This window comes from Schistocerca cancellata, chromosome 1, assembly GCF_023864275.1.
Source record: "Schistocerca cancellata isolate TAMUIC-IGC-003103 chromosome 1, iqSchCanc2.1, whole genome shotgun sequence".
Classification (NCBI taxonomy): Eukaryota; Metazoa; Arthropoda; class Insecta; order Orthoptera; family Acrididae; genus Schistocerca; species Schistocerca cancellata.
The window spans coordinates 77,961,260-78,105,438 of record NC_064626.1 but is presented as its reverse complement, the minus strand read 5'-3'; the positions used below and the strand labels follow the sequence as shown (position 1 = coordinate 78,105,438).

At 43.5% G+C, this 144,179-nt stretch overlaps 1 protein-coding gene across 1 annotated transcript; it reads right to left on the bottom strand.

Annotated features, from left to right (window-relative positions):
• Window positions 1–34,729: 34,729 nt before the first annotated feature.
• On the bottom strand, window positions 34,730–104,009 carry LOC126173465 (uncharacterized). Its single transcript, XM_049920998.1, has 3 exons — window positions 103,518–104,009; window positions 84,600–84,785; window positions 34,730–36,306 (listed from the first exon to the last, which is right to left on the bottom strand). Exons 1-3 carry the CDS (start codon window positions 104,007–104,009, stop codon window positions 35,989–35,991), a joined length of 996 nt encoding a protein of 331 aa, XP_049776955.1. The 3' UTR covers window positions 34,730–35,988.
• Between the last annotated feature and the right edge of the window lie 40,170 nt (window positions 104,010–144,179).

Below are 144,179 nucleotides of genomic sequence, written 5' to 3'. Positions count from 1 at the left end.
TAACTTAAGTCATAGGGTCAGTATTGCCTTGCATGTTCCTACATTTCTCTGGAATCCAAATTGATCTTTCTCGAGGTCAGCTTCTACTAGTTTTTCAATTCTTCTGTATGGAATTCATGTTATCATTTTGGAGCAGTGACTTATTAAACTGATAGTTCAGTAACTTTCATACCTGCTGGTAACTGCTTTCTTTGGAGTTGAAATTACTGTATTCTTCTTGATGTCTGTCTCATAAATGTTGCACACCAGATGAAAGAGTTTTACCATGGCTGACTCTCCCAAGGCTATCAGTAATTCTGACGGAATATCATCTACCCCCCCCCCCCCCCCCCCCCCCCCACTGGGGCCTCGTTTCAACTTAGATCTCTCAGAGCTCTGTCAAATTCTTCTCGCAGAACCATATCTCCCCATCTAATCTTCACCTACATCCACTTCCCTTTCTATATTATTGTGTTTTAAGATCATCTCTCTTGTATAGAAAGACATGTAAAACATGTTTTAGGGTTTTTTCCTCGCTCGCATTTTACGTCTCTTTTCTGTTTCCTAAGTGTCAAGTACAAACTGAACCATGTTAATCTAGTGATTCTCATGGTGTATGCTTGGAGTTGTTCCAACTGTCAATAGCAGTCCTTAAGTCTTAAAACTGCCAGTGAGAATTTGTTTTTTGTCTGTCATTTGCAGGGCATTTTGTAGAAAATCATAGTCATTCATGCTGTGTCTCCACCATACACAGTAAACAAAGTTAGACTTCTGAGGCCGCCGCACTCCAAGCAGTATATCTGCACAATATAGTATGCTCTGTCACCTCATAGATAGTGCACATACCAGGAATTACTTTATGCTTCTTCCACAAGACATTAAAATAGTTGGTTCATCCAGCAGCAGGTTATGTCTGCACCAGAGAGAGCTCTGAAACCAAGATCCATTTGATGCATCTGCCAAATAGACTGCAGTTGCACATTCATATGCTCAGCACCAGATTTAAGGGGCCATATTCCCACGCTTAAGCAGTTCCAATTCAGTTCCAGTTACTACTACTTCACTGCAGTTCCCTACAGTTATCTGGAAGCTTTAGGCAATTATCATCCAACAGTTTCCCACATGTTATCTACTATTACTGACCAGTTTCAGTTGGTAGACTGGTTATGCTTCACATCAAAAATAATGCAAAGTGTTAGTCATACAAGTGTCTACACAATGAGGTGACAAAAGTCATGGGACAGTGATATCTGCATATATGGATGGTGGTAGCAATACGTACACAAGGTATAAATGGGCAGTGTATTGATGGAGCTGTCATTTGTACTCAGGTGACTCATGTGAAAAAGTTTCCAACATTATTACATCTGCACAATAGGAATTAACAGACTTTAGACGTGAAATTGTACTTGGAGCTAGATGCACAGGACATTCCATTTTAGAAATCGTTAGAGAATTTAATATTTTGAGGTACGCAGTGTCGAGAGCGTGCCAAGAGTACCATATTTCAGGCATGACTTCTCACCATGTGCAACACAGTGGTTGAGGGCCTTCACTTAGCGACCGAGAGCAGTGGCATTCGCATAGAGTTGTCAGTACTTACAGACAAGCAACATGCATGTAATAACTGCAGAAATAAATGTGGAATGTATGACAAGTGCATACATTGGGACAAGGTGGTAAAATTTGGCATTAATGGGCTACGGCAACAGACAATCGACACGAATGCCTTTGCTGATAGCATCACACTGCCTGCAGTGTCTCTCATAGGTTTGTGGCCATATTGGTTGAACCCTAGATGACTGGAAAACCGTGGCCTTGTTGGATGAATCCCAATTGCAGTTGGCAAGATCTGACGGTAGGGTTCGATAGTGGTGCAGACCTCCACAAAGCCATGGACTAAGGATGTCAACAAGGCACTGCGCAGGAAAATTTTATGGATGACAATGCATCATGTAACTGGACCACAGCTGTTTGCGATTGGTTTGAAAAACATTCTGGACCATTCGAGCTAATGGTTTGGCCACCCAGATCACCCGGCATGAATCTCATCGAAAATTAGTGGGACATAATCAAGAGGTCAGTTGCTGCACAAAGTCCTGCACCAGCAACACTTTTGCAATTATGGATGGCTAAAGAGGCAGCATAGCACGGTATTTCTGCAGGGAATTTCTACAACTTGTTGAGTCCATGCCATGTCAAGCTGCTGCACTATGCCAGGCAAAAGGTGGTCCGACATGATATTAGAAGGTTATCACATGACTTTTGTCACCTTAGTGTAGGTTGAGAGTTTAGGTTAAGTTCAGAAACTTTTCATCAGTGTCACACCTATTCAATAAATTAAAACCTGAGTACATTTTCGATGTAAATTATTTTAATAAATGAGTATCCTTATTGCTCGTGTTTTGCCCTTGTTATTCTGTTTTACACAGATTGCTCTGGGACGTGACCACTTTCCTATAGCCACAGAACTCTGTAGCTGGGGGTTCGCTTCCTGTCATGGTTCTGTTGGGCACCTAAGTTATTGGTGAACACAGCGCGAATGGGCAATGAGTCTGTACAGTTTCAGTGGATAATTCTCACCACACTAAACTGGCGACAAGGAAAAGTACTGCAAGTCGCCTAAGCTCTTGGTGAGGTAAAGGCCTGCAACTGCCAATAACATAAATTGGTGATGAGGAAAAATCAGAAGGAACAGAGCCAATTTTATGTAAATTGTTGACAGAAAAGCTAATACCAATAATGTAAATTGGTGACAGAGACATTCCACCACAACTGCCAATGAAATTTCAAGAGGATTTAAAATAGGACTTTCACCAGTCCCACATCACCTACAAGCAGCTGTAGGTAAAACCATAATGCTACTAAATAGACAGTACAAGGAGACTAAGTTCTGATAAACACAGAAAACAATACTTAATTCATACTGTAATGTAGTTGCTTACAACAATAGTCTGCCAATAAACTTCAGCAGAATTAAACCTTCACTGGAAACAAAATTTCTAGGTAATTGACCTCAAAATGACTTCAAATGGCGCACACATAGGCCAAGCAATATGAATGCAACACTGAATAAACTTTGGTAAAATAAATTTTTACACTGTTGTTTACTTTGCTTAATATTGGAGAATGCTTCAAATGATATAAGAATGTAAATCAGCGAACAGACTGCAATAGAAGATGTGATTGTGGCTGTACTGAAAATGGATTTGAGTGGACATCTATCCAGGGAAATGCATGGGATTGCAAGAGCTAAGAAAAGACTGAAATAGCAACTAAGTCAAAGGTGAGTATCTGACTTCAGAAATCCTAAGAGTGGCATTGATGCATATCACTAAAAACTATAACATGCACAAAATTCTAGATGAGGCATTTACTCAGCAGCAGATATGAAATGGCTGATGATGTTGAATGACATTATAGCAAAATGGTTTAACATAAATAGAAATTTATCTGTCCTTTCTTCCAGTTATGGCTGATATAAACAGTATACTAGTATTCTCTTGCAATCGTGGAAGTAATATGGGAAGAGTAACTGCTTACATACATCTGTGTGAGCTGTTACTTGTCCAACTGTATCTGAGCAGTCTTTACAGGAGTTGTGTGTTGTGGACAGAAGAATATTTATTGATTCTGCTCTGAAAACTGCTTCATGGATATCTCTATGCAGATATTTGTGAGATATTAGGTGTCTGAAAGATGATTTTTGTAGCATTATTTCTACAGTCTCTTGAGAGTCAAACAAACCTGTCCACATTTGCACTGCAATTCTTGTATACCTTCAATGTCTCATGCTATTACACTTGTGTGCGAAAATTAGAAATACTCAGTAAAAGAGGAAAATATTTAGAGATAATCCAAGGAATCATTATAAATGACCATGAGGATTTCCTCATAAACTAGAATTCTGTTATCTCCATAGGAAAGCCACATCATTCACGGGTAATAAAAAGCAGTTCATTAAATCCATAATGCCTCAATCAAGTTTCCATATTATTTGTCAAAACACAGTAATCTCTGGGAGCTGTTTATAATTAAATATGGTACCCCAGAGACAATGTTTACTTTTACTAATCTATCCTGGCAAGATTAGGAGCATAAGGCCATCACTCTCACATGTAATAAGGCAGTTTTCGTGTTTTATCATTACCTTCATTATGATGCATATTACAATAGCTCGTATGTTTGGTGTGGAATCCAACACTTGGAAATAATAATGGTAGAAACAGAATAAGACTTTAACAGCCACAACAGAAAAAATAGTTCTTATTTTGTAGTGGAAAGTTAAGCAACAGACAATTTAGAAGCAGGTAAATTTAGACTGTGATTCATAGCAGCAGTAGACGCAAGGGAAGAGAGAGAGAAAGAGAGAGACACAGAGAGAGAGAGGGGGGGGGGGAGGAGGGAGGAGGGAGAGAGAAACATGGGAAATTGGTGTAATACAAGTAATGGAGAAAACAACAGTAAGAAAGATGATGAACTGAGGGACTGAAAGAAAAATAATAAATAAATGTAAAATAAATAAAAAGTGAACTTCTTTCAGAGGCACTCAGTAGCAAAGAAGGAGAAATTTGAGAACTTTTTATGGATGGGTATAATTAGGGTACTAGATATGTGAAATCTTATGTAGTGATTATAATAAGATGAAAGTTTGCAGATTAAAAGACAGAAGTGTCAAGTTCGTGTTCCAACCTGGCACGCAGTTTTAATCTGCCAGGAAGTATTGAATCAGCACACCTTATGCTGCATTGTGAAAACAATACCCTAGACGATGGCTAAGCCATTGTTCTGCAATATCTCTTGTTCCTGAAGCACTAGTTCGTGAGGTATGCTGAAGATCTTCCATGGAGTATGGAAAATAGGAAAGAGCTCCTGGTGGAAGTGAAGCTGTGAGGGTGAATTGCGGGTTGGACTAGGGTAGCTCAAACAGTAGATCACTCACCTGCCACAGACAAAGGTCCCAGGTTCAAATCTCAGTCCTAAATACAGTTTTCATGTGCCAGTAAGTTTCAAGATAATAGTTACTTGAGATGTGGTGTAGAGAACATGACATGTGCATACAAAGAAACCACTAAAGCAGATATATAAATTGTCAAGTCTTAAACATCCTAACAGTGTACATGAGATGCTGAATTGGTCAGTTAGACATCTTTTGCACACATAATGCACACAAACATTAATAGTAAATTGTAACCATCAGCCAGATTTCAGTATTTGTCCCATGTTGGATTACATGATTGCATCACAATAGTGGGTTTCAGCAAAATCATTACTGGCAGGAACTTCTATTTCTCATACTATATAGGGCCTGTTGAAACCTTCCCACAAATGGTAAAAGTGTTTTATGCCAATTTGATGGTCTGGTACAACGTTGCACATAGATTCTTCAGGTTTTCTGATTCCATATTCTGGTGTCATTAAGAACAGGTTTTGTAGAATTCATGACAAATTAATTTTTGATACATACATACATAGAAAATGGTAATCATGGATGCTGAAGACCATGTGCCAACCTTACAACTATCAATCATAGATGATGATCTCATGCATTTTGGATCCAGTTCTCAAGCACACTAACCTGCTAAAGGTGCATTTCATCTTCCCATCTCTTCCTTGTTCTTTCAACTGGATGAGTCCCATCAGGTTTTCACATAAACACAGCTTTGACTAGCATATTTCTGGCCTCCTGGCAATGTGCCCCTCAGGCTTATTCTCTACAGTTTAATTTTAAGCACAATGATTGGTTGTTTTATCAGGTTGTATAGCTCCTGTAGCTTGTTAATATTCCAGGTGTTCTCTTCACAGATTGGCCCAATCTTCTGTTCAAAGATCAACAAATTCTCTTTATTTGTTATTTTATTTTCTTAAGGTTACTGTCTCACATAAGAACAACAGTACTATCATTGCATTGCAGACTTTAAGTTTGTCCTGACAGATTTTTTGATGTCATTATCTGCTTAAGACTGTAATAAGTTCTAGATTTATTGACAATAAAATGATTATTTTCTCAATTTTTGATAATATTTTAAAATTATTGGTTGTTCTGGATGTTTAGTTTTAAGCTAAGATTTTGAATCCATATAAATACTGAAGATAGGTTGTTATTCTTGCAATCAGTAACAACATTGGTGCCTTCAGGTTTAGGACTTTAATGAAGCTAGAGTTCATCACAAGATAACTGTTAATTAAAAGTCGACACCACTGACAACATATCATTGACATGCAAGAGAACAGTAGGTGCCAGACTGCCACAGAAATGGCCCCTGTGAAACTACAGAGAGAATTTGCTTCCATGACAATTTTTATTACTACAAGTAATGTAGTTCATTCATTTTTGTCTTACATGTTCCACCAAGAGTCAGTAACATGAGAAATGTTTTACATTTTTCAGAGTCAATGCCAAAAGTGTCTAAAAAGCCAAAAATTGATCAATGGAATTACAGCAGTGCATGTGCACTTTAAGGACTCAGATTACAGCTATAGCTGGCGATCAAAAAGTTCCCATTTGATTCCAAACTGATATACCAGTCAGGCAAAATTTCTGTGAGCATTGAGACAATCATCCCACTAAGGCACCACGTTGAAGACATCCATTTTGTAAAACAATGTGTCCTGCTGTGTTAAGAAGTCTGTAACTGCCTGCTGCACATCCTCAGCCAACTGTGAACATCGACCCTTCAAGGTGTTTTTTAAGGGACCAGAGGGATGATAATTATATAGGAGAGAACAGGACTATAGGCCAGGTGCTTGAGTGTCACCCACAAGAACTGGCATAGCTTCTGCATTATGACATTTTTGATATGGAGACATGTGTCATCATGAAGCAGCAGCATCTCTTGTTGCAGTTTTTCCAGATGTTTCACCTTAACTGCACACTGTAATTTCTCCAGCATTATGCAGTATCATTCCCCAGTGATGGAGGCAGCAGATTCCTTGAAATGAGGCTGGCCTCTGAGATTGCTGGGCGCCTTGTATCATGACCAGCTCAGAACTTGGCAGACAATTCCATTATGCAGTACCATTCCCCAGTGATGACAGCAGCAGATTCCTTGAAATGAGGCTGGCCTCTGAGATTGTTGGGCGCCTTGTATCATGACCAGCTCAGAACTTGGCAGACAAATCCACAATGATGGTTTTAGACACACATGCTGCCCCATACACATTCTTCATTCTGTGATCGATATCTACTGGTGTTCGTCCTTCAATGGCCAAGAAAAGAATAAAAGCTCATTGATTCTGTTTGAATGCATTTGGTAATAAAGTTGTCATAGTTCATATTTCTACATGAACTGCACATCCATCAAAAAGACATGAATATCACACTAGTCCCTTTTCTACAAATTCAGTCATGATACATTGCGTATGCACTGCAGTAGTGTCATCAAACAGAAGCTTTTTGACTGCACCTTATATGAGCATGATTCTCCTGAAATATAATTTTTAAAATTTTCCAAAATAGGAAAGTGCAAAATATGACAGGAAGCAGCTCTCATGTAGCCTCAGCTGCTTAAGCCCAGACCTTGAACATGTCTGTTGTGGTCTTCAGTCCTAAGATCAGTTTGATGCAACTCTCCATGCTATTCTATCCTGTGCAAGCCTCTTCATCTCTGAATAACAACTGTAGTCTATATCTATTTGAAACTGCTAACTTTATTCATCTATTTGTCTCCCTCTACAATTTTTACCCTCCACAAATCTGACCAGTACTAAATTGGTGATCCATTGGTGTCTCAGAATGTGTCCTGTCAATCACTCCCATCTTTTAAATAAGTTTTTCCTCAAAAATTTCTTTTCTCCTCAGTTCTACTGAGCACCATACTTCCTCATTGGTTAGCCGCACGGTCTGAGGTGCCTTGTCACTGTCTGCATGGCTTCTCCTGTCAGAGGTTCGAGTCCTCCCTTGGGATTGGGTGTGTGTTGTCCTTAGCGTAAGTTAGTTTAAGTCAGATTAAGTAGTGTGTAAGCTTAGGGACCGATGACCTCAGCAGTTTGGTCCTATAAGACCTTACCACAAATTTCCAATTTCCTCATTGGTTACATGATGTAACCATCTAGTCTTGAGCATTCTTCTGCAGCACCCCACTTCAAATGCACCTATTCTTTTCTTGTCTGAACTATTTACCATCCATGTTTCACTTCCATAGAAAGCTACACTCCAGACAAATACCTTCAGAAAATCCTTATTAACACTTAAATCCATGTTCAATGATGACAAATTTCGCTTGTTCAGAAACACATTTCTTACCATTGCCACTCTACATTTTACATTCTTTCTCCTTCAGCTATCATCTATTATTCTGCTGCCCAAATAGAAAATCTCATCTACTACTTTTAGTGTCTTTTGTTTCCCAATCTAATACTCTCAGCATCACCTGATTTAATTAAACTACATTCTATTACCCTTTTTCTTTCGTTTTTGTTAATGTTCATCTTATATCCTCCTTTCAAAACACTATCATCTCATCAAATACTCTTTCAACTCCTTTGCTGTCTCTGATAGAATAACATTGTCATCCGTAAACCCCAAAATTTTTCTTTCTTCTCCATGAACTTTAATTCCTTCTTCATATTTTTTTCTGATTTCTTTTATCACTTGCACAATGTGTAGATAGAACAACATAAGCTAAATCCTTGTCACAATCCCTTCTCAACCACTTTCATGCCCCTCGACTCTTATAACTGATGTCATATTTCTGTACAGGTTGTACTTTCACTCCCTGTATTTTACCACTGATACCTTCAGAATTTCAAATAGTATATTGCAGCTGATTTCTCCAAATCTACAAACGGTACAAACATAGGTATGCCTTCCCTTAACCTATAATCTAAGCTAAGTCTTAGGGCCAATACTGCTCATTTGTTTCTAACATTCTCTAGAACCCAAACTGATCTCTCCCCATGGTCGACTTCTACCAGTTTTCCATTCAACTGTAATTAATTTGTGTTAGTATTTTACAATTGTGGCTAAATAAACTAATAATTTGATAATATTCACACCTTTCAACACCTTCTTTCTTTGGAATTGGAATTATTACATTCTTATGGAAGACTGAGGGTATTTCACTTGTCCCCTACATCTTGCTCACCAGATGGAAGGGTTTCACAAACACTGGCTCTTCCAAGGATGTCGGTAGTTCCGAGAGAATGTGGTCTACACTAGGAGCCTTGTTTCGACCTAGGCCTTCCAGTGCTCTGTCAAATTCTTCTGGCAGTGTCATGTCTCCTATCTCATCTTCATCTATGTCCTCTTCCATTTCTATAGTATTGCCTTCAAGCTAATTTCTCTTGCACAGTCCCTCTATACATTCTTTTCGCCTTTCAGCTTTCCCTTACTTGCTTAGTACTGGTTTTCCATATGTGCTCTTAATACTCATAAACCTGATTTTCTTCTCTCCAAATGTGTCTTTAATGGTTCTTTAGCCATTTTTCTTTTCATATCACACTCACTTTTTACATGTTTTTATTCCCTTACACCCACTTCATTTGCTGCAATTTTATACTTCCTCCATTCATCACTTAAATTCAATATTTTCTGTGACATTCAAGGATTATTACCAGTGTGGTGCTCCAGATTTTAGTGAATAACCTTGTTTTTTTGTTACTGTTTGATGAAAATCAGGCAGGCAATAAACACATTTTACTTAAATATGTATATTGAGTATTATGTGTGAACAATTTTTTTCTGTTCATTTCATGTCACACATGGGGATGCTGGCAAAGCGATCCAATGGTGTTCCACTAATGTAGGAATTAGCAGTTCATGCCTCTAAACAAAAGGGAGCTGATGGTTCATGACAGTGAGAACATTGCACCATCATTGTCAAATCTTCTCTGTGCGTTCTTATTAAATGGATGTTTGAAAGTGATTTACGTATAGTAAATTAGTTCACAAGAGGTTCTCAACATGTAATGACCACTGTATGTTATAACAACATGCTACCAATAAAAAGTGTGTTAATTTGAATGTGTTGACTATGTATGTTGAGTATCACAGTGATCCTACCCACAATCAGAGAGGAGATTTTTTTTAATAGCAGTTAGAAGTCTATGAATGATTTATTGTTAAAGGAAAGGAGTTATTTTGACGTTTTGTTGACCTGTTAATGATCCTTTGAAAGTTATTAGTTAGCACTATATTTTAACATATACTAGGCATATCAAAATATATACTGAAAGTTTCATCTATTTGAGAACAAGTGTTTGAATTATAACTGAGGAAAATTGGAAAGAGGGGAAACATTAATTTAAAACCAGTCTGACTAATGCAGCTGGAGATAGCAGTCATGTGGGCATGAGTTGTGGCAGCTTGTGTGAATGTGTGTGTTTCCCTTTCTTTTCTGAAGGAGGCTTCAGCCAAAAGCTTAGTGTGTAGCAAACTTTTCATTGCGCCTGTCTGCAACTCAGCATGTCATTCTCCCAGTGACATGCAATCTATCCTTTTCATCACTGTTGAAACCTTAATTTGTTTAAAGTAACCAGTTTTGAATAATGGCTTAAAATAGTTTTAATTAATTCCTTCAGCTGAAATTTGGCTTTGGTAGTAATTCAAGGGTTAATATCAGAACCTTACAGTTATATGAACTTTGCCTCAACTCATAAAACTGGTGGTAATTTCCCAATAACAGATTCAGATATAGATTTGTTATGGATTGAATGTTTAATTGAACAAAAAGAACTTTTAAGAATAACAGAGCCCAATTTCCCACTGAAAGTACTTAGAGGGTATCACACTGCAGTGACAAACACAGAGGCAGTGTACATAAATATTCCATGAGACTCATAAAGAGGTTGGGGTGAAAAAGAAGTGTAGCCTGTGATGCTTGAATTCCCAGACTCTGTTCATCCAGTATTTGAGAACGTGAACACTTAGCGTCTTACAACAAATTTGACACAAAATTTCAAACTTTTACAAATTATTTTTTAGCTGACAGTCCCGACAAAATGATGAAAGGAAGAATGTTTATCGCTTACCACATGGTGCAAGACGTTATAATTTATTACTTATTTATTACTAACTGCATTCGCGACAAATTTTACAGTTAGTACGCACATATTCCACTAAAAGTAAATGCAAACTTGTATCATTGTACGAAACATAGTTCAAGAGTTATAAGGTCGTAAACAACTAGATGCGCCAAAACCTGCCGCATCATGCATGACGTTTAAATTTATTACTTATTTGCTACTGTCTTTATCCGCGATCAACTTCGCAGACAGTATGCACATATGGTGCTGAATCTACGTACAATATTGTATCACTGTAGAACACATAGCTCAGGAAATATGACGTCATAAACAGTGAGATACTTGAAACGATACCACATCGTGAATGACGTTTAAATTTATCGCTTTGTTGCTGCTAACTCCATTTGCAACACATTTTGCAGGCAGTAAACAGATATGCCGCTGATTGTACCCACAAAATTATATCATTATATGACACACAGTTCAGGAGATATGACTTCAGAAACATTAGGTACACGGCTCGACGCTGCGGGGTGGACGCACAGCTATTAGAACAGATTACATTAGATTTGCTTTCATCATAACTGATCCGTAGAGAGGAGGCCCTCCAGGATGTACGACATGTCAAAAAAACAATAATACATGACAAATATTTACAACTAAAACAAATAAGCTAAAGTACCTTCCCCAGGTTCCAAGTGGAATGATAGTCCTTTTTTTATGACCACTATATGAAAGAATCATTTTACAACACTCTGTTACTAAGATAGCATTAATGCACTCAATTTAAAATTAATAAAATGTTTTTTTATTTATGAGTTAATAAACAAATAACAGATCTAGTACAGCACTTATTTACAATGAACACATTAATGCAGTGAAATGTTGCAGAAAATAGATTGTACTTTATATGTGTATACACACACACACACACATACACACACACACACACACACACAATCATTTGGTTCTACTGAGAAATTCATCAATGGAGTAGAAGGAATTTCCCACCAATAAATCCTTTAGGCTTCTCTTAAACTGAATTTCATTGGATGTTAAGCTTTTTATGGCTGCTGCTAACTTATTTAAAAATTGTGTTTCTGAATAATGCACACCTTTTTGTACAAGAGTAAGCGACTTTAAATCCTTGTGAAGATTATTCTTATTTCTAGTATTGAGGCCATGAACTTAGCTGTTGGTTTGAAAGAGTGATATATTTTTGATGACAAATTTCATTAAGGACTTAATATATTGGGAAGCAGTAGTTAGTATCCCTAGTTCCCTAAACAGGCCTCTGCAGGATGTTCTTGAGTTCACACTACATATAGCTCTTATTTCACGTTTTTGCGCCCGGAAAAATTTAGGTTGGCTTGATGAATTACCCCAAAAAATGATCCCATATATCATTATAGAGTGAAAGTAAGGATAGTATGCCAGCTTTTTCATTCTTATATCCCCTGTATCTAACAGAATTCGCATTCCAAATAGAGATTTGTTTAGACGCTTCAGCAGTTCTGTGGTATGCTCCTCCGAGTTGAATTTATTATCAAGCTGTAATCCCAAGAATTTAACACTGTCCATTTCTTCTATCTGCCTGTCATCATATGTTAGACATAAACTCGTGGGACACCCCTTACAAGTTCTGAACTCCATGTACTGTGTTTTTTTTTCCATGTACTGTGTTTTTACAAAGTTTAATGACAAAGACTACCAGTGTGGTTTCAGAACTAATAGATCCATTACAGACCAGATTTTCACTATCACACAGATACTTGAAAAATGTTATGAGTACGACATACATGTCCACCAGCTGTTCATTGACTTCAAACAAGCTTATGATGGTATCAAAAGGGATCAACATTGGAAGGCAATGCACGAGGCAGGAGTCCCTAACAAACTGGTAAGATTGGTTCAAATGACTTTGATAAGAACAGTATGCAAAGTAAAGATCGACGGCACTTTATCAAAGGCATTTGAAGTTAACCAAGGACTGTGGCAGGGTGATGTGCTTTCCACTATTCTGTTTGATGTCGCCTTGGAGAGTGTAATGCGAAAGACACGAAGCAACAATCCTGGGGGAACACTGTTTAATAGAGTGACTCAGGAGCTTGCATATGCGGATGATATTGATTTGTTATCCAGGAGGAAACAGGACCTGGAAGAAAAGCTTGAAAAAGTAGAAAGATATGGTGTGGTGATGGGGCTGACCATTAAACAATCAAAGACCAAGTATATGTTAACATCTAGGAAGAGATATAGTGTAGGAGAAAGAAGCATGACTTTGAATGGAAAAGAATGTGAACGCTGTGATAGCTTTAAATATCTTGGGTCACTGGTAACTGAGAATAATCATATGAGAGAGGAAATACATGCAAGGATTGCAGCTGGTAACTGGAGCTACTCTGCACTAGTTAAAGTGTTTAAAGAAAGGAGCCTTAGTAGGAATCTGAAGCTGGTGGTGTATCGTACAGTACTTAGACTGTGGTGATGTACGGTTCAGAGACCTGGACTATGACACAAAACGATGAGGAGTTGTTGCAGAGATGGGAAAGTAAGATACTTGGGAAAGGAAGATACTTAGGAAAATTTATGGGCGAGTGAATGATAGGAGATCAGAGAGTTATACAAAAAAACCAGACATTTATGACTGAAATAAAGAGTAATAGACTACCTTGGTTGGGACATGTAGAAAGAATGGTGGAGAGCAGCACAGTCGAGAAAGTTTTCAAAGAAAAACCCAGTAGATGTCGTGTAAGGGGCAGACCAGCACCAGATGGTTAGACAACGTGGATGAGGATTTGAGAAGGATGGGAGTGATAAGATGGAGGGCCAAGGCAGACAGCAGTGAAGAGTGGGCAGAGGTTGTCTGGGAGGCCAAGGTCCTATAAGAACTGTAGCGCGAAGGAGTAGTAGTAGTAGTAGTAGTAGTGACAAAGAATTGGTGAGGAACCAGTGATTAATGTCCATAAATATTTTATTAGCTGATCTTTCTAAGACTACACTTGATTTGCTATTTATTACAATGTTTGTATCATCGGCAAACAAAACAAACTTGGCATCTGGTAATGTTACTAATGAAAGGGCACTGATATACAGGGTGTTACAAAAAGGTACGGCCAAACTTTCAGGAAACATTCCTCACACACAAATAAAGAAAAGATGTTATGTGGACATGTGTCCGGAAACGCTTAATTTCCATGTTAGAGCTCATTTTAGTTTCGTCAGTATGTACTGTACTTCCTCTATTCATCGCCAGTTGGCCCAATTGAAGGAAGGTAATGTTGACTTCGGTGCTTGTGTTGACATGCGACTCATTGCTCTACAGTACTAGCATCAAGCACATCAGTATGTAGCATCAACAGGTTAGTGTTCATCACGAACGTGTTTTTGCAGTCAGTGCAATGTTTACAAATGCGGAGTTGGCAGATGCCCATTTGATGTCAGGATTAACACAGGGCAATAGCCGTGGCGCGGTACGTTTGTATCGAGACAGATTTCCAGAACGAAGGTGTCCCGACAGGAAGACGTTCGAAGCAATTGATCGGCGTCTTAGGGAGCACGGAACATTCCAGCCTATGACTCGCGTCTGGGGAAGACCTAGAACGACGAGGACAACTGCAGTGGACGAGGCAATTTTTCGTGCAGTTGACGATAACCCTAATGTCAGCGTCAGAGAAGTTGCTGCTGTACACGGTAACGTTGACCACGTCACTGTATGGAGAGTGCTACGGGAGAACCAGTTGTTTCCGTACTATGTGCAGCGTGTGCAGGCACTATCAGCAGCTGATTGGCCTCCACGGGTACATTTCTGCGAATGGTTCATCCAACAATGTGCCAATCCTCATTTCAGTGCAAATGTTCTCTTTACGGATGAGGCTTCATTCCAACGTGATCAAATTGTAAATTTTCACAATCAACATGTGTGGGCTGACGATAATCCGCACGCAGTTGTGCAATCACGTCATCAACACAGATTTTCTGTGAACGTTTGGGCAGGCATTGTTGGTGATGTCTTGATTGGGCCCCATGTTCTTCCACCTACGCTCAATGGATCACGTTATCATGATTTCATACGGGATACTCTACCTGTGCTGCTAGAACACGTGCCTTTACAAGTACGACACAACATCAGGTTCATGCACGATGGAGCTCCTGCACATTTCAGTCGAAGTGTTCGTACACTTTTCAACAACAAATTCGGTGACCGATGGATTGGTAGAGGCGGACCAATTCCATGGCCTCCACGCTCTCCTGACCTCAACCCTCTTGACTTTCATTTATGGGGGCATTTGAAAGCTCTTGTCTACGCAACCCTGGTACCAAATGTAGAGACTCTTCGTGCTCGTATTGTGGACGGCTGTGATACAATACGCCATTCTCCAGGGCTGCATCAGCGCATCAGGGATTCCATGCGACGGAGGGTGGATGCATGTATCCTCGCTAACGGAGGACATTTTGAACATTTCCTGTAACAAAGTGTTTGAAGTCACGCTGGTACGTTCTGTTGCTGTGTGTTTCCACTACATGATTAATGTGATTTGAAGAGAAGTAATAAAATGAGCTCTAACATGGAAAGTAAGCGTTTTCGGACGCATGTCCACATAACATATTTTCTTTCTTTGTGTGTGAGGAATGTTTCCTGAAAGCTTGGCCGTACCTTTTTGTAACACCCTGTATACAAGAAAAAGTAAGGGCCCTAAGATGGAACCTTGTGGGACGGCACATGTAATTAGTTCCCAGTTGGATGATGCCTGATAGCTTAATACATGTATCTTTCCCATTAACACCCTTTGTTTCCTGCCAGAGATATAAGATTTGAACCATTCTGCAGCATTTCCTGTTACACCATAATAGTCTAATTTACTTAAAAGGATATTGTGATTTACACAGTTAGATGACTTTGAAAGATCACAAAATATCTCCCTCCTTAAACAGTAGTTTAACTTCAGCATATTTCAACCATTCAGAAAATATTCCGCTGATAAACGACTGGTTACACTGATAGCTTAATATATTACTTAACTCAGAATCACATTCTTTAATTAACTTTGTTGATATTTCATCATACACACTAGAAGTTTTTGATTTTAAAGATTTTATGATGGACATCACTTCTGCTGGGGCAGTGAGGGTCAAATTCATATTATGTAAGTTACTTGAGATGTCTGGTCTATGGTATCCCATGGCAGCATCTACAGAACCTGACAACCCCGTGTTTTCAGTAACACTTACAAAATAATTGTTAAAAAGTTCTGTAACACTACACACATCTGTCACCAATGTATCATTTACTCTTAATGCTATTTGCCCCTCTTCATGTCTTTTTCTACCAGTCTTTCCTTCACTATATCCCACATTGTCTTCATTTTGTTATCTGATATGACTATCTTTCCCTTGTAATATATTTGCTTTGACGTCAATATTACAGTTTTTAATGTTTTGCAGTATTTATTGTAATGTGCTATAGTATCAACATCAGAACTGTTTCGGATTGACAGATACATTTTTTTTTGTTTTTTTGTTTTTTTTGTTTTACAAGATACCTCTATTCCATGAGCAATCAATGGCTTCTTTGTAGACTTTGCTCTAAGCTTGATTTGTTTTGGAGGAAAACAGTGTTCAAATAAGGTAAGCGCTTTATTAGCAAAAGTGTTATATTTTTCATTCATGCTATGAGCACTGTAAAAATCCCTCCTTGGATATCTCTGAGAAGAGTCCTAAAATAAACAATTTTTGGCTTATTAATTACCCTCTTGAGTTCAGATTTAACAGATTTTATATCCTGGCCAATATTAACATTTAACAGAAGAAACTGCATGCCATGGTCTGAGAGGCCATCGACTATTGGTTCTGTAATATAATTTTGTTCATTGGACTTTACTATAAATATATTAACAATGGCTGTTTGTGAGCATTTGGCTACCCTATTTGGGAACTTTTCAGTGGGAATTAAGTTGAATGATAGTGTGACTAACTCAAATAAGTTCTTATTGGGAGAGTCTTTAAGGAAATCTACCTTGAAGTCATGAGCAACCACCTTTTCTTTGTTTTTGGTTGTTAAATGGGCCAGTAGAGCTTCAAGGTGGTTTATGAACAGATGAAAGTTACCTGCAGGTGCTCGATACACACTTAATATCGTGAAGCATTTTTTATGAAATTCTACTTCTGTTGCAGATGAATGTCTATGTTCTTAAATGTATGGCAGTTTCTGATGAATGTGGCAACTCCTCCTATCTCCATTTCTGCTCTACAAAAGTGAGATGCTAACCTAAATCCTGTAACGCTTAAAAGTTCTATACCAGTGGTCACATGATGTTCAGAGAAGCAGATTATGTCAGCTGGATTTGAGGACTCTAATTCATCTACGCAGATAATTAATTCATTAATTTTATTTATCAGTCCTCGAATATTTTGATGCAATAAAGATAGCTGACATTTCACACTGACTGAGTTAATGTTAGGTATAGTTGAAATTTCTGCCTATTGTTGAAAATTCTTAACCAACAGCTGTTTATTCTGATGTAATAACTTAGAATTATGTTTTTTGGTTTCTTTCTTAAAATGAAGGCTTGTCTCAGTCCTAACCTGTCTTAAAACTTGGTTTCTTTCTGTCCTCCGTACCCTAAAAATGAGTCTTTTCTGAACCCTATAACCACTGGTATTTTATCACTCATGACAGTGCCTCCACCCTTTAACTTTCCTGCTATTTTCCTAGCCAGATTACCCTTCCCTTTCCCGTTGAGGTGAAGGCTATGCCTAGTACAATCCCACCTATTGAGAGAATCAGCAGGAACCACATCAATGTGTGACCCTGCACCCGACATAAGCAGTTGATCCAACTCCAAATTAACTCTCCTGATAGAAGAGTTCAAATGAGGTCGGTCATGGCACCCAAGAACAGAAACAAACTCAACACTAATACGCTTCGATGCTGATACAATCTTTCCCAGGTCACACTCTATACAGTACCCAGGATCTCTGTCAGTACTATTACCTGCTCCACCCATTATAACCACTGTGTCTTCCTTAGTGAAATCTTTGCAAAGTGATCCTAAATCCTCTGTCATCTGCTCCAGACCAGCACTAGGTTTAAAAAAATTGGTGACCTGGTATTCTGATCCTAGTTCATCCTGCCAAAGTTGACCAACACCTCTTCTATGGGAACTACCTAACTACAACACTTTCTTTCTCTTTACTGATTTCCCTACATTCTTACTTTTCAATATGCTGCTGAAAGTTCGTTGTGCCCTGTCTACACCTGAAACTGCTTGAGGCTCACCAGCTTCTGATGTAATAGGTCAAATCTATTTTCCACATTCACCACGAAGCTGTCAGACAAAAAGTTTCATGTTGGTTGATCTGGTTGGCCATGCTATTATCTCGAACTGCCCAGAATGTTCTTCAAACGAATCGCGAGCAGTTGTGGCCCAGGGACATAGCGCATTGTCATCCACGTAAATTTCACCGTTGTTTGGAAACATGATGTTCATGAATGACTGAAAATGGTCTCCAAGTAACCGAACATCCAAACGACGCAGTCCATTCCATGTAAACACAGCCCATACCGTTATGGAAACGCCATCAGCTTGTGCTGTGCCTTCTTGACAATATGGGGCCACGGCTTCGTGTGGTCTGCGCCACACTTGGACACTACCATCAGCTCTTACCAAGTGAAACTGGGACTATCACGCCACGATTTTCCATCGTCCAGCCTCCAACCGATATGGTCACGAACGCAAGAGAGGCACTGCAGGCGTTACCGTGCTGTTAGGAAAGGCACTAGCGTCGGTCGTCTGATGCCATACGAGGTGTGGCTAGAAAATAACCGGACTAGTACTGGTGAAACAATAAACCGAATGCAATAAGGCTGAAAGTCGCGTGGCCTGTCACGTGACTCTCGCTCCGCCTACTGCTCGAGTTTGATCTGCCTCCTGCACTCAGTCTGCCCGTGGCGTCTGTTTTAAGTAGTTGTCGTTTTGTCTGTGCGTCGGAAAATGTTGAGTGTACAGAAAGAACAGCGTGTTAACATCAAATTTTGTTTCAAACTAGGAAAATCTGCAAGTGAAACGTTTGTAATGTTACAACAAGTGTACGGCGATGATTGTTTATCGCGAACACAAGTGTTTGAGTGGTTTAAACGATTTAAAGATGGCCGCGAAGACACCAGTGATGACACTCGCACTGGCAGACCATTGTCAGCAAAAACTGATGCAAACATTGAAAAAATCGGTAAACTTGTTCGACAAGATCGCCGTTTAACAATCAGAGCAGTGTCTGAGTTAACAGGAGTTGACAAGGAAAGTGTTAGGCAGATTCTTCATGAAAGTTTCAACATGAACAAAGTGTGTTCAAAAATGGTTCCAAAGTGTCTCACAATTGAACAGAAGGAACGCCGAAGAATGATTTGTTCTGACATCCTGGAAAACATTGAAAGTGATCCCACCTTCTTACAAAATGTTATTACTTGCGATGAATCGTGGTTTTTTACTTACGATCCCGAAACTAAACGCCAATCGATGCATTGGAAAACTCCTGGTTCTCCACGACAAAAAAAAAGCACGAATGTCAAAATCGAAATTCAAGGCAATGATGATTGTTTTTTTTTTGACATCAAAGGGATTGTGCACATTGATTGGGTACCAGAGGGACAAACAGTGAATCAGCATTACTACATTAGCGTCCTGGCTACCCTACGTGAGCGAGTACGGAGAAAACGGAACGATTTGTGGAGAAAAAAGTCATGGATCCTTCACCAAGACAATGCCCCAGCTCACAGTGCGTTGTCAGTGAAGACGTTTTTGGCAAAACACAACATTCCCATCTTAGATCATCCACCCTACTCACCTGATTTGGCCCCCTGTGACTTTTTTCTTTTCCCTAAAGTCAAGTCAGCTTTGAAAGGAACTATATTTGAGACTGTTGAAGCAGTAAAAGAAAAAGCGACGGAAGTAATGTATGGACTTACCGAAAATGATCTGCAGCATTGCTATGAACACTGGAAAATTCGTATGGAGCGGTGTAGAGACCGAGGAGGAGAGTACATTGAAGGAGATAACATGAAATTGTAAATAATTGTAAATAAATGTTTTTTCCAGCATCAGTCCGGTTTTTTTTCTAGCCGCACCTCATACATCATTACTGGCAGCGGTGGTCATGAGAATGTGCGGTCGTAAGAAGACAGGGCAATATTTCGACTAATACTCTCCTTGTTGCTACGAGTGTTCACCGAAAACAACGCTGTTTACCGTATTTTTTTTAAGGCAATTTAAAAGGGATGTGACAAAAGAGGTGACGCCGTCGACTAAGAAAAAACTTGGCTGACGGTATTTCAGTTTGTTTCAGACATGACGGATGTATAGCCGCTCTACGAAATTTTATCTCGTTGCATACCTCTTTGCCACAGATCCACGCTGCTGGCGGCTACGTGTAAGTGACCGCATGCACAGAGGTGTGGTCCATGGGTGTGTCACTTTTTTGGTTCATTCTGAAGATGGCCAGAAGGCATACGGCGGAAATATTAGAAGAAGGAATAGAATTTATGTAGTTGCGCGCACAAAATGTGATGGATCAGTCACTGCAGCGCGAAAACCCGAAGATGCATAGCAGTTACATATGTTTAAATGTCTGTCGCTCAACGAAGGCACTGAAATAGCTATTCAGTACTCAATTAGATCTATGGTGTAGGAGTTTATGCTACTATTTGCGAATACAACTCTACCTTTATTCGTTTTCTGCGTAATTTAATACTAATGTGTATCCTTCTGTGTTAAGATCTAGACCATTATGCGAATGGTGCGACTGAGCAAGGGACAACATTAACATCAGTCCCACTCATGTGTAATAGGGCCGTTCTGTTGAGTGACGCCTGAAGCTCTGCAGTCAGATCTGATGCCATCGTCAACTGACTTATTGAGGTTATGCTCCTAAGGACCTCCCCTGACTTTACTCGCGGAATTTCCTTTTTTTCATTATTTTCTATCTGCTTTTCTAATCCATCTCCTGAATCAAAGAGTTATTTAAGAAATTTTGAAATATGTGTACAGTTTTATCAATTTTGTTACTACCCTACTGGCCATTAAAATTGCTACACCAAGAAGAAATGCAGATGATGAACGGGTAGTCATTGCACAACATATTATACTAGAATTGACATGTGATTACATTATCACCCAATTTGGGTGCATAGATCCTGAGAAATCAGTACCCAGAACAACCACCTCTGGCCGTAATAATGGCCTTGATCCGCCTGAGCATTGAGTCAAACAGAGCTTGGATGGCGTGTACAGGTACAGCTGCCCATGCAGCTTCAACACGATACCACAGTTCATCAAGAGTAGTGACTGGCGTATTGTGACGAGCCAGTTGCTCGGCCACCATTGACCAGACGTTTTCAATTGGTGAGAGATCTGGAGAATGTGCTGGTCAGGGCAGCAGTCGAACATTTTCTGTATCCAGAAAGTCCCGTACAGGACCTGCAACATGCGGTCGCGCATTATCCTGCTCAAATGTAGGGTTTCGCAGGGATCGAATGAAGCGTAGAGCCACGGGTCATAACACATCTGAAATGTAACGTCCACTGTTCAAAGTGCCGTCAATGCGAACAAGAGGTGACCGAGACGTGTATCCAGTGGCACCCCATACCATCACTCCGGGTGATATGTCAGTATGGTGATGACGAATACACGCTTCCAATGTGCGTTCACCGCAATGTCGCCAAACACGGATGCGACCGTCATGATGCTGTAAACAGAACCTGGATTCATCCGAAAAAATCACGTTTTACCATTCGTGCACCCAGGTTCGTCGTCGAGTACACCATCGCAGGCTCTCCTGTCTGTGATGCAGCGTCAAGGGTAACCGCAACCATGGTCTCCGAGCTGATAGTCCATGCTGTTGCAAACGTTATCGAACTGTTCGTGCAGATGGTTGTTGTCTTGCAAACGTCCCCATCTGTTGACTCAGGGATCGAGACGTGGCTGCACGATCCGTTACAGCCATGCGGATAAGATGCGTGTCATCTCGACTGCTAGTGACACGAGGCCGTTGGAATCCAGCACGGCGTTTTTATTACCCTCCTGAACTCACTGATCCCATATTCTGCTAACAGTCATTGGATCTCGACCAACGCGAGCAGCAATGTCGCGATACGATAAACCGCAATCGCGATAAGCTACAATGCGACCTTTATCAAAGTCGGCAACGTGATGGTACGCATTTCTCCTCCTTACACGAGGCAACACAACAACGTTTCAGCAGGCAACGCCGGTCCACTGCTGTTTGTGTATGAGAAATCGGTTGGAAACTTTCCTCATGTCAGCACGTTGTAGGTGTCGCCAACCTTGTGTGAATGCTCTGAAAAACTAATCATGTGCATATCACAGCATCTTCTTCCTGTCGGTTAAATGTCGCGTATGTAGCACGTCATATTCGTGGCGTAGGAAGTTTAATGGCCAGTAGTGTAATTCCAGGTAGTATTCAGTGATTTTGGAGTGACAGTACATGATGAAATTAATCTTGTATTGAAAAAGCTTTTTTCCTTCAGTCATTATACACTAAGGTGACACAAGCCATGGGATACTCCTAATATCGTGTCGGACCTCCTTTTGCCCGGCCTAGTTCAGCAGTGGTTGGGAAGGGAGTAAGACAGGGTTGTAGCCTCTCCCCGATGTTATTCAATCTGTATATTGAGCAAGCAGTAAAGGAAACAAAAGAAAAATTCGGAGTTGGTATTAAAATCCATGGAGAAGAAATAAAAACTTTGAGGTTCGCCGATGACATTGTAATTCTGTCAGAGACAGCAAAGGACTTGGAAGAGCAGTTGAACGGAATGGACAGTGTCTTGAAAGGAGGATATAAGATGAACATCAACAAAAGCAAAACGAGGATAATGGAATGTAGTCGAATTAAGTCGGGTGATGTTGAGGGTATTAGATTAGGAAATGAGACACTTAAAGTAGTAAAGGAGTTTTGTTATTTGGGGAGCAAAATAACTGATGATGGTCGAAGTAGAGAGGATATAAAATGTAGACTGGCAATGGCAAGGAAAGCGTTTCTGAGGAAGAGAAATTTGTTAACATCGAGTATAGATTTAAGTGTCAGGAAGTCATTTCTGAAAGTATTTGTATGGAGTGTAGCCACGTATGGAAGCGAAACATGGACGATAAATAGTTTGGATAAGAAGAGAATAGAAGCTTTCGAAATGTGGTGCTACAGAAGAATGCTGAAGATTAGATGGGTAGATCACGTAACTAATGAGGAAGTATTGAATAGGATTGGGGAGAAGAGGAGTTTGTGGCACAAATTGACTAGAAGAAGGGATTGGTTGGTAGGACATGTTCTGAGGCATCAAGGGATCACCAATTTAGTATTGGAGGGCAGCGTGGAGGGTAAAAATCGTAGGGGGAGACCAAGAGATGAATACACTAAGCAGATTCAGAAGGATGTAGGATGCAGTAGGTACTGGGAGATGAAGAAGCTTGCACAGTATAGAGAAGCTTGGAGAGCTGCATCAAACCAGTCTCAGGACTGAAGACCACAAGAACAACAACAGTTCAGCAACTCGACGTGGAATGAACTCAACAAGTCGTTTGAAGTCTCCTGCAGAAATATCTAGCCATGCCGCCTGTTCAGCGGTCCATAATTGTGAAAGCGTTGTCGGTGCAGGATTTTGTGCACGAACTGGCCCTTCGACTGAGTCCCATAAATTTTCGATGGGTCTCATGCCGAGCGATCTCGGTGGCCAGATCGTTCACTCGAATTGTCCCGAATGTTTTCCAAGCCAATCGCGAAGAACTGTGGCCCGGTAACATGGCGCATTGTCGTTCATCATAATTCCATCGTTGTTTGCGATCACGATCTCCGTGAATGGCTGCAAATGGTGTCCAGGTAGCCGAACATAAGCCATTTCCAGTCAGCGATCAGTTCAGTCGGACCAGAGGACGCAGTCCGTTCCATGTAAACACAGGCGGCACCGTTATGGAGCCACCGCCAGTTTGCACAGTGCCTTGTTGACAACTTCTTGAGCTTCGTGGGGACTGCGGCACACTCGAACCGTACCAAATCTTACTAAATGAAGTCGTGACTTATCTGACAAGAACACTGTTTTCCAGTTTTCTAGGCCGGCCGGGGTGGCCGAGCGGTTCTAGGGGCTTCAGTTTGGAACCGTGCGACCGCTACGGTCGCAGGTTCGAATCCTGCCCCGGGCATGGATGTGTGTGATGTCCTTAGGTTAGGTAGGTTCAAGTAGTTCTAAGTTCTAGGGGACTGATGACCTCAGAAGTTGAGTGCCATAGTGCTCAGAGCCAGCCAGTTGTCTAGGGTCAAACGGATATGGTCAAGAGCCCAGGAGAGGCGCTGCATGCTATGTCGTGTTGTTAGCAAAGGCACTCGCGTCAGTCGTCTGCTGCAATAGCCCATTAACGTCAGATTTCGCGGCACTGTCCTAAAGGATACCTTCGTCGTACAGCCCACATTGATTTCAGCGGTTATTTCATGCTGTGTTGCTTGTCTGTTAGCACTGAAACTCTATGGAAACGCCACTGTTCTCAGTCGTTAAATGAAGGCTGTCGGCCATTGCGTTGTCCGTGGTGAGAGGTATCGCCTGGTATTTGGTATTCTCCGCACACTCTTGACACTGTAGGTCTCTGAATACTGAATTCCCTAACGATTTCCGAAATGGGGTGGCCCATGTGTCTGGCTTCAACTACCATTCCGCACTCAGAGTCTGTTAATTCCAGTCGTGCGGTCATAATCACTTCGGAAACCTTTTCACACGAATCACCTGAGTAGGACTTTGCCAATGCTCTGTCCTTTTACAATTTGTGTATGCAATACTACTGCCATCTGTGTATGTAGATATCGCTATCCTATGTCTTTTGTTACCTCAGCATGAGAGAAGTGCGTGGTCAGTGAGCTGCTGTTGCGGGGATGGCCTAGTACGTGGGGTCACATCTACACTCATGCTCATAAATTAAGTGGTGGCGTGGTGGTGGTTAGTGTTTAACGCCCCGTCGACAACGAGGTCATTAGAGACGGAGCGCAAGCTCGGGTTAGGGAAGGATCGGGAAGGAAATCGGCCGTGCCCTTTTAAAGGAACCATCCCGGCATTGGCCTGAAACGATTTAGGGAAATCACGGAAAACCTAAATCAGGATGGTTGGAGACGGGATTGAACCGTCGTCCTCCCGAATGCGAGTGCAGTGTGCTAACCACTGCGCCACCTCGCTCGGTCATAAATTAAGGATAATTGCAGAATGTGGTGCCACACAACGTGGCACTACACAAAACTGGCGCTAATAGCATAGGAACATAGGGAACACACACGACACACTTGTGTAAGTCTACGGTATTGGTGATAAGTTGTAATAAGTTGAGAAAACTGTCCCGAAACACATGTAGTACAAAACGCCACTGTTTCCTGCGCATGTATCCGACATCAATATGGGATATGATCACCATGCACACGTACACAGGCCGCACAACGGGTTGGCATACTCTGGATCAGGTGGCCGAGCAGCTGCTGGGGTATAGCCTCCCATTCTTGCGCCAGTGCCTGTCGGAGCTCCTGAAGTGTCGCAGGGATTTGAAAACGTGCAGCGATACCTCGACCGAGAGCACCTCAGATGTGCTCGATGGGGTTTAGGTTCAGTCAGGCCACTCCATTCGCCTGATATCTTCTGTTTCACGGTACTCCTCCACGATCGCAGCTCGGTGGGGCCGTGCGTTATCATCCATCAGGAGGAAAGTGGGACCCACTGCACCCCTGAAAAGGCGGACATACTAGTGCAAAATGACGTCGCGATACACCTGACCTGTTGCAGTTCGTCTGTCAAAGACATGCAGGGGTGTACGTGCACCAATCATAATCCCACCCCACACCATCAAACAAGGACCTCCATACAGGTCCCTTTCAACGACGTTAAGGGGTCGGTGTCTGGTTCCTGGTTCACGCCAGATGAAAACCCGGCGAGAATCGTTGCTCAGACTATACCTGGTCTCGTCCGCGAACATAACCTGGGGCCACTGTTCCAATGACCATGTAATGTGTTCTTGACACCAGGCTTTACGGTCTCTCCTGCGACCAGGGGTCAGTGGAATGCACCTTGAAGGTCTCCGGGCGAATAAACCATGTCTGTTCAGTCGTCTGTAGACTATGTGTCTGGAGACAACTGTTCCAGTGGCTGCGCTGCGGTAAGGTCCTGAGCAAGGCTACCTGCAATACTCCGTGGCCGTCTGCGGGCACTGATGGTGAGATATCGGTCTTTTTGTGGTGTTGCACACTGTGGGAATCGTTGACATAATCTTGAGATCACACTTTGTGGCACAAGGAGGGCCCGTGCTACGACCTGCTGTGTTTGACCAGCCTCCAGTCACCCTAGTATTCTACCACTCATAATGTCATCAATATGTTTTCTTTGAGCCATTTTCAACTCAAAGTCACCATTAGCACGCCTGAAAACGTCTGCACACGTGTGTTGGTGCATGTCAGAGTATGATGCAGCGAGTAAGTGTGTGGACTGCTGCCAGCGCCACCTTGCGACGACCGCAGGTCAAATGCACCGCATGGTCATACCCCGAGGTGATTTAAACCCGCAAACCGCCCACCAGAGCGTTGCTTCACCACTTATCAACATTATCCTTAATTTACGAGCATGAGTGTATATTAGCTGGCCATTAAATCGGCCCTGCAAGTGCAGGCAAAACAAACATTCAGTGACTCCATAACGAATGGCAAGACTGCCAAATGCACCTGCCAATGTCGGACCTTCATCATCCGCTGCATTGACACCAGGCTATGTATGCCACCTGGTTCTGTTTCTGCTATGAAATTGCTGCCACTGATACCGCCACTGCTGCTTCCAACTCCGCCATTGCCACGTTCCACTTCGAATAGAGGTAATGAGTACCTGGCGTTTGCCTATAAAGCGCCTCAACTCCATCAGATTTTGCCAACAAATATATCAATAATCCTCAACTGAAGTTATCCTGCTTTCATGCTCCGACTGCTGGCACCCATCATCCCCGCAGACAGCAATAGTTCCAATAAGTTCCTCATGCCTGACGCATATCAGAGGATTTCCTTTTATTTACCATACAGTCGTATTCTGTGTCACACTCATAACCGGTGTCGGCCTAAAGTGGCCATCTTCAGACGCTGTTGGCCACATGTGGCATTTGGTGAGCGAAACATTTCTTACATGCATTTTCTGTGCCACCCATACCCAATAGCCTTTGAAGATGGGCAATGAAGACCGAAACCAGTTATGATTCTCTCGTAGTATGTGATTGTGTCTAAAATAAAGTTCAAAATACGCCAATTACTGATCTCCTTCGATGGAATGTTGTTTTTTACAGAGCAGAGGATGCTGAAGTGTTCTTGACAATAATCTCCTGTAAGGTGAAGTCTGAATTTCTGAAAATGTTTAACAAAGCAAAGACAACTGCCATGGCCCTGGCAGAAATCGAGATGATAACACAGCGTAAAGAAAAAGGGAAATGAGGGGTTGTATTCAACGCAGAAATTACATCTTATGTGCATGAGTGGTCACTGCACGCGTAACATCGATATAGAGTGTACCAGGGTAGCTTATGTTGACAGATAGGACACTGGGAATTAGAATGATACTAGCAATATTTATATGAATAAATATTTATATGAATAAATATATGAATGAATGTTCTTGTTGTGCTCTTCAGCCCAAAGACTCCGTGCTAATCTATCCTGTGCAAGTCTCCATCTCTGTGTAACTACGGCTACCTACATCCATATGAAGTGTGCTTCGCTATAACTTTCCATTGTCAGACAAAAATGGGAGAGTGTTGGCCATTACACGGCATTCCCGATAAATGTAAATAAAACTGAACCTACATGCAGAATCGATGGTAGAGTATTGCAATGCCAACGTAATAGAGGGGAAAATGGTAAATCGTTGCTTGAGACAGGGTTGCAGGTGTCGGTAGTACGTCAAATATGTTTGTAGGGAACATGGATCTCCGAAATCACAGATTAAGTGTAGTTGGAGAGTGTCAAGTAAATTCACGCGGTTCAGCCTGGGTTAGCCTCCATGTGGAAGTGGCGAGTTCCAGTCTTGGATGGAATTTCTTTCTCGGGTTGGCAGTAGCTATGACATCATGCTTGAGCTTTACATCTGGCTACATACCATGCTAAAGTTGATCTAGAGTGGCGCATAGTGGAGCTAGATGTGGCTTTATTCTGTTTTTACTCCAGACATAACGGAACTGCCAGATGGCAGATTCTTAGCGCAGGAAAAGACAGTTTGAATGTATGGATCGTCCCTTAAAGTGTTGTGCTGCAAAGTACAGGGGAAGGTATTATGGATGAATACAGGATCAAAGTTACAAGTTAATACACTGTGTATGATGCAGCCCTTACCAGGCAATGAGGAGCTGGATAAAATGGACAGGTAAGGTATGTGAACTTTGTGGTGCTCATTACATATATCTCCATAGTTCAACAGTGGTGGCACTTTCATGTAGTATAGTGACAGCAAACCTAGAGATTGTGGAGAAAAATGACTAGATAGAAGAATGAGTTCATGGAGCCCTCAGTCAGGACAGTCTGCCTATTCAACCACACTCTAAGGAAATGTGTCCTATCTCCCGGACAGTGACAAGGCAGAAGTGGTGAAGGTGTCGCTGAATTCGGATTAAACATTGAGCACCTACTAGATAGGGTTCTAAAAGCACTGAATGGTGTACTTGAATGACATCATAGTATGCTTCAAGGACATCAAGGAGAATACGATTATGAAACTTCCTTAGTCGACTGGAACTGGTGTGTTTAATGCTGAGATTGGAAAAATGTGATTTTGTGCTAAACAAAGTCCACATTATTGGCAAGGATACGGTATGAATGGATGTTTGGTTCATGGAAGCTATACGGAAATTTCATACCCCTACTGGAGAAAAGGAGTTGCAGTCCTTCTTAGGACTCACCATCTACTATTGGAATGACCAAATTTGCAGGAACAGGCATCATCAAGATAAGTTGTGAAGATCCACTAGACTGGAGAGTGCAAGAAGGATTCAAAGGTGTTGTTGAACATTGCTCCTGTGCTCACATATCCAGACAATCAAAAGTCTTTCATTTTATCTGTGAAGTCGTAAATTACATATTAGGATGAGTCCTCAACCGGGGATTAGCCAGAACGGAAGTTCAATATTTTGTGCCTTCAGGCAGTTAAAACACGATGAAAAAAAAAAAAAAAAAAAAACTAGACCACCGCAGAAAAAGAGATGTTGAACGTAATCTACGGCTGCTACGTTTCTAGATGGTAACTGATCATGTTGAATTCCTCGATTTTTCAATAAGGCCTCTGTTTGGTCACACAAATACTCTAATATTGACTCCGAAGATGCAGTTCTAGCTGGTGGATATCTTCTTATACAGTCAATGTTTGTTGCCCATGTAAACGCTCAATCGCTTTAAAACTTGCTTAGGTTGTCAGATTCTTACTTGCTTTTAAAAATGTTGGGTAATGTGGATGAAATGTTTCATGTGAAGAAGGAGTATTCATCTGAGCTCATTTCCCTCATGTAATTGAAGGCAAGCCGCTTTTATCTCTATTAGATGGAAATAGCTATAAACGATCATGTATTTGCTGCATTAGAATAAAATGAACTGATCGGCACCAATCATATTTTCTTCAAAGCTGGCTAATTTGTAAACTGCTACCAGGCCCCCACAACCGCACGAGTGGTCGACTGTGAAGAGCGGACAAATTGAATAGCTGGCCGGCGGCCATTAGAGTGGTAAACTGACGCGCGGATTTCGAATGTTTATACATCGCTTTTGGTTACAAAATGCCTTCCCTAGAGTTAGGTCACAATGCCTCATTTAAATACGTTACTACAATATAGTTTTTAATTTATGAACAAACAGCAACTAGTCTTTGTTTATGAATTTATGTTACGTAGTACATGGAATCTGCCGTAGCTAAAAGTTATGCACTGGACCCCTAGCATTTTTCGTAGTTCATTTACGATAGATGTACGCAAAATGCATCAAAAATACTCGAAGATTTGCCCACTATGTTAATAGATATTTTCTGACTCTACCTTGCTTTAGATTTTATGACGAAAAGTGCGTTATATATGGCGTAGTGCTTTGGCAACTCACGACCAAATTATCAAGTTTCAACCTAACCTAGACCATGAAAACACTACCGATCAGCCAGCTACAACAAACAAGACTTCAGGCAGGCATCCAGTATTGCATTAGTCACAATATTTACTTTCGAAGATGTACACTTCAGTTTATATGTGTGGTTTTTTCATATAATAAATAAAACTCAACAACTGTTCCATCGAGAGAAGTTGTGAAATCAGATTACAATTATGCACCTTTCGTGTTGCTTGCAACTCAACTTTTATAGTTAAAATAAAATGTGGTTCACAAAGAAAAATTTATCTTCTGCTGTATATGGTCTGGAAAACGAAAGATGGATGGAACAGCGTCATCTTTCAGCTTTCTGCGATTTACGTAATTTTCAAGGAAACAACTTTCTTCAAAATGATCGGAACATATAAAATGGTATTCGGAAATCTTGCCTCCTGACAGCGTGTAACCATTTTTGTAACAGCTGTGGTTTTGAGAAAGGAAACCTGCAAATATATGCACAGACATTATGCTAATACCGTGTTACAAAAAGATTTACTAGGCAAGTGCACTGACATACAAAACAACTTAAAATACCCACATACCTGTGAAATGTAATATTCGTTCCTTTCTCGAATTTATTTGTACAATTAATCGCTGCACACCTCTTCACCATTGTACTTCTTTTGATTGGAACGTACAGACAGTAGAATTACGAGTAACAAATACTGTATGTACGCCCCAACAAATACACAACGTTGAATCAGGGACTTCATAAACAACAGTACTACACAACACATCAGACTACAACCACTATAATGGAGTCCAGCCGAAGGTTCAAATTATCCCGCGACTGCAGCGCCATCAGTGAGTCTAGTTATTTTTTACAAGGTCTTTGACTGCTACTCCCACTTCCTCTTGTGTTGGCAAACATTCTCGTATACAGTCCACAGATAGTTACAAAACATTCATTAATTCCATGAACAAGAATATGAATGTGTTTTCATTCAGTCAGATGTTGTCTAGCAATTCCAAATCCCGAAAACGGAGTAGAATACTCTTTCGCCACTGATCACTTCGCATTCGTTCCACAATGTGCTGATATATGTGGGCCAACAAAACAAGTATCGAACACATTTATTGGGTTGAATGAAATTTTTAAGCATTTCTTCTTGAGCAAGTTTCACCTCCTCCTTGCGAGTTCACTGACTTCCATAATGGGATAGTACTTTCTCTTTGCTGATAACCTCGCTTCATTGTACAGCTCATGAGTAGCTGGCTTCAACCCAACAGTGATCCAAGCTCCACTAGCTGTGTGACCCATCTTCATCTGGAGTCATCCTGGCATTTCTTGCGGGCTCTATTCACCGGACCGTTGCACTACTGTATTCTGCCGTTGCCCCAAGAGGACAAAGTACTGAACCCATTCGCACACTGACCAGCTGAGAAACCGTCCTGACATCACATCAGCACTGGCTAACTTCACCTACACTCCTGGAAATTGAAATAAGAACACCATGAATTCATTGTCCCAGGAAGGGGAAACTTTATTGACACATTCCTGGGGTCAGATACATCACATGATCACACTGACAGAACCACAGGCACATAGACACAGGCAACAGAGCATGCACAATGTCAGCACTAGTACAGCGTATATCCACCTTTCGCACCAATGCAGGCTGCTATTCTCCCATGGAGACGATCGTAGAGATGCTGGATGTAGTCCTGTGGAACGGCTTGCCATGCCATTTCCACCTGGCGCCTCAGTTGGACCAGCGTTCGTGCTGGACGTGCAGACCGCGTGAGACGACGCTTCATCCAGTCCCAAACATGCTCAATGGGGGACAGATACGGAGATCTTGATGGCCAGGGTAGTTGACTTACACCTTCTAGAGCACGTTGGGTGGCACGGGATACATGCGGACGTGCATTGTCCTGTTGGAACAGCAAGTTCCCTTGCCGGTCTAGGAATGGTAGAACGATGGGTTCGATGACGGTTTGGATGTACCGTGCACTATTCAGTGTCCCCTCGACGATCACCAGTGGTGTACGGCCAGTGTAGGAGATCGCTCCCCACACCATGATGCCGGGTGTTGGCCCTGTGTGCCTCGGTCGTATGCAGTCCTGATTGTGGCGCTCACCTGCACGGCGCCAAACACGCATACGACCATCTTTGGCACCAAGGCAGAAGCGACTCTCATCGCTGAAGACGACACGTCTCCATTCGTCCCTCCATTCACGCCTGTCGCGACACCACTGGAGGCGGGCTGCACGATGTTGGGGCGTGAGCGGAAGACGGCCTAACGGTGTGCGGGACCGTAGCCCAGCTTCATGGAGACGGTTGCGAATGGTCCTCGCCGATACCCCAGGAGCAACAGTGTCCCTAATTTGCTGGGAAGTAACGGTGCGGTCCCCTACGGCACTGCGTAGGATCCTACGGTCTTGGCGTGCATCCGTGCGTCGCTGCGGTCCGGTCCCAGGTCGACGGGCACGTGCACCTTCCGCCGACCACTGGCGACAACATCGATGTACTGTGGAGACCTCACGCCCCACGCGTTGAGCAATTCGGCGGTACGTCCACCCGGCCTCCCGCATGCCCACTATACGCCCTCGCTCAAAGTCCGTCAACTGCACATACGGTTCACGTCCACACTGTCGCGGCATGCTACCAGTGTTAAAGACTGCGATGGAGCTCCGTATGCCACGGCAAACTGGCTGACACTGACGGCGGCGGTGCACAAATGCTGCGCAGCTAGCGCCATTCGACGGCCAACACCGCGGTTCCTGGTGTGTCCGCTGTGCCGTGCGTGTGATCATTGCTTGTACAGCCCTCTCGCAGTGTCCGGAGCAAGTATGGTGGGTCTGACACACCGGTGTCAATGTGTTCTTTTTTCCATTTCCAGGAGTGTATATTGGCACCTGGAGACACAGCTGGAGCGGAATCTAGAAGCTGGCGTAACAGAAGGACTTAAGGATGTGATTATTCTATAAAGACTCCAACAAAAGATTAACTCTGATTTTTATTCATAATGAAACATAATACAATAGGCTACGATCAGTTAATAAATTAAACAGCAAATTTTAATTATTTCTTTCTTTACAAAGATTTTATTAATTTAAACACAACTTAAAAAAGTCTTCGATTTGGGATAAAAGAGCACAGAACTGGAAATTTGTGCTGTGACTATTTCTTGTTGGAGGTGTCGATTTCGCGACAGCGTCCACAGAAAATTTCTTTGGTCACAAGCGTCTCGTGGCTGCGTAGGCAGTGTGACAGATAGACCAGAGTTCATTTGTTTTCCTTACTCACCAGAGACATCACGGCTGTCGTTCTCATACTGACAATGCGGCCATTTGCCACCCAAGTACTCTGCATGCGCTTGACGACCCCTTCCTTTCTCCGCCTCTTTTCTGCTACGTACTTCTTGATTTATTACCTTCTCTTTCCGTAGCATTTAGAGTTTGCAAAGGATTTGATCACTGTCTTTCTGTAACCTGTCAGATCATCAAAAGACGGAAATTCGCTCAAAGTAGTTCCATGTGTATAGCACTGCAAATAGAAACCACGTAACTGATTAACGATGAGCTGAAAAAAGTGTAGGATATGTGCAAATGAAACTGATTCAAAATCATTTATTATAGCCTTCTAATTCTTCGTTCAAGTTTCATTTCTGGTTCATATTTTGAGAAGCATCATCATACCACTGCCAAATCCATGAACCTCACCATTGATAATGTACTATACTCGGAGGATCAGTGAAAAAAAATTAAGTTACAATAAAAATTACATGAATGACCGATGTGTGGATTATGAAAGATAGTGACTGATCTTGTAACTGCCGTTATAATATATGGTTTGCGCAGATGAACGTGGGAAACAATTTGAAAGAATCATTCCAATATTTTCCCGAGAGAGATTAGCAGAGTGGTATAAAATACTTTGATACCCAGACCAAAATTCGATGTGAAGATAGTTGTAAGGGCCATACGTAAATCTTAAGTGGAATGGGGAGTTCACCAGTAATAAGATTCGTTTTGTATAGGACTACCAGAAGACAACATTGGGGGTACGGTTTTTTATTATTATTATCGTATGGATATACATATACTTTTCAGTTCACAGCATTATGTGCACAGTGAAGTACTAAAGGAATATGCAATAGCTCTGGTCTCAGTTGACGTAACAGTTTGGCATCAAGACAGTCTATCCATTCAAATGTTGTCGGAGAGGCATTGGTGATATACTTTCAGTCTCCACTGAAACATCTCTTGGGACTTTCCTCTACAGTGTGGTATAGTGAAAGAGAGATAAAAAATCTCTTGATGTTTTGATGAGAAAGATAATCTCAAAGAAGTTACGCATTCAGAACGAGACTCGTGATGACTCTATTGTGGAACTGTAGTGGACCATACTTTGAACAATACATGCCCATAAAGAGCTCTGCGACTAATGGCATCTACTCACATGTTCGGTAGGGAAATTTAAAACCACAAACTCAGCAGAAAAATATGGATTGTTGAGCAAATCAGTGCTACAGCAACAGTCTCAGCTTTTAGTACCTATGACACTAGTGATTCTTGTAGTCTCCGTACGGTTCGTTCTTGTGCTGCCATAACTACATGTCTTTGTCTCGTCAAAGACTGCTGTCAGTGGAGCCAAATAATTATGAAGTTCAGTTCCAGTGCACATGCCTTGACCTTGTGGGAGGGAGGAATTATCGGACCAGTGACGATGGTGTGTGTGTGTGTGTGTGTGTGTGTGTGTGTGTGTGTGTGTGTGTGTGTGCGTGCACGTTTGCGAGCCAATACATACTTCGACAATTTATTTAAAATAATGCTTGCATTTTCAGCTTAGTCATTACAGAAAATTGAGAGAAACGCAAAATCTGAATAAAATTTATTTAAATGTTCAGGAGAACTTACGTTGTCTTTTTGTTTTACTTTTTTTTAAATTGAAGAGATTTTTTGTAGTCGTCGTATAAATATAAATTACAGATGCAAGATATACAGAAAGCTTATTATCAACGTAATGTAGGGCATTTCAACGCCTTGGAACAGAAGAAACAGCAACCAACAAAACAATAAAACTATAAAATAAAAATAAACGAAAACGACGTTGAGGATATGAGAGGAAATTAGTCCGAAAGCAATTATCATTTGTATATACAGTAAAAATTTATATTTAATGCATCTGGAAGACTCAGTCATAATCGCATGTTATAACACAGTAGGAAATGCGTAAAAATTTGATTATAAATAAAATAGATTTTCTGCTTGCAACTCTTTAAATAACGGTTAAAATGCGCATGGGAAGAATGCAACTCATGCGACACACAGGAAGAATATAGCAAAACGGACTAATCCATTAGCTCCACACTTTCTGAAAAATAATGTTACTAGATACCACTGGTACAAGTAGAAAAGGACCTCGAGGAATTAAGATCGCAAAATTTACGTGAGAGCTACAATCAAGAAAGTGCCACAACATGGGGTATTGAGGGGAAAGAGAGAAGGATCAAACAACAAATATGAAGGGAGAGACGGAAAAACTTATTCCTTTTTGCAAAAAGGAATAATGAACTGAAAGGAAGGGCGACAAGCACTGATTTCGCGTAGTCCTAAGCGACCAGTTCGCCAAAAAAGGAGATGTTAAGTTCATAACGCATTCCTATAATTTTCAACGGGTGCACTACAGCTGTTTTACAGCAGTATTTGATCTCTATTGATCTGGGAGTTGTAACAGTAATAAAAGAGTTGAGCACTTAGATAACATTGTAAAACAAGTCTAATTACTCCAGTCCTCATAGTACGAAAACTTGACACCAGGAGCGCTGGCGTATCACAGTGCTTCAGCACGTTGCCGCTACGCTGCGCTACAGTATCGACAGATGGTCCATATCACTGTGGAGTCGCGTTGCGCGGCTGTTACGGAGGGCCGAGCACCGTGGGCTTCCTGTTGGGGTCGGCCCAGGCGGGTCCACCGACGCGGCTCTTGGTCGGCGGCTTCACGTACTGCGCCTGCTTGCCGATCACGGGCACGTGCACGACCGGCAGCAGCCACGCGGTCGTGCCGGTGTCGATGGAGAAGACACCGGCCACGCGCAGCACGAAGATGGCGAAGTTGGCGAGCGCGCACGTGTCCGCCACGCAGCACGCCGCGTTCACGCAGATGCCGGCGAGCGAGATCTCCCCGCCGCGCTTCCGCAGCACCACGCCCACCACGCCGTTCACCAGTCTCACCGCCTGTCGGCATACAGTCTCTCTCATTGGAAGGCTCTGAGAGCGCCAAAGCAAAACAGGCACGGACATCAATCGCTCCGCTGTCAGAGGCTTTTGTTTACGAAGTGGAGCTGTAAAATTACCGTTGGCTACTGTAGGGCTATCATAAGGAAGCACAGAATACGGTAATTTTCCTAGTAGCCTTGGTCAGTTAAAATCGTGTACGTTAGGTGTCTGCATCCCTATTAGGCATTACCTCATTTCGATCGCTCTGCTTGCGTGTGTGATAAGTCCCTTACCTTATTCCCCTAAAAACCGAAAGCAGTGAAATGTTTAGAAACTGAGTGGGAAAATTGATAGTGACCGGGCCAAATATCTCACGAAATAAGCATCAAACGAAAAAACTACAAAGAACGAAACTCGTCTAGCTTGAAGGGGGATACGAGAGGGCGCTATGGTTGGCCCGCTAGATGGCGCTGTCGTAGGTCAAACGGATATCAACTGCGTTTTTTTTAAAATAGGAACCCCCATTTTTAATTACATATTCGTTTAGTACGTAAAGAAATATGAATGTTTTAGTTGGACCACTTTGTTCACTTTGTGACAGATGGCGCCGTAATAGTCACAAACGTATTAGTATGTGGTATCACGCAACATTCCGCCAGTGCGGACGGTATTTGCTTCGTCATACATTACCCGTGTTAAAATGGACCATTTACCAATTGCGGAAAAGGTCGATATCGTGTTGATGTATGGCGATTGTGATCAAAATGTCCAACGTGCGTGTGCTATGTATGCTGCTCGGTATCCTGGACGACATCATCCAAGTGTCCGGACCGTTCGCCGGATAGTTACGTTATTTAAGGGAACAGGAAGTGTTCAGCCACATGTGAAACGTCAACCACGACCTGCAACAAATGATGATGCCCAAGTAGGTGCTTTAGCTGCTGTCACGGCTAATGGGCACATCAGTAGCAGACAAATTGCGCGAGAATCGGGAATCTCAAAAACGTCGGTGTTGAGAATGCTACATCAACATCGACTGTACCCGTACTATATTTCTATGCACCAGGAATTGCATATCGGCGACTCTGAACGTCGTGTACAGTTCTGCCACTGATCACAAGAGAAATTACGGGACGATGACAGATTTTTTGCTCGCGTTCTATTTAGCGACGAAGCGCCATTCACCAACAGCGGTAACGTAAACCGACATAATATGCACTATTGGGCAACGGAAAATCCACGATGGCTGCGACAAGTGGAACATCAGCGACCTTGGCGGGTTAATGTATGGTGCGGCGTTATGGGAGGAAGTATAATTGGACTCCACTTTATAGAAGGCAATCTAAATGGTGCAATGTATGCTGATTTCCTACGTAATGTTCTACCGATGCTACATCTGCATGACAGAACGGCGATGTACTTCCAACATGATGGATGTCCGGCACATAGCTCGCGTGCGGTTGAAGCGATACTGAATAGCATATTTCATGACAGCTGGATTGGTCGTCGAAGCACCATACCATGGCCCGCTCGTTCACCGGATCTGACGTCCCCGGATTTCTTTCTGTGGGGAAAGTTGAAGGATATTTGCTATCGTGATGCACCGGCAACGCCTGACAACATGCGTCAGCGTATTGTCAATGCATGTGCGAAAATTACGGAAGGCGAACTACTCGCTGTTGAGTGGAATGTCAAATGCACTGAGGTTGACGGACATCATTTTGAGTATTTATTGCATTAACGTCGTATTTACAGGTAATAACGCTGTAACAGCATGCGTTCTGAGAAATGATAAGTTGACAAAGGTACATGTATCACATTGGAATAACCGAAATAAAATGTTCAAACGTACCTACGTTCCGTATTTTAATTTAAAAAACCTACCTGTTAACAACTGTTCGTCTAAAAGTGTGAGCCATATGTTTGTGACTATTACAGCGCTATCTATCACAAGCGAAAAAAGTAGTCCAACTAAAACATTCATATTTCTTTACGTAGTACACGAATATGTCATAAAAATGGGGGTTCCTATTTTTAAAAGAATAACGCAGTTGATATCCGTTTGACCTATGGCAGCGCCATCTAGCGGGCCAACCATAGGGCCATCTGTTTTCCCCCTTCAAGCTACACAAATTTCGTTCTTTGTAGTTTTTTCGTTTGACGCTGATTTCGTGAGATATTTGGCCCGGTCACGAACAATGGACCACCCTTAGGCTTACAACTTTGCTTCCGCCGTTTTGCAATAGACGGCAGTAGTGGAATGTAGTGGCGCAAGTCGTTCGTCGTGTCATACAGTAAGCTTAGACATTAGAGAACATAGCGCCATCAAAATATCAGTCGATTTTTGATTGCATCATAAAGTTGTTCTCGACTGAATACGTCAACTTATGAGCCCAATTCTCGTCATCTGCGGGAGGTTTTAATTTTCTTCTTTGATATGAATAAATCTGCGGCCGAGGCTCATAAAAAGCTGGGTAAGACCTATGATGAGACGCCTGTTAGTGACAGAACTTCGCAGAAAATGGTTTCCGTGCTTCAAGAATGGTGATTTTTGACGCTGAAGACCGGCGTGGTTGTGAAAGAGAGAAAGCCTTCGATGTTACTGCAACGGACGGGAACAATCACAGGAGATCGTTATCGAAAACAGTTGATGTTTTCGAGCTGAACACTGAAAGACAAACGGCCGCAATACGGCGATAGACATGAAAAATGATTTTGCAGCATGGCAGTGCACAACCCCATATCGACAATTCCGTCAAAAAATACTTGTAGACATTGAAATGGGGCGTTCTACTCCACCCGCTGTATTCTCCAGATATTCCTCCCTCTGACTGCCACCTTTTTCCATCTATGACACACGACCTAACTGACTAGGACTTGCGGTCATATGAACAAGTGAAAAATTGGATCGATTCATGGCTCTTTTCAAAAGATGCGCAGTTTATACACTGCGGGATTCGTATGCTGCCCTACAGCTAGGAGAAAGCAATGGCCAACGATGGCCAATACTTTGAATCGTAAATTTTTTGTAAGTTTTTCACAGTAAAGTCTCGAACTTCGAGAAAAAGCGGTGGAAGGAAAGTTGTAGACCTAGTATTATATATATATATATATATATATATATATATATATATATATATATATATATATATATATATATATAGGGTGTTTCAAAAATGACCGGTATATTTGAAACGGCAATAAAAACTAAACGAGCAGCGATAGAAATACACCGTTTGTTGCAATATGCTTGGGACAACAGTACATTTTCAGGCGGACAAACTTTCGAAATTACAGTAGTTACAATTTTCAACAACAGATGGCGCTGCAAGTGATGTGAAAGATATAGAAGACAACGCAGTCTGTGGGTGCGCCATTCTGTACGTCGTCTTTCTGCTGTAAGCGTGTGCTGTTCACAACGTGCAAGTGTGCTGTGGACAACATGGTTTATTCCTTAGAACAGAGGATTTTTCTGGTGTTGGAATTCCACCGCCTAGAACACAGTGTTGTTGCAACAAGACGAAGTTTTCAACGGAGGTTTAATGTAACCAAAGGACCGAAAAGCGATACAATAAAGGATCTGTTTGAAAAATTTCAACGGACTGGGAACGTGACGGATGAACGTGCTGGAAAGGTAGGGCGACCGCGTACGGCAACCACAGAGGGCAACGCGCAGCTATTGCAGCAGGAGATCCCACAGCGGCCTCGGGTTTCCGTTCGCCATGTTGCAGCTGCAGTCTAAATGACGCCAACGTCCACGTATCGTCTCATGCGCCAGAGTTTACACCTCTATCCGTACAAAATTCAAACGCGGCAACCCCTCAGCGCCGCTACCATTGCTGCACGAGAGACATTCGCTAACGATATAGTGCACAGGATTGATGACGGCGATATGCATGTGGGCAGCATTTGGTTTACTGACGAAGCTAATTTTTACCTGGACGGCTTCGTCAATAAACAGAACTGGCGCATATGGGGTACCGAAAAGCCCCATGTTGCAGTCCCATCGTCCCTGCATCCTCAAAAAGTACTGGTCAGGGCCGCCATTTCTTCCAAAGGAATCATTGGCCCATTTTTCAGATCCGAAACGATTACTGCATCTCGCTATCTGGACAGTCTTCGTGAATTTGTGGCGGTACAAACTGCCTTAGACGACACTGCGAACACCTCGTGGTTCATGCAAGATGGTGCCCGGCCACATCGCACGGCCGACGTCTTTAATTTCCTGAATGAATATTTCGATGATCGTGTGATTGCTTTGGGCTATCCGAAACATACAGGAGGCGGCGTGGATTGGCCTCCCTATTCGCCAGACATGAACCGCTGTGACTTCTTTCTGTGGGGACACTTGAAAGACCAGGTGTACCGCCAGAATCCAGAAACAATTGAACAGCTGAAGCAGTACATCTCATCTGCATGTGAAGCCATTCCGCCAGACACGTTGTCAAAGGTTTCGGGTAATTTCATTCAGAGACTACGCCATATTATTGCTACGCATGGTGGATATGTGGAAAATATCGTACTATAGAGTTTCCCAGACCGCAGCGCCATCTGTTGTTGACAATTGTAACTACTGTAATTTCGAAAGTTTGTCTGCCTGAAAATGTACTGTTGTCCCAAGCATATTGCAACAAACGGTGTATTTCTATCGCTGCTCGTTTAGTTTGTATTGCCGTTTCAAATATACCGGTCATTTTTGAAACACCCTGTATATATATATATATATATATATATATATATATATATATATATATATGAAAAATACAACCTACAGAAAATTTTTGTATTACATAGTCATCCTTCTGCCTGATACTTATAATTAAACAATATTTACAGCAAAATTGAAACTGTCAATGATTAATTAAGTTTTTATTCGAAAGTTGTTGTTTTGTAAAGTGAAACTGAGGGATAGTGTGGTAATAATAAAGTAAAAATCATATTGCGCTGGGAAACACCATTTCCTCAACCAAGAGGTAAAATAAAACAGAATGCAGAACAAAAACATATGAAACATAGCTTAAATATATCATCAAACTTATATGGGGGTCATTCCATACGACATGGCAGCTATGGCATATCTTGCATTAATGCGAGAAAATGGGACTTCTACCATGTGCACTGAACCAGTAAGGCAGTGGGTATCAGAATGCCAACATTAAATAGGCTTCCAGTACAGGAGGTCACAGCAAAAGCTGTGATAAAACACACGCATTGGAACCCTGCGTACATTTATTGTGCGCGAGTGCAAATGGAACAAAAAGAGTCAGAATCAACTACTGTTCTTCAAAATAGTTCCCCCAGTGCATCTATGCAGCATTGCCAATGATGAGGAAGACGTTGAATGCCACTGGTATTGCCATCAATGTGTGCCACCTGTCGCCAAAATTCCTTAAGGATTTTCGTCCTGTTTGCAAAGAGCTTCCCAGGCCTTGGTTTCTTCAGTTGTGGAATGAGGTCAGTATCACATGGACTGAGGTGTGGTGGACTCGGGTGGTTGTGGAAGGATTTCCCATGCCCGCCGCTGTACACAATTCTTGATGACGGCTGCACTGTGGACTGTAGCGTATCATGGAGTGTAACTGTATTATCCAGCAATGCCGGACGTTTCCACCGCAGTGTACATCGCAAATGCAGAAAGTTGTGTTAGTATTCGGCACTGACGCTGTGGCCGTCCCTAATAAAGTGACACTCCAGAATACCGTGGCTGTCATACGCCAGAATGGGCATGACCTTCGGGTGTTATGCCCTATCACCCGCAGCTGCTTGTAGTTCCGCATGGCACTGAGTAGCATTTTGCCCAGTGAGAAAGGCAACTTTAACGTATGCTCGCTGTTCCACTCTACTTATACCCATCTTGTAGTAAGGCCATGTTAGCAGTGAATGTTACAGGCGTTCCGCGTCACCGTCACATGCGGTCGCAATATGTCGGTTGATTTCGGTACTGTTTGCCGCGGGCATTCGAATGTGTTTACTGCGACGATGATGATGATGATGCCACATGTTCGCACGATATGTCATAGTGGCTATGGCTTACGGAATGACCCTCTTATAAAACATGTTTCTATTATTCATACAGAACTTTAGCATTTGTCACTAATAACAGGAAATCTTTCCTTTGATCATGATGAAGAACGTTCTATTGAGTTCAAAATAACAACAATAATTATAAAGATTTTTTATGTTTGTAAATGTAAGCCGTACTTGCATCAAAGTAATTGCTTTAGTTACATAAAAGCACAGAAGTTCCGCGATCAATTAATTTTTGATACTTATAAAATGTAATTTATAAGTTGTAAGGATATAAAATACATACTGGATTAACACTGAACAATGTGCCGTTATAATTACACTGCTGGCCATTAAAATTGCTACACCAAGAAGAACTGCAGATGATAAACGGGTATTCATTGGACAAATATAATATACTAGAACTGACATGTGATTACATTTTCACGCAATTTGGGTGCATAGATCCTGAGAAATCAGGACCCAGAATAACCACCTCTGGCCGTAATAACGGCCCTGATACGCCTGGGCATTGAGCCAAACAGAGCTTGGATGGCGTGTACAGGTACAGCTGTCCATGCAGCTTCAACACGATACCACGTTGCTCTGCCACCATTGACCAGACGTTTTCAGTTGGTGAGAGATCTGGAGAATGTGCTGGCCAGGGCAGCAGTCGAACATTTTCTGTATCCAGGAAGGCCCGTACAGGACCTGCAACATGTGTCGTGCATTATCCTGCTGAAATGTAGGGTTTCGCAGGGATCGAATGAAGGGTAGAGTGACGGGTCATAACACATCTGAAATGTAACGTGCACTGTTCAAAGTGCCGTCAATGCGAGAAGACGTGACCGAGACGTGTAACCAATGGCACCCCATACCACAACGCTGGGTGATACGTCAGTATGGCGATGACGAATACACGCTTCCAATGTGCGTTCACTGCGATGTCACCAAACACGGATGCGACCATCATGATGCTGTAAACAGAACCTGGATTCATCCGAAAAAATGACGTTTTGCCATTCGTGCACCCAGGTTCGTCGTTGAGTACACCATCGCGGGAGCTTCTGTCTGTGATACAGCGTCAATGGTAACCGCAGCCATGGTCTCGGAGCTGATAGTCCATGCTGCTGTAAACGTCGTCGAACTGTTCGTGGAGATGGCTGTTGTCTTGCAAACGTTCCCATGTGTTGACTCCTCCTTACACGAGGCATCACAACAACGTTTCACCAGGCAACGCCGGTCAACTGCTGTTTGTGTATGAGAAATCGGTTGGAAACTTTCCTCATGTCAGCATGTTGTAGGTGTCGCCACCGGCGTCAACCTTGTGTGAATGCTCTGAAAAGCTAATCATTTGCATATCACAGCATCTTCTTCCTGTCGGCTAAATTTCGCGTCTGTAGCACGTCAGCTTCGTGGTGTAGCAATTTTAATGGCCAGTAGTGTATGTGCAAAGCAAAAAAAGAAACAAAAAAAAGAGAAGTGGTCGGTTTATATTTTCTCTCTCAGATATTTATGTTTCTTTTCCTACCAGTGCTAACAAATCTACAGGCAAATCTGCCATTTATTACGTGATATATGTACTGTACCAAAACTGCCTAACCATTGTTTTGGTAGAGCGCAATTCTTCTTAGGAAGAAACTAGAATCTGTGGCGTAGCTAAGTTGTTTGGTACCCGATGTGGAAATTTAAGTTGTAACATCCACCCCTCCAACCCCACACAAACGTCAAATAATTCTTTATTAAGGAAGAGTTTTTGCCGGCCGCTGTGGCCGAGCGGTACTAGGCGCTTCAGGCCGGAACGGCGCTGCTGCTACGGTCAGAGGTGGGATGTCCTTAGGTTAGTTAGATTTAAGTAGTTCTTAGTCTAGGGGACTGATGACCTCAGATGTTAAGTCCCATAGTGCTTAGAGCCATTTGAACCATTTTAAGAGAGTTTCTGATACATGTGGTAAAGTAAGCAAAGTGTAATTTATAAATAGGCTTTGTGAGTGTTAACAAGTAAGTAAATCCCATCTTCATAAATAATACAATTTGACTGACTATTAATGAAGCAATACATACACTCCTGGAAATTGAAATAAGAACACCGTGAATTCATTGTCCCAGGAAGGGGAAACTTTATTGACACATTCCTGAGGTCAGATACATCACATTATCACACTGACAGAACCACAGGCACATAGACACAGGCAACAGAGCATGCACAATGTCGGCACTAGTACAGTGTATATCCACCTTTCGCAGCAATGCAGGCTGCTATTCTCCCATGGAGACGATCGTAGAGATGCTGGATGTAGTCCTGTGGAACGGCTTGCCATGCCATTTCCACCTGGCGCCTCAGTTGGACCAGCGTTCGTGCTGGACGTGCAGACCGCGTGAGACGACGCTTCATCCAGTCCCAAACATGCTCAATGGGGGACAGATCCGGAGATCTTGCTGGCCAGGGTAGTTGACTTACACCTTCTAGAGCACGTTGGGTGGCACGGGATACATGCGGACGTGCATTGTTGTGTTGGAACAGCAAGTTCCCTTGCCGGTCTAGGAATGGTACAACGATGGGTTCGATGACGGTTTGGATGTACCGTGCACTATTCAGTGTGCCCTCGACGATCACCAGTGGTGTACGGCCAGTGTAGGAGATCGCTCCCCACACCATGATGCCGGGTGTTGGCCCTGTGTGCCTCGGTCGTATGCAGTCCTGATTGTGGCGCTCACCTGCACGGCGCCAAACACGCATACGACCATCATTGGCACCAAGGCAGAAGCGACTCTCATCGCTGAAGACGACACGTCTCCATTCGTCCCTCCATTCACGCCTGACGCGACACCACTGGAGGCGGGTTGCACGATGTTGGGGCGTGAGCGGAAGACGGCCTAACGGTGTGCGGGACCGTAGCCCAGCTTCATGGAGACGGTTGCGAATGGTCCTCGCCGATACCCCAGGAGCAACAGTGTTCCTAATTTGCTGGGAAGTGGCGGTGCGGTCCCCTACGGCACTGCGTAGGATCCTACGGTCTTGGCGTGCATCCGTGCGTCGCTGCGTTCCGGTCCCAGGTCGACGGGCACGTGCACCTTCCGCCGACCACTGGCGACAACATCGATGTACTGTGGCGACCTCACGCCCCAAGTGTTGAGCAATTCGGCGGTACGTCCACCCGGCCTCCCGCATGCCCACTATACGCCCTCGCTCAAAGTCCGTCAACTGCACATACGGTTCACGTCCACGCTGTCGCGGCATGCTACCAGTGTTAAAGACTGCGATGGAGCTCCGTATGCCACGGCAAACTGGATGACACTGACGGCGGCGGTGCACAAATGCTGCGCAGCTAGCGCCATTCGACGGCCAACACCGCGGTTCCTGGTGTGTCCGCTGTGCCGTGCGTGTGATCATTGCTTGTACAGCCCTCTCGCAGTGTCCGGAACAAGTATGGTGGGTCTGACACACCGGTGTCAATGTGTTCTTTTTTCCATTTCCAGGAGTGTATAACCAGAGACATTCTTAGTCATAGGTAACTTTAACATGTAATTTAATATCTCTTCCTTCTGACCTTCTTCTGCTGAAAATTTAGAAATGCATCGACAAAACCGTTATCATTAGCTACACTACGAGGGATGTTCAATAAGCAATTCAAGACATTTTTTTCTAGGCCAATTGCGTTGAAAAAATACGGAATTTATTCTGGGATGTCGTGGAATATTCCTGCTTCAGCCCCTATAGTTTCATGAAGTTCTGATAGGTGAAGGCGTTGTAAGTAGCCTTCAAAATGGCGTCTGTAATGGAGAAACTGTCAAACAGACAGCTGTCATCGAGTTTCTTTTGGCGGAAAACCAGACTATCGTAGATACTCAAAGTCGCTTGCAGAATGTCTACGTATACCTGGTAGTGAACGAAAGCAAGATGAGCCGTTGGAGGAGGCATCTTTCATCATCGCAACACCACGAAACCTGCCCCATCTCCCTCGTGTCGGTGGGCAGCACACACTTGTGACTCCTGCAGTGATCAAAGCGGCATCCTTAACCTGTTATGGCACTATCTTCTGGAACTTTTAAGGGGTTATTGCTTTTGATGCCCTCCGTCATGGTGCAGCGATCAACTCGAACGTGTGTTGTGCCACCCTGAGGATATTGAAGGTATGACTTGAGCGCACTTGTCGCCACAAAAATGCAAAGAAACGTCTCGTTCTTCACGACGACGCATGATATGCGCACCCGAGAGGGGCTCACAAAACTTCATTGGACTGTTCTTCCGTGCAGCTCTGATCTCGCACCTTCCGTTTGACCCAGTGAAGGATGTACTCCGCGTAAAACAGCACGTGGATGATGGGGAAACAATTGGTGCAGCAAGATGTTGGCTCCGACGTCGACAAGTAGAATGGTACCACGCGGACACACAGGTCCTCTGCGGGCTTTCAAACATAATAAATGAAATGGTGAGGAGTGGGTGGCCCCCAGCTAAGTACCCTTAGAGTTGAAATATTAAAAAGTTTTGTCTGGTTTCGTCGTCTAGGGTCTGGGATACATAGTTGCCGCATTACAGGCCAAATACTGCTGAGTCTACAGTATACAATAAGAGTACACTCATGAATCGAACGGTCGAAGGTTTCTATCACTCGGCAATTGCGAATTATGAAGGTAACATATAAATTAATAAATGAAATATTGCAATTAAATAAAATTTGCAGATACTATCATAACAACTTTAAATGATTGAGTACGATAGTAGAAGTACTTCTGAGAATGCGGTATATTTCTGCTAAACACTTATTGGTGTTGATGGTCCAGCAATTAACTAAAATATAACTTAAGTAACAGGGAAACAATAGATTCCTACTGCACATAATTAGGTATGAACTGTAAGTAGGCTGTTTATGTTTTCTTATGGGCAACGTTACGTAGCGCTCTATATGAAAATCACTGGCTGTGCTGTGTGCAGTCTGTGGCTAGTTTGCATTGTTGTCTGCCATTGTAGTGTTGGGCAGCGGCAGCTGGATGTGAACAGCGCGTAGCGTTGCGCAGTTGGAGGTGAGCCGCCAGCAGTGGTGGATGTGAGGAGAGAGATGGCGGAGTTTTGAAATTACATATATTATGACTATTAAGGTAAATACATTGTTTGTTCTCTATTAAAATCTTTCATTTGCTAACTATCCCTATCAGTAGTTAGTGACTTCCGTAGTTTGAATCTTTTATTTAGCTGGCAGTAGTGGCGTTCGCTGTATTGCAGTAGGCTCGCTGTATTGCAGTAACTTGAATAACGAAGATTTTTGTGAGGTAAGTGATTTGTGAAACGTATAGGTTAATGTTAGTCAGGGCCATTCCTTTGTAGGGATTTTTGAAAGTCAGATTGCGTTGCGCTAAAAATATTCTGTGTCAGTTTAAGCACAGTCGTGTACAATTTTTCTAAGGGGACGTTTCAGAACGACAACATAGTCCACGAGATATTCACTTCTAAATGCACACTACGTCTTCACTGTAGAAGCCACTGAAATCTCACAAGCACACAAGTCGGCACTCCAAAGTACACTACTGGCCATTAAAATTGCTACACCAAGAAGAATACTAATAATACTAATGGAGAAGATGATAAACGGGTATTCACGGGACAAATATATTATACTATAACTGACATGTGATTGCATTTTCACGCAATTTGGGTGCATAGATCCTGAGAAATCAGTACCTAGAACAACCACCTCTGGCCGAAATAATGGCCTTGATACGCCTGAGTATTAAGTCAAAGAGCGCTCGGATGGTGTGTACAGGTACAGCTGCCCATGCATCTTCAACAAGATACCACAGTTTATCAAGAGTAGTGACTGGAATATTGTGACGAGCCAGTTGCTCGGCTACCATTGACCAGACGTTTTCAGTTGGTGAGAGACCTGGAGAATGTGCTGGCCAGGGCAGCAGTCGAACATTTTCTGTATCCAGAAAGGCCCGTACAGGACCTTCAACATGCAGTCGTGCATTATCCTCCTGAAATGTAGGGTTTCGTAGGAATCGAATGGAGGGTAGAGCCAAAAGGCGTAACACATCTCAAATGTAACGACCACTGTTCAAAGTGCCGTCTATGCAAACAAGAGGTGACCGAGACGTGTGACCAATGGCAACCCATACCATCACGCCAGGTGATACGCCAGTATGGCGATGACGAATACACGCTTCCAATGTGCGTTCACCACAATGTCGCCAAACACGGATGCGACCATCATGATGCTGTAAACAGAACCTAGATTCATCCGAAAAAATGACGTTTTGCTATTCATGCACCCAGGTTCGTCGTTGAGTACACCATCGTAGGCGCTCCTGTCTGTTATGCAGCGTCAAGGGTAACCGCAGCCATGGTCTCCGAGCTGATAGTCCACGCTGCTGCAAACGTAGTCTAACTGTTCTTGCAGATGGTTGTTGTCTTGCGAACGTCCCCATCTGTTGACTCAGGGATCGAGACGTGGTGCACGATCCGTTACAGCCATGTGGATAAGATGCCTGCCATCTCGACTGCTAGTGATACGAGGCCGTTGGGATCCAGCACGGCGTTCCGTATTACCCTCCTGAACCCACCGATTCCATATTCTGCTAACAGTCATTGGATCTCGACCAACGCGAGCAGCAATGTCGCGATACGATAAAGCGCAATCGCGATAGGCTACAATCCGACTTTTATCAAAGTCGGAAACGTGATGGTACGCATTTCTCCTCCTTACACGAGGCATCACAACAACGTTTCACCAGGCAACGCCGGTAAACTGCAATTTGTGTATGAGAAAAAACGGTTGGAAACTTTCCTCATGTCAGCACGTTGTAGGTGTCACCACCGGCGCCAACCTTGTGTGAATGCTCTGAAAAGCTAATCATTTGCATATCACAGCATCTTCTTCCTGTCAGTTAAATTTTGTGTCTGTAGCTCGTCACTTCGTGGTGTAGCAATTTTAATGGCGAGTAGTGTATTTCTATCTCTCGCGACCACGCGCAAACCGCTCCACACTCTCCAAGTCTCCCACGCGACATTCCGTCGCGCCTCTGCGTCCAGCACACTCTTTCTGTCCTGTACTGTCCAGCACTGCCGCACTGCCGGAAATGTCTCGTGTCCTCTCTACCGAACTTGCTTCCATTCCAGTCTCACCATTAACGAGCGCTGTGATTGGCTAGAGCGCTCCCTTCATGTCTCCTAGCCAACGCACACTCAAAAACATATTGAAACGTATTCGAAATACTAGATATGCATTTAAATACTTGAAACTAAATAAATATTCCAACGGCTGGACCATAAACACGCTCTAACACACATTATTAAATACATAAACAATTAAATAAACATATGTCGAAAGAAAAGAAGCAAAAGGTAGGCCAGGAGCCTAACGTTTCTGTGCTTTCTAAAACACAGTAAATAATTGACCAGTTTCTTCATGAATAGCATATATCGGATATTAACGAAGACAGAGATGAATCAATACATTTATAAACTTGCTGCTACCGTTTTTTCGTGTAACTGTGGAGCACTTATGGCCTTATGCGATCGACAGTAATTGGCCAATTTGACATCCAATAACTCATGTACTATTTAAGTTATATACCTGTAATTCATACCGATTTAGGTTTACACTAACAGCACTAAGACACGCCGATCGACAAAATTGGATGAAGCCTTTATATTTTGAAAATTCGTTGCTGGGTGTTAGTTGTATAATTTACCAGAGAGATACTTAACTTTAAACTAATAAAGATATTGAAAATCTGATTACACCATTAGAATCATCATGCAAATAATAGTAATGTACATGTTTCTTTTTGAGGTATCATCAGGCTACTTTTAATTTCTATACGAACCGTGAAATGTCTGCCATTAAGGTTTCACAAAGTCCGCCAACTTTGGCACTCTCGGCGTGTCTCCTTCATCAACACAGCGTCACCATTAAGTTCCCAGCCACGCGGCTGGACCCCTCCCGCTTCGGCCAGCGCCTGCCACCACGTGGTCGGCCTGCCGAGCGGCCGCTGCTTCCTCCGAACTTAGAATATTTCCAGGGCGCCGCAACTCGCCCGTTGCCTCACACCTCCCAATAAGGTGGTACAAGGTCGTTTCATTTAATGGAGATTATGTTGAAAAACAGGGTTTTGTAGCCAAAAGAGTGGAGAATAATATGGCGTACCGGAACAAAAAAAAAAAAAAATGGTTCAAATGGCTCTGAGCACTATGGGACTTAACATCTATGGTCATCAGTCCCCTAGAACTTAGAACTACTTAAACCTAACTAACCTAAGGACAGAACACAACACCCAGCCATCACAAGGCAGAGAAAATCCCTGACCCCGCCGGGAATCGAACCCGGGAACCCGGGCGTGGGAAGCGAGAACGCTACCGCACGACCCTTAATAAAACCAACTATTTTTCAGGAAAAATTTGTTGCATTACTTATTGTACCCCCCTCATAACTTGTCATCCCTCTTTTCAACCACACACAAACGTCAAATGATTTTTTATTGGGAAAGCAATTTTTTGATTCCAGTGGTTAAGTAAGCAAGGTATAACGTTAATTATTTTGTAAGTATGTTTTATGAATGCCAACAGAAAACTAAAACACATTATTATAAATAACACAGCTTAATTGATTATTAACGAAGCAGTACAAATAACCACATACATTATTAGCGATAGGTAATTTTTACATAATCGATATATTTAGCTATACTATTTTCAGTAGTCAGAATTGTCACACTAGAGAGTCGTGCTTCACTCATACTGGACCCCATGTAACTCTTAATTGGTTTGACTTTTTAAAAACTCCTCTCACCTGATGTGACCGAAACACGCGAAATTGTCATCACATTCGAGTTCAGAAAAACATTTCACAGACTTATAATCATCATCGTCTCAATGTAATTCCGTAGCAATGTTCAAGCATTTTGCACCAGCAAAAAAGAAACCCCTTATCACCTCCCATTCGACTTACAGGAGAGCAAATTATATACAAATAACACTCGTAAGGAATACCATTTTCGTAGGTAGCGCAAATGGATAAATATTTTATTCGATCTTCTGAAGATGACGTCTTGTGGCAGTATAGCCTCCCTCGCTTCGGGTAATGCACCATAGTGGCGGTTTAACGGGGAACAATAATACAACAACAACCCAAGTACCCTATTCCAAACATGCAGACAATAAAAAAAGGACATTGCAGTAGGAAGTTTCAGAATATGCAAAAGAAAATTCTCTGGGTCATTTTCATCGAACACAAGTATTTTCATTACATCATTTAAAAAAATTACACTGCCGCATCTATGACGCCCTGTCGCAGTCGCGTGATTTGTAACAAACAACAGCCGTGACCTGGTTGTAACCACATACGAGTAATACCATCTAGAGAACCCGACCCTGAAGCGAACTAAAATTTAATGTGACTCTCATCGGTACAAGAGCTACACATTCTTTTTTTTTTAAATCCATATATCTCCTCTACGCAAAACCTCAGTGTTTTACTCTCTCAATACCTTCGATAGTAAAGGATCCGTTTCCATTACTTTACAATTTCTAGGTGCTTCAGTCCGGATCCGCGCGACTGCTACGGTCGCAGGTTCGAATCCTGCTTCTGGCATTGATATGTGTGATGTCCTTAGGTTAGTTAGATTTAAGTAGTTCAAAGTTCTAGGGGACTGATGACCTCAGATGTCAAGTTCCATAGTTCTCAGAGCCATCTGAACCATATTTTTTGAACAAAATAATACCACCAAAAAAACCTCTACAGCACAATCAGTTTATTGAATGACAAGCTATCTTAACAATGCCCCCTGTACAAACAATGTTTATACATCAATCTAAGATAATTCTCTTTCTCAAAGTACCCTTTGAGAATAATTTTTGTTTGCACGCTATTTTAAGGGTAAAATGCGCGTACGCATACAAAAGCCTGCTAGCTTCTATAAGTGTTGGAAATGATACGTTGAAACTCGTCCACACAACCCAGCAAGTTTTGTCATCCCATGAGGCTGGTACCCAGTGCACACTGCATCCCTCCCACACACACACACACACACACACTCCCATAGCTACGCCTCTGGCCAGAGTTGGAAAGAAGTGGCCGACAAACAGAGTTGATGAAGAAGAAGTTGAACAGCGGTGCGCAGGTGTCAGACCTTCCATGCCAAGCCTGGACGAGGTCTGAGCGCGGTCACGCACCTGCGAGACTGCTCGGCGCTGCGGCTGCCCTCACCACTGCACTATGCCGAGAAGGTGTGTAAGCCGGACTGCAATATGCTGAAAGCTACACACGAGGGAAACTTAGAAAGACGTGTTTGCAACAGAGTACTGCTGCGTCTTTTAAGACCGAAAATTGCACTATTTATTTTATTATGTGTATTTATTTTTAGCTTTTTATTTTTCTCCCAAACCAATAACTTTTATTATTTGATTAAAGAAGTACAGGGCTATTACAAATGATTGAAGCGATTTCATAAATTCACTCTAGCTCCATTCATTGACATATGGTCACGACACACTACAGATACGTAGAAAAACTCATAAAGTTCTGTTCGGCTGAAGCCGCACTTCAGGTTTCTGCCGCCAGAGCGCTCGAGAGCGCAGTGAGACAAAATGGCGACAGGAGCCGAGAAAGCGTATGTCGTGCTTGAAATGCACTCACATCAGTCAGTCATAACAGTGCAACGACACTTCAGGACGAAGTTCAACAAAAATCCACCAACTGATAACTCCATTCGACGATGGTATGCGCAGTTTAAAGCTTCTGGATGCCTCTGTAAGGGGAAATCAACGGGTCGGCCTGCAATGAGCGAAGAAACGGTTGAACGCGTGCGGGCAAGTTTCACGCGTAGCCCGCGGAAGTCGACGAATAAAGCAAGCAGGGAGCTAAACGTACCACAGCCGACAGTTTGGAAAATCTTACGGAAAAGGCTAAAGCAGAAGCCTTACCGTTTCGAACTCGTTGATGGGGACATGCTGCGCCGAGTGTGGGAGGAACTTGATTATCGGCTTGATGTCTGCCGAATCACTAAAGGGGCACATATCGAACATTTGTGAATTCCTAAAAAAACTTTTTGAGTTTTTGTAAGTGTGTGCAAAGCATCGTGAAAATATCTCAAATAATAAAGTTATTGTAGAGCTGTGAAATCGCTTCAATCATTTGTAATAACCCCGTACATTAGACAGTCCTAATACGTTGAGCAGAACTACTGAAAGCTTTATGTGTAGGCATTTAGCATTAAGGTGTAATGATTATAAATTTATATACCTTTCAATTTCATAATAGTAATGTAATATATCCAGAGCTACCGCACGTGATATGGTCAAACATGTGTAGTTACTACGATAATGATGGAAGCAGAAGCAATGAATTAGAATTTATGCCACAGCCGGGCCTCGAACCCAGGTCTTCTTGCTTACTAGGCAGAAATACTGACGATTACATCAATGCAGTACTATGCTCAACAGTGCTGCACGAGCTACCCAAATGGAATGCCCTCCCCGATGCAATCTTCAATTTATATCTTCAGCTTATTTTCCCTTACATTGTCACTATTACAAGGGCTCTCGGGCATTCGAATAGCACCCTAGCGTTGGTCATAATGGGGAAGTCCTGTACCACAAGTGATCTTATAGATCTTACAATTAAACTTTCTACAATACATTTAAGTCTCATATTTATCTACGATAAACATCTTCATCGTAGATAAAGACAGATTTAAATGTCTTGGGGAAAATTTAATTATAAATTATGGCGTTACGCAGATGGCGTTATAATGGAGTGTTGGCAGGACACTGTCAACTCCATAAGAGAAAAAAGTTAGCACACATGTGCTGAAGTAAAGATTGAAATAACTTAGTGGCTTGTCTGTGCATTCGAGAATATTACTCTTGGGGTTACATTTTATAAAAGTCTTGTAAATACCTGGATTGGACAAAGAGGTGTTTGAGCTGTGTGCTACACTGTATTATCCGCGCAAACAACGTTGACACTAAGCGCGTGGCTGAGGGGAGCGACTATAAATGGGAAATGCTTTTACTGTAGCTCCCATCAACTACCGCGCCAGTGTCAACTTTGTTTGCACGTGTAGTACGTTTATCAGCTCAAGCTGAAAGTAATTTGGTACATTAGCAGCCAAAAGCGAGGACAATTTGACGAATAAATCGAAACCCGTTTTCACTCGCGCAATGTCTTGGAATCTCTATGTGATGGCCTCGATCAGCGTACTGCCCAAAGGCAGATTTTTACGTGGTAATTCTCCAGTCTCTCCTGTCTTCTGCCATCCAGACCCGCGTAATTTCCACTTCCCTTGATGTCGTCTATCATCTCGTATCTCCTCCTTCCTCTCAACCTCCTCCCACGAACTAATCCTTGCGTCTGGTAGCAGGCATTCTCGTCCCATGCAATGTGCCATACAGTACCTCCTTTCTCTTATAACCTGCAGCAGTCTTCTCCTCTCACCAACACTCCTTCGTTACTTGCTCTTTCCATCCAGCTTATCCTCTCCATTCTCCTCCATATTCACATCTCAAATGATTCTAGCCTATCCCGGACTGCTAACAAGGGAACCTCCCCATCGCACCCCCCTCAGATTTAGTTATAAGTTGCTACAGTGGATAGGCCTTGAAAAATTAAACACAGATCAATCGAGAAAACAGGAAGAAGTTGTGTGGAACTATGAAAAAAATAAGCAAAATATACAAACTGAGTAGTCCATTAGCAACGTAGGCAACATCAAGGGGAGTGAGAGCTCAGCAGCGTCGTAGTCCAGTGGTTAGCGTGAGCAGCTGCGGAACGAGAGGTCCTTGGTTCAAATCTTCACTGCAGTAAAAATTTTCTTTCTTTATTTTCGCAAAGTTATGATCTGTCCGTTCGTTCATTGACGTCTCTGTTCACTGTAATAAGTTTAGTGCCCGTGTTTTGCGACCGCACCGCAAAACCGTGCGATTAGTAGACGAAGGGACGTGCCTCTCCAATGAGAACCGAAAACATTTGATCCCAAGGCCATAGGTCAACCGATTCCTCCACAGGAAAACACGTCTGATATATTCTATACGACACAGGTGACGGCATGAGCGTCGCATGAAAGGAATATGTTGTCGACCCACCTAACTTGTACACTTGGCGAATGCATAAAAAGATTCTTCTACCTCACCCGATTTAGGTTTTCTTGCGGATGTGATAATCACTCGCCAAAAAGTGATGAAAACATAAGAGTTTGTCAGATAAACTGTAAAAAATGAATGCAACAGTTTCACAGTCGCACAGTTTTCCCTGTGCTCTGTTCTAACATATGTTTTTAATGTTTTTAAATTTTTCCGTGTGTAGACCGTCAAATCCTGCATATGTCCAAGCAAATCTGAACATGTCCTGGAATTTTGGAGAGCGAAGTTGATTATGTGTGAGTGCCTGAACTTTGATAATTGACACACGATCACGTAAACAATACTACTCTGTGTACCTGTGCAGCTTCGCAAAATCATAGAATCTTTTCACAAAGTATTTCACTTGCCGAAAACCAAACACATCTAACGGTTGCACAAGAGGTGTACAACGTGGAGGAATGGTAATCACGTCTACCCCCACACTAAAATTGCACCGACAGATTAGTCTGAAAATAAAAAATTAAACTTTTCACTCGAGGGAAGATTTGAACCAAGGACTCCTCGTTCCGCAGCTGCTCACGCTAACCACGGGACCACGGCGCTCCTGAGTTCTGATTATCCTTGATGTTGCTTTTGTTGCGCATGGACAACTCAGTTTGTATATTTTGCTTCTTTTTTCATAGTTCCACACAACTTCTTCCTGTTTTCTCGATTGATCTGTGTTCAGTTTTTCAAGGCCTATCCACTGTGCCAAGTTATAACTAAATCTGATGGGGAGGTTCCCTTGTAAGTGTCAGGATGCGTGGCGTGGAAGGCAGATTTACGTAGGAGCATCCAGTTGGTTGGTTGGTTGGTTCGAGAATTAAAGGGACCAAACTGCATAGGTCATCGGTCCCTTGTTTCATAAACACACAGAGCACAGTGAAACCATCCATTAGTCATTCGAAGCACAAGATAAAAATTCCAGGAGAAGAAAATCCCGGAGGTCAATAAGAAAGAAACGTGGAAAACGGAGCACAGCAATAAAAACAACAAAGAGAAGAAAGGCATCCAGTGAAACACTGGTAGTATTGACAGTCGTTCAAGCAGACTTGTACAGCACTCCAGCCAACGTCACGGTTGCACTGTGTGCTTACAGACGCGGCCGATTGCGGAATGCGCTGCTGTTCCGATCCGCTGTTGGCATCCGTTGTTCTGGGTCGCGATGTCGAGTACCCCACACTCCGTGCGAGCCGCCAGCAATGCAGAACGAGCATGGCCTGCTCATGTCCCCCTATTGTTGCCGGCTGCGCCGTCTCCATGTCGTGCGTTTGGGTACAGTATCTGACACCAGATGTTCGTTGTCAAGCAACAATGCCCCGGTCATCCCCAAGGGATCGACCGGGACGATGACTGATGTCGTCTAGGTCGTTAGGAAGTCGTGAGGGTTGCGCCTTCCCCAGTCAGATTGTAGGCCGCTTGCCGTCCGTCGGCTGAAGTCCTTCGGACAGTGGATACTGACCGCAAAACAGCTCTCTGCATCGGCGAAATTTCCAAGTCGCACGACCGCTGCACCACACACAGGCATGCCTTCCTGGGACGCTTTGAGCCAATCAGAAGCGGGTAGTCAGCCGATCACCACCAAGAGTGGGTCGTGTGTGTGTGTGTGTGTGTGTGTGTGTGTGTGTGTGTTTGAAGTTTACGGGCGCTAAACAGCGTGGTCATCAGCGCCCAAACGCATAAAAACAGGAACACATGCAGTGAAGGGACTAAGACAAACAGCGAACAAGGAGAACGGCTAAAACACACAGACCTGACGCAGTTCCAAAAAGTGGGTCGTGGTTTCTCTAAAACTCATTAGCATCTCATTCTCTTTGATTCAAACAGACAGAATGGTGGCACGACTGACCGACCGCTCGAATCATTATAGCTACCATTCTGACGTAGTCCTGCTACAGCGGGACGAGTAAGTTTGCTTCCTGTAGTGGACTGACAAGACAGCCAGTCCACAGCGACGGGTAACCGAAAGGAACGCGTTTACACACGCCGGCTGGCGTTAGGTCTGAAACAGGATACGTAATGAATGCTATAAAGAAAAGTACGTAGCTGTTGGAATACTTAACTTTAATCCATCATTTGTATACAGCATTCTGGATGATACAAGTGAGACTCTCTCTATAAATGGTTAATGGCGCCTTGCTAGGTCGTAGCCATGGACTTAGCTGAAGGCTATTCTAACTGTCTATCGGCAAATGAGAGAAAGGCTTCGTCAGTGTAGTCGCTAGCAAAGTCGTCCGTACAACTGGGGCGAGTCCTAGTACGTCTCTCAAGACCTGCCGTGTGGTGGCGCTCGGTCTGCGATCACTGACAGTGGCGACACGCGGGTCCGACATGTACTAATGGACCGCGGCCGATTTAAAGCTACCACCTAGCAAGTGTGGTGTCTGGCGGTGACACCACACTTCCTATTACCTATCTTTTTTTTTTACCTTTGGTTTGTGAGCTGCACAGATTTGGAAAGATAATCGCGGTTCCGTAGCAAATTTCCATACGATTTGAGATACCTACTAGTTGTTACCAACTGAGCTTCATTAAAGCAGTCATTTCTTATAGTTTTGCGTACATCAACGTCTAAATTATACACTCCTGGAAATGGAAAAAAGAACACATTGACACTGGTGTGTCAGACCCACCATACTTGCTCCGGACACTGCGAGAGGGCTGTACAAGCAATGATCACACGCACGGCACAGCGGACACACCAGGAACCGCGGTGTTGGCCGTCGAATGGCGCTAGCTGCGCAGCATTTGTGCACCGCCGCCGTCAGTGTCAGCCAGTTTGCCGTGGCATACGGACCTCCATCGCAGTCTTTAACACTGGTAGCATGCCGCGACAGCGTGGACGTGAACCGTATGTGCAGTTGACGGACTTTGAGCGAGGGCGTATAGTGGGCATGCGGGAGGCCGGGTGGACGTACCGCCGAATTGCTCAACACGTGGGGCGTGAGGTCTCCACAGTACATCGATGTTGTCGCCAGTGGTCGGCGGAAGGTGCACGTGCCCGTCGACCTGGGACCGGACCGCAGCGACGCACGGATGCACGCCAAGACCGTAGGATCCTACGCAGTGCCGTAGGGGACCGCACCGCCACTTCCCAGCAAATTAGGGACACTGTTGCTCCTGGGGTATCGGCGAGGACCATTCGCAACCGTCTCCATGAAGCTGGGCTACGGTCCCGCACACCGTTAGGCCGTCTTCCGCTCACGCCCCAACATCGTGCAGCCCGCCTCCAGTGGTGTCGCGACAGGCGTGAATGGAGGGACGAATGGAGACGTGTCGTCTTCAGCGATGAGAGTCGCTTCTGCCTTGGTGCCAATGATGGTCGTATGCGTGTTTGGCGCCGTGCAGGTGAGCGCCACAATCAGGACTGCATACGACCGAGGCACACAGGGCCAACACCTGGCATCATGGTGTGGGGAGCGATCTCCTACACTGGCCGTACACCACTGGTGATCGTCGAGGGGACACTGAATAGTGCACGGTACATCCAAACCGTCATCGAACCCATCGTTCTAACATTCCTAGACCGGCAAGGGAACTTGCTGTTCCAACAGGACAATGCACGTCCGCATGTATCCCGTGCCACCCAACGTGCTCTAGAAGGTGTAAGTCAACTACCCTGGCCAGCAAGATCTCCGGATCTGTCCCCCATTGAGCATGTTTGGGACTGGATGAAGCGTCGTCTCACGCGGTCTGCACGTCCAGCACGAACGCTGGTCCAACTGAGGCGCCAGGTGGAAATGGCATGGCAAGCCGTTCCACAGGACTACATCCTGCATCTCTACGATCGTCTCCATGGGAGAATAGCAGCCTGCATTGCTGCGAAAGGTGGATATACACTGTACTAGTGCCGCCGACATTGTGCATGCTCTGTTGCCTGTGTCTATGTGCCTGTGGTTCTGTCAGTGTGATCATGTGATGTATCTGACCCCAGGAATGTGTCAATAAAGTTTCCCCTTCCTGGGACAATGAATTCACGGTGTTCTTATTTCAATTTCCAGGAGTGTATAATTGTGGTACAGATATGAGAAAAATAAACTCATACGTTGAGTATTGGGAGCGTTTTTGCTTTTATAATTTGTCCTACAGCTGTCCTGGCCATGCGGCCCTAACTTAACACTTTGCCGTCCCCACGTCGCGTACAAATTTATTCGCTTGGCGCCGGCAGCGCTAAGTCGGATTACTTGGCTTGTCGCCGGCCGCTTGTCACCTTCCTGTTGATGACAAGCTTCAAACACAGTGACTTTTGCGCGCTTTAATTTTTCCGGAAACCCTCTATTTTGCCGTACTGTTCCACAAACTCGAATTTTCTTTTCAAGTAACTTCTCTGAAAGTTCTACACTGTTATAATAACTATCCATGTAGAGATGATGCCACTTTCCATAAGAAGGTGTCAATAGCTACATCGCTGTTTTCACTAAAGCTTGTCCAGCGCTCGAATATATCTTGAATGAGGAAATGTATCCCGTACTCAAATCACACAGCATCCGAGTGAGTATGCCATATTTCGTAATTTTCGAAGGATAGTAAACTTTTAAAATTTAACTGTTCACGCCACGGTATCATTCCTTCATCAGTTGATTTAGATTAAACGTTTCTTTAATCTTTTTGGAAAAATAATCAATTAAGAGTTGCACTTTGAAAAGCTGGTCGGCATTATCCGGTTTATTGTTGTTGTCTGAAAAATGTGAAAATCATTTGTCTGAATCGGTTGCGGGATATCGTTTTCGAAATATCTGTGTGTCTCAACGGATTCGTTGACCAGTAATCATCGATCCTTGATTTTTTTTTTTTTTTTTTTTTTTTTTTACAGTTCCCATAAGGATAGCAAGCCCAAGCCATTTCCTAACTTCAGGTCCCGTAACGACGACGAATTTGGCGTTTTTTAAAAACCCAGTTTCCTTCTATTGCAATTTTGACTGTAATACTTGTTGCTTTCGTTGCTAATATATTCAGATAGATCGTTCCCAATATATACTTCTGTTGTGTCTAGACAAGACAGCCTAGACACAATGAGAGGAAGACGAAAGGCACGCGCTTAAACTCACGCAGGTTGGCGTGAGGTCTGAAACAGGATACGTAATGAATGCTATAAAGAAAAGTATGTAGCTTCTGGAATACTTAACTTTAATCCACATTTGTAGAACATCGCTCTTGATGATACATTAATAGAATCTCAATATCTATACTGGTAATGGCGCCTTGCTAGGTCGTAGCAAATGTAGCTGAAGGCTACGCTAACTATCGTCTCGGCAAATGAGAGCGTAATTCTCAGTGAACCATGGCTAGCAACGTCGGCTGTACAACTGGGCTGAGTGCTAAGATCTGTCTCTAGACCTGCCGTGTGGCGGCGCTCGGTCTGCAATTACTGACAGTGGCGACACGCGGGTCCGTCGTATACTAGCGGACCGCGGCCGATTTAAAAGCTACCACCTAGCAAGCGTTGTGTCTGGCGGTGACACCACACTTCTACGATATCCACGACGCTCTGTGTATCTTTGGGAAATATGTGAGGACCCGGAGATCTTTCAAATTTATTATTGGTCCTCAGTAAATCATAGTCTGTCTTCTTCGTCTGATTCATCCGAATCAGTTGGCAACCGTAGCGTTCGCCGAATTCTTCTTGGGCGTATTTCACTATCTTCCGACAATTTTGCTTCATTTTTATGTTTTTGATATCCAATGTCTTCTTTCCAATCGGCCAAGTCGTCTGGAACGTCAGACAAGACGTCCGCGCATTGATGATAAATAATCGTATCGCGTCTTTCGAGTTCCATGATGAAAGTGCGCAAGTACTTATAAAAACAAAAAAAACTTGTTGACATGTGTAACTTATTGTTACGTAAACAAACCACCAACACAACGAAACAGATAGTAAAGTGCTGTCGCCGGCCACTGAGCGATACTACGCGCACGACACCACTGTGGCGTCGCCGGTCGGAAGAGTGTTAAAAACAAAATACAGGGTGTTTCAAAAATGACCGGTATATTTGAAACGGCAATAAAAACTAAACGAGCAGCGATAGAAATACACCGTTTGTTGCAATATGCTTGGGACAACAGTACATTTTCAGGCAGACAAACTTTCGAAATTACAGTAGTTACAATTTTCAACAACAGATGGCGCTGCGGTCTGGGAAACTCTATAGTACGATATTTTCCACATATCCACCATGCGTAGCAATAATATGGCGTAGACTCTGAATGAAATTACCCGACACCTTCGACAACGTGTCTGGCGGAATGGCTTCACATGCAGGTGAGATGTACTGCTTCAGCTGTTCAATTGATTCTGGATTCTGGCGGTACACCTGGTCTTTCAAGTGTCCCCACAGAAAGAAGTCACAGGGGTTCATGTCTGGCGAATAGGGAGGCCAATCCACGCCGCCTCCTGTATGTTTCGGATAGCCCAATGCAATCACACGATCATCGAAATATTCATTCAGGAAATTAAAGACGTCGGTCGTGCGATGTGGCCGGGCACCATCTTGCATAAACCACGAGGTGTTCGCAGTGTCGTCTAAGGCAGTTTGTACCGCCACAAATTCACGAAGAATGTCCAGATAGCGTGATGCAGTAATCGTTTCGGATCTGAAAAATGGGCCAATGATTACTTTGGAAGAAATGGCGGCCCAGACCAGTACTTTTTGAGCATGCAGGGACGATGGGACTGCAACATGGGGCTTTTCGGTTCCCCATATGCGCCAGTTCTGTTTATTGACGAAGCCGTCCAGGTAAAAATAAGCTTCGTCAGTAAACCAAATGCTGCCCACATGCATATCGCCGTCATCAATCCTGTGCACTATATCGTTAGCGAATGTCTCTCGTGCAGCAATGGTAGCGGCGCTGAGGGGTTGCCGCGTTTGAATTTTGTACGGATAGAGGTGTAAACTCTGGCGCATGAGACGATACGTGGACGTTGGCGTCATTTGGACCGCAGCTGCAACACGGCGAACGGAAACCCGAGGCCGCTGTCGGATCACCTGCTGCACTAGCTGCGCGTTGCCCTCTGTGGTTGCCATACGCGGTCGCCCTACCTTTCCAGCACGTTGATCCGTCACGTTCCCAGTCCGTTGAAATTTTTCAAACAGATCCTTTATTGTATCGCATTTCGGTCCTTTGGTTACATTAAACCTCCGTTGAAAACTTCGTCTTGTTGCAACAACACTGTGTTCTAGGCGGTGGAATTCCAACACCAGAAAAATCCTCTGTTCTAAGGAATAAACCATGTTGTCCACAGCACACTTGCACGTTGTGAACAGCACACGCTTACAGCAGAAAGACGACGTACAGAATGGCGCACCCACAGACTGCGTTGTCTTCTATATCTTTCACATCACTTGCAGCGCCATCTGTTGTTGAAAATTGTAACTACTGTAATTTCGAAAGTTTGTCCGCCTGAAAATGTACTGTTGTCCCAAGCATATTGCAACAAACGGTGTATTTCTATCGCTGCTCGTTTAGTTTTTATTGCCGTTTCAAATATACCGGTCATTTTTGAAACACCCTGTATATATCTAATGGTTAAATGAGAACTGCTCTCATTTGTGTTTACCTCAGTGTTGATATATCGAGAGATTCAGTGGCTGTTACTAGCGCAATTTGTTGGTTGAATGTACAAGGCATACAGTCGCTTCTATGAAGTTTCTGTGTTGAGTACATAAGTGTGGTGAGCAGTTGGCACGCTCCACTGTCGAGTCCCAGCACTTCACCAGCACACTGCACATACAACATTTCAGTCAATAACAATCGCTGCTTCTCTCCACAACCATGTTGTCCAAAAATCTAACATTTCAGTGTTATCAAAATATACTGGCGATGTTAAGGGATATTGTCAAGGTGAATGATTACGGGAAGATGTACGCGGGGATGTTTTTGTTCCTCTACAGTGTTCCAGCTCATGACGCGCAAGACACAGTCACACTTGCTGCTTCTCTAGGCTACCGAATTTTGCCTGCCTACTCATATTCTAGAGACAAGATACCAGGTGACTTCTTTCTGTTTACTCGGACTAAGAAACCACTATGTTAATTATTTCGAGCAATTAAATGAATCGATGTGTTTCCAGAGACATCTTCAAGGCTCAAACATCTTTGATGTATAAAAGCAGACTGAAGCAACTAATGAAAATTTATACCAATGCTGGGTTTCGAACACGGCTCTCCTGCTCCCTAGGCAGATGTGCTGACCACTACGCCACGCTGGCACCGTTGCTTTGTGTAACTGCGCAGACTATCCTAGCATGCATCCCTTCTCGATCCAGGTTCCAATTTGCACCTCACCCCTCTCGGTAACCCCCTTAAACTCAAAAAGGATTGGAGGTGCTCTCCAACTGTATTGGGAACTCAGGCATAGGTGCTTCAATAGTACAGCTATACATAGGCACTCTGCATGAGTGGTGTAATGTTTCGCATATCTATATAGCAACACTGGCACGGTAGATCAGTGTGTTTGGTCAGAGGGATAGCTGCAATAAAAAAACCGAGTGAAAGGACCAGCAATGAACCTGACTGGGTGTCATGTGGCCTCCGCCACAATCTAAACGGAACGAACTGTGGTGTCACCGCCAGACACGACACTTGCTAGGTGGTAGCTTTAAATCGGCCGCGGTCGATTAGTACATGTCGGACCCGCGTGTCGCCACTGTCAGTAATTGCAGACCGAGCGCCACCACACGGCAGGTCTAGAGAGACTTACTAGCACTCGCCTCAGTTGTACGGACGACTTTGCTAGCGACTACACTGACGAAGCCTTTCTCTCATTTGCCGAGAGACAGTTAGAGTAGCCTTCAGCTAAGTCCATGGCTACGGCCTAGCAAGGCGCCATTAACCATGTCTAGAGAGAGTCTCACTTGTATCATCAAGAATGCGTATACAAATGATGGATTAAAGTTAAGTATTCCAGCAGCTACGTACTTTTCTTTATAGCATTCATTACGTATCCTGTTCCAGACCTCACGCCAGTCTGCGTTAGATTATAGCGTGCATTTCGGCCTCCTCTAACTACAAGGTGTTGGCACATCTGCCAACACATCACGAACAATGGCGAACCAAAAGAAGGAAAAAAATTTTTAAAAGTGAGCAGGAGACGTGGGCTCGAATCCCAACCTTAATCCGTCTCTTCAGTCTGCCTAAATATATCATAGACACTTGAGACTTGAAAAGGTCTCTGGAGCCTCATAGTATCATTTGATTAAAGCACCTATGCCTGGGCTTCAGGCAAGATTCCTCATTTTGTTCTATGCTGAGGCGTTATTCCAAAATAGTTTGAGAGCCTCTGCAGTGCTAAACGAGTTTAGGATGAATAGGAAAAGGGCTGAAGAGTGAATGGGAATTTGCATCGAGGAGAGCGGCGTGCTAGGATAGTTCGTGCAGTCGTGCAAAGCTACTATGCCACGGTTGCTTAGTGATTGGTGCATCTGCTTCGAATCCAGGCCTTGGTACAAATTTTCATTCGTTGCTTCAGTACGCATATCTATAACACTCAGAACTTGGAAGAGAGTCAACTTGCCATATTCGGAATGTTCCTTTCTGTAATTAATGAGCCGGCTGGGGTGGCCGAGCGGTTCTAGGCGGTACAGTCCGGAACCGCGCGACCGTTACGGTCGCAGGTTCGAATCCTGCCTCGGGCATGGATGTGTCTGATGTCCTTAGGTTAGTTAGGCTTAAGTAGTTCTAAGTTCTAGGGGACTGATGAGCTTAGAAGTTAAGTCCCGTAGTGCTCAGAGCCATTTGAACCATTTGTAATTAATGTTTGTGTAGCATCTAGAGTAATTTAAATTCTTTAAATTTACTAATTCTTTTAAAATTTTGAATTGTTTGATTCACTCTTCACTACAATGTTAAGCACCTCCTACGTAGATTTCATCGTTGTTCATACAGGGTGAATCAGTTGCCCACAACCGCTGTCGGTTTACGTAACGTAGTGTTATATCGGGCCTTCAGATACTACGCTCGAGATTTTCATATTATCTCGTCCGCTACACGCAAATTCTACAGAAAAAGTAAAAAGAAGCTTTTTTCTAGGAAATTCGATGCATTTAAATATTGTACCGGGCTACGGTTTTGCTAGAGGCCGTAGTTTTTGAGTTATTCTAAAAAAACGCACAAAACTTACCTTCAAACACATCTCCACTCCCACATTGTCCCCACCGGTCACGATTTCTAGTTTGTTGTCCATGGCAATCCCTCGTATCACTGTACAAAAACTTCGACTGCACGAATTGCTTCCCACATTCGGCCTTCTTTGGTCTTCAGTGACTGGTTTTATTACGCCACCGCCTTAATCGAGGATTTACAAATTGTAAAATTGACATTTATGTAAATTTTACCTAACAATTTGGTGAATTTTGATAGCGTAAAATAAACAATTACATCGTTGTATTCGTCAGACCTTCTGACAACGAAAGTACTGTGCTTGTTCATTTTACGCTGACCTAACGCACAGGATGTCAAGTGGACAAAAATAGCACATTATAAAACGTTTGCCATAGCTAAAATATTTAAAAACGTAAAGCACCTTGGACAACAGGCTACGTCCATATAAATATGGTTCAAATGGCTCTGAGCACTATGAGACTTAACATCTGAGGTCATCACTCCCCTAGAACTTAGAACTACTTAAACCTAACTAACCTAAGCACATCACATACACCCATGCCCGAGGCAGGATTCGAACCTGCGACCGTAGCAGTCACGCGGTTCCGGACTGAAGCGCCTAGAACCGCACGGCCACCACGGCCGGTACGTCCATATATACATATTGCTTAAGTTGCTTGTTGCATCATACAAGCACGGTACATGGTAGGTCAACTATCTACATAAGCTAGACATATTCTAAACAGTGCGAATCCACATGGCGCATAAGGTAAACTGGCAGGTATTACTGCAAAGATAACTTTCGTATGGCGTGTTACAGCCACTAGATGGCTCTCACATCGGAGCCATCTAACTGATAGTAAATAATTCTCTTTTCATATTTTTTGTAGCAAAAGTCGTTTTTCTTTCATCACCCTCACGGGCACCTAAATTAATAATGTAATGAAGTAGCCGACTAAGCTGGTAATATAATAGTCCAGTCAACAGAGAAGAAAAAAGGTCGAATATCGGGAGTAGTTCATGAAGCCAGAAATGTTTGTACAATGATAGGAAGGAGTACCAAGAACAAACGTACTAGAAGTCCTGGCTGGCGAGTAATAAGTGTGGGGGGGGGGGTAATGAGTGTGGGGGTGGAGGTGCGTTTGAAGATCAGTTTTGTACGTTTTTTTTTTTTTTTAGTAACTCGAAAAAGGTCACCTCCAGCGGAAAACACATTCTAATACATAATTTACCTGCATTAAATTTCCTACAAAAAAAAAAAAGGTCCCGTTCATTTTTTTCTGTGGGACTAATAGTTTGCGCGTAGGGAGCGAGAGGATATTAAAATCTCGTGTGTGGTTTTTGAAGGCCAGATATAACATAGTGGGTTTCATAAACTGATAGCGATAGGGGCAGCTGAATCAGCCAGCATATTCAGGTGGTTGTCTGTTGATAAAGGATTTGCATTTCCGGAGGGTTTTTTTGTTCTTTCCAATTCTTTTAATGTGCATCACACTTCTGTTGTCTTCATTTACAATTACCCTGTCTCTTTGGTATTCATAAACAACAAGGGTCAAGAATTTGTTTAATGGTACACAACTGGTAACGTAACTCGCAATTAAGAATTCAGTTTTAGTGTAAACGAGAGAACGAAAACAGCAGAGGCAGAGAGAAAATGAGATCCTTGCGGTGGAAACAACGCGAGTGTTTACGAGCAACTGATAGCGTCCTATCTGTGGGGATCGATGAAATCTACAACAGACTGACAGACGTGGCAATAAACGTACAGGAGCCACCGGGGGGGCCACCGTCATCCCATGTTTTCGACGCAACGAAGCCTTACGACAGGATCGTCAAAGCCACCCGAGTTTACTTGCACATGGTGCTGTCACATCTGTCCATTTCATACGGCAATATGTGCTACTCTCATTTCTGCATACTTGTTTCTCTATCGGAAAGACGACGAGAGATAAATACATGCCAGATATCGACTGAATTTTCTCATTTTCCGAGAACTGAATGGCGATCTGTTTGATTGTTAAACAACCATTCAACAGCCAAGATCGCATAATTTTTATTTTATTTGAGACTACCGTTTTCAACAGACTATACTGTCATCTTCAGTTCTGTAGGAAAGTGCATATACGTGGAATATGTCTCAAAAATAAAGATGTACAATGTTAAGATGTTAAGTTTTAGATTGGTGTTATAAAAACCGGAAGTGAGCCTGTACATTTACATATCTTAAAATCTTTTGTTGTAAAACATGTTCATTTTACTCTGACCTCACTCGCAAGATGTCCAGTGGATAAAAGTAATGTATTATAAAACGTTTGCCATTGCTAAAACATTTAAAAAGGGAAACCACCTTGTCGAACAGGCTATGTCCATACGCAAGTTGCTCACAGTTGCTTGTTGCATCATACAAACAGGGCAAAGAATAGCGCAATTGTCTACATATGCTGGACATATTCTAAACAGTGCGAATCCACTTTAAATGGCGTATAAGGTATTTTGTTGTTCTTGTCTTCACACCAGAGACTGCTTTGATGCGGCTCTCCATGCTACTTTATCCTGTGCAAGATTCTTCATCTCCCAGTAGCTACTGCAACCCACATCCTTCTGAATCTGTTTACTGTATTCATCTCTCGGTCTCCCTCTACGATTTTTACCCTCCACGCTGCCCTCCAATATTAAATTGTTGTTCCCTTGATGTCTCAGAATATGTCCTACCAACCGATCCCTTCTTCTAGTCAAGTTGTGTCACAAATTTCTCTTCTCTCCAATTCTATTCAGTACCTCCTTATTAGTTATGTGATCTACCCATCTAATCTTCAGCATTCTTCTGTAGCACCACTTTTAGAAAGCTTCTATTCTCTTCTTGTCCAAACTATTTATCGTCCATGTTTCACTTTCATATATGGTTACACTCCATACAAACACTTTCAGAAATGCCTTCCTGACACCTAAATCTATACTCGATGTTAACAAATTTCTCTTCTTCAGAAACGCTTTCCTTGCCATTGCTAGTCTACATTTTATATCCTCTCTACTTCGACCACCATTAGTTATTTTGCTCCCCAAGTAGCAAAACTCATTTACTACTTTAAGCGTCTCATTTCCTAACCTAATTCCCTCAGTATCATCTAATTCGACTACATTCCATTATCCTCGTTTTGCTTCTGTTGATGTTCATCTTATATCCTCATTTCAAGACACTGTTCATTCCATTCAGCTGCTCTTCCAGATTCTTTGCTGTCTCTGACAGAATTACAATGTCATCGGCGAACCTCAAAGTTTTTATTTCTTCCCCATGGATTTTAATACCTACTCCGAATTTTTCTTTTGTTTCCTTTGCTGCTTGCTCAATATACAGACTGAATAACATAGGGGATATGCTACAAACCTGTCTCACTCCCTTCCCAACCACTGCTTCCCTTTCATGCCCCTCGACTCTTATAACTGCCATCTGGTTTCTGTACAAATTGTAAATAGCCTTTCGCTCCCTGTTTTTTAACCCTGCCACCTTCAGAATTTGAAAGAGAGCATTCCAGTCAACATCGTCAAAAGCTTTCTCTAAGTCTACAAATGCTAGAAACGTAGGTTTGCCTTTCCTGAATCTATTTTCTAAGATAACTCGTAGGGTCAGTATTGCCTCACGTGTTCCAAAATTTCTACGGAATCTAAACTGGGCTTCCCCGAGGTCGGCTTCTACCAGTTTTTCCATTCGTCTGTAAGGAATTCGTGTTAGTATTTTGCAGCTGTGGCTTATTAAACTTTCACATCTGTCAACACCTGCTTTCTTTGGCATTGGAATTATTATATTTTTCTTGATGTCTGAGGGTATTTCGACTATCTCATACTCACCAGATGGTGGAGTTTTGTCAGGGCTGGCTCTCCCAAGGCTATCAGTAATTCTAATGGAATGTTGTCTACTCCCGTGGCCTTGTTTCGATTTATGTCTTTCAGTGCTCTGTCAAACTCTTCACGCAGTATCATATCTTCCATTTCATCTTCGTCTACATCCTCTTCCATTTCCATAATATTGTCCTCAAGAACATCGCCCTTGTATAGACCCTCTATATACTCCTTCCACCTTTCTGCTTTCCATTCTTTGCTTAGAACTGGGTTTCCATCTGAGCTCTTGATATTTATGCACGTGGTTCTCTTTCCTCCAAAGGTCTCTTTAATTTTCTTGTAGGCAGTATCTATCTTACCCCTAGTGATATACTCCTCTACATCCTTGCATTTATCCTCTAGCCAACCTGCTTAGCCATTTTGCACTTCCTGTAGATCTCATTTTTGAGACGTTTGTATTCCTATTTACCTGCTTCATTTACTGCATATTTATATTTTCTCCTTTCATCAGTTAAATTCAATATCTCTTCTGTTACCTAAGGATTTCTATTAGCTCTTGTCTTTTTACCTACTTAATCCTCTGCTGCCTTCACTATTTCATCTCTCAAAGCCACCCATTCTTCTTATACTGTATTTCTTTACCCCATTCTCGTCAGTCGTTCCCTAATGCTCTCCCTGAAACTCTCTAAAACCTCTGGTTCTGTCAGTTTATCGAGGACCCATCTCCTTAAATTCCCACTTTTGTGCAGTTTCTTCAGTTTTAATCTACAGCTCATAACCAATAGATTGTGGTTAGAGTCCACATCTGCCCCTGGAAATGTCTTACAATTTAAAACCTGGTTCCTAAATCTCTGCTTTACCATTATATAATCTACCTGAAACCTTCCAGTATCTCCAGGCTTCTTCCATGTATAGAACCTACTTTCATTATTCTTGAACCAAGCGTTAGCTATGATTAAGTTATGCTCTGTGCAAAATTCTACCAGGCGGCTTCCTCTTTCATTCCTTACCCCCATTCCATATTCACCTACTACTTTCCCTTCTCTTCCTTTTTCTACCATCGAATTTCAGTCACCCATGACCATTAAATTTTCGTCTCTTTTCACTGTTGTTGTTGCGGTCTTCAGTCCTGAGACTGGATTGATGCAGCTCTCCATGCTACTCTATCCTGTGCAAGCTGCTTCATCTCCCAGTACGCACTTCAGCCTACATCCTTCTGACTCGCTTCACTATCTGAATAATTTCTTAAATCTCATCATACATTTCATCAATCTCTTCGTCATCTGCGGAACTAGTTGGCATATAAACTTGTACTACTGTGGTAGGCGTGGGCTTCGTATCTATCTTGGCCACAGTAATGCGTTCACTATGCTGTTTGTAGTAGCTTACTCGCGTTCCTATTTTTTTTTAAATTCATTATTAAACCTACCTCTGCACGCCTCTATTTGTTTTTGTATTTATAACAATGCATTCACCTGACCAGAAGTCTTGTTCCTCCTGCCACCGAACTTCACTAATTCCCACTATATCTATTTTTAACCTATCCATTTCCCTTTTTAAATTTTCTAACCTACCTGCCCGATTAAGGGATCGGACATTCCACGCTCCGACCCGTAGAACGTGTTTTCTTTCTCCTGATAACAACGTCCTCCTGAGTAGTCCCCGCCCGGAGATCCGAATGGGGGACTATTTTACCTCCGGAATATTTTACCCAAGAGGACGACGTCATCATTTAACCATACAGTAAAGCTGCATGGCCTCGGGAAAAATTACGGCTGTACTTTCCCCTTGCTTTCAGCCGTTTGCAGTACCAGCAGAGCAGGGCCATTTTGATTAGTGTTACAAGGCCAGATCAGTTGAAATGGCTCTGAGCACTATGGGACTCAACTGCTGTGGTCATAAGTCCCCTAGAACTTAGAACTACTTAAACCTAACTAACCTAAGGACATCACACACATCCATGCCCGAGGCAGGATTCGAACCTGCGACCGTAGCGGTCGTGCGGTTCCAGACTGTAGCGCCTTTAACCGCTCGGCCACTCCGGCCGGCGGCCAGATCAGTCAATCATCCAGACTGTTGCCCCTGCAACTACTGAAAAGGCTGCTGCCCCTCTTCAGGAACCACACGTTTGTCTGGCCTCTCAACAGATACCCCTCCGTTGTGGTTGCACCTACTGTACGGCTGCATGTATCGCTGAGGCACGCAAGCCTCCCCACCAACTGCAAGGTCCATGGTGGGGACGATCCATGTAACGTGTCAAAAAGTTTGACCGTTATTACGGGCGGTATAAGACGTCACCTCAAATCATACGCGAATGTATATGTCTATAGCAATGGATCTTGAGAATTGTGTTTCTTTATTATTAATTTGTGTATATTATGTTTTGTTGTTACCCGTTGTAGAAGTAAGTAGAGGAACACGCGATGCTGTCAATCGGCGTAACGACCATCGCCAACTAATCTGCATCGATAGCGGCAGAGAGATTCATATCGCACCGTCAGCCAACCAGTTCCGAAAGCGGCAAAGAATACCCACACAACGCAGATGGTCGCTGGAAGCGTCACCGAACGCCGAATGCAGTAATAATTAAATTATTAAAGATGACAAAGTTGTCGCTCGTTTATCTATTTTAATGGTTCCGAATGGGTTCTGTATACATCTAATAGGCTAGTTCTCATCTAGTTCTCACCAAGTTGGGATCGAGTTCTCATATTGTTGTGGTTGAAATCTCAAACTGAAGTCGCGATCATCGGACTGTAGTTTACTGTTAATGCATTGATGCTTAATTGTTCGAAGTATAAAATTGTTTAGGCTTTCGTGGCCACTTGTTGCAAACTGCCTGTTGGCTTCTGCCTCGGGTTCTTCAGCCGACGTTTGTCTGATGATTTTTCTGACGTTTCGCCAGCATGAGTGGTTGACAGTGTCAAAGTTTCGCCCTCCGTGCTGCAGTCCATCACCAGTAATGGAGGGTATAAGCTTTGACAATGCCAGCCACTAATGCTAGCGAAACGTCAGAAAAATCATCAGACAAACGTCGGCTGAAGAACCCGAGTCAGGAGCCAACACGCAGTTTGTTTGAAGTACGTTCCGATAACGGGAATAATTTTACGCTAAATGGAGAACAGAAGTGAATGAAGAGATCATCATCATCATCATCATCATTTAAGACTGATTATGCCTTTCAGCGTTCAGTCTGGAGCATAGCCGCCCTTATACAGTTCCTCCATGATCCCCTATTCAGTGCTAACATTGATGCCTCTTCTGATGTTAAACCTATTACTTCAAAATCATTCTTAACCGAATCCAGGTATCTTCTCCTCGGTCTGCCCCGACTCCTCCTACTCTCTACTGCTGAATCCATGAGTCTCTTGGGTAACCTTGCTTCTCCCATGCGTGTAACATGACCCCACCATCCAAGCCTGTTCGCCCTGACTGCTATATCTATAGAGTTCATTCCCAGTTTTTCTTTGATTTCCTCATTGTGGACACCCTCCTGCCATTGTTCCCATCTACTAGTACCTGCAATCATCCTAGCTACTTTCATATCCGTAACCTCAACCTTGTTGATAAGGTAACCTGAATCCACCCAGCTTTCGCTCCCATACAACAAAGTTGGTCGAAAGATTTAACGGTGCACAGATAACTTAGTCTTGGTACTGACTTCCTTCTTGCAGAAGAGAGTAGATCGTAGCTGAGCGCTCACTGCATTAGCTTTGCTACACCTCGCTTCTAGTTCTTTCACTATGTTGCCATCCTGTGAGAATATGCATCCTAAGTACTTGAAACCGTCCACCTGTTCTAACTTTGTTCCTCCTATTTGGCACTCAATCCGTTTATATTTCTTTCCCACTGACATTACTTTCGTTTTGGAGATGCTAATCTTCATACCATAGTCCTTACATTTATGATCTAGCTCTGAAGTATTACTTTGCAAACTTTCAATCGAATCTGCCATCACAACTAAGTCATCCGCATATGCAAGACTGCTTATTTTGTGTTCACATATCTTAATCTCACCCAGCCAGTCTATTGTTTTCAACATATGATCCATAAATAATATGAACAACAGTGGAGACAGGTTGCAGCCTTGTCTTACCCCTGAAACTACTCTGAACCATGAACTCAATTTACCGTCAACTCTAACTGCTGCCTGACTATCCATATAAAGACCTTTAATTGCTTGCAAAAGTTTGCCTCCTATTCCATAATCTTGTAGAACAGACAATATCTTCCTCCAAGGAACCCGGTCATATGCCTTTTCTAGATCTATAAAGCATAGATACAATTCCCTGTTCCACTCATAACACTTCTCCATTATTTGCCTAAGGTAAAGATCTGGTCCTGACAACCTCTAAGAGGCCTAAACCCACACTGATTTTCATCCAATCGGTCCTCAACTAATACTCGCACTTTCCTTTCAACGATACCTGAGAAGATTTTACCCACAACGCTGATTAAAGAGACACCTCTGTAGTTGTTACAATCTTTTCTGTTTCCATGTTTAAAGATTGGTGTGATTACTGCTTTTGTCCAGTCTGATGGAACCTGTCCCGACTCCCAGGCCATTTCAATTATCCTGTGTAGCCATTTAAGACCTGACATTCCACTGTATTTGATGAGTTCCGACTTAATTTCATCCACCCCAGCCGCTTTATTGCACTGCAATCTATTGACCATTCCTTCCACTTCCTCAAATGTGATCCTATTTCCATCATCATTCCTATCCCATTCTACCTCGAAATCTGAAACATTACTGATCGCATTTTCACCTACATTGAGCAACTCTTCAATGAAGAGATATGCACGATAAGTGGAGAAATCGTCAGAAGATCCTGATCAGTGTAAGAAAATATTTTGTAGTGAAATTCATTTCGGATTTCTTGCTAGTAAAGGCTATTGTGACCAATACTACGTGGAAAGTTTATGTGTTGAGGATATTGGTTTTAATCGGGCGTAGCGCCGATTGAGTTCCAGCTGAATAACCAGTGCTTCTGCGAGTGCAACGCTCTCGTGCGGATGAGGTCATCCCATCAATTATTGATGGTTTGTGGTGAATAGCACTGAGCAAGGCACCGTCTCAGTAGCTGGTTATGGGTGTGGATTTGCAGCGAGCAGCGAACGCGTCACTGGTTTCATTCAACGCACGCTCTTTCGTGGTTATGTTGCGGGATTCAGGTTTACAATACCACTAAAGAACTGTTTACAGTCTGCCAACAGCAGTAATTTTGAGTTTTAATGTTATGTTCGCAGGAACCATTAATTAGACTCGAACTGGCGATATCCTGCACTTGGAAATATTGTTACGCGTGACCCACATCTGCTTGATGTTAGTTAAAGGGAAAGTTTCTGAGCAGCGCCGACGCCGAAAGAGGGATATTTTTCCACGGTTTGTTAAGCTTAAGGCCAGAAGTGGTAGCGGAAAAGCTGACATTTCTTTTCCAGCGCATATTTCATTGTAACTCTCTTTATGGGATTACGGGAACTCGTTCAGAACAGACGCTTCGTGTATTGTGTTTGAAGAAACAAATAAACCAGTAAATGAGATTCATGCTCATGTGTAAACTGAAAAAGAAGTGTACGTCTGCTCCTCTCAACCATACCTTTAAAGATCATCAAGTTTTATTTGAAAGAAAGGTATTAAAAATAATTTCAAAGTGAAGATCAATAATAAAAGAGAACTCACTCTTATATGCAGCAAGGACAAGTTACAGTTACTAAAATATTAAAAGATGAAAATGAATTGATTGGAAAAGAACCTAGTTGTGATAAAGTAAATAAAAAATAGTCTGCTCTTCATTAATAAAAAGTTAAAGAAATGTTTAATTGAATTTACGGGTTCTGATTAAATCGAAACAAGATACCAGTCATATATATCGCCTGTGATTAAGTTAATTATTTACTGAATTATTTAATATTTTTTTCTGAGAGGAATCACTAAAGACCAAGAGGTAGATAACAAGAGAGCCAAGGTGCTAATTTGCAGCTAGAGATTAAATTTCACATAATTTTGTTGAAAAATAGTAACAGCTGTCAGGAAATAGTCATCATCGCTGATCTGATCCTGAGAACTATCTGTGTTTGAGGTAATCCCTGAATTATACAAAAGGACTGTTGCTGTCATTGCGATTTTGGGTTTATGTAAGTTATTCACAATATAATACAATCTTGTGGCTTTCAAATGGCTCTGAGCACTATGGGACTCAACTGCTGAGGTCATTAGTCCCCTAGAACTTAGAACTAGTTAAACCTAACTAACCTAAGGACATCACAAACATCCATGCCCGAGGCAGGATTCGAACCTGCGACCGGAGCGGTCTTGCGGTTCCAGACTGCAGCGCCTTTAACCGCACGGCCACATCGGCCGGCGCAGGCTTTCATTTTATCAGGTTTTAACTCATAAAGAAGATAGAAAATTTGTAGTTTATCGGAGGAAGAAATGATTTGATTACGGGAACCATCAAAGTAAGTGACGTATTTTAAAAGATCGTATTTTAATCACATCCCGATCTCTAACTTTTACGAATCGAAGTGCGCTTTCTTAGGCACGCCTTTATGGTAACGAGTTACTATCATAGTTTTCAAAATAATTGTCCTAAAGACTTACTTCATCTATTTTAGATAGTGTTTAAAAAAATACGGGGACGTGAAACCCAGTGTTGTGGAAATATCCCAGTGCGGCGCTGTCACATTCAAGCTGCTTCAATTCGTAAACGTGCGACTGATCCCGAAGAAACACAGAACTATGAATCTTACATGAACATTTTTAAACGCAGTCAACTACGTTAATAGGTCATGCTCTCGCATGGCTGGAGAACCCGTGCCGATAAGTGGGGATAGTAAGTGCTCGGGTGAGAGTGTCACGCCATCTTGTTTACGACTTCTGTTAATAAAGTCACTTCACTGTTGTCACCCAGGAGCTGTAATACGAAACACAGGGTGATTCAAAAAGAATACCACAACTTCAAAAATGTGTATTTAATGAAAGAAACATAATATAACCTTCTGTTATACATCATTACAAAGAGTATTTAAAAAGGTTTTTTTTCACTCAAAAACAAGTTCAGAGATGTTCAATATGGCCCCCTCCAGACACTCGAGCAATATCAACCCGATACTCCAACTCGTTCCACACTCTCTGTAGCATATCAGGCGTAACAGTTTGGATAGCTGCTGTTATTTCTCGTTTCAAATCATCAATGGTGGCTGTGAGAGGTGGCCGAAACACCATATCCTTAACATACCCCCATAAGAAAAAATCGCAGGGGGTAAGATCAGGGCTTCTTGGAGGCCAGTGATGAAGTGCTCTGTCACGGGCTGCCTGGCGGCCTATCCATCGCCTCGGGTAGTTGACGTTCAGGTAGTTACGGACAGATAAGTGCCAATGTGGTGGCGCTCCATTCTGCTGAAATATGAATTGTTGTGCTTCTTGTTCGAGCTGTTGGAACAGCGAAGTCTCTAACATCCCCAGATACTGTAGTCCAGTTACAGTAGCACCTTCGAAGAAAAAGGGACCAAAAACTTTATTGGCTGAAATGGCACAGAAAACGTTCACCTTAGGCGAGTCACGTTCATACTGAGTTGTTTCCCGCGGATTCTCAGTGCCCCGATTCACTTCTGCCGTACTCAATAACACAAAAAGCTTTCTGTTGAGCGGTCGCCATCTTAGCATCAACTGACGCTGACGCCTAGTCAACAGCGCCTCAAGCGAACAAATGTACAACTAAATGAAACTTTATAGCTCCCTTAATTCGCCGACAGATGGTGCTTAGCTCTGCCTTTTGTCGTTGCAGAGTTTTAAATTCCTAAAGTTGTGTTATTCTTTTTGAATCACCCTGTATATAAAACTGCATGCTACGCTCTTTCAGGGCTACTGCGGCTACCGAATATTTTTTCCCCGGTCAAGCAGGTCCCATACGAGAAAAGTAAGTACGCAGGAAAGCGACAATCAACCACGTAGCGCTGTAGCACCCGTCGACTCAACAGTACACAATGTTCGAAGTCAGCAGGAATTAAAGACTGTACTTTCTGTAAGCTATAGCAGGAGTCTGAAATTATTTTCAACAGGTCTGTGCTCGTCCGTATACTGCACTCGTGTTTCTGAACTGGCTGCGTGACGCTGAGGTACACACATGCCCAGCAAGACCGTCAGGTCTATAGCCGATACAGTACGTATAGGGCTGGCTTGGACTTCACCTCCGTCCCAGAGATAGTATCCAGGAGATCAAGGACCAGTTACATCAGTTGTAGGCCATCTTGCGTTAGGACAGTATTCTTTTTTTGATTATGAGTCATCAGTCTTCATTTGATCCGACCTGCTCCGATTTCCTCTCCTGTGCCGACCTTTTCATCTCATTTCACCTACAACGTACGTCCTCAATAATTTGCTGCATGCATTCCACTCTCTGTCTTCCATCACAGTTTTGACCTTCTGCTGGTTCCTGTAGTACCAAGGAAGTTATTCCCTGACGTTTTACCAGGCATGCTATCACCCCGTCCCTCCTTCTTGTCAGTGTTTACCATATATTCCTTTTCTCTTCGATTCTGCGGAGAACGGCCTCTTCTGTAGCACCAAATCTCAAATACTTTGATTCTCTCCTGTTCCAGTACGACTACAGTCCATGTCTCACTAGCATACAAAGCTGTACTCCAAACATACATTCTCAGAAATTTCTTCCTCAAATTAAGCCCTATGATTGATACTAGTAGACCTCTCTTGGCCAGGAATGCCCTTTTTGACAGTGCTAGTCGGCTTTTGATGTCTTCCTGGCTCCGTCCGTCATTGGTAATTTTGCTGCCTAGGTAGCAGAATTCCTTAACTTCATCTACTTTGTGACCGCCAGTCATGATCTTAAGTTTCTCGCTGTTCTCACTTCTGCAGCTTTTTCATCATTTGTCTTTTTTCGCTTTACCCTCAATCCATATTCTGTACTCATTACATTGTTCATTATATTCAGCATATCATGTAATTCATCTTCACTCTCACTCAGGATAGCAACGTCATCAGCGAATCGTTATTGATATCCTCTCACCTTGAATTTTAATTCCGTTCCTGAACCTTTCTTTTATTTCCATCACTGCGTCTTCGATGTAGAGATTGAATAGTAGGAGGGAAAGACAACACCCTTTCTTACATCCTTTTTAATCCGAGCATTTCGTTCTTGGTCGTCCACTCTTCGCTCTTGTACATATTGTATATCACCCGTCTCTTCCTATAGCTTACCCCTATTTTTCTCAGAATTTCGAATATCTTGCACCATTTTACACGCTTTCTCCAGGACGTCAAATCCTATGATAGTGTCTTGATTTTTCTATAGGGTTGCTTCCATTATCAACCACAACGTCAGAATTGCCTCTCGGGTGCCATTACCTTTTCTAAAGCCAAACTGATCGTCATCTAACACATCCTCAGTTTTCTTTTCCATTCTTCCATCCTTGTTAGCAACTTGGATGCATGAGTTGTTAAGCTGATTGTCGATCGCACTTATCGGCTCTTGCTATCTGCGGAACTGTATGGAAGAAGTTTTTCCGAAAGTCTGATGGTATACGGCCGGTCTCAAACATTCTACATACCAACGTGAATAGCCGTTTTGTTGCCACTTTCTCCAATGATCTTAGATATCTTATCTATCCCTTCCGCCTTGTATGATCTTAAGTCTTCCAAAGCTCTTTGAAGTACTAATTCAAATATTGGATGCCCCCTCTCTTCCCTATCAAGCCCCTGTTTCTTCTTCTATCACGCCAGAGAAGTCCTTCCCCCTATCGAGGCCTTCAATGTACTCTTTCCACTTATCCGCTCTCTCTTCTGCATTTAACAGTGGAATTTCAATTGCACTTTTAATGTCACATTCCTTGCTTTTAACTCCGCTGAAGGTTGTTATCACTTTTCTATATGCTGAGTCACTCCTTTCAACGGTCATTTCTTTTTGCGATTTTTCATATTTTTCATGGAGCCACTCCGCCTTAGCACTTCTTGCTTATTTCATTTCTCAGAGACTTGGATGCCTGTATTCCTTAATTTCCCTGAACATTTTTTAGCCGCGCGGGGTAGCCGTGCGGTCTAGGCGCCTTGCTACGGTTCGCGCGGCTCCCCCCGTCAGAGGTTCATGTCCTCCCTCGGGCATGGGTGTGTGTGCTGTCGTTAGCGTTAGTTAGTTTTAGATTAGGTAGTGCGTAAGCCTAGGGACCGATGACCTCGGCCGTTTGGTCCCATAAACATTACCACAAATTTCCAAATTTTTTCCATTTTTGTACTTTCTACTTTCATCAATCAACTGAAGTATTTCTTCTGTTATCCATGGTTTCTTCACAGTTATCTTCCTTATACCCATGATTTTCCTTCAGACACCGCTGATTGTCCTTTTTTGGGATATCCATGCCTGTTCAACTGAACTACCTACTCAGCTATTCATTATTGCAGTATCTATATCCTCAGAAAATTATATTGTTGGCGACTCCATGTTGTCTTGTGCACTACGACCAGATAACAGGTATACTTGAAAAAAGAGACAGCATTGGGCGTATATTTACTATCGCAAAATCGATTTTCTGTCACTGAGTGACCATCTTCAGTGATACAATATAGCACTGAAGATGGTCACTCAGTGACAGAAAATCGATTTTGCGATAGTAAAAAATATACGTCCAATGCTGTCTCTTTTTTCAAGTATCCTCAGAAAATGGCTCTGAGCCCTATGGGACTTAACATCTGAGGTCACCAGTCCCCTAGAACTTTGAACTGCTTAAACCTAACTAACCTAAGGACATTACACACATCCATGCCCGAGACAGGATTCGAACCTGCGACCGTAGCGGTCGCGCGGTTCCAGACTGTAGCGTCTAGAACCGCTCGGCCACCACGGCCGGCTATATCCTCAGAGAACTTCAAGCCTGTGTCTTCATTCCTCAATATTTTCGTATCCAACTTCCTTGCACATTGATTCTTCTGGAGTAGTCTCAAAGTTCAGCCCACTCTTCATCTATGTATATTACTAGCTGTTGAAATTAAATGTGGGGCGTTACTTATTGAGCAACAAACGACTTAGCCGAGCGGTCTAGGGCGCTGCAGTGATGGACTGTGCGGCTGGTCCCGGCGGAGGTTCGAGTCCTCCCTCGGACATGGGTGTGTGTGTGTTTGTCCTTAGGATAATTTAGGTTAAGTAGTGTGTAAGCTTAGGGACTGATGACCTTAGCAGTTAAGTCCCACAAGATTTCACACACATCTGAACATTTTTGACAAACGTCCTTGTTGGTGCTTCACATTTGATGTTCGTTCTATGCACCGCTGAAGTTTCGAACTGCTCTGGCAGATGGCAGACTTACGTTACAAGCAGCGTGTTATTGAATTCTTGTGTGCAGAAAACGAGAGCGTGGTAAACACCCACGAACGTTTGTGTGCAGTGTATGGCGATGCTGCAGTTGATGGAGCACAGTTGGGCAGTGTGTAAAAAAGGTAACGGCCTCAGGAAATGCAGAAACAGAGATCAGTGAGCAGCGACGGTCGGGACGCCTTGTCACAGCTACTGCTCCAGAGATGACCATCCACGCTACAGTCGAGACCTGGAACCCTCGGACTTCCATCTTTTTGGGCCTCTTGAAGATTCTCTACGGGGAACACACTTTGGAGATGACGAGAGTGTCAGTCATGCAGTGGAACGTGGCTACGCCTCCTCGAGTATCATGTCGTTTTTGGAAACTCAGAATCTACTATGTAGGAATCAACATGGATTCCGGAAACAGCGCTCGTGTGAGACCCAACTCGCTTTATTTGTTCATGAGACCCACAAAATATTAGATACAGGCTCCCAGGTAGATGCTATTTTTCTCGACTTCCGGAAGGCGTTCGATACAGTTCCGCACAGTCGCCTGATAAACAAAGTAAGAGCCTACGGAATATCAGACCAGCTGTGTGGCTGGATTGAAGAGTTTCTAGCAAACAGAACACAGCATGTTGTTATCAACGGACAGACGTCTACAGACGTTAAAGTAACCTCTGGCGTGCCACAGGGGAGTGTTATGGGACCATTGCTTTTCACAATATATATAAATGACCTAGTAGATAGTGCCGGAAGTTCCATGCGGCTTTTCGCGGATGATGCTGTAGTATACAGAGAAGTTGCAGCATTAGAAAATTGTAGCGAAATGCAGGAAGATCTGCAGCGGATAGGCACTTGGTGCAAGGAGTGCCAACTGACCCTTAACATAGACAAATGTAATGTATTGAGAATACATAGAAAGAAGGATCCTTTATTGTATGATTATATGATAGCGGAACAAACACTGGTAGCAGTTACTTCTGTAAAATATCTGGAAGTATGCGTGCGGAACGATTTGAAGTGGAATGATCATATAAAATTAATTGTTGGTAAGGCGGGTACCAGGTTGAGATTCATTGGAAGAGTCCTTAGAAAATGTAGTCCATCAACAAAGGAGGTGGCTTACAAAACACTCGTTCGACCTATACTTGAGTATTGCTCATCAGTGTGGGATCCGCACCAGATCGGGTTGACGGAGGAGATAGAGAAGATCCAAAGAAGAGCGGCGCGTTTCGTCACAGGGTTATTTGGTAACCTTGATAGGGTTACGGAGATGTTTAACAAACTCAAGTGGCAGACTCTGCAAGAGAGGTGCTCTGCATCGCGGTGTAGCTTGCTCGCCAGGTTTCGAGAGGGTGCGTTTCTGGATGAGGTATCGAATATATTGCTTCCCCCAACTTATACCTCCCGAGGAGATCACGAATGTAAAATTAGAGAGATTAGAGCGCGCACGGAGGCTTTCAGACAGTCGTTCTTCCCGCGAACCATACGCGACTGGAACAGGAAAGGGAGGTAATGACAGTGGTACGTAAAGTGCCCTCCGCCACACACCGTTGGGTGGCTTGCGGAGTATAAATGTAGATGTAGATGTAGACAAGAGCTTTTACCAGCAGGGAATATACGCTCTTCCACAATGTTGGCGTTTTTTTTTTAATAAGTCTTATGGGACTTAACTGCTAAGGTCAACAGTCCCTAAGCTTACACACTACTTAACTTAAATTATCCTAAGGACAAACACCAAACACACACACCCATGCCCGAGCGAGGACTCGAACCTCCGCTGGGATCAGCCGCACAGTCAATGACTGCAGCGCCTGAGACCTCTCGGCTAATCCCGCGCGGCCACAATGTTGGCGTACCGCCATAGAACGTGATGGAGACTAAGTAGAGAAATAGGACATGGACATGACATGTTGATGTATATTGTCACCAGTTCTGACTCTTGAAAGTAAATACGAGGGTTGTTTTTTAAGTTAAGGGCCGTTCGCGCGTATAGTCCCGTAGTTCGCGCGGACGCCGCAACAAGCCACCGCGCCACTTGCCGGCATCCTTCCCGTTCACACTGATGCAAGTTGCAGTTCTGTAGCTGACGTGTAAGCACCGCTGTGCTACTTTAGAATGTTTACGATTATTGAATCGCCCGCCGCGTGTGAGATACGGTCAGTGATACGTTTTTTGACCGCGAGAAGCCTATCAGCTGCAGAAATTCATCGTCAGTTAACAGAAGTTTATGGCTTGAATGGAATGACTGAAGGTAAAGTGCGTCAATGGGTTAGAGAGTTTAAAAATGGCCGTCAAAACGTCCATGACGAAGAACGCTCAGACCGGCCCTCTGTGATCACTGATGATTTGGTGGCTGCAGTCGAAACAAAGATTCGTGAGGACAGAAGATTCACAATTTCCACTCTTTCTTTGGAATTTCCACAAGTTTCAAGATCGGTTTTGTACAAAATTGTGTCTGAAAACCTAAACTTTAAGAAACTGTGTTCTCGGTGGGTACCCAGACTCCTCACAGAGGACCACAAAGGGAAGAGATTTGCCACTTCATTGGACTTTTTGATTCGTTACGAGGAAGAAGGGGATGACATGTTGAGTCAAATTGTCACTGGAGATGAAACATGGGCATCCCATATCACTCCCGAAAGCAAGCGACAATCGATGGAATGGCGACACACAACCTCACCCGTCAAGGTCAAAGCCAAACAGACGCTGTCAAAGCGCAAGATTATGGCAACTGTGTCCTGGGACCGGCGCGGTGTTTTGCTAGTGGACTCTACGCCACGAGGAACGACAATCAACTCAGATGCCTACTGTGCAACTCTAAAGAAGCTCCGCAGAGCAATTCAGAACAAAAGGCGCGGCATGCTGACAAAAGGAGTTTTGCTCCTGCACGATAACGCTAGGCCTCACACCTCTGAAAGGACTCGGGATTTGATTGATTCTTTTGGGTGCGAAGTTTTGGACCATGCACCATACAGCCCCGACCTTGCTCCTAGCGATTTTCGCCTTTTCCGGTACTTGAAACACCAGCTTGGCGGGCAGCGCTTCAATGACGACGATGAAGTGAAAGCGGCTGTGAACTCTTGGCTGTCGGAGCAGGCGGCCGAATTCTTTGAAGAGAGAATTAAAAACTTAGTTTTACGGTATGACAAGTGCTTAAATAAACAAGGCAACTATGTAGAAAAATAGGTAAAAGTGTGTAGGATCAGAAATTAAAAGTTTTTTTACAAAAGTTGTAAGTAGGCTGTTTATGTTTTCTTATTGGCAACGTTACGTACCGCTCTGTATGAAAATCACTGGCTATGCTGTGTGCAGTCTGTGGTTGGTTGGATTGTTGTCTGCCATTGTAGTGTTGGGCAGCTGGATGTTAACAGCGCGTAGCGTTGCGCAGTTGGAGGTGAGCCGCCAGCAGTGGTGGATGTGGGGAGAGAGATGGCGGAGTTTTGAAATTGAACTGCTATATATATTATGATTATTAAGGTAAATACAGTGTTTGTTCTCTATTAATATCTTTCATTTGCTAACTATCCCTATCAGTAGTTAGTGCCTTCCGTAGTTTGAATCTTTTATTTAGCTGGCAGTAGTGGCGCTCGCTGTATTGCAGTAGTTCGAGTGACGAAGATTTTTGGTGAGGTAAGTGATTTGTGAAACGTATAGGTTAATGTTAGTCAAGGCCATTCCTTTGTAGGGATTTCTGAAAGTCAGATTGCGTTGCGCTAAAAAAAATATTGTGTGTCAGTTTAAGCACAGCCTTGTATAAATTATTCAAAGGGGACGTTTCAAAGTATTTGTATATTTAAAAAAAAATAAAAACGGCCCTTGCTCAAAAAACAACCCTCGTACGTTCTGAGAAAAAAAAGTGGGGTGTTACTTATTGAACGACCCGTGCTGGTTATGGCAACACCTGGTGAATGAAAGAAGACGCAGCAGAGCGGGAGCTACCTTGAACAGGATGCCGATGGAGGCGAGCGCTATGATGGTTGCGTCGTTGAAGTCCGCCAAGAGCGTCTGGCCGGCGAGCAGGCGGCTGTTGAAGGCGACGAAGGCGAGCGCCGCGGGCACGCCCCCCAGCACGTCGTCCGCTATCTGCGCCCACAGCTCCCGCGTCTTCACGCTGTCCGGCCGCAGCTGCGGGCAAACACAAACACACCACGTCACGTTCCGGATGTGCAGCGCTCCGCGTACGCTTCCCACACTTACAAGGGAACCTTGAAAGGTGGCTACACTGAGCCACAGCGCCAGAGATCGCGCCAGAGAGTTTTGTTCCGCCGCCTACACTGGCAGTGATTCTTGAGAAGTCGTGGTGGGCAGTTCTTGCCGAGACGTTGTTGTGGACAATTCTTGTTCAGATGTAGTGGAGAGTGGCTGTCGTAAAGTCGGAGTGCAGAGTTGTTGAGATGTGGTAGTAGTGAGTGCCTGTTCCATGTTTTATGCAGTTGTTTGATGGGAGAGACAGCAGATGTTGTTCTAATGGAGATATTGTAATGATTAGAGTGCATTTCGTCAATATATATGAAGGTAACAAAACTCGTTTTTTTTCTATTACTTCTATGTCTTAAATAATGCGTCATTACAGGTTCAGTCAACAAAGCATCTGGCTTTTGTTCTTGGATTAGAGTGTAATTCTGGTTTTCTTGCGTAATTATAGTATTTCTATTTTCTTTTAATTACTTCAGTATAAATGGTATTTAAAATTTCTTGTGTTATTGAAGAAGAACCGTGCCAGATGTGTACGTTGAGTCACACTTCCACACACAGAACAGTTATACTTGTGTTTTGGTTTCGTAGGTTTCATAGTTGCTGGGGACTTAATTAATTAATTGTGTTAACAGAAGTTTCATTCCATTCTTTGTTGTTACTCTAAGCAGTCAGATTGCGTACTAAAACTACGCAGGGTCAACAGGTACGAGACTGCGTAACCGGACAGACAGTAAAATTATTTGCATAAAAAAATTTAATTAAGCCCCCATGCAACCTCCCCATCGCACCCCCCTCAGATTTAGTTATAAGTTGGCACAATGGACAGGCCTTGAAAATCTGAACACAGATCAATCGAGAAAACAGGAAGAAGTTGTGTGAAACTATGAAAAAAGTAAGCAAAATATACAAACTGAGTAGTCCTTGTGCAAGATATGTAACATCAAGAAGAATGTTAGCGCAGGAGCGCGGTGGTCTCGTGGTTGGCGCCAGCAGCTGCGGAAGGAGACGTCCTTGGTTCACATCTTCCCTCAAGCGAAAAGTTTATTTTTTTATTTTCGCATAGTTATATAGTTATGATCTGTCCGTTCGATCATTGACGTCTCTGCTCATTGTAATAAGTTTACTGTTCACTGTAATAAGTTTAGTGTCTGTGTTTTGCGACCGCACCGCAAAACCGTGCGATTAGTAGACGAAAGGACGTGACTCTCCAATGTGAAGCGAAAACACTTGATCGCGAGGTCATAGGTCAACCGATTCCTCCACAGGAAAACACGTCTGATATATTCTATACGACACTGGTGACGGCATGTGCGTCACATGACAGGAATATGTTGTCGACCCACCTAACTTATACACTTGGCGAATGGATAAAAAGATTCTTCTACCTTGCCCGATTTAGGTTTTCTTGTGGATATGATAATCACTCCCAAAAAAGTGATGAAAACGTAAGAGTTTGTCACATAAACTGAAAATAAAAAATTAAACTTATCACTCGAGGGAAGACTTGAACCAAGGACCTCTCACTCCACAGCTGCTCGCGCTAGCCACAGGACCACGGCGATCCTGACCCAACACTATCCTTGATGTTGCCTATCTTGAACATGGACTACTCAGTTTGTATATTTTGCTTATTTTTTCATAGTTCCACACAACTTCTTCCTGTTTTCTCGATTGATCTGAGTTCAGTTTTTCAAGGCCTATCCACTGTGCCAACTTATAACTAAATCTGAGGGAGGTGCGATGGGGAGGTTCCCTTGTTAGTACATGACTATTATGACGGGCAAATAGCATTAACCCTACCGCTACCAATTTGTTTTTCGGAGTGAGAAATATTAAAGTTTATGAAGATAGTAACTGTCCCGAAAGAACAGATACCAACGATGACCATACAGTTTCTCTAGAAAGAAATGGTAATCAATCGAAACCCTCAGCTGCCAACAGGTGTTGTTGATATACCTCAATGGGGACAGCTAAAACTGTGTGCCCCGACAGGGAATCGAACCCGGGATCTCCTGCTGACATGGCAGACGCTCTATACATCTGATCAAGCGAGGGCACGGAGGATAGCGCTACTGCAGGGACTTATCCCTTGCACACTTCCTGTGAGACCCACATTCCCAACTGTCCACAACCTACACTACTGGCCATTAAAATTGCTACACCACGAATATGACGTGCTACAGACGCGAAATTTAACCGACAGGAAGAAGATGCTGTGATATGCAAATGTTTAGCTTTTCAGAGCATTCACACAGGATTGGCACCGGTAGCGGCACCTACAACGTGCTGACATGAGGAACGTTTCCAACCGATTTCTCATACACAAACAGCAGGTGACCGGCGTTGCCTGGTGAAATGTTGTTGTGATGCCTCGTGTAAGGAGGAGAAATGCGTACCATCACGTTTCCGACTTTTATAAAGGTCAGATTGTAGCCTATCGCGATTGCGGTTTATCGTATCGCGACATTGGTGCTCGCGTTGGTCGAGATCCAATGACTGTTATCAGAATATGGAATCGGTGGGTTCAGGAGGGTAATACGGAACGCCGTGCTGGATCCCAACGGCCTCGTATCACTAGCAGTCGAGATGACAGGCATGTTATCCGCATAGCTGTAATGGATCGTGCAGCCACGTCTTGATGCCTGAGCCAACAGATGGGGACGTTTGCAGGACAACAACTATCTGTACGAACAGTTCGACGACGTTTGCAGCAGCATGGACTATCAGCTCGGAGACCGCGGCTGCGGTTAGCCTTGACGCTGCATCACAGACCGGAGCGCCTGCCATGGTGTACTTAACGACGAACCTGGCTGCACGAATGGCAAAACGTCATTTTTTCGGATGAATCCAGATTCTATTTACAGCATCGTGATGGTCGTATCCGTGTTTGGCTACATCACGGTGAACGCACGTTGGAAGCGTGTATTCGTCATCACCATACTGTCGGAACACCCGGCGTGATGGTATGGGGTGCCATTGGTTACACGTCTCGGTCACCTCTTGTTCGCATTGACGGCACTTTGAACAGTGAACGTTACATTTCAGATGTGTTACGACCCGTGGCTCTACCCTTCATTCGATCCCTGCGAAACCCTACATTTCAGCAGGACAATGCACGACCGCATGTTGCATGTCCTGTAAGGGCCTTTCTGGATACAGAAAATGTTCAACTGCTGCCCTGGCTAGCACATTCTCCAGATCTCTCACGAATTGAAAACGTCTGGTCAATGGTGGCCGAGCAACTGACTCGTCACAGTACGCCAGTCACTCTCGATGATCTGTGGTATCGTGTTGAAGCTGTATGGGCAGCTGTACCTGTACACGCCATCCAAGTTCTGTTTGACTTAATACCCAGGCGTATCAAGGCCTTTATTTCGGCCAGAGGTGGTTGTTCTGGGTAGTTATTTCTCAGGATCTATGCGCCCAAATTGCGTGAAAATGTAATTACATGTCAGTTCTAGTATAATATATTTGTCCAATGAATACCCGTTTATCATCAGCATTTCTTCTTGGTGTAGCAATTTTATGGCCAGTATTGTACATTTGTAATGTTCCTAAAGGATATTTGCCCATTCACTCAATACTGGCACCAACTAAGTTGACGATTCCCGTACGAGATCGGACAAAGTGTGCGTATTCGCACAGAAGAAGGTCAATGTCCGGGTAGCCTTTAACTGTATGAAGACAGTAACTTTTCCGAAAGAACAGATAGCAATGATGACCACGCAGCTTCTCTAGAAAGTATTGAGTGAATTTGCGAATATCCTTTAGGAACATTACGAATGGAGGTTGCGGATCGTTGGGAATGTGGGTCTCACGGCAAGCGTGCAAGGGATAAGTCCCTGCAGTCGCGCTATCCTCTGTGCCCTCGGTGGCTCAGATGGACAGAGCGTCTGCCGTGTAAGCAAGAGGTCCCGGTCGGGGCACACAGTTTCAGCTGTCCCCACTGAGGTACATCAACAACACCTGTTGGCAGCTGAGGGTTACGATTAATTATCATACGAATGTTTGATTTCTTTAATTAATGTAGTAGCCGTTTCGGTTCCGACGTTGGGTGGAGCGGGACAAACAAGGTAAGTCGTAAACACCTCCGACCGCCACCGTAGCTGACAAGGATAGGGCCTGACATGTGGCCCACTGATTTTGATCAACTATCGCAAGGACGTTCTATATGAGAAGAATGCGTCACTGAGTTCTCGTTTGGTGCATTTTATCATACACTGTTGTCGAAGTTGAGTGACTGTAGAAAGATACAAGACGACGTAGACAAAATTTGCAATTGTTGTGGTGAATGGGAGCTAGCCCTAAATGTGGAAAAATGTAACTTAATGCGGATGAGCAGGAAGATCAAACCCGTAATGTTCGGATGCAGTACGGCCTGCTTGACAGTTTCAAGTGATTTAAATATCTGGACGTAGCGTTACAAAGCGATGTGGGGTGGAACGAGCATGTGAAAACCGAGGCAGAAAAGGCGAATGATCGACTTGCGTTTATTGGGAGAATTTTAGGAAAGAGCGGTTCAACTGTAAAGGAGACCGCATATAGGACGGTGGTGCGATCTACTCTTGAGTACTGCTCGAGAATTTGGCGTCCGTGCCAAGTTGGATTGGAGGAAGAGATCGAAGCAATGCAGAGGTGGGCTGCTAAATTTGTTACCGATAGGTTCGAAAAACACGTAAGTGTTACGGAGATGCTTCGGGAACTCAAATGGGAATCCCTGGAGGGAAGGTGACGGTCTTTTCGAGAAAAGCTTAGAGAACCGGCACTTGAAGCTGACTGCAGAACGATTGTACTGCCAACAATATACAGGGTGATTCAAAAAGAATACCACAACTTTAGGAATTTAAAACTCTGCAACGACAAAAGGCAGAGCTAAGCACTATCTGTCGGTGAATTAAGGGAGCTATAAAGTTTCATTTAGTTGTACATTTGTTCGCTTGAGGCGCTATTGACTAGGCGTCAGCGTCAGTTGATGCTAAGATGGCGACCGCTCAGCAGAAAGCTTTTTGTGTTATTGAGTACGGCAGAAGTGAATCGACGAGAATCCGCGGGAAACAACTCAGTATGAACGTGACTCGCCTAAGGTGAACGTTTTCTGTGCCATTTCAGCCAATAAAGTTTTTGGTCCCTTTTTCTTCGAGGGTGCTACTGTAACTGGACTACAGTATCTGGAGATGTTAGAGAATTGGCTGTTCCCTCAGCTCGAACAAGAAGCACAACAATTCATATTTCAGCAGGATGGAGCGCCACCACATTGGCACTTATCTGTCCGTAACTACCTGAACGTCAACTACCCGAGGCGATGGATCGGCCGCCAGGCAGCCCGTGACAGAGCACTTCATCACTGGCCTCCAAGAAACCGTGATCTTACCCCCTGCGATTTTTTCTTATGGGGGTATGTTAAGGATATGGTGTTTCGGCCACCTCTCCCAGCCACCATTGATGATTTGAAACGAGAAATAACAGCAGCTAACCAAACTGTTACGCCTGATATGCTACAGACAGTGTGGAACGAGTTGGAGTATCGGGTTGATATTGCTCGAGTGTCTGGAGGGGGCCATATTGAACATCTCTGAACTTGTTTTTGAGTGAAAAAAAACTTTTTTAAATACTCTTTGTAATGATGTATAACAGAAGGTTATATTATGTTTCTTTCATTAAATACACATTTTTAAAGTTGTGGTATTCTTTTTGAATCACCCTGTACATTTCGCGTAGGGAGCACGAAGATAAGATACAAGAAATTAGGGCTCATACAGAGGCATACAGGCAGTCGTTTTTCCTTCGCTCTATTTGCGAGTGGGACAGGAAAGGCAGTGACAAGTAGTGGCACAGAGTACCCTCCGCCACGCACCGTATGGTGTCTTGCGGAGTATCGATGTAGATGTAGATGTTGCAAAAATATTGGATTTTTCCCTAAATTTGAGAGGAGGTCCATATCGACAGAATGAATTGTGAGTGGCACACTGACTTCCAGCTGTCCAGGCAGGCAACACAGCAGGTGGACTATTTATGACATCAACTGTACCTCATAAATAGTCATTGAAATAAGGGTTTGGCTGTTGATAGGACATAAATAGGAGAGTATCTCGCCATATCCTCAATACGCAAAACTGTTTTATCTACCGCAATATACAATTCAATACAGACTTTTTTCCAATGGATAATGTAACTTATTATGAGCCACAGATAGCTGGTGAAATGAGGATTGGCGTGGGCTGAAGAAATTACAGCATCACTTTAATGCCAAGACCTTATACTGTTGTTTAAGCTGTTAACCCGTCATGCCCTTAGTTGCTTGTTTAATAATACCCTCTTTCAGGATTCTTTCGTAATTGTGAGTGCATTAGCACGTTAAGAGAGATGAAGTTGTATATACACTGCTGTGTATTGCAAAAGAAGCAGATATTAACACGGCAATATGAGAAGTGTTGGTGTTACTCAAAACTCGCCAGTGAGACGAAAAAGAAGGTAAGAAGTTCTGGGAAAAGAAAACGCTGTTCTGTCGTAATTTCGATTGAATTCTGTATCTCAGTGTACTTTGAATAATGAACGCCTAGGATACATGATGCTAGCGAAATCACAATGGGAGCTATTTATATTCACCTCACTTGTTAAACTTTCTTTCTTTCTGAGAAGAGCTGTTAGTGGGAAGATTTGAATAACGCCTGTGTTATCCTTGGGAGCGTGTTAAATTTTGATTTTTGCCAAACACAGTTGAATTTATACAGTTCACCTCACTAACATGCTAATGCGATCAGGGTTGCGGAGGAATCCTGAAGAAGACATATTTTAAAGAACACAAGGCTGAAACGGTTCAAATTCTTATGAAAAGCTTCATTCTCAGTATAAAATCGTTCAAATGGCTCTGATCACTATGGGACTTAACTCCTGAGGTCATCAGCCCCTAGAACTTAGAACTACTTAAACCTAACTAACCTAAGGACATCACACACATCCATGTCCGAGGCAGGATTCAAACCTGCGACGGTAGCGGTCGTGCGGTTCCAGACTGTAGCGCCTAGAACCGCTCTGCCACTTCGGCCGACTCAGTATAAAAATACACGCATAATTTCTTCACTTATGTTCTTACGAAGCCACACCAATTCTCGTTTCACGAGCTATCGAAGGGGCTTGAAAAAATTACATCAGTACAATGATAGAAAAACTTCAGTTACTTGTACATCACGGTAGATACTAATGTCTGGGATTTTAAGCATCTGCCAAGATACTCTGTCTTTGCGGACTCACATTTGCCAAAAATTTGTTTCGATATCTTGAACTATTTATGAGATACGATGGAATATAAGTATATGAAAATGGTATCTGTTCTTTGGGCCATCGGTCTTCTTCTGTGTGGATGCACTCGTATTGCCTGAACTGTTACAGGACTCGGCAAGATTTTCTGCCACGAGTAATGAGTGTAATGGGCAGGGTCACTACGAAAGTAGTGTATGGACATTAAGCTGGGAATGTGGGCCTCGCGGGTAGCCTGCAAGGGATAAGTCCCTGCAGTCGCACTATCCTCTCTGCCATTGGTGGCTCAGATGTATAGACCGTCTGCCATGTAAGCAGGAGATCCCGGGTTCGAGTCCCGGCCGGGGCAGACATTTTCAACTATCCCAGTTGATGTATATCAACGCCTGTCGGCAGCGTAGGGTCCTCATTCAATTATCATTTCGGAATATAAGTAGGTCACTCTTGAAGTCCAGGGTTTAGAGTCAAAACGACACACCTACAGAATCGGCCATTTCGGCATACCTGCATCTTAAAGAACCATGTGGGATCACAATTATCAGCGAGGCGAATTTGGTGGTAGCAGTGATAGTGTTTCTACTGTTGCAAAATTTCTTTCCCCTTCATTTTAAAATACGCTTTTATGAGACACGTCGTTGTGACTCTAAACGCCCAAAGTATGGTTTGGGCGTGCAGGTGGAAGTGAACGTGCTACTATCAATTCGTTTTCTCGAGATTAGATACATGTACACTGTACAACAGGATTACAGGATAACTTTTTCGAGATCCAGTAATTGTCTCCAACAAGATGCAGAACTTTTAAATTTCGCTAGAAGTTGTCTACAACCTCCCTTTGTAATGATGCAAAAGCGTGGCGGCCTGGGACCCCATCACGCGCTCGGCGAAGCTTCGAACTGCAAGGTGGCGACACTTGTGAAGTAGTCCGAGGTGCCTGTAGGCAGGCAGCTGACAAAGGATATGTGTCAAGCGGTTGCATACTTGCAGGCGCCTGAGGCTACTTCGCAGGGTTTCTGTGCAAAAGTTCGTTTCAAAAATTCCCAGTAAGTCTGCCCGGGCGCCACAATTGGTTTTACCGAATTGCGAGGGGGGAGGGGAAGGTGTGGTTCCTTTTTATTCCCCGGAAGTGTTGTCAATGTCTCTCCCCTTTGCGATCACATCACAGGAAGGAGTGAAATGGAAACATTGAAAAATCATGCATCCCAATTCCTGGTTCGGGACACATTCAGATTTCGTCGAATGGTTTTGAACGATCTCTAGTGGTTCTAGACTGTAGACAAGAGCAAAAATTTCGGTCGCGTAGCACTCCAAAGGGGTGCGATAGTATTGGATGGGGATGCAGCCCCACAGTGTCTTTAGAGAAGGGTTTAAACGTCCGAAGTTGTCAGCGAGAAGTGTCAAAGTTGCCAAGAACATCTTCTCTGTTGCTCACTGCACTGCGATCTGTCGTTTCTGAACGCGAATTAAATGGGAATCAACGCCCCAGGATGATGGGTGGTTTCACTGAAGTCCTTTGTGCCACCCCCTCAGAGATTATCGTGTCGATTCTGACCGATTGTGTGACTGAAAACTTTCTTTCTGCCACCCATACGAAAACCGCTAGCCGTCGCGGTTCTGACCTCCAAGGCAGTAGCGTCAAAAGAAGGCGTAAAGTATGACTAACAGTGGCTGTGAGGACCTTCCCGTCCTATGAAATGTCTGCGGTGGCGTTGGGCAGAACGGAAGCGATATTAGGAGCCAATGTAACATCACTAACCCATACTACAGTTCACATGAACTTCTGAGCTGTGCCGTTTTCTCGCACGTTTGACACTTGCTGTTTGCAGTATCGCCGACCCCGAGGGTGATGTTGCAAGTTCCACACTTTTGCACTATTACAGAAAAAGGTTATGGGCACGCTTGAGCCGAATTTACACTACTGGCCAATAAAATTGCTACACCAAGAAGAAATGCTGATGATAAACGCGTATTCATTGGACAAATATATTATACTAGAACTGACATGTGATTACATTTTCACGCAATTTGGGTGCATAGATCCTGAGAAATCAGTACCCAGAACAACCACCCCTGACCGTAATAACGGCCTTGATACGCCTGGGTATTGAGTTAAACCGAGCTTGGATGGCGTGTACAGGTACAGCTGTCCATGCAGCTTCAACACGATACCACAGTTCATCAAGAGTAGTGACTGCCGTATTGTCAAAAGCCAGTTGCTCGGCCACCATGCACCAGACGTTTTCAATTGGTGAGAGATCTGCAGAATGTGCTGGCCAGGGCACCAGTCGAACGTTTTCTGTATCCAGAAAGGTCCGTACAGGACCTGCAACATGCGGTCGTGAATTACCCTGCTGAAATCTAGGATTTCGCGGGGAACGAATGAAGGGTAGAACCACGGGCCATAACACATCTGAAATGTAACGTCCACTGTTCAAAGTGCCGTCAGTGCGAACAAGAGGTGACCGAGACGTGTAACCAATGGCACCCCATACCATCACTCCGGGTGATAGGTCAGTATGGTGATGACGAATACACGCTTCCAATGTGCGTTCACCGCGATATCGCCGAACAAGCATGCGACCATCATGATGCTGTAAACAACCTGGATTTATCCGAAAGAATGACGTTTTGCCATTCGTGCACCCAGGTTCGTTGTTGAGTACACCATCGCAGGCGCTCCTGCCTGTGACGCAGCGTCAAGGGTAACCGCAGCCATGGTCTCCGAGCTGATAGTCCATGCTGCTGCAAACGTCGTCGAACTGTTCGTGCAGATACTTGTTGTCTTGCAAACGTCCCCATCTGTTGACTCAGGGATCGAGACGTGGCTGCACGATCCGTTATAGCCATGCGGATAAGATGCCTATCATCTCGACTGCTAGTGATACGAGGCCGTTGGGATCCAGCACGGCGTTCCGTATTGTCCTCCTGAACCCACCTATTCCATATTCTGCTAATAGTCGTTGGATCTCGACCAATGCGAGCACCAATGTCGCGATACAATAAACCGCTATCGCGGTAGGCTACAAGCCGACCTTTATCAAAGTCGGAAACGTGATGGTACGTATTTCTCCTCCTTACACGAGGCATCACAACAACGTTTCACCAGGCAACGCCGGTCAACTGCTATTTGTGTATGAGAAATCGGTTGGAAACTTTCCTCATGTCAGCACGTTGTAGGTGTCGCCACCGGCGCCATCCTTGTGTGAATGCTCTGAAAAGCTAATAATTTGCATATCACAGCATCTTCTTCCTGCCGGTTAAATTTCGCGTCTGTAGCACGTCGTCTTCGTGGTTTAACAATTTTAACGGCCAGTAGTGTAAAACTTATGTGTCGCAATGGGAGATAATTATGGGGTTTCGAAAAGTGATCCTTAAAGTCTGTTGCGTCTTTTAGATCTTCGCTCAAATTTAAAAAAAATAAATGTGTTATCTACATTTCATATGCAGCAATGTATGAGCTAACGTGCACAAAGCTCAAAGTAGTAGTGATTCATTCTTTTCATTGCAAACTGAATTCTGTGCAATGTGTTGATTAGTTTCCAATAATCACACTAACTATGACCATTAATAAAAAGATAGGCAGATCACCATGAAGCTGATATATGAGGCTGTAAGATGCGAAACAAACCATTTTTTTTTACCGAATATTCCCTTTAAAATCGTTTGAGAAGAATTGCAGGGTAGCTAGCGTGCTGGTACTGCTGCGGGCAATTGGAGGGTTAATCCTCGTTCTCAGTGTGCAACTACAGAGGCATACAGCTGTGCTAAGCTGTGCAGGGATCAATATGCAGATTACCGGCTGTCGTAGCGTTCTCTTGCCTACATGAGACAGTTGATATTTGCCGACTGGACATGGCTTCTCATACTGCCCATGCGTACAGGCCCATAAACACTCCCTGTGCCTGTCGCCCCTCTACCAGCAGACATCTTGTGGCGCGACTAGACGCTAGAGCAGTGATTTCCAGCTGGCCGTAATTACCACTTGAGAGCTAAAATGAAATTTTCTGGGCTGTAGAAAAAAGTTGTTCAATAGTGTTTTGGTCACAAAATTACATAATTTTTGAGAGATAATTTTTTTATCACTATTGCATAAGACAGTAATAGTGTTTATGTAAGTTACCAATTATTACATTTATTTTTCAAATACTATGATTAGCATCTGCCACAATGTGGTGGAGATTAGAGCTTGTGAAAAGAATGTGTGAACATATTCATCCTCATGTAGTCCACCCACTACGCACATATAGTTTGTACAATGCATGTATGGCAGTAAAATTGAGGCAAATACATCACATATGATTAAATATTTTATGAAAATGGCTTCTACGATTTGTAAGACCACAAATGGCTTCATTGTTCACTTCACAATATATAAACGAAGTCATTGATAGTACAACACAATAGCAAGTGCGTAATGAGTAGCTCATTGCTGTACGTATTATTATTATTATTATTATTATAAATAGGTCTTCCAGTTTCTGCCAGTTCGGAAGTAAGGAGTGTAGCGATCATGTGGTTTAAAAACAATGGATATGCAGAAATTTTAACTTGACTGATTTTAAATGGGGTGTATGGCTTGAGTCTAGCAAGTGTAGCTAGGGAATTGTAAATTCTTGTTAGACGCTATGTTGAGATGATGTGGAAGGAGGTGAGGAAGTTATCTAATATCCGACTGGACTCAGGGACGATGATGTCAGAAGGGTTGGGCGCCACTGCACTCCTGCTTCGGGAGACAGTCAATGACATATCTGCTAAAGCAACGACAAGATTACCATTGTCCCTGTATGCTCTCGCTATACTTGTTTATCCTTCTTTCCAACCTGATTTCCTCATTTACCAGTACACTTAGCTGGTGTAGTCTCATTAAATTTCGTCTTCCCAGAAATATATCTGCCACTGTTATTAGTGTTATTAATGTCGCAATTATTGTGATTATTATTATGTTATTACTACAGTGGCTCTGCTGTAGTAGTGCGTTGTTAGTTCACATTACAATTACTCGCTCTGCCACTATAGACACTCAAATCATTTTAATACTAGCTGCTATATTAATGTTATTATGTTATTTCTTAGGTAACCATGTTGTAATAGATACTGCGCGTGCAAAACCCTGCTTGTTGGGTCTAATCAGATCAGGTTAAATAAATAGACAAATAAATAAAAATAAATAGAGTGGTCATACCGAGCGGGGTGGCGCAGTGGTTAGACACTGGACTCGCATTCGGGAGGACGACGGTTCAATCCCGCATCCGGCCATCCTGATTTAGGTTTTCCGTGATTTCCCTAAATCACTCCAGGCAAATGCCGGGATGGTTCCTCTGAAAGGGCACGGCCGACTTCCTTCCCAATCCTTCCCTAATCCGATGAGACCGATGACCAAGCTGTCTGGTCTCCTTCCCCAAACCAACCAACCAACCAGAGTGGTCATGTGCAGCGTTTGGTGACCCACGGGCCTGATTCACATACCTCGTGGGCCGCGTCATTTCGTGACGCGACAGCAGCGTTTCTAGCGCATAAGATTTAGGATGCTTCTAAGGAAACGCAGCCATATAACGACATCCATTTCCTGACGCCACGTCAACAAATTATGCCTCAAAATATGCGTTTTTGAGAGTATATTCTCTTTATGTTCACTGAATCTTTAGCTGTTTACATTTATTTGCACACCATGAACATTATTTCTTCTTGCGACATTTTAGAACAGTTGTCTTAAAAACATACGTTGCAAAATTCTGCAGCACCGTTAGTAAAGAAGCTATGTTCACAACACGTAAATAAATGTGAACGAGTGGAAGATGGTATGCCAGGCATCTTGTAATCCCATGACGGAAAAAACGCCTGCTAAAGCAACTGTTGGTTGCAGATAATTCATTTACGTTACCTTCAGTTTCAACAGTTCAGGTGTTCTAATACGCCCACAACGACCAATAATTATTTATTGATGTTAATAGGACAAAAAATAAAAAACAAAAAACGGAAATATCTGAAAATGCGTCCCGGACACGAATTTCTTTCGCGAACTGAATTCAAACCCATCACCCGTTCACTATAGCAGCGTTTCTCAAGCTTTCAGTACTTGGGACCCAATTTTCAATCATTATTTTCATCGCACCCCCACTCCATTCAGTAAATTTGACACTAAAGCTAATTAACTGCTATTTCATAACACCGATCACCCACACTGACAAAACCAGAATCAATGGCCTTCTATTGCTTTCTGTCCTACAAGTAGCGCGCGAAAACATTCCCGAAGGGATCTCGACTGCCAAAGAAGAAGTCTTCATACAGTTCATGGCAAGTAGCGAAACCAAAAGATAATTTAGTACTAAATCGCTCTTTGAATTTTCGGGCAAGGTGGATTAACGCACGAGAGCATTTCGTATACTATTACCATTTCCGACATCCTACCCTTGCGAAAGTGGTGTTTCTACGTTGGCTGCTTCGAAGACAAAATATAAATCTTAGGTAAACATTGTCCATAATGGACAAATCGCAGTTCCTTTTACTCTGAAGGAGCTTGTGTTATGTCAACCGAAATCTAGGTAAACATTGCAACTGAGGCTGTTGTTAATTTCTAAACTACACACCTGGAAATGGAAAAAAGAACACATTGACACCGGTGTGTCAGACCCACCATACTTGCTCCGGACACTGCGAGAGGGCTGTACAAGCAATGATCACACGCACGGCACAGCGGACACACCAGGAACAGCGGTGTTGGCCGTCGAATGGCGCTAGCTGCGCAGCATTTGTGCACCGCCGCCGTCAGTGTCAGCCAGTTTGCCGTGGCATACGGAGCTCCATCGCAGTCTTTAACACTGGCAGCATGCCGCAACAGCGTGGACGTGAACCGTATGTGCAGTTGACGGACTTTGAGCGAGGGCGTATAGTGGGCATGCGGGAGGCCGGGTGGACGTACCGCCGAATTGCTCAACACGTGGGGCGTGAGGTCTCCACAGTACATCGATGTTGTCGCCAGTGGTCGGCGGAAGGTGCACGTGCCCGTCGACCTGGGACCGGACCGCAGCGACGCACGGATGCACGCCAAGACCGTAGGATCCTACGCAGTGCGGTAGGGGACCGCACCGCCACTTCCCAGCAAATTAGGGACACTGTTGCTCCTGGGGTATCGGCGAGGACCATTCGCAACCGTCTCCATGAAGCTGGGCTACGGTCCCGCACACCGTTAGGCCGTCTTCCGCTCACGCCCCAACATCGTGCAGCCCGCCTCCAGTGGTGTCGCGACAGGCGTGAATGGAGGGACGAATGGAGACGTGTCGCTTCTGCCTTGGTGCCAATGATGGTCGTATGCGTGTTTGGCGCCGTGCAGGTGAGTGCCACAATCAGGACTGCATACGACCGAGGCACACAGGGCCAACACCCGGCATCATGGTGTGGGGAGCGATCTCCTACACTGGCCGTACACCACTGGTGATCGTCGAGGGGACACTGAATAGTGCACGGTACATCCAAACCGTCATCGAACCCATCGTTCTACCATTCCTAGACCGGCAAGGGAACTTGCTGTTCCAACATGACAATGCACGTCCGCATGTATCCCGTGCCACCCAACGTGCTCTAGAAGGTGTAAGTCAACTACCCTGGCCAGCAAGATCTCCGGATCTGTCCCCCATTGAGCATGTTTGGGACTGGATGAAGCATCGTCTCACGCGGTCTGCACGTCCAGCACGAACGCTGGTCCAACTGAGGCGCCAGGTGGAAATGGCATGGCAAGCCGTTCCACAGGACTACATCTAGCATCTGTACGATCGTCTCCATGGGAGAATAGCAGCCTGCATTGCTGCGAAAGGTGGATATACACTGTACTAGTGCCGACATTGTGCATGCTCTGTTGCCTGTGTCTATGTGCCTGTGGTTCTGTCAGTGTGATCATGTGATGTATCTGACCCCAGGAATGTGTCAATAAAGTTTGCCCTTCCTGGGACAATAAATTCACGGTGTTCTTATTTCAATTTCCAGGAGTGTAATATTTATACAGGTGCTGACAGGGCCGCGAAATGTTGAAAATATTAAGTTTCCAGATTGGTTCAGTTGGACAAGAGGATCCAGCCCGACTCATGTAAACACAGCCCACACCACTATGGAACCACTGCTAGCTTGCATGGTGCCTTGCTGACAGCCCGAGTCCACGTCTCTGGGGCGTCTGCGCCACACACGGACCCCGCTGTCAGCTCCAACTGAAATCAGGACTCATCTGACCAGGCCACGGTCTTCCAGTCGTATAGCGTCCAACTGATATGGTCACGAGCCTAAGGAAAGGCGCTGCAGGCAATGTCGTGCTGTCAGCAAAGGCAGTCGCATCGGTCGTCTGCCGGCACACCCGCTTAAAGCTAGCTTTCGCCTCACTATCGTTGTTGTTGTTGTTGTTGTTGTTGTTGTGGTCCTCAGTCCTGAGACTGGTTTGATACAGCTCTCCATGCTACTCTATCCTGTTCTTCATCTCCCAGTACCTACTGCAACCTACATCCTCCTGAATCTACTTAGTGTATTCATCTCTAGGTCTCCCACTACGATTTTTACCCTCCACGCTGCCCTCCAATACTAAATTGGTGATCCCTTGATGCCTCAGTACATGTCCTACCAACCGATCCCTTCTTCTAGTCAAGTTGTGCCACAAACTCCTCTTCTCCCCAATTCTATTCAATACCTCCTCATTAGTTATGTGATCTACCCATCTAATCTTCAGCATTCTTCTGTAGCACCACATTTCGAAAGCTTCTATTCTTTTCTTGTCCAAACTATTTATCGTCCATGTTTCACTTCCATACACGGCTACACTCCATACAAATACTTTCAGAAACGACTTCCTGACACCTAAATCTATACTCGATGTTAACAAATTTCTCTTCTTCAGAAACGCTTTCCTTGCCATTGCCAGTCTACATTTTATGTCCTCTCTACTTCGACCATCATCAGTTATTTTGCTCCCCAAATAGCAAAACTCCTTTACTACTTTAAGTGTCTCATTTCCTAATCTAATTCCATCAGCATCACCCGACTTAATTCGACTACATTCCATCATCCTCGTTTTGCATTTGTTGATGTTCATCTTATACCCTCCTTTCAAGACACTGTCCATTCCGTTCAACTGCTCTTCCAAGTCCTTTGCTGTCTCTGACAGAATTACAATGTCATCGGCGAACCTCAAAGTTTTTATTTCTACTCCATGGATTTTAATACCTACTCCGAATTTTTCTTTTGTTTCCTTTACTGCTTGCTCAATATACAGATTGAATAACGTCGGGGTTAGGCTACTACAACCCTGTCTCACTCGATTCCCAACCATTGCTTCCCTTTCATGTCGCCAGCTGGTGTGGCCGTGCGGGTCTAGGCCCTTAAGTCTGGAACCGCGTGACCGCTACGGTCGCAGGTTCGAATCCTGCCTCGGGCATGGATGTGTGTGATGTCCTTAGGTTAGTTAGGTTTAAGTAGTTCTAAGTTCTAGGGGACTGATGACCACAGATGTTGAGTCCCATAGAGCTCAGAGCCATTTGAACCATTTTTTTGTCAAAAGCTTTCTCTAAGTCTATAAACCCTAGAATATCGTAAGGGGTACATTTGTCGTACGTCCCACATCGATTTCTGCTGTTATTTCTTGCAGTATTGCTTGTATGTTAGTATTGACAACTCTATTCTCGTCATACTTTTGACACTGTGGATCTCGGAATATTGAAATCCCTAACGATTTCCGAAATGAACTGTCCCACGCATCTAGCTCCAACTATCATTCCGCATTCAAAGTCTATTAAATTCCGTTGGGGGGCGACCATCAACCTTATGATCTGAGCGCAAATGACGGCTGAGCCAATGCACTGCCCCTTTGTCTCATCTACACGATGCTACCGCCATCTATGTATGTACATATAGCTATCCAATAGCTTTTGTCACTTGTGCAGTGGTTCCCAACAGGTGGTCCGCGGACCCCTAGGGGTCCGCGAGCTATGCCAGAGGGGTCCGCAAGATGCTATTACAATAATAAATATACTAAATATATTTCGTATGATAACAGATTTTTTTGTTCTGGCCGCTTCCTGCATGAGCAGAGCTTTAGCGGACGCTAAATTCTGCGTCTAGCGTCTTCCTAGAGTCAACTGATACTATCACACACTCTAGCGCATCAGCACCCAAGGACTACAACAAACTTGGAGATAAGGCAATGAAAAACATCCTTCCATTTGCAACCACAAATCGATGTGAGCATGAAAAACAAATATAGGAATCGGCTCGACATGCGGACGGATTTCAGAGTGAAAGTTTCTAGTTTGTAACCTAATATTTCAGAAATAATGGACTCAATGGTCAGATTGAACTCATCTCATTAAGAATTGAAAATTAAAATTAACTGTATACTGATGGAGCACTCTGTTGTAACTGTATTTTTTCAAATAAATAACACCTTGTATGAAATTAGTGTTCTCTTATTTTCCACATGTGTACTCAATGCAATCTACAGTGTATTACACTTGAAAGACGTATACACTCAGTTTTAATCTTTTCCTGTCATTTTCATTTCATACTCAATTTTTTTTGAAGAAGTTTGTTATACTAAACACTAAGATTTGAAGACAAACATTTTGAGCAATAATCAAAAATTTAACAATAACACTGACAGCTAAATCGAAAAAGTTTTAAGCTCAATATTTTTTCAATAATAAATATGTCAATGTTTTTTCTAAGTACCAAAAATAGGAAACGTATAAAAAGAGTCGTAATTTGGCTTTTTTAGGTACTTGATACTGTGATATGACAAGGTACCGATCATGCTCGATAAGGGGGGTCATCGAGAAAATTTTGTTGGGAACCCCTGCCCTAGTGTATTAGCGAATTATATAGCACTCCGTCGTCAGGCCACGAGTGGCCTACCGGGACCATCCGACCGCCGTGTCATCCTCAATGAGGACGCGGATAGGAGGGGCGTGTGGTCAGCACACCGCTCTCCCGGTCGTTATAATGGTTTTCTTTGACCGGAGCCGCTAGTATTCGGTCGAGTAGCTCCTCAATTGGCATCACGAGGCTGAGTGCACCCCGAAAAATGGCAACAGCGCATGGCGGCTGGATGGTCACCCATCCAAGTGCCGGCCACGCCCAACAGCGCTTAACTTCGGTGATCTCACGGGAACCGGTGTATCCACTGTGACAAGGCTATTGCCTTGGCGAATTATACGAATTTTAAGTTTTTGTTAGGTCAGAATGTATTTTGCTTTGCTTTTGTTTTAGTAAATTGGTCGATTTTTGAATTAATGTTTGTTTTCTTTTCGACTGATTCGCACACCTCCTCCTCCCATTTAGTGTTATCCTGCCCACTTGGGGGACGCACCCAGAAGGCTGAGAATCGCTGCACTAGCCGAATGAATGCTACATTTGCAGCAGCGGCGCGATACTCACCGACTTCCGCGCGACGACGGAGTGCTGGTACGGCTGATCTTCGCCGGTGGCGAAGTCGAAGCGCATGTCCTCGACGGTGCGCTCCTCGTAGTGCATGCGGCGCATGAGCAGGCGCAGCAGGTTCAGCGCCGTGTACAGCGCCGCCTTGGCCACGGCCACGCTCAGCAGCGCCTCGCCGGGGAAGTCCGGCAGGGGTGCCAACTGCGACGCCAGCCCTGCGACGGCCATCGCGCACGAGCACAGCGCCAGCACCAGCATGAAGGCGCGCGCCGCGTCCAGGCCGGGGCATCCCCCGCAAGAGCAGCGCAGGCGGCTGCTGCAGCCGCTGCACCAACTGCACCGGCCCCTCTCCTCCTCCTCCTGCTGGCAGGGCACAAAACACTGTACTGCTGCAGCTCTCTGCCTGTTTCTTGCCTTCCGCCGTTTTCCACCCAAATGTAATCTCTTACACTCGCAAGTACGGTAGTTGCTGATGCTATCACAGTCTAACATTACAGTCGCGACACTTCACCTCGATTTTGTTGCCAACCGCGCCAGCAGCGCCCCAAGCGGCCAGTAGCTTAAACTGTGAGTTCGGCGCGATCGTGAAAGCGAATAGTGGTTCTTTATTTTGATTTCTACAATGGTTTTCACAAGCGGGAGCGTCTGTAGCGCAATAAACTGCAGCAACAACAGGAAGAAGACACCACAGCTGTCTTCGTTTAGGTTTCCTAAGGATGCTAATAGGTATACACCATAATATTACTAAACTGTATCGTCAGGATTCACTTGCAAACTACATGTGTATTAATGATTAATGTTCCGTTTTAGGAGCAGAAAATGGCTAGTTAATAGCAGACGAGAAGACCTTATGTTAAAAGACCCAGTTTACCTGTATAATAATAGTAGGTTTTGTTCGCTACATTTCGAATAAAACCAGTTCATGAAGGCAGACAATAATAAACTCGTGTGGAATGCAGTGCCCAGACTGTTTGACATCCTAAATAAGACTCCTCTACTGACGATGAAGAGGAAACTGCCACAAAGATTCAACAATCCATCCAAAGCTCTAAAACAGCCCTATGACACAGAAGCAGCCAGTTCAATCTCCATGTGTCAGTGCCAGATTCGTGTGAATAGTCAACACAGACCTGCTTTGACGATGAAGTGGTTACATTAAGTGCAGTTATTCGTGTCTTACAAAAGCGTTATGTTTGGTATGTACACTCCTGGAAATTGAAATAAGAACACCGTGAATTCATTGTCCCAGGAAGGGGAAACTTTATTGACACATTCCTGGGGTCAGATACATCACATGATCACACTGACAGAACCACAGGCACATAGACACAGGCAACAGAGCATGCACAATGTCGGCACTAGTACAGTGTATACCCACCTTTCGCAGCAATGCAGGCTGCTATTCTCCCATGGAGACGATCGTAGAGATGCTGGATGTAGTCCTGTGGAACGGCTTGCCATGCCATTTCCACCTGGCGCCTCAGTTGGACCAGCGTTCGTGCTGGACGTGCAGACCGCGTGAGACGACGCTTCATCCAGTCCCAAACATGCTCAATGGGGGACAGATCCGGAGATCTTGCTGGCCAGGGTAGTTGACTTACACCTTCTAGAGCACGTTGGGTGGCACGGGATACATGCGGACGTGCATTGTCCTGTTGGAACAGCAAGTTCCCTTGCCGGTCTAGGAATGGTAGAACGATGGGTTCGATGACGGTTTGTATGTACTGTGCACTATTCAGTGTCCCCTCGACGATCACCAGTGGTGTACGGCCAGTGTAGGAGATCGCTCCCCACACCATGATGCCGGGTGTTGGCCCTGTGTGCCTCGGTCGTATGCAGTCCTGATTGTGGCGCTCACCTGCACGGCGCCAAACACGCATACGACCATCATTGGCACCAAGGCAGAAGCGACTCTCATCGCTGAAGACGACACGTCTCCATTCGTCCCTCCATTCACGCCTGTCGCGACACCACTGGAGGCGGGCTGCACGATGTTGGGGCGTGAGCGGAAGACGGCCTAACGGTGTGCGGGACCGTAGCCCAGCTTCATGGAGACGGTTGCGAATGGTCCTCGCCGATACCCCAGGAGCAACAGTGTCCCTAATTTGCTGGGAAGTGGCGGTGCGGTCCCCTACGGCACTGCGTAGGATCCTACGGTCTTGGCGTGCATCCGTGCGTCGCTGCGGTCCGGTCCCAGGTCGACGGGCACTTGCACCTTCCGCCGACCACTGGCGACAACATCGATGTACTATGGAGACCTCACGCCCCACGTGTTGAGCAATTCGGCGGTACGTCCACCCGGCCTCCCGCATGCCCACTATACGCCCTCGCTCAAAGTCCGTCAACTGCACATACGGTTCACGTCCACGCTGTCGCGGCATGCTACCAGTGTTAAAGACTGCGATGGAGCTCCGTATGCCACGGCAAACTGGCTGACACTGACGGCTGCGGTGCACAAATGCTGCGCAGCTAGCGCCATTCGACGGCCAACACCGCGGTTCCTGGTGTGTCCGCTGTGCCGTGCGTGTGATCATAGCTTGTACAGCCCTCTCGCAGTGTCCGGAGCAAGTATGGTGGGTCTGACACACCGGTGTCAATGTGTTCTTTTTTCCATTTCCAGGAGTGTATATCATTCACTTCTGTCGTTAGTCACTTAATTTTCCTTGCTTCCTTCTTGTAATGACATTATTTTCTTAGCACCTTGTTCACTGACAGATTGTTTGAAAATTATTCAAATATTTGGTTTTGCGTGAAATGTAATGTAAGAAGCTCGTTGTAATGTTTTCAACATATTTCTCCCACTATTTGGCAGTTGCTTGTCCCACTTAGAATAATATGAAGGTGAAGGTCGTACTTGCGGCAACAGGCGACAATGACAAACACAGTAGGCCTACAGAATGATAAATGAGCTGTCGATCGGTTTTGCATGTAGAGGTATATGTCTGTGCTTCTTACGTGTCGATCTGTGTGTTTATATTCCTTTGTTATCAACGTGGTAAGCTGCAGTTCTATCTAAGGTCACAAGTGTTTCTTCACGAATGTGTTTTAGCTTGCCACTCGATTCACGGTTTTTGTCCATACTTGCGTTTATTTTAGAATCGTTTTTAGAAATATATATGCCTTCTGATACTACACAAAACCTTGGAGGCAAGAAAATAACTCAAATATTTCGTAAATTTCGTAGGAAATGGATGCAAAACAGTCATTATGCTTACGACGCATCTGACGTTCACCTAGTCTCGCCGCTTGGAGCGCTAGTGTCGCTCCATCTGTCAAACGGTAACAACTTTTACAGCAGTGAGTGTCGCGACTGTTATGTTAGACTGTGATGTTATTACGCGTACAAGCTGAATGAATGCAACATTTTTACTTATCTTCTGGGACAGCTTAGTCTGAGACAAGAACACCCAATAGCATTTCCGGTTGGGTCACGTGACTTTGCTCGCTTGTTACCAGTGTTGCCAAATCAGCTTTTTTAGAGATAACTCTGGCTTCTTTTTAATACCATTTATCTGGCAATTTATCTACAGTCTGAAAATGTGACTTTTTTCACAATCCTTTCGCTTTTTTTCTGACATTCTGTTTCTTGACTATAGGAAAGGATTAAAATTCAGGTTGGTTAAAGGAAAATTATTTACACTGAACTAAGATTTCAAAATACTTTTTAATCTTTCTTGAAAATTTATAGTTGTTGTTGTTGTGGTCTTCAGTCCTGAGACTGGTTTGACGCAGCTCTCCATGATGTTCTATCCTGTGAAAGCTTCTTCATCTCCCAATACCTACTGCAACCTACAGCCTTCTGAATGTGCTTTGTGTATTCATCTCTTGGCCTCCCTCTACGATTTTTACCCTCCATGCTCCCTTCCTATACTAAATTTGTGATCCCTTGATGCCTCAGAACATGTCCTACCAACCGATCCCTTCTTCTAGTCAAGTTGTGCCACAAACTCCTCTTCTCCCCAATTCTATTCAATACCTCCTCATTAGTTATGTGATCTACCCATCTAATCTTCAGCATTCTTCTGTAGCACCACACTTCGAAAGCTTCTATTCTCTTCTTGTCCAAACTATTTATCGTCCATGTTTCACTTTCATATATGGCTACACTCCATACAAACACTTTCAGAAACGACTTGCTGACACTTAAATCTATACTCGATGTTAACAAATTTCTCTTCTTCAGAAACGCTTTCCTTCCCATTGACAGTCTACATTTCATATCCTCTCTGCTTCGACCATCATCAGTTATTTTGCTCCCCAAATAGTAAAACTCCTTTACTACTTTAAGTGTCTCATTTCCTAATCTAATTCCCTCTGCATCACCCGACTTAATTCGACTACATTCCATTATCCTCGTTTTGTTTTTGTTGATGTTCATCTTATATCCTCCTTTCAAGGCACTGACCATTCCGTTCAACTGCTCTTCCAAGTCCTTTGCTGTCTCTGACAGAATTACAATGTCATCGGCGAACTTCAAAGTTTTTATTTTTTCTCCATGGATTTTAATACCTACTCCGAATTTTTCTTTTGTTTCCTTTACTGTTTGCTCAATATACAGATTGAATAACATCGAGGATAGGCTACAAACCTGTCTCACTCCCTTCCCAACCACTGCTTCCCTTTCATGCCCCTCGACTCTTATAACTGCCATCTGGTTTCTGTACAAATTGTAAATAGCCTTTGGCTTCCTGTATTTTACCCCTGCCACCTTTAGAATCTGGAAGAGAGTATTCCAGTCAACATTGTCAAAAGCTTTCTCTAATTGCAAAAGTGCTAGAAACGTAAGTTTGCCTCTCCTTAACGTATCTTCTCAGGTAAGTCATAGGGTCAGTACTGCCTCACGTGTTCCAACATTTCTACGGAATCCGAACTGATCTTCCCCAAGGTCGGCTTCTACCAGTTTTTACATTTGTCTGTAAAGAATTCGCGTTAGTATTTTGCAGCCGTAACTTATTAAACTGATAGTTCGGTAATTTTCATATCTGTGAACACTTGATTTCTTTGGGATAGGAATTCTTATATTCTTCTTGAAGTCTGAGGGCATTTCACCTGTCTCATACATCTTGCTCACCAGATGGTAGAGTTTTGTCATGACTGGCTCTCCGAATTAAAAAACACAACAAAATAAATTAAAGCTGTTTTAATGCGTTTTCCGGGCTCGTCACAATACTACAAATACAGAAGAACAAATACGCAGCTACGAAATATAAATAGTTAAGAGCGTTACTGGAAATGTTGTTGCAGCGTAGCTGACATCAGCAAAGTATTGCAAGTTCACAATAATGAAGGAAGCACTTCTAAGCAAAGCAGACTTTGATTTCTGCAGTAAGAACCACAAGGCGTACTCGTCACAGTTGCAGTAAATGATGTGCCAGCGACTGAACTGAGGGGAGGAACAGTGAACTCCTGTTCAGCGCAGTAGTTGCTAAGGTCCTGGCCTTACTACAGTGTACATATGATTTTAATGAAGCAATACTAACAATAGATTTCACAGATACAAATTAATGTTTAAATTAACAAGTACAATGACGAATATCATCCGTTTTGAAATTTTAAGAGTGCAGATTTATTGTGTCTGTATTATCACCGACATGTAATGCAAATAATGTTATACATTCACAGTTAATTGTTTGTTATTGTAATGTCCATAAAATTGCAAACTAATGAAATAAACATAAATTCAAGTGTTACACAGTATAATTATTGCGAAAATAAAACTGCAGATAATACTCATTATTTTATTGCAGCTCTTTATGGCTAATTTTTGTGCTCACGTTTACCTCATTTCGTTTTGGCGAGTTGGCAGCACTGCATCTCACTTAAGAAACTCTGTATTTGATTTCATCCTATTCAGCTATTCAGTTGATTCTGTATTATAGCTTGCTTGTTATGATACGACAATGCTGCATCGAAAATTTATCAAAAACATCATTGTTGGTAGGATCTGTTACAATTACACGTCAGTTAACGACACATCAGCTGTAAGAAACCTTTACAAGATCCTAAGATAAACAATACTGAGGCCTAGAGTTGCGTTTAAAGGGCATGGTCTCGGGGTCAAAATGAGGTAGTTACAGTGGGAAAGAAGTTACGTTCGCACCCTGTGATCTGTAGATATTTTTTCCCATTTTAGCCTTTGTAACAGATTCTGGTTCTTTCTTATTCATGTAACAGAAGTACGTTCTACGATATTCGATGCTATTTACATATTATGAGTGCGTGCTCCCACAGGAACGCGTTTCTTTGATTTTGTGACATTAGTCTGATTAAAAAAAACGAAAGATGAAACTCCTGCAAGTGAAACGATCAGCCTTGATATTTGTGTTTCGGCTTGTTACGAATATTTTGTTGTTTATTCCAATTACATCGCGATTTCCGAGGGTGTGGTTCGGCAGGAACCTTAGAGCACAGCTTAAACTGCTACGACTGAAACGAGCTGCAATGACATTTGTTTAAAATTACCAAATAAGCAGCAACCAGTCGCAAAATTATGTTTTATTTATTTACTTTTGCAAATCGATTTCAACTGATTAACAGCCATCATCAGTGCTTTCAACGAATATGTGCCCTGAGTAGTAACACTGTCCAGTGTTAGTACTCAGGGCAAAAGTAATTAAATAAAACATGATTTTGCGATTGGTTGCTGCTTATTTGGTAATTTTATGGTTTACGGTCGCTGCACAACTTGGGAACCACATGGAGCCCACCATTCATAAATGAGATTCGTATTATTCCTGCCTGTCGCAAATATTTACTGCGATCGAATCATTAACAACACTTTCCTATATTCCGTGGTCAAGACTAAGATCGCACCACACACCTAATGATTACGTACTTTGTGTATAATAGATTGGACAGTGACGTTATGGTGTCCGACTGTGTTTTATACCATAATTTCCATACTTCACATTTTATGTCTTGCTAAATAATCGTTTACAGACGAAATATACTCTTACTTGTAGCAAGCAACACTATTCGCCAAGACAGCTACTCAACAAAAATTCCGATTCAAATCACAAAAAAAGTTTTCGGTGAATCTCCACAAAATGTCAGTGTTCCAGAAGCAGAAGCCAGCAACACAAGTACTCATGTATTGAAGATATGGGCCAAGTTTTGTTTCCTTCCCTTTTTCACAAAAATAGCTGCGGTGACAAAATGTACTATTCCATGAATCATTTGCTGACAAATTGTTCCCGCAATGTTTCACACGTAAATATTCAGCTATTCTTATGTCTTACACAGTGCTCACAGAACAGCAAAGACTGCACACAAGCTCATTCGAAACGAAGCAGCCCTGTCGCTCCTTGCTGCTCTGGAATGCTATTGGTTATTCATGTTTGAGGTCGAGTTGTCCCTGTCGATAGGACCCATTTTTCCCACTCAACTTTTCTTTCTCTTCACAATTCTTTTCGGTGTTTTAAGCCATTAACCAATGCTTATCTGTTTATAAAAGTAATACACTCCTGGAAATGGAAAAAAGAACACATTGACACCGGTGTGTCAGACCCACCATACTTGCTCCGGACACTGCGAGAGGGCTATACAAGCAATGATCACACGCACGACACAGCGGACACACCAGGAACCGCGGTGTTGGCCGTCGAATGGCGCTAGCTGCGCAGCATTTGTGCACCGCCGCCGTCAGTGTCAGCCAGTTTGCCGTGGCATACGGAGCTCCATCGCAGTCTTTAACACTGGTAGCATGCCGCGACAGCGTGGACGTGAACCGTATGTGCAGTTGACGGACTTTGAGCGAGGGCGTATAGTGGGCATGCGGGAGGCCGGGTGGACGTACCGCCGAATTGCTCAACACGTGGGGCGTGAGGTCTCCACAGTACATCGATGTTGTCGCCAGTGGTCGGCGGAAGGTGCACGTGCCCGTCGACCTGGGACCGGACCGCAGCGACGCACGGATGCACGCCAAGACCGTAGGCTCCTACGCAGTGCCGTAGGGGACCGCACCGCCACTTCCCAGCAAATTAGGGACACTGTTGCTCTTGGGGTATCGGCGAGGACCATTCGCAACCGTCTCCATGAAGCTGGGCTACGGTCCCGCACACCGTTAGGCCGTCTTCCGCTCACGCCCCAACATCGTGCAGCCCGCCTCCAGTGGTGTCGCGACAGGCGTGAATGGAGGGACGAATGGAGACGTGTCGTCTTCAGCGATGAGAGTCGCTTCTGCCTTGGTGCCAATGATGGTCGTATGCGTGTTTGGCGCCGTGCAGGTGAGCGCCACAATCAGGACTGCATACGACCGAGGCACACAGGGCCAACACCCGGCATCATGGTGTGGGGAGCGATCTCCTACACTGGCCGTACACCACTGGTGATCGTCGAGGGGACACTGAATAGTGCACGGTACATCCAAACCGTCATCGAACCCATCGTTCTACCATTCCTAGACCGGCAAGGGAACTTGCTGTTCCAACAGGACAATGCACGTCCGCATGTATCCCGTGCCACCCAACGTGCTCTAGAAGGTGTAAGTCAACTACCCTGGCCAGCAAGATCTCCGGATCTGTCCCCCATTGAGCATGTTTGGGACTGGATGAAGCGTCGTCTCACGCGGTCTGCACGTCCAGCACGAACGCTGGTCCAACTGAGGCGCCAGGTGGAAATGGCATGGCAAGCCGTTCCACAGGACTACATCCAGCATCTGTACGATCGTCTCCATGGGAGAATAGCAGCCTGCATTGCTGCGAAAGGTGGGTATACACTGTACTAGTGCCGACATTGTGCATGCTCTGTTGCCTGTGTCTATGTGCCTGTGGTTCTGTCAGTGTGATCATGTGATGTATCTGACCCCAGGAATGTGCCAATAAAGTGTCCCCTTCCTGGGACAATGAATTCACGGTGTTCTTATTTCAGTTTCCAGGAGTGTATTATCCCAACACATCGGCGTGAAACTAAAGCAGCAGAAAAGTAGTGCTTAAGCGCCGGCCGATGTGGCCGAGCGGTTCTGGGCGCTTCAGTCCAGAACCGCGCTGCTGCTACGGTCGCAAGTTCGACTCCTGCCTCGGGCATGGATGTGTGTGATGTCCTTATGTTAGTTAGGTTTAAGTAGTTCGAAGTCTAGGGAACTGATGACCTCACATGTTAAGTCCCATGATCGGCCTCATCCTGATGCGGCTGGCGGGCGCGTGAACATGGGGCCGGGGAGGGCGCTGATGGCAGAGGGCATGGGTCACATCTCAGTGGTGCCAGTTGGGTCTATAAGTAGATCGGGTTTCCCTAGGCATGGCCTGCACCTCAATACGTATGGGAAGGGGAGGTTGGCAAAGCTTATAGGTGACAGTGTAATGGGTGGAGGTGGGATTACTTATGGAAAAATTCCTGTAGTAGTTGATGTTAGAGCTGCACCTTTTTTAGATTGAAGTCAGCTGATAGGTATACCTGCTTAAAGGAAGTCCTTCTACCTAAGGACTCACCTTCAGAGGATGTCATGTTTCCAAGTAAAGAAGGTATTAGAGATAAAGTTAGTGAACTGCTTATAGATGTTTACTCTGACATTATTGGTATGTCGGGGCACCACTTAAATAACTTGAAAATTCAACGGCTTTCTTTGCCAGGATACAGTTTAGCTGGCTGTTTCTCAAGGAGTTCCTCGCGTGGTGGGGGAGTGGCTCTGTACGTAAAAAACAGTATTCCATTTTAGTCCAAGACGTATCACGACACTGCACTGAACAGATATTTGAATGTTGCGTAGGGGCGGTTGAATTTAGTGAAACTACACTTCTGATTGTTGTTGTTTGTAGGTCCGCTAACTCTGACTTCAGATCATTTCTACTCAAGCTTCTTGACTCATTTTGTAGGAAGTACCAGAAATTAGTTATATGTGGTTTCAATTTAAATTTTGTATATGATGGTGCAAGAAAAATGATGTTGGTGGATCTCCTAAATTCATATGATCTGATGCAGACTGTTTTTCCATCTAGGGCGCAGAGGAGCAGCAGAACAGCCATAGACAATATTTTTATTCATTCTTCATTACTAAATGGGCATTCTGTTACTAAAAGGATGAATGGCCTTTCAGAACATGATGCGTAAATTTTAACACAAAAAGGCTTTCGTCCTCAAACAAATGTCACATGTAATTTATTACAAACTATGTAGGAAAGTTAATCCAACAGAAATAGAGATTTTTTAAACCTTGTCAAGGAACAAGAGTGGCAGGATGTTTATAATGCCGATAACGTAGATGATAAATATAATGCTTTCCTTAACACCTTTCTCATGCTCTTTGAGAGTTGCTTTCCATTAGAACGTTCTAAACGGGGTACCAGCAGTAATAGGCAGCCCGGATGGCTGACTAGCGGTATAAGGATATTATGTGGAACAAAGCGGGAATTATATCAAAATGTTGGAAGTAGTCACAATCAAGCTACAGTAGCCCATTACAAACAGTACTGTAAGGTACTTAAAAATGTTGTTAGGAAGGCAAAGAGTATGTGGTATGTAAATAGAATAGCTAATTCACAGGATAAAATTAGAACCATTTGGTCAGTTGTTAAGGAAGTGTCAGGTCAACAGCACAAGGTCGACCATATAGTCAGTTCGTAGTAAAAATATTTCTTTTACTGATAAACGAGATATATGTGCAGTATTTAACAATCATTTTCTGAGCATTGCTGGTGAATTAAATAAAAATTTAGTGTCTACAGAGAATCATATAACTTTCTTGGCAAATGCCTTTCCGAGATTGATGTCTAAAATACTCCTCTGTGATACGGACAAGGGGGAGATTGAGTCAATAATTAAAGGACTCTCATGGTTATGGTAGAGTGCCTAGCAGAATATTAAAGTACTGTGCTGCACATGTTAGCCCTGTATTTAGCCATATTTGTAATTTTTCCTTTAGGAAGGGTCAGTTTCCTGAACGATTAAAGAATTCAGTAGTAAAAATACTTTATAAAAAGGGAGAAAGGGATTATGTAGATAATTTTAGACCTATTTCTATGCCATCAGTGTTTACTAAGGTAACTGAAAAGGCTGTGTATGTAAGGATAATTAATCATTTTATATCACGCGATTTGCTATTAAACGTACAGTTCGGCTTTAGAAGTCGTTTAACAACTGAAAATGCTATATTCTCTTTTGTCTGTGAGGTACTGGATGGGTTAAACAAAAGGTTTCGAACGCTAGGCATATTTTTTGATTTAACTAAGGCGTTTGATTGTGTTTATTACAAAATATTGCTTCAGAAGTTGGACCATTACGGAATACGGGGATTACCTCACAATTTGTTCACCTCTTGCTTTAGCAACAGACAGCAAAAGCTCATTATTCATGATTTTGAGAATGACTGTGATGCGCGGTCTGAGTGGGGTACGGTCAAGTGGGGGGTGCCCCAGGATCAGTACTGGGGCCGCTCCTGTTTCTTTTTTGTATAAATGGTATGCCCTCTAGTATTACGAGTAACTCTAAAAAAATGGTTCAAATGGCTCTGAGCACTATGCAACTTAACTTCTGAGGTCATCAGTCGCCTAGAACGTAGAACTAATTAAACCTAACTAACCTAAGGACATGACACACATCCATGCCCGAGGCAGGATTCGAACGTACAAAGTCTTATTGCTGCCATTTCTACAATACGAATAATCTGAAAATTAGTCTCCTTTGCTTATTTTCATTCGCTTAAGTCGTATGGTATAATATTTTGGGGTAACTCTTCCCATTCTAAAAGGATATTTTTGGCTCAGAAACGGACAGTTCGGGCAATAAGTGGTGTGAGTTCACGAATCTCTTCGCGAGCCCTGTTCACGAGTCTGGGTATTCTGACATTGGCCTCTCAACATATATATTCCTACTGTCATTTCTTGTTAACAATATCAGCTTATTCCCAAGAATAAGCGGCTTTCACTCAGGTAATACTCGGCAGAAATCAAACCTGCATTTGGATCGGATTTCCTTAACTCTTGTGCAGAAAGGTGTGCAGTTTACTATCGCATCCATTTTCAGTAAGCTACCACTCGAGTTAAAAAATCTTAGCAGTAATCCACGCTCTTTCAAATCGAAACTGAAGGGTTTCGTTATTGGGCACCCCTTTTATTCTGTCGAGGAGTTCCTTGAAAAATTAAACTGAATGACTGCGTTTACTTAAACTTATGGATTGACTGTTTTCGGTTTCTTAAACACTTTATTTTTATCTGTTACTACCTTTATGTTGTAATTTATTGTACTAACACGTTTCACAACCTTGGAGATTTGCTCCTCAATTTGGTCCTACGGAACTTGACGTGTAAATAAATAAAAAGTAGGATTAACGGAGAACATCGAGGAAGTTCAATGAAGAGCAGCATGTTTTGTACTATCGAGAAATAGAGTAGAGAGTCTCATCGACGTGATACAGGATTTGGGATGGACACCATTAAAAAAAAAAAAAAACATTTTTCGTTGCGGCGGAATTTTCTCGCGAAATTTGTCACCAACTTTCTCCTCTGTATGCGAAAATATTTTGTTGACGCCGCCCTACATATGGAGAAACGATCATCATAATAAAATATGGGAAATCAGAGCTCGCATGGAAAGATATAGGTGTTCGTTTTTTCCTCGCGCTGTTCGCGAGTCGATAACAGAGAATTATCGTCAAGGTGGTTCGATGAACCCCTTGCCTGGCACTTCAGTGTGATTTGCAGAATATCCATGTAGATGTAAATGTAGATGTAGATAGTGTCATAGAACTGAGGTGTGTCGCAACGGTTGCCTGTCACACCGACGCCAAGGAATCAGTGAATGGCTGTCTCCGTATCGTAATATTCTCAAAGTGCTCAACAAAGCAACAAAGACGCGCAGTTGGCACCCAGGGCGCTGCCGTATTTCTCAAGAATGCGTGCAAGTTGCACACCTCCTCTCCCTGCCCCCTCCCCTCTCGTGATCACGCCACAGGAGGGCTGAAACCGCATGAACATCCCAAGCTTCTTCGGATGACGTTCAAATTTTGTCGTATGGCTTTAAACGGTCCATAGTGATTTCATCCTATACACCAGAGCAAAAATTGCGGTCGCGCTACACCACAAAGTCATATCATGTTCAGTGGGTTGCAGCCCAGCAGGGTGAGGGGTGGGGGGTGGGTGGAAGGAAGGGGTGTCAGCAGTGTCTAGGTTTGTCAAGAATGTCTTCATGTTGCTCATCGCACTGGGAACTGTCGTTTCCGATTTCAAATTGCGGAAACTAAACGCCCCAAGGGAAGGAGCGGTTTCAGTGACGCTCTTTATGACATTCCCTGATATCTTTTGGTGTCGATTTTTACGGGTGGTGTGTTTGCAGTTTCCCTCGGCCACCCATTAGAAAAAAACGCGTGGTTTAAACGCTGACCTCCATCGCAGAGGTGCCGATAGAAGGGGTGAGAGGTGGGCAAGGGAATGTCTGAAGATCTTCCCACCGTATGCAACGTCCACGTTTGGCAATGGGGAGAGCTGTGGTGAAATTTAGTTCCAATGTTACAATATTAACACACCTTACACCTCACATGAACTTCTGAGCTGTGGCCTGGTTTGCTCCTGTCGACACCTTGCTTGGAGGCATCTTATTTATGCACGAGTAGAAGCTGTTCGGAAAGTAAGGAACGACAGGTCGCGAAATGGAATTATTTGCAAGAGTTAGCTACAACTCCCGGCTACTTATCTCCATAGTCGCCGATACGACTTAGACGTTTGTCGTAGCGTTGTACCAACTTTCCAATACCCTCGTTATAGAAGGCAGCCGCCAGTGCTTCCCGCCAATTCTCTACGCTGGCCTACAGCTCTTTGTCTGTGCCAAAATGTTCTCTTTATAGCCAGCGGTTCATGTGAGCAAAGATGAAACTCAGAAGGAGACAATTACGGGCTGTATTGTGGGTAATCAAACATTTCCAATTGGAAAGGATGCAGGAGCATCTCCATTGCCCCTGCAGAATGCGGCTGAGAAGAAACCGCTCGACAGTTACATAATGTTGGCTGCATGGCTTCAGGCGAAATTTCTCAGCAGGCCCTTGTACGTCGCGGGAGACACTGTCATTCTCGGTATCTTTACGTTCTCCCTGTGTGCTCAGAACTAAAAATAACGACGTAACGCGATCGACGGGCATACTAGAGACACTGCCCGACGCACCTGTGCAAAACTTCATCGGATTTTCACTGTGGTTTCCATTTCGCGACCGATAGTTCCTTACTTTCCGAATAACCCTCTTACACCGAGTTATGAGCTAACGTTGACAGCGATTAGAAACCAGTCAATATCGGTCGTCTCGCTCTATTTCTGTCGATTCTTCTACTCACTTTATCCACAAGGAGGAGTGTGTGCTTATAGTGCACCGATATACCACGAAGGTACAGTCCTCTGTAACTAAGTAACTGTTACCGTGTAGTTAGCACGCCGCACCCGCATTCGTGAGGATCGATGTTTAGATCTCATACGGGCCATCAAAATTTTTGTTTTCCGTGGTTTCCCTGGACCGTTTAAGGCCAATGCCGGAATAGTTCCTTTGGAAACTACACCGCAGATTTCATTTTGCCAATCCTGTATTACCATCCGCTCTCTTTCCAGTGACATAGACGTCATTTTTAACAACTCCAATCTTCCTTCATTCATTAACGAAGTGTTGATCTCTAGTAAGTACACTCCTGGAAATGGAAAAAAGAACACATTGACACCGGTGTGTCAGACCCACCATACTTGCTCCGGACACTGCGAGAGGGCTGTACAAGCAATGATCACACGCACGGCACAGAGGACACACCAGGAACCGCGGTGTTGGCCGTCGAATGGCGCTAACTGCGCAGCATTTGTGCACCGCCGCCGTCAGTGTCAGCCAGTTTGCCGTGGCATACGGAGTTCCATCGCAGTCTTTAACACTGGTAGCATGCCGCGACAGCGTGGACGTGAACCGTATGTGCAGTTGACGGACTTTGAGCGAGGGCGTATAGTGGGCATGCGGGAGGCCGGGTGGACGTACCGCCGAATTGCTCAACACGTGGGGCGTGAGGTCTCCACAGTACATCGATGTTGTCGCCAGTGGTCGGCGGAAGGTGCACGTGCCCGTCGACCTGGGACCGGACCGCAGCGACGCACGGATGCACGCCAAGACCGTAGGATCCTACGCAGTGCCGTAGGGGACCGCACCGCCACTTCCCAGCAAATTAGGGACACTGTTGCTCCTGGGGTATCGGCGAGGACCATTCGCAACCGTCTCCATGAAGCTGTGCTACGGTCCCGCACACCGTTAGGCCGTCTTCCGCTCACGCCCCAACATCGTGCAGCCCGCCTCCAGTGGTGTCGCGACAGGCGTGAATGGAGGGACGAATGGAGACGTGTCGTCTTCAGCGATGAGAGTCGCTTCTGCCTTGGTGCCAATGATGGTCGTATGCGTGTTTGGCGCCGTGCAGGTGAGCGCCACAATCAGGACTGCATACGACCGAGGCACACAGGGCCAACACCCGGCATCATGGTGTGGGGAGCGATCTCCTACACTGGCCGTACACCACTGGTGATCGTCGAGGGGACACTGAATAGTGCACGGTACATCCAAACCGTCATCGAACCCATCGTTCTACCATTCCTAGACCGGCAAGGGAACTTGCTGTTCCAACAGGACAATGCACGTCCGCATGTATCCCGTGCCACCCAACGTGCTCTAGAAGGTGTAAGTCAACTACCCTGGCCAGCAAGATCTCCGGATCTGTCCCCCATTGAGCATGTTTGGGACTTGATGAAGCGTCGTCTCACGCGGTCTGCACGTCCAGCACGAACGCTGGTCCAACTGAGGCGCCAGGTGGAAATGGCATGGCAAGCCGTTCCACAGGACTACATCCAGCATCTCTACGATCGTCTCCATGGGAGAATAGCAGCCTGCATTGCTGCGAAAGGTGGATATACACTGTACTAGTGCCGACATTGTGCATGCTCTGTTGCCTGTGTCTATGTGCCTGTGGTTCTGTCAGTGTGATCATGTGATGTATCTGACCCCAGGAATGTGTCAATAAAGTTTCTCCTTCCTGAGACAATGAATTCACGGTGTTCTTATTTCAATTTCCAGGAGTGTATTTGGAATTACGTAACCTACACTTCCCGAATCACAACAACGAGACCGCTGAGCTTGACGCGCTCATCCGACTAGCAGATATCAACTGTGGCACGGGCCTTCACTGAGCAATACACTGTGGAGAGGCTTTCTATGTAACCCAGGACATTATTGCTTAGGTTGGTGCTCAGTAGGTTCTTCCGTTGTTGTCTAAATCACAAGGAATAGGAAAGGCTACCATTTGGTCTTTAACGGACGGCTCGACTTCATACACTTGTTTCTTTTGTTTTGTTTCGCAATAAATTGATAAAAAAGTATTTTTTCTCGATGATCTATATATTGAAAAGCTGGTGTAGTTTAATAAAAAACTGGACCACGTGCCACCTTCACACGGCAGACTGAGAGTAATTATTAAACTTCTGAATTAAAATAATATTTTGATACAGGTTCTAGAAAAAAGACAGTAGGATAAAAAAAGATGGCCTAGACTGCACTGAAGAGCGATATTTGTGATCCTGAACAAGAACATTTTACCGGAAGAACGTACCAAAATGTGGTGTACGAAATATTTTCAGATGGATGAAATATTTTCAGTGGAAGTAGTGAAGACATACTAAATGAGAAGTTGAAGATGAATTTGAAAATGTGCCCAAGCACAAAATTTCTTAGTAAATGTTTACTGCAGGGAAGATGCAGATCTAGAAAAAAAGGGTGTAACTAGTGAGATACGAACAGGGTTATACGTAAAAATAATTCTGAGTGCGAGTTAGTACGTGCTGCGACGTGATTACTAGAAGTACATAGGTTTGAAAATCACAAATTTCATCACATCCAGGGAAGTATTGTATTTGTTAATTTCTGAAGTCATAGTATCAATGGATGAATTTCTCCAATTACATGCTTTCCTTTTTTTGGAACTGCGTAAATGTCTACATTCTCTTCAAAGAACGCCTTTTTTGAACAGAGAGGAAATATTGGTGGCATTTATAAATTATTAAAGCATTATATAATAATTTTTACTGTGACTGATACATATCGACGTATCAAGGACGGTATATTGCTTCATCACACTATAGATTTTTGGTTCCGTGAACATTCAGTATTTTGTAAAGCACACAAAAATGCTACTTTAAGATTAAGAATATATGAGTGACTTCCAGAACAAAAATAAACAAAACGAGGTGTTTCCCATTACGTGTTGAGAAATCTGTAAACTGTTACACATTCCGATGCACGTACGTACGTTAGACCTTCATAATTTTTGTCTATAACAGATTGTCCCAAAAGAAAAATTTCTATGTTCCGGTACCTACGAAGGTTTAATACAGTGGTCGCGTTGTTGTAAGATACATGCAGGAGCCTGAAATCTCCACCTAAATGTTCCTGATTGATAACCCCCTCACTCCACTCTCTGCTGTCTACGATTCAGATGAAAACTAATACGGGCTGAATATGAAACAGCCCGTCCTAAACACGCAGCCAGAGGATAAAAAGTGTAATAAACCTTCTGCTATGTGAAATATTTTCGTTACAAATTTAATCGTAATGAAAATTAGTAATTATCTTTTATTGATTATAGATACCTTTACTTAACATTTTATAGAGATGTGTGACATATAAAACCCCTAACTTCCAAATAGTCAGTAACAGCATGTTTGAATGAAACTTTGCAGCTGAAGAAGATTCCAATACATGGATGTAATAGATCGAGGGGCACTGCGCTGGAATGTAAACAAGATGTTCGTTGCGAAGACAACCAAAGTAACTAACTGGTGTTCGGGCGTTGCCTAGCAAGCACCGAGCAGGGGCCGCACTCACGGTGCTTTATCACAAGGCGAAGAGTTTAACCCCTCACTTCTAAAAAACCACTCTGCGATGGCAATGGCAGTGTAACCGACGACAGTTTTCCGAAATGTCTTCATTAAAAAAGATGCAATAAATAATTCCAGAACTCGGATCAAGAACAGCTTCTAACACGAGTAATTTTGAAGCGGATACACCCTGTGCAGCGAATCTACTTAAGGGGCTCCGGAAAGGCTCAAAATCATGAAAAGTTCAATTTTTACTTTTTTGCGTTTTCTGAATCTGCAGACTATTACCTTTTAATAGATATATAATTTATTCAATTCCGAAGACTACAACTATTTTTAAATTTTTTTTGAAATGTGTTCTACATGGGCGTGACCCACTGTGGCGCTGTTAAACTGCTGTCAAATGGTGTTATTATTAACGTCCGTGTTCATCAGGTACATTTTAGTGATGTGAGATAAAGTATGTGTTGTGGCTAACCTGTGATGGTTCAATATATATCGCTGGTGTGATTGTCGATTGTTTCATGTTTATTTACTCTGTCGTTATCTCGAAAATATTCGTAATTAATTCTGTTTCTTGAGTCTCTGTTTTGTTGAAGTATAATAATGAGTAAAAGTAAAGTTGCTGTTGCGACTTTCAATGATGGCAACATTGTAAGGTGCAAGGTATTTCGAAATATGGGAATGAAGATAGGTTCTAACATGGTACGAGCGATGCTTGCTTTAGACAAGGAACGCCTTCGGGCTGCAGGCAGGACTGTAAAGAGTCTAGAAATACAAGCAAGAGTAAACAGGAGGAGGAACAAGAGGAAGATGGAGGAGGAGTTTGCAGAGGATGAAGATAATCCATCCTATGGACCTGGAGTGCACTAAAAAGTTAATCCAATCTTTGTCGCTCGATTTCCAAAGCTTTTATTTTCTCATACTAATTACATGTTTTCTAAGGATCTTCCAAACATATTTGTTTCAAACTTTCAGTAAATGTTACACAGTACCTTCTGCATAATTTAACACAGCCTTTTTCCAAAAAACTGTATATTTTTGAATATATAAATAAAAAATTGCAAAAAATGTTGTGAATTTTGATTACAATTGAAAAAAAAAGTCATCTTTAATAACTGAACTAAAATTTTGTAAAATCCCTGTGTTAAGTTGTAGCCCATATTCCAATAAATAATCTGTAAAAAGTTCAACTTCCTACCTCAAATACTTTGTGAGCAAACATGTAATTGATAAGCGTTATTTTAACATTGCAAGTATAGGGCGTTCCGGAGCCCCATAAGTCAATAAAGGCAAGTATTTCCTTCCAGACTGTATGCCAGTTCGATACTGTTCGGACTACACTCATGAAATCATTTTTAGCTGGCTACACAGAAGATCCGTACCTATAGACTCGAAAGTTGCACAGGGCGTAACAATACGCAAGGAAGGAAATACGAGTAACCCGGTGAATTATATGCCCATGTCATTGACATCGATATGTAGTACGATTTTGGAGCGTATGCTGTGTAATGGCATTATAAAATATCTCGAAGGAACGATCTATTGACAAATAAATTGATTCCATATTTCTAGATTTCCAGAACACTTTTGACTTCTCCCCTCGCAAGTCGTTTCTAAACAAATTGCGTGCCTATGGAGTATCGTCTAGGTTTCATGACGGGATCTGTCATTTCCTGTCAAAAAATCAAAAAATTCTAGTAACAGACGGAAAGCCATCTAGTGAAACGTAAGAAATATCTGAGGTTCCCCAACGAACTATTATGTGCTGTAAGACGGCTATATTTTTGATGATGTTATTGGATTTGTTAACATTTGTAACGGGAAATTATATATTTGAAGAACTGTGGTCAGAGAAACAGTTGTTAGGCAACAGTATTTGTGTTTGCGATGACAGCACTGTGGGGTCGTAGAATCTTTGACAGTCAGTAGTGGATAGCTGCGGGTTGCAGCAACGAGATTCGTTGAGTGTACAGTGTAATGCTACGTGAGTTGGAGATTTGTTACGAGGAGGAATGATGACTCAGAATAATGGTTGAATAGCGTAAGGTCATAAAAAAGGTTTTTGGAATGAAGAAGAAGGTATTACTTGATGAGGTAAAAGGTTAAGAATGATTTTGAAGTAATAGGTTTAACATCAGATGAGGCACCAATTTTAGCACTGAATAGGGGATCATGGAGGAACTGTATAAGGGGGGCTATGCTCCAGACTGAACGCTGAAAGGCATAATCAGTCTTAAAGGATGATGATGATGATGATGATGATGATGATGATGATGATGATGGTAAAAGGTTTATTTTTAATTTTGTAGAGTAGTATTGCTGGTCCACCTCACCATTGTCACAGTCGCGTTTTTTGATAATTATTCTATTGATTGGTCTTCTGAGTTAGTTTACTATACCATGGAAGTTAATAGATAAAATGACTTTTCATATTAGAGTCTATAATCGTTTTCTTTATAAGTTCCTTCCTAACTGAAATTTCCGTACTTAAAGTTTGAGTCATGTGTTTCATTGGCGTTCTGTGTCGAGATTATGAACCCAATTTCCCTAGACCAACTGTAGTTAGTTTTTAGCAGTATTTTTTTGCTGCTGCGGAGTCTCACTGTTTTGCTGTTTCTGCCAGTACTTCATTTCGCAGGTGAGATTCATAATACGTGATTGTTTCGTTTCCTTTGCGCAATGTAGATTCTGTCAGTTTCTTTAGTTTACCAGGGCCATGTCAGTGCAGAAATTTCCGTGTGTTTGAAGTTACATTCTAATACAGATCGACATTACAGTTTATTTTAATACAGTTAAGTTTTTGTCGAACAGTTCGCACTAACCAAGTCTACTGAGCATGAAATTAGTGATTTGTTTATTTATTCGCTTATGAATGAGATCGGTTTTCAGACACACACGATTCTTTTCAATTTCATATAAGCGATGTGGCTTTCAGCTCACTAGCACATTTAGGTTGTTAGGTCACATTCCCAGGTTTATATTTACGATAACACACACACAAGTAAAGGCTACTCACTTACAGAGCCCCCAGGTATTCTTAATCTATATGAACGATTTAGGAGGCAATTTAAGCATCTCTCTTAGACTGATGTAGATGAAGCTTCACAGTTTAGCAAAGTCATAAGAAGATCCAAAAAAATTGTAAAATGATTTAGACGAGATAGTTGCATGGTGTGAAAAGTGACCATTTGCCACTAAACGACAAAAATTATCATGTACACCGCATGATTTACTAAAACATTCCGTTAAATTACTGTTACACGATAAATAACACAAATTTAATGGTTGTAGGTTCAACTAAATGCCTAGGGATTACAAATACGGAGAATTCGAATTAGAGCCATCACGTAAAAAAATGTTATGGAAAGGCGAATCAAAAACAGTGTTTTATTGACAGATCTCTTACAACATGCTCCATGACTACTACAGAGACTGCGCATACTCCGCTTGTGCTCTCTCTTCTAGGTTACTGCTGTGCGGTGTGGGAGTCTTACTAGATAGGATTGATGGAGGACATAGAAAAAGTGAAAGATGGGTCGCCCGTTTTGTATTATCGTGAAATAGGCGAGAGCGTTTCACGGTTATGATACGCGAGTTGGGGAGGCAACATTTAAAATAAAGGCGTTTTCCGTTGCGGCGAGATCTTTTCACGCAATTTCAGTTACCGACTTTCTCGTCCAAACGTCAAAATGGTTGACTTCCACCCACATAGCGAAAAGTGACCACTGTAAGAAAATAAGAGGTATCAGAGCTCACACTGAAAAATTTAAGTGTTCATTTTACCACGTGCTATTTGAGAGTGGAAATGTAGGGAAACAGTCTGAAGGTGGTTCTATGAACCGTTCACTTAACTGTGTCTTGCACAGTAATCACGTAATCGTAGGTGAACATGGTGTTCAGAATTCAAACTTTCTTGACCTCATACGACGTCAATAACAAGAACGCGGAACGGATATGGGTCACCCCCTGCATCTTCACAGAATCAGTGTTTCAACTTCTGTTTATTGCGAAGCTAATCTTTCAGAAGGGGCAGAATTGAATTCCCTACTGCTCAGCTATTCCCAGTACGTGAGTCGGCAGCCCAAACTCTAAAAGGCAACCGCCAAACTGGGACTGCGGTTCACGTCGAGTACTGCCGTTTGCAGACGTCACAGCCACGTGGTACAGACCCATCACTGCGCTTTTCAGGCTGTAGGTGCTTTGTGACTGGCTACGATGACTGGGCATCTGTTGCCACTAATACGAGTTCATATATCTAATTTCGAGGTTTCGATCATTCTCGGTTTATTAAAAAAGTGAGTCTACTTAAATTGGTCTGATTTTCAAGGGCGATACTGAGCATAAATAAAATGTTTCGGCATCGCTTCAATTCTTGAATCTACTCGCATTATGGATAAACGATGCAATAAGACAAACTAGTAAGGTCTGTATTTTTGGAAGAAAACACACCTTTCGAGTAGAATTTGCACTGTCATAATATTACATCATCTGCTAGTGGGCTGTTAGGTTTTTATGTTGGTAACGCCACGTAGCGCTCTGTATGAAAATCACTGACTGTGCTGTGTGCAGTCTGTGGCTGGTTTGCATTGTTGGAATATTTGCTATTGTAGTGTTGGGCAGTTGGATGTGAACAGCGCGTAGCGTTGCGCAGTTGGAGGTGAGCCGCCAGCAGTGGTTGATGTGGGGAGAGAGATGGCAGAGTTTTGAGAGCGGACGATCTGGACATATATAATGACTTTTGAACACTATTAAGGTAAATACATTGTTTGTTCGCCACCAAAATCTTTCATTTGCTAACTTTGCCTATCAGCAGTTAGTGCCTTCAGTAGTTAGAATCTTTTATTTGGCTGGCAGTATTGGCGCTCGCTGTATTGCAGTAGTTCGAGTAACGAAGATTTTTGTGAGATAAGTGATTCATGAAAGGTATAGGTTATTGTTAGTCAGGGCCATTATTTTGTAGGGATTATTGAAAGTCATATTTCGTTGCGCTAAAAAAAAAAAAGTAAAATAAAAAAATAAGTTGTGTGGCACTTTAGTGTTGATCAGAATAAGTAAAGAGAGAAATGTCTAAGTACGTTCAGTTTTGCTCAGCTGTTTGAAAATCAAATAACGTAGAGGTTTTCCAGCACCGTCATTTATAATTTTTTCTAAGGGGATGTTTCACATCCTTCAGTCATCACTCGAACAGAAGTTACAATCCCGAAGATTTCAGAATAAGTATATGTTTCCCATCGGCGTAGATCGACCGTTTACACACACCACGACTTTGGATCTGAAAAACCTTCAACCTCAACGTGCAATGCGTATTACCTTAAGAAACTACAGTTCAGGATGGGATTAATAGTGTACTTTTTAAATTTAAAAGTACTTGGAAGAGTTTCCACATTAAAGAAGAATCCTTTAAAACTATTTCCGTTGAACACCACTTTAAGTTGCTGCGAGGTGCTTAGTCGTGCAGTTGCTCACACGGAAGCTGAGAGAGCGAAAACGCAGAAGAAAAACGTGAGGGGCAATGGTACAATGGACCAGAAGCCAGTGCGAGTGGTCCTGCAGCGGAAACTAACGTTTCTGACTCCATACACTACCGCTGCCTGTGAGAATGTGGAGTTCAGTATGAAGCACACACAAAGTTCAAGTGGCGATAAAGTTCTTATCCTTAAATGCTGTCAGCCGCCGAAGGACTGGATCAGAGTGCCCTGGTTTGCTTTTCTCGCCGCGCGGGTGCTAATGTATTAATTAATACTCCTATTACTGACCTCACTTTCAGTCGAATAAACGGTTGAGTCGGCTTGGACGATCAGTGATTTTATTTCGTTGCCGGTATTTTATACTTATTCCTCTTATTCAGCGTGGAAGGGAGTGGGAGGGTACTGGCGGTATAAAGACTCGCAAGTGCTTTAATAAACAAAAGGCGTGTGTTAGAGACTCTTACCAATTTGGTGAGGTGCAGGACTTACAAATTTCAAGAGTACACTACTGGCCATTAAAATTGCTACACCAAGAACAAATGCAGATGCTAAACGGGTATTCATTGGACAAATATATTATACCAGAACCGACATGTGATTATATTTTCACGCAATTTGGGTGTATACATCCTGAGAAATCAGTACCCAGAACAACCACCTCTGGCCGTAATAACGGCCTTGATACGCCTGGGCATTGAGTCAAACAGAGCTTCGATGGCGTACAGCTGCCCATGCATCTTCAACACGATACCACAGTTCATCAAGAGTAGTGACTGGCGTATTGTGACGAGCCAGTTGTTCGGCCACCATTGACCAAACGTTTTCAATAGGTGAGAGATCTGGAGAATGTGCTGGCCAGAGCAGCAGTCGAACATTTTCTGTATCCAGAATGGTACGTACAGGACCTGCAACATGCGGTCGTGCATTATCCTGCTGAAATGTAGGGTTTCTCAGGGATCGAATGAAGGGTAGAGCCACGGGTCATAACACATCTGAAATGTAACGTCCACTGTTCAAAGTGCCGCCAATGCGAACAAGAGATGACTGAGACGTGTAACCAATGGCACCTCATACCTTCACGCCGGGTGATACGCCCGTATGGCGATGACGAATACACGCTCCCAATGTACTTTCACTGCGATATCGCCAAACACGGATGCGACCATCATGATGCTGTAAACATAACTTATATTCATCCGAGAAGATGACGTTTTGGCATTCGTGCATCCAGGTTCGTCGTTGAGTACACCATCGCTGGCGCTCCTGTCTGTGATGCAGCGTCAAGGGTAACCGCAGCCATGGTCTCCGAGCTGATAGTCCATGCTGCTGCAGACGTCGTCGAATTGTTCGTGCAGATGGTTGTTGTCTTGCAAACGTCCCCATCTGTTGACTCAGGGTCCGAGACGTGGCTGCACGATCCGTTACAGCCATGCGGATAAGATGCCTGTCATCTCGACTGCTAGTGATACGAGGCCGTTGGGATCCAGCACGGCGTTCCGTATTGCCCTCATGAACCCACCGATTCCATATTCAGCTAACAGTCATTGGATCTCGACCAACGCGAGCAGCAATGTCGCGATACGATAAAGCGCAATCGCGATAGGCTACAATCCGACCTTTATCAAAGTCGGAAACGTGATGGTACGCATTTCTCCTCCTTACACGAGGCATCACAACAACGTTTCATCAGGTAACGCTAGTCAACTGCTGTTTGTGTATGAGAAATCGGTTGGAAACTTCCCTCATGTCAGCACGTTGTAGGTGTCACCACCGGCGCCAGCCTTGTGTGAATGCTCTGAAAAGCTAAACATTTGCATATCACAGCATCTTCTTCCTGTCGGTTAAATTTCGCATCTGTAGCACGTCAACTTCGTGGTGTAGCAATTTTAATGGCCACTAGTGTATTTCTCAGCGTAACCTACTCTGCAACACTCTTACGTGCTTTCAAACTACTTCTGACGTCCCGTATTAGTGAAGGGATATATCAAACTACGAAAGGAAACTAGTGATCACTACAACAATTTGGTTTATTGCCATAAGACATCGAACACGAACATTTATCCAATGAATCAAGTACATGAGCATATAATAAGTGGATAAGAGATTTTTATGTACGAACTACGGCGTTGGCCCTGGTTGGTAGATACGTAAATGAACAAAATGAACCTACGTCACGAGCACGGCCAATAACTGCAAACAAGATTAATGATTTAAACAGAGGGTCCTGGAAAGGCATAAACGACATCAATACTTTTGCCAAAGGGCATGGGGTGTGCAACTAGCTGGCTGCGAAAATTATTTCCGTAAAATGAAACCCTGTTGCAAATCAACTAACTTTGCTTTCATCTCGCCTGAGTGGCTTACCACTCTTAAGGTATTCGGGAGTCGAAGGCATCTGACGTCTGAAAATTCTAATTTCGGCTCTCCCGGTACAGTTAAGTCGGAGACATCTCTCTCTGCTGCACTCTGCAATGTCCTGGAGAAAGTATGAAAGTATGTTCTTGTCGACTTTCCCAAGCGGAGTGTGTTCTGACTGTTCTCTCTTAAACTTCGCTGGTTCTGACAGTACTGGAATCTTGACAGCCAACTGCAGCAGGCTTCGCGAGTTCAGAGCAATCATACTTTAATAAACAAGTCTAACCATCTCCAATTCTTTTATTTTTTATTTAAATGTCAAGTTCCGTAGGACCAAATTGAGGAGCAAATCTCCAAGGTCATGGAACGTGTCCGTACATGAACTTACAACATAAAAAGTAATAACAGATAAAAATAAATGTTCATGAACGTGAAAGAAAATCAGTCCATAAGTTTAAGCAAACGCTATCAGCAATACAATGAGAATCATCTTAATTTTTCAAGGAACTCCTCGACAGAATAGAAGGAGTGACCCATGAGGAAACTCTTCAGTTTCGATTTGAAAGCGCGTGGATTATTGCTAAGAGTTTTGAATTCGAGTGGCAGCTTACTGAAAATGGATGCAGCAGTATGCTGCACACCTTTTTACACAAGAGTTAAGGAAGTCCGATCCAAATGGAGGTTTGATTTCTGCCGAGTATTAACCGAGTGAAAGCTGCTTATTGTTGGAAATAAACTAATATTGGTAACAAGAAACGACAATAAGGAATATACATATTGAGAGGCCAATGTCAAAATACCCAGACTCGTGAAAAGAGGTCGACAAGAGGTTCGTGAACTCACACCACTTATTGCCCTAACCGCCCGTTTCTGAGCCAAAAATATTCTTCTAGAATGGGAAGAGTTACCCCAAAACATAACACCATACGACATAAGTAAATGAAAATAAGAAAAGTAGACTAATTTACGTGTCGAAATATCACTCACTTTCGATACCGTTCGAATAGTGGAAATGGCAGTATTAAGTCTTTGAACAAGATCCTGAACGTGGGCTTCCCACGACAGCTTACTATGTGTCTGAACACCTAGGAATTTGAACTGTTCAGTTTCACTAATCACATGCCCGTTCTGTGAGATTAAAACGTCAGGTTTTGTTGAATTTTTGTGCTAGGAAATGTAAAAACTGAGTCTTACTGTAATTTAACGTTAGTTTATTTTCTACAAGCCATGAACTGAGGTCATGTACTGCTCTACTTGAAACCGAGTCAATGTTGCACACAACATCCTTTACTACCAAGCAAACAGAAATATTTTAGAGTTACCCATAATACTAGATGGCATATCCTTTATATAAATAAGGAACAGGAGCGGCCCCAACACTGATCCCTGGGGCACCCCCACTTGACAGTACACCACTCAGATCCCACATGACAGCCGTTATCAACATGGTGAATAATGACCTTTTGCTGCCTGTTGCTAAAGTAAGAGGTGAACCAATTGTGAGCTACTCCCCTTATTCCGTAATGGTCCAACTTCTGGAGCAATATTGTGTGATCAACACAATCAAATGCCCTTGTTAAATCAAAAAATACGCCAAGCGTTCGAAACTTTTTGTTTAGCCCATCCAGTACCTCACAGAGAAAAGAGAATATGGCATTTTCAGTTGTCAAACGACTTCTAAAGCCGAACTGTACATTTGATAGCAAATCGTGTGATATAAAATGATCAATTAACCTTATATACACAGCCTTTTCGATAACTTTTGCAAACGCTGATGGCATATAAATAGGTCTAAAATTATCTACATTATCTCTTTCTCCCTTTTTATAAAGCGGCTTTACTACTGAGTACTTTAATCGCTCAGGAAACTGACCATTCCTAAAGGAAAAATTACAAATATGGCTAAATACAGGGCTAACATGTGCAGCACAGTACTTTAATGTTCTACTAGACACTCCATCATAACCATGAGAGTCTTTAGTCTTCAGTGATTTGATTATTGTCTCAATCTCCCTCTTGTCTGTATCACAGAGGAGTATTTCAGACGTCAATCTCGGAAAGGCATTTGCTAAGAAATTTGTATGATTTCCTGTAGATATTAAATTTTTATTTAATTCACCAGCAATGCTCAGAAAATGGCTGTTAAATACTGTACATATATCTGATTTATCAGTAAAAGAAATATTATTACTGCAAACTGACTTTATATCGTCAACCTTGTGCTGTTGACCAGACACTTCCTTCACAACTGACCATATAGCTTTAATTTTATCCTGTGAATTAGCTATTCTATTTGCATACCACATACTTTTTGCCTTTCTAATAACATTTTAAGCACCTTACAATACTGTTTGTAATGGGCTACTGTAGCTTGATTGTGACTACTTCTAACATTTTGATATAATTCCCGCTTTGTTCTACATGATATCCTTATCCCACTAGTCAGCCAACCGGGCTGTCCATTACTCCTAGTACCCCGTTTAGAATGTTCTAATGGAAAGCAACTCTCAAAGAGCATGAGAAATGTGTTATGGAAAGCATTGCATTTATCATCTATATTATCGGCTCTATAAACATCTTGCCACTCTTGTTCCTTGACAAGTTTTGAAAAACTCTCTATTGCTGTTGGATTAACTTTCCTATGTAGTTTTTAATTAAATACGACATTGGTTAGAGTACAAAAACCTTTTAGTGTTAAAATTTGTGCATCATGGTCTAAAGGCCATTCACCCTTTTACTAACAGAATGCCCATCTAGTAATGAAGAATGAATAAAAATATTGTCTATGACTGTGCTACTGTTCCCCTGCACCCTAGTTGGAAAAAACACAGTTTGCATCAGATCATATGAATTTAGGAGATCTACCAACATCATTTTTCTTGCACAATCATGTACAAAATTAACATTGAAGCCACCACATAGAACTACTTTCTGATACTTCCTACAAAGTGAATCAAGAACCCTCTCTAGCTTAAGCAAAAATGCTCTGAAGTCGGAGTTAGGGGACCTATAAACAACAGCAATTAGAAGTTTAGTTTCACTAAATTCAACTAATGCTGTACAACTTTCAAATATCTCTTCAGTGCAGTGTCGTGATACGTCTATGGACTCAAATGAAATACTGTTTTTTACGTACAGAGCCACACCCCCACCACGCAAGGAACTCCTTGAGAAAAAGACAGCTAATCTGTAGCCTGGTAAAGGAAGCCTCTGAATTATCAAATTATTTAAGTGGTGCTCTGATGTACCAATAATTTCAGAGTTAACATCTATTAGCAGTTCACTAACTTTATCTCTAATACCTCTTATACTTTGAGGAAATATGCTAATTCCTTCTCTACTTGGAAACATTACATCATCTGGAGGCACTTCCTTTAAGCAGGTATACCTATCAGCTGACTTCAGTCTAAAAAAGGTGCAGCTCTAACACCAACTACTATAGGAATTTTTCCATGAGTGATACCACTACCACCACCACCACCCACTACACTGTCACCTATAAGCTTAGCCAGCCTCCCCTTCCCATACCTATTGAGGTGTAGGCCATGCCTAGTGAAACCCCATCTACTGATAGACCCAACTGGCACCACTGAGATGTGATCCATGAACTCCGCCATCAGTGCCCTCCCCACCTCCACATTAACGCACCTAACAGCCGCATTAAGGTGATGCCGATCATGACGCTGAAACAGTTGCACGAAAATGCACATTATCACCACCAGTTTGTGTAGCTATCTTAACCAAGTCACCACTGACATCTTATTCCCCGATGTCTTCTTGATATTGTCTTGGTTAACATTTACAATTATTACCAATGATAATTTTATAAACTACACTCCTGGAAATGGAAAAAAGAACACATTGACACCGGTGTGTCAGACCCACCATACTTGCTCCGGACACTGCGAGAGGGCTGTACAAGCAATGATCACACGCACGGCACAGCGGACACATCAGGAACCGCGGTGTTGGCCGTCGAATGGCGCTAGCTGCGCAGCATTTGTGCACCGCCGCCGTCAGTGTCAGCCAGTTTGCCGTGGCATACGGAGCTCCATCGCAGTCTTTAACACTGGTAGCATGCCGCGACAGCGTGGACGTGAACCGTATGTGCAGTTGACGGACTTTGAGCGAGGGCGTATAGTGGGCATGCGGGAGGCCGGGTGGACGTACCGCCGAATTGCTCAACACGTGGGGCGTGAGGTCTCCACAGTACATCGACATTGTCGCCAGTGGTCGGCGGAAGGTGCACGTGCCCGTCGACCTGGGACCGGACCGCAGCGACGCACGGATGCACGCCAAGACCGTAGGATCCTACGCAGTGCCGTAGGGGACCGCACCGCCACTTCCCAGCAAATTAGGGACACTGTTGCTCCTGGGGTATCGGCGAGGACCATTCGCAACCGTCTCCATGACGCTGGGCTACGATCCCGCACACCGTTAGGCCGTCTTCCGCTCACGCCCCAACATCGTGCAGCCCGCCTCCAGTGGTGTCGCGACAGGCGTGGATGGAGGGACGAATGGAGACGTGTCGTCTTCAGCGATGAGAGTCGCTTCTGCCTTGGTGCCAGTGACGGTCGTATGCGTGTTTGGCGCCGTGCAGGTGAGCGCCACAATCAGGACTGCATACGAGCGAGGCACACAGGGCCAACACCCGGCATCATGGTGTGGGGAGCGATCTCCTACACTGGCCGCACACCACTGGTGATCGTCGAGGGGACACTGAATAGTGCACGGTACATCCAAACCGTCATCGAACCCATCGTTCTACCATTCCTAGACCGGCAAGGGAACTTGCTGTTCCAACAGGACAATGCACGTCCGCATGTATCCCGTGCCACCCAACGTGCTCTAGAAGGTGTAAGTCAACTACCCTGGCCAGCAAGATCTCCGGATCTGTCCCCCATTGAGCATGTTTGGGACTGGATGAAGCGTCGTCTCACGCGGTCTGCGCGTCCAGCACGAACGCTGGTCCAACTGAGGCGCCAGTTGGAAATGGCATGGCAAGCCGTTCCACAGGACTACATCCAGCATCTCTACGATCGTCTCCATGGGAGAATAGCAGCCTGCATTGCTGCGAAAGGTGGATATACACTGTACTAGTGCCGACATTGTGCATGATCTGTTGCCTGTGTCTATGTGCCTGTGGTTCTGTCAGTGTGATCATGTGATGTATCTGACCCCAGGAATGTGTCAATAAAGTTTCCCCTTCCTGGGACAATGAATTCACGGTGTTCTTATTTCAATTTCCAGGAGTGTAGTTTAACGATTTCCTACTCTGCTCTGAATGGAATGAACAATATAATTAGTATAGAATATGGGTTGACAGTAAATCGAAGAAAGACGAAAGTAATGAGAAGTAGCAAAATTGAGAGCAGAAACTTAACATCAGGATTGATGGTCACGCAGTATAGAAAGTTAAGAAACACTGATCCTTGGCAGCAAAATAACCAACAACGGACGGAACAAGGAGGACATCAAAACCAACTAGTACTGACAAAAAAGGCATTCCTGGTCAATACAAGTCTACTAGTATCAAGCATAGGCCTTAATTTGCGGAAGAAATTTCTGAGAATGTACGTTTGGGACTCAGCATTGTATGTAGTGAAACATGGACTGTGGGAAAACCGGAACAGAAGAGAATCGAAGCATTTGAGATGTGGTGCTGCAGACGAATGTTGAAAGCAACGTGGACTGATAAGGTAAGCAACGAGGATGTTCTGCGCAGAATCGGAGAGGAAATGAATATGTGGAAAACAGTGACAAGCAGAAGGGACAGGATGATACGACATCTGTTAAGACATCAGGGAATGACTTCCATGGTACTAGAGGGAACTGCAGAGGGCAAAAATCGTTGAGGAAGACATAGACTGGAATACACCCAGCAAATAACTGAGGAAGCAGGTTGCAAGTGCTACTCTGAGATGAAGGGGAGTTGGTGACGGGCCGCATAAAACCAGTCAGAAGACTGATGACTCAAATAAAAATCTCTTCTGGATTTTCGCATTGTTAACCAGTGAGGTATGACTTGAGGAAGAAGGGAGAAAATCGCTCCCACTAAGTGGCAGATTTTCAGAGAATGCCAACCAAAAGCCCATGAAATGACAGAATTTCAAGAGAAAGCCAACCCAAATCCTGCGTGACCATATGCATGGAAACCTGCCCCTTCTATTGAAATAACTGCTATGAAGCAATCAGCAGATTCGTACTAGAACTTGAGCAAACGTTCCAGCAAGGTGCACCAGAGTTCAACTGCTGCTTCCATACTATGGAATCTCACGTTTTCACCACGCCTTCAGCTTCTTGTTTGGCTGAAAAGGATTTCTTTTGACTTCTCACGCAACACAGGTATTATGGCAAGCTGCTCTGCCTCTTAGACACTCCTGCTGGGCAGATTGCCATCCCCTGTTCTACACCTGGATGGAAAATTGCTTTCAGCTCTAAACAACTTTACAACTCCACTATTGACTTCCCTTCCATGAACCATCTAAATCCCCCTAAAATCTGGAAAGATATCAAGATTCCCTCACTATATCAAGAGCGAAGGAGAAAAACAAATAATTAGCAATAGAATCACTGTCAGTAACGAATATTGTTTGCTGTTTTCATGCAGCATCAATGATCTGACTTTACGAACTACTGGTATCTGTATATTAAATTACAAAGCAGTTTACGTGACAATTTCGGCATAAACTCCCATGCATCACCATGCATAGATTGCTGTTAACAAGACAACATATACAGAGTTAGGAATAGTGCCGTGACAAAGGATTATGGTCTGCTAATGGATGGAATTGCAGTATCACTGTTAAGCGTAAGCCAGATAGCCATCTTTGACTAGTATGGCAGTAGCGACCCGTGGAGAGGTCTCATTCTTCCAGTGTTTTGCACAGGGACGGAAAAACGTTACCACGGCTTTATGGTATGGGGAGCCATCGGGTTTGACTTCAGGTGACAGTTGGTAGTGATTCACGGAATTATAACGGTATAACGGCATGTCACGGTCATCCTACGTCCTTATGAGTTAGTTCGCATGTGGCAGTATTGTGCTGCCACATTTCAACAGAACAATGCTCGTACACACACATACTACGCATCTCTATAACTGTTCCCCACAGAACATGTATGGGAGCAGGTCAGACATAATTTCCATCCCAGTGACTGTATCTAGGACATCAAGAACCGCTTCAAGAGTTATGTGTGAGCTTGCTTCCAGGCAGGATACAATGGCCTTATGACTCACTTCCCAACTGAATCAGTCCATGAATCTGTGACAGGTGGTGCAATGTCATAGTGATAAGTAGACTTGACTCTGGTAATCACTGAAATAACATCACGTATCCTTTTAACCAGTGAAGATTCTGATCGTTTCCTTCTGGGTACTTTACTTTTCTTTGTCATGAAATTTAACTTTCATTGTACTTAGACGACTATGTATCTTTGGTGAAGCCGACACCTTCACCTGTAATAAGGAGCCCTGTTTCAGAATTCATATTCTTTTCGTGTTCTGTTTTCGTGTTTCACTCATTTTCAGTGTGGTTTATGGCCTACGTACAATCTACTAAATCATTAAGAGTTTCCTGAAACCTGTTTCCTGGATTGAACTGGAATGTTGTTACCTATTACCACTAATTAATACTACAGGCCATCTCTACTTTTAATGCTAGTAACTTCAGTCCAGTCTGTGATGGCCTATTGTGTTTCGGCTATCTTTACTAAATAGTGATGCTCTTGATTCGCATTTATGAAGAGTGAAGCTCAAATCCTCCTCTGGCCGTAGAGATTTGAGTTATCTTTCCATAGTCTCCATTTAGATGGGTTAAAGCGATGTGTAGCCCATCTCTAACGACATCATGGTTGGCGGGACGTTACGAGGTGCATTCAAGTTCTAAGGCCTCCGATTTTTTTTCTCCAGACTGGAAAGAGATAGAAACATGCGGATTGTTTTAAAATGAGGCCACGTTCATTGTCAATACGTCCCAGAGATGGCAGCACCGTACGGCAGATGGAATTTTACCGCCAGCGGAGAGAATGAGAACTATTTTAAATACTTAAAATGGCGACTTTTTCCTTACTTGAACAGTCTGCAATCATTCGTTTTCTGAATTTGCGTGGTGTGAAACCAATTGAAATTCATCGACAGTTGAAGGAGACATCTGGTGATGGAGTTATGGATGTGTCGAAAGTGCGTTCGTGGATGCGACAGTTTAATGAAGGCAGAACATCGTGTGACAACAAACCGAAACAACCTCGGGCTCGCACAAGCCGGTCTGACGACATGATCGAGAAAGTGGAGAGAATTGTTTTGGGGGATCGCGGAATGACTGTTGAACAGATCGCCTCCAGAGTTGGCATTTCTGTGGGTTCTGTGCACACAATCCTGCATGACGACCTGAAAATGCGAAAAGTGTCATCCAGGTGGGTGCCACGAATGCTGACGGACGACCACATGGCCGCCTGTGTGGCATGTTGCCAAGCAATGTTGACGCACAACGACAGCATGAATGGGACTTTCTTTTCGTCGGTTGTGACTATGGATGAGACGTGGATGCCATTTTTCAATCCAGATTCAAAGCGCCAGTCAGCTCAATGGAAGCACACAGATTCACCGCCACCAAAAAAATTTCGGGTAACCGCCAGTGCTGAAAAAATGATGGTGTCCATGTTCTGGGACAGCGAGGGCGTAATCCTTACCCATTGCGTTCCAAAGGGCACTACGGTAACAGGTGCATCCTACGAAAATGTTTTGAAGAACAAATTCCTTCCTCCACTGCAACAAAATCGTCCAGGAAGGGCTGCGCGTGTGCTGTTTCACCAAGACAACGCACCCGCACATCGAGCTAACGTTACGCAATAGTTTCTTCGTGATAACAACTTTGAAGTGATTCCTCATGCTCCCTACTCACCTGACCTGGCTCCTAGTGACTTGTGGCTTTTTCCAACAATGAAACACACTCTCCGTGGCCGCACATTCACCAGCCGTGCTGCTACTGCCTCAGCGATTTTCCAGTAGTCAAAACAGACTCCTAAAGAAGCTTTCGCCGCTGCCATGGAATCATGGCGTCAGCGTTGTGAAAAATGTGTACGTCTGCAGGGCGATTACGTCGAGAAGTAACGCCAGTTTCATCGATTTCGGGTGAGTAGTTAATTAGAAAAAAAATCGGAGGCCTTAGAACTTGAATGCACCTCGTAAATCTCATCTTACTTCCATCCTTTTGGTCATTGTTTCATCAGATGTAGAAAGGTGCACATTTGGAGATAAGGAAACATTCGTGTGCATTCTCGATCTGTGTAAGTTTTCCAACACGTGCTAACATGTTTTTTTTCTGTTTTAACAACATTTGTCTTTCGAAGTAATCTGAAAAGCGAGTTACTTCCTCTAGAAGCAGATAAGAGCAAAGATTACAAACAAATACTCGATGTAAGGGCGTGTCCGGTTTGGGACACATTTTTGTGACGCACGAACTGCACTGATCGCCTTCACAAAGAAACCGCTAGTAGATAGCTGATTTCTTTTACATTTACTGTTGCAAAATAATCTGTAGTATATAGCTGAAGTACACAACTGAGTAACTGAAAATGACACAAGCAGTCATTTCTAACAAAGGAAGCAAACATGGATGGTTAATGATATTGGCCTTCTTTCACGCGATTGAAGTACACACTTCGACGTAGCGAATGTACAGAGCGTATGTACTACAACCGTGGGAAAGGTGAGCAACATCAGAGATCCGTTGGTTGAATGCTTCTCTTGCAAAAGGCACATAACTTCGTTAGTTGGTATCGCTAACAGATTGAAGACTTAAAAGGCATAAGGAAAGTTGAAACGCATCGTAAGGCCTTGTAATTATTGTAGGTCTCCTTATACCGGGCAGGAAATAAGCACCAACAGCTAGAAATACCTCGTCAATCGAAAAAAGTTTCGAGACGGGATGAATGACATTAGAGAAACACTAAGACTGCGGTTAAGCCCCAAGTGCTCTATGTAGTCTCTCCTTCCCCCCTCCCTCCCCTCCCCTCCCCCATGCCCCGTTCCAGAGAACACTGTACAAACGTTCATACAACCATGTGAAGCTGTCATCAAGTTCCTTTTTCGAGGTGTTGCTCAACTCGAACATCACTTAGGCTTAAACGTTGGTGATGCCAGAGCATTGACCTTTCGTGTGAATTTCTCTACATTTGAAACGTCCCCTTTGGAAAATTATTAATGACTGTACTAAAAAAACGTCTTACGTTATTTGATTTTCGAACAGCTGAGCAAAACCGAACGTACGCAGACGTTTCTCTCTTTACTTATTCTGATCAACACTAAACTGACATACAATATTTTTAGCGCAACGCAATCTGACTTTCAATAATCCCTATAAAATAATGGCCCTGACTAACAATAACCTATACCTTTCATGAATCACTTACCTCACAAAAATCTTCGTTACTCGAACTACTGCAATACAGCAAGCGCCAATACTGCCAGCTAAATAAAAGATCCTAACTACTTAAGGCACTTACTACTGATAGACATAGTTAGCAAAGGATAGATTTTGGTAGAGAACAAACAACGTATTTACCTTAATAGTGTTCAAAAGTCTATATATATATATATATATATATATATATCAGTCTTAAAAATTTCCTTTTTCTGACGGACACACGTCCAGATTGTCCACTCTCAAAATTCTGCCATCTCTCTCCTCACATCCACCACTGCTGGCGGCTCACTTCCAACTGCGCAACGCTACGCGCTGTTCACATCCAGCTGCCCAACACTACTATAGCAAATATTCCAACAATGCAAATCAGCCACAGACTGCACACAGCACAGTCGATGATTTTCGTACAGAGCGCTACGTGGCGTTACCAGCATAAAAACCTAAACAACATCGTTGTTTTTTGGCACTTTCGTGTTGATAACACCAAGCAATGGCAACTGCACGGTTATTTCCAGAAAAGAATTGTTCGCGGTTTGCATCCCAATCAAATCGCGGCACGCTTCCCCGCGTCTTTGTCTTTTTTTTTTTTTTTCGTAGATACTGCTGACGTCGCTTATATGCCAGGCATAAAATCAGTCTCGGAACGTTCTGGACGAACGGCGCACAAACTCGCAAAGAGATACCGTGTTGTAAATAGGTCAGAGTTATATTGTCGTACCAATGGTGATTTGAAACGATAGGAGCAGACGCTGCTGATTACAGAATTCTGCTAAGCAATGTAAGACCTCATTGCACTGGGCTTGATGGTAGTCATCAAAGTGCTGTTGATGAAAGCCGATCTCTAACGTGAAATGGGATGTCTTGTCTGGGAAAACCACTACTGGCCATTAAAATTGCTACACCACGAAGATGACGTGCTACAGACGCGAAATTTAAGCGACATGAAGATGATGCTGTGATACGCAAATGATTAGCTTTTCAGAGCATTCAAAAAAGGTTGGCGCCAGTGGTGAAACCTACAACGTTCTGATATGAGGAAATTTTCCAACCGATTTCTCATACACAAACAGCAGTTGACGGCGTTGCCTGGTGAAACTTTGTTGTGATACCTCGTGTAAGGAGGAGAAATGCGTACCATCACGTTTCCGACTTTGATAAAGGTCGGATTGTAGCCAATCGCGACATTGCTGCTCGCGGTGGTCGAGATCCAATGACTGTTAGCAGAACATGGAGTTGGTGTGTTCAGGAGGCTAATACGGAACGCCGTGCTGGATCCCAACGGCCTCGTATCACTAGCAGTCGAGATGACAGGCATCTTATCCGCATGGCTGTAAAGAATCGTGCAACCACGTCTCGATCCCTGAGTCAACAGATGGGGACGTTTGCAAGACAACAACAACCATCTGCACGAACAGTTCGACGACTGTTGCAGCAGCATGGACTATGAGCTCCGAGACCATGGCTGCGGTTACCCTTGACGCTGCATCATAGATAGGAGCGCCTGCGATGGTGTACTCAACGACGAACCTGGGTACACGAATGGCAAAACGTCATTTTCTCGGATGAATATAAGTTATGTTTACAGCATCATGATGGTCGCATCCGTGTTTGGCAACATCGCGGTCAACGCACATTGGAAGCGTGTATTCGTCATCGCCATACTGGCGTATCACCCCGCGCAATGGTATGGGACGCCATTGGTTACACGTCTCGGTCACCTCTTGTTCGCATTGACGTCACTTTGAACAGTGGACGTTACATTTCACATGTGTTACGACCCGTGGCTCTACCCTTTATTCGATCCTTGCGAAACCCTACATTTCAGAAGGATAATTCACGGCCGCATATTGCAGGTCCTGTACAGGCCTTTCTGGATACAGAAAATGTTCGACTGCTGCCCTGGCCAGCACTTTCTCCGGATCTCTCACCAATTGAAAATGTCTGGTCAATGGTGGCCGAGCAACTGGCTCGTCACAATACGCCAGTCACTACTCTTGATGAACTGTGGTATCGTGTTGAAGATGCATGGGCAGCTGTACCTGTACACGCCATCGAAGCTCTGTTTGACTCAATGCCCAGGCGTATGAAGGCCGTTATTACGGTCAGAGGTGGTTGATCTGGATACTGATTTCTTAGGATCTATGCAGCCAAACTGCGTGAAAATGTAACCACATGTCAGTTCTAGTATATTTGTCCAATGAATACCCGTTTATCATCTGCATTTCTTCTTGGTGTAACAATTTTAATGATCGGTAGTGCAGTATGAAAAATTCGATGTCAAGTATCGAGAACATCTACAACTCTTCAGAGTCATTAATTTATCAGTTTTCGGATGTACCGACGGTATTCGCGCTCATTCCACCCCTTCCTCAATTTATACTACTCCACCACTTACGTCCGCGTCCTTGCAGGAAACATCATTACTGCCGCATACGAGGTCTGTTCGAAAAATTCCGGAACGTTGTCCCAAAATTTTTCTACGCTTGCCTTTTACTTACTGTGCATGGTCTCCTTCGAAATACTCTCCTACACAGTCGAGACACCGTTCCCAACGCCTTTTCCACTGCCGGAAGCAGTCTTGGTACGCCTCTTGTTGGAACGCGGGATGCATTTAATTTTATCGTATCTATCGTTGCAAATCTTGGGCCTTTCAATGGGGTTTCCAACTTTGGAAATAAAAGTCCGCAAGGGCCAGACCTGGAGAGTACGGAGGATGAGGTAGCACAGTTATTTCGCTTTTTATGCAGTAATCACGCATTAACAGGGATGAACCTTGGTGCGTTATCGCGATGCGAGAGCCACAAATTGTCAAGCCACATATCAGGTCGTTGCCTTCTCACATTTTCTCGCAGGCGCCGCAACACGTCCCGACAATACCATCTATATGTTCCGCCCGGCCACTTTTAAACCCGGTGAACCATTCGTAACACCGAGTACGGCTTAAGCACTAACCATCGTAAGCTTTACTGCATCATTTGACGTGTCTCTGTAAAGGTTTTCTTGAGTTTCACGTAAAATTTAACGTGGATGCGTCGCTCCTCTAACCACGTCATACTGAAATTCCCAAACTGTGCGACGCAACGTTCGACTCAATACAGCAGTGAACAACATTATACAGGGTGATTCAAAAAGAATACCACAACTTGAGGAATTTAAAACTCTGCAACGACAAAAGGCAGAGCTAAGCACTATCTGTCGGCGAATTAAGGGAGCTATAAAGTTTCATTTAGTTGTACATTTGTTCGCTTGAGGCGCTGTTGACTAGGCATCAGCGTCAGTTGATGCTAAGATGGCGACCGCTCAACAGAAAGCTTTTTGTGTTATTGAGTACGGCAGAAGTGAATCGACGACAGTTGTTCAGCGTGCATTTCGAACGAAGTATGGTGTTAAACCTCCTGATAGGTGGTGTATTAAACGTTGGTATAAACAGTTTACAGAGAATGGGTGTTTGTGCAAAGGGAAAAGTTCTGGACGGCCGAGAACGAGTGATGAAAATGTAGCACGCATCCAGCAAGCATTTGTTCGCAGCCCAGGAAAATCGACTCGCAGAGCTAGCAGAGAGCTGCAAATTCCACAATCAACTGTGTGGAGAGTCCTACGAAAAAGGTTAGTTATGAAACCTGAACGTCAACTACCCGAGGCGATGGATCGGCCGCCAGGCAGCCCGTGACAGAGCACTTCATCACTGGCCTCCAAGAAGCCCTGATCTTACCCCCTGCGATTTTTTCTTATGGGGGTATGTTAAGGATATGGTGTTTCGGCCACCTCTCCCAGCCACCATTGATGATTTGAAACGAGAAATAACAACAGCTATCCAAACTGTTACGCCTGATATGCTACAGAGAGTGTGGAACGAGTTGGAGTATCGGGTTGATATTGCTCGAGTGTCTGGAGGGGGCCATATTGAACATCTCTGAACTTGTTTTTGAGTGAAAAAAACCTTTTTAAATACTCTTTGTAATTATGTATAACAGAAGGTTATATTATGTTTCTTTCATTAAATACACATTTTTAAAGTTGTGGTATTCTTTTTGAATCACCCTGTACATTAAACACAGGCGTGCGCAGGATTGTCAACCACATTTCGCTCCAACACACCATTGGGGTCAGATTACAAATGTTCCGAAATTTTTTGAACAGACTTCGTACATCCACACGTTCAGAAAAATTTTCACCAAAGTAGAGGAAAACAGTCTAATTATCGCATAAACTCTGACCATGGTACTCCAACGGTGCAGAAATCTTAGCTAGAGGCCAAGAATACAAGTTACTGATTGTCCGAGTTTTGAACGACCTGACCAGATACCTGCACACATTAGCACGCCGCTTCCGAGATTCGAGAAAAGATGCTAGTTCCCCATTGGATCTGGCCGGAGGATTAACAATAAGGGCCAATGTGCTGGCCAGTCTGGATGTGGTGTTTAGGTGGTCCTAAGAATATATGTGAATATCGAGCTCGTACTGACGTCCTTTCTCAATTACCCGCTTTGCGAACAATTAGTTAAAGTTCACTAACTTTTAAATGGAATAATACTACACAGAGGTAGATGGGGTACACGAATTGCCGGCCTTTGTGACCGTGCGGTTCTGGGCGCTTCAGT

Excerpts from the sequence above, each read along its gene's own strand:
- LOC126173465 (XM_049920998.1), bottom strand. The coding sequence starts at position 104,009 with ATGTTAGACTGTGATAGCATCAGCAACTACCGTACTTGCGAGTGTAAG. Across the intron at positions 84,786-103,517 it reads CCGTCGTCGCGCGGAAGTCG|CTGCGGCCGGACAGCGTGAA; the intron begins GTGAGTATCGCG and ends GTTTGCCCGCAG. Across the intron at positions 36,307-84,599 it reads CCATCGGCATCCTGTTCAAG|GCGGTGAGACTGGTGAACGG; the intron begins GTAGCTCCCGCT and ends GTATGCCGACAG.